At 36.9% G+C, this 144,179-nt stretch overlaps 1 protein-coding gene across 1 annotated transcript; it reads right to left on the minus strand.

The window, feature by feature from the left end:
• Positions 1 to 3,721: 3,721 nt before the first annotated feature.
• Positions 3,722 to 72,682, minus strand: RAPGEF5 (Rap guanine nucleotide exchange factor 5). The gene is made up of 18 exons (XM_063303751.1): positions 72,106 to 72,682; positions 50,178 to 50,296; positions 49,746 to 49,834; positions 32,841 to 32,932; positions 30,795 to 30,926; positions 28,435 to 28,532; positions 26,814 to 26,844; positions 26,042 to 26,120; positions 23,097 to 23,246; positions 21,963 to 22,060; positions 19,617 to 19,739; positions 18,919 to 19,097; positions 15,178 to 15,268; positions 14,119 to 14,169; positions 13,725 to 13,812; positions 9,904 to 9,968; positions 8,207 to 8,261; positions 3,722 to 7,233 (listed from the first exon to the last, which is right to left on the minus strand). The coding sequence occupies exons 1-18, from the start codon at positions 72,283 to 72,285 to the stop codon at positions 7,115 to 7,117; spliced, it is 1,839 nt and encodes a 612-aa protein (XP_063159821.1). The 5' UTR covers positions 72,286 to 72,682; the 3' UTR covers positions 3,722 to 7,114.
• Between the last annotated feature and the right edge of the window lie 71,497 nt (positions 72,683 to 144,179).

Here is a 144,179-nt window from a genome sequence, read left to right on the forward strand (position 1 = left end):
CCCTAATGCATTACTATGGGAGGGGCATGTGGGCTGCAGTTTTGAGTATTCTGAGTATATGGGCCTGCTCCATGTTAAGTAGGTCCTCTATCTTCTTCCTCCCAGTCATGTGACCCAGAGAAGAGCTATCATTAAGGGTTAGGAAGAATTCCAGAAGCCATGCCCAGCATGGTTTTCCTACTTCAATAAATGCAGTAATGTAGTGGGCCAAATTAGACTAGACTATGGCCCTTGAAGAATGAGTAATCGCTTCCCCATGTCATTTGCCTGATTTAAACCATCCTTCCTAAAGCTGCTCTGTTCTATTTGAAACCAGAGGGACACCCCACACATACAGGCACAGCTTTTGGGAACTGCATTTTAAGTCAAGAAAATGACACATGAAGATTCAAACCCAAACCAAAATGCCACAATCCAGTTCAGCCTTTACATTTAAGAAAAATTTTGCATATCATCTTATCTACCCTGACTGTAAGAAACATACTAACTTAAGTAGATCAGTCCCAGTGCCCAGGATACAGAAGTAAAATTCTTGAAAACTAACATTCAGGCCAAAAAGGTTCATATTCAGCATGCCATATTTAGCTATGGAACTTTTGGTAATGTTTTCTACTTTAAGTACCACATGATTCTGGGCACTGCAGCATGATTACCTAGTGATAATTATAAATGGGCCAAAGCTACAAATAGCCTATGCATCTGGCAGAGGTAGGCAATTTGGGCTTCTATGAACAAAAACAGTTCCTATAATGGTAACCAAATGACAATTTAAAACGTTCTTTGTGTTTTAATATAATTTATTTGTGATAGTAACTTCCTCCTCCTACCTTGATCTAGCATATAGAGCAAGTGTTATCAAAAAGAATGAGGCCCATTAGCCATGGGAACACATTTGAACACTTTCACACCACTTTTCACTCCCCAATTTTTCACAAAGCAGTTTAAAGTTGTCCTGTGACCATGCTCATTTCTTCGAAGCCCAAGCGGGATACATCATGAGCCAATCTGTGCTTGCATACAGCTGACCAAAAAGGCATCCAATCATTGTCCCACTATTAGTTTGTAGAACATCACAATCCCTTCCCTTCTTCACTGATAGTGCCCCCCTTCCACATTTTTAAAACATGTTGCATGTGCTTTTCTGATTAAGTGGTTATGAGGGGAAAATTCCAGACTTGAGAAACATTATTATTCCATTAAATTTTACATTCTTGCAAGCTATGAAGCTGAAATGAGCAAATATGACTTAATATTTTTGCAACCAGGCACTTTTCCCAGGATCCCTATCCATGGTTGCATGCTACGAAGGTGGTTGAAGTGGGGGAAAGGCATTGCTCCTTGAAGTGATGGGAAGAAAATATTTGCTAGATGCAGGTGACCTGTAATGGTGGAATTAAGTTGCACCATCCATTAAAGTGAAATTTGCCAGTGTGAATGCTAAGCAGGGTCAGACCTATTCAATATTTTGATGGAACCACAGGAAATCACAGGACTGTAGGCTAAACTGGGAAGTTGAACAAGCATTCTAGAAAACAAAGGCAAGCCATTGCCAAGAAATTAACACGGACATGTCCATTGACATCAGTCAAGCTCTACTTGAAGGAAACTCTACGTACCGTATCAACATCAGAAGCATCTCTGATCAAACGATCCACCTATGTCAATGCAAAAAATTTTACTTGGACCATAATAAATGATCTTAAAGTTAGAAGCTGCCCTACTAATCCCTCCAGACAAATCCTGCCAACTCAAGGGTGTCAGGCAGAAGTCTTCCACAATATCTGCCACCTAATCCCTTTAATTATAAAGATTTGGAAATCTGCACATTTCTGCCTGAAAAGCCTATGATTCATTCCCTAAAGAAAGTAAACTTCCTGGTTCAATTGTCTTGATCAATTAACAAGCTTTCCTGCATATTTGTCAAGTGAGCAAAGAGGAATTCTCTCATTTAGATAGATTTGAGAAACTATGCATCATTGCTGGTATGATTAGATGTCAATTACCTTAACGTAGGTCCTGCGTATATTCTTAACAAGTAACTTGAAATGCAGAGGGTTTTATAAGGCTGTAGCTGGATATGTTACGGACTTGTACTCATAATAGCAGAAGTGCTTTCCCTGCATGATCCATGTATTCCTGTCTAAATTGTTAGACTATAATCTCTTAGATTATCATTATTTCCTCCATACTGACAGAAGCTGGGGTGGGGTAAAACTGAAGAAGAATGGGCTGTCCAAGATCACCCAGGGACTTCATGATTATTGAAATTAAAATACGGGACAGACAGCTCAAGTATATGTTGTGAAACATCCCATTATGATAGAAAAGTTAAGCAAAAACTCACAGACATATTTCATTAATATAATTTGTATTTTGAAAAGCAGTATTAAAAAAGTTTAACATTTTGCTTTTACAAGTTTTATCTTTGTATTGCTCGCCATTATTTTGACAAATTATTGCTTACTAGCTCTCATAAATACACAGAACAGTGATATATACAGAAACCAACACACATGAAATATGTAAAGGGCTACATTGGCAACTGTATTCTTGTTAAACTGGAGTGTTTTATATATGCCAGTTCTAATAATGGTAGGTAAGTACAAGTGTGTCCCTGAGAAGTTAGGCAAATAACCTTAGCTTGGGCAATCTTTCTATTACTTTTAATGCAGATTGAAGCACAATGGCACTCTAGAGAGACCAAAATGGGCAAAACTAAAGGAACCATATCAGGGCTGCAAAAATACAAGCAACTGCTAGCAGCAGCAGTTTTATCCCTTTACTGCCATCTCAATTATCCAGATCTGTGCAGCCCAGACGTAAGTAGCCTTTTATTTAGAGAGTGCCTTTGTTCCTAACAATGTAAAAATAATATAATAAATAGGCTATGCAAATAAATAGTAATTTTAATTTTGCTAAACAGGTTAGTATTTACAACTTACTGTTTGTATTTTTGTAAATGCTCATTTACAGTGCTCAATACAATCCAAAAGGTGTTACACTATTCTGCAGCAGTGCCTTTTTGTTTGAATAATTATTTCCTCAATTTATCTCCCCCCTTTTAATTGCTGGTATTCGTGTTCCTCTTACAAGCCTTATAACTCTTATAATAATTTGGGGACCAAGGGTCAGCCCAATTTATACTGCAATCTGACCCACATTTGCTGAGGAGCAAGACCCATCGTGTTAGTGGAACTTGCCCTCAAAGCATAAAAAAGATTGCATAATATTGATTCTAAACCTTCTTCTGAAGCCAACTTTGGGTGTACACAGAAGATTTTAGGCAGGGACCATTGCTTTGTTACAACAGCAGGATATATTAACCACCTCAAGGCTGGTTCAGTCATTCATCTTAAAACTGCCCTCTTGTTTCAGGAGATAGTTACATAAATGTATCAGGAGTAGGGTACGATGGGCATTGCACAGTACATATCTGGCGCCTGCTCCAGACTCCTCAAATTGTGGTACTTTTTTTCCCCGAACATAACCCTGGAAAGAAAATTGTTCATTTTTACAGTCTGCAGTCTGAATGCACTTCCACAGAAACACTATTATCTAGTTGTTTAGCTCTAAGGCAACAAATGAAGTTACAGGACTTTAAAAAAAAGTGTAACACTGGCTGTGCAGGTAGTATGTTATTCCCCCAAACCAATAAATTTATTTTTCCATGTTTAAATATATCTTAAATTACCTACATATAATCTGCAAGAGATTATAACTGCTATAATCTCTTGCAGAGGTAGAGTGAGATCCAAGTTGTAACCATAACTTATTTTTAGCATCATGAAATATTTGGCTCATAATTTAATTCTGACTGGTCCCTTTGGCTAAATAATGACCAAGTGGCCACTGAACTGAAGGACTCAAGTAATTCTGCCTACAAAGCCGGCACCAGATAGTCCAGCTAACCAGATATGAAAGTTATCCAGTTTTTGCTTTATATCACTAAGCATTAAGCTTGCTCATAAAAGCAGGAAAGAGGTTTCAGAACAGCACAACAGAAAAGCCAGATTTGAATTCACATTACTGTCTTGTCAAGGAAGAACCAAAACAGTAGCTCTAATGCTAGTCTTAACACTGCAATTACACCAGCTAACGGTTAATGGATGTGTAGAGGCAAGAGGACATCTAGAGGTAAGAATTAGCCAGCCTGTGTTATGCATCATCAGTCTTGTATCTACCAATCCTCCCCTGCAAGTCCCATCCTTTCCAGTTAATTTATTCCATTAGGTGGCAAGTTACTTAGTAAGTAGCTGGACAATGAAAAGTTTAAAAAAAGTCGTGTTGCATGTCGGAGCTACTAATGTGGATGTATCTTTACTTTCTAAGTTTAAATCCAGCCTTAGCAAAATCAGAGGCCCACCTTAATAGGTGGATTAAATAACAGGCTCTGATTCTCCCCTCCAAATATCCCCGTGCAATGGTGTGATGAAATAAGCCAGGTTTGGAAAGCCTTGTTTCAAAATGTTCAGTTCCATTGTTGAAGGTGTGGTCAGTTTGTGTGCACAAAAAGCCGATTTACAACAGTTGGGACTTCTCCCTCTGAAAATGCTATTTTTGTCTGTGGATAACGATAATGCTCGAAACATGTTCCTTACTACAGCAACTTCCTACAGCAACTCCTACTGCCAAACCAAACAGCTGCTATTTGGTTAACAAATATATTGCTTCTTCATCTAAGTTGCTGTAAGAAAAACATCCTGGAAATTCCTAAAGAGCTTATCTATGTTGTTTCTAATTTGTCCAACTATCTAACAAAATAATCTATTGTCTACTTAATAATTTCTACCAAATAATTCCTAGAAGACATTGGATAACCAATATACTAAATACTACCAATTACGTTTCAGAAACATACATTCTTTCCTTTATATTATACCTGTACAGAATTTTCAATTTTTTTCTCATGAGGAAGGCCAAATCTAATGGAAAGACTCTCTACTTCATTATAAACAAACAAACAAACCAAACCAAAGAAATTATAATCAACAATTCCTTATCACTTAAAACTGCTTTTGTCCCCCAACAAGTCAATCTTCTGAGAAGGAGCTTGTGTAGAAAAACTTCTTGAATAAATGTGAACTAAGCAGCAGCACAATAAAGAAAATAGTTCAGGTGTTTTCAAGGCAGGCCTAATTTTTAACACACCCTCTCTTGTTGGCCAGTAGTATCACAAAGCAGTATGTTCCTGTGGTACTATAAAAGTCTATTTTGTATAAAGCTGCATATAAATAGATTCTCACAGTGAAATGCATTGCTTTGCATTGTATTTACCACATTCTTCAGGCAATTCCTTGAGAACCCTTAATAGAAGGATAATGAAGACATTCTGAAGACAGGAACAAGTTGCAGACATGATTTCAAGAATGTACATGTAGCTTTGATCTCTCAAAGAGAAAACTGAGGCATGAGAGTTATTACATCAAAGCTTTCACTTTTAAGTCACATGTTCAAATACATTCGAATACATAGCAACAAATCTGTGATTGTCACACATATTTGTTGCATAGATTCTAAATCTTTCTCTCCAAGAAGCATTTTTTTAAATCATAGATTACCATGTTGCCACCCAGAATGAATGTACTGCTTAAACATAGTTATGCAAGTGTCACAGAAGTTACTGGAAAGTGCTACTCATGAAATCACAGATTCTCCTTCTTTGTGTTGCATCATGCTGTGATCTTGACAGCACAGCACTTTCTTACAGCAATGTGAATGAAAAGCAATCTTGTCAATGTGAAGCTCAATAGATAATCTTCAGCCTTTCTCCTTTATAGCTGCACCTTGATGAAAGAAAGCCAACAAAAAACTTTCTTGAGAATCATCCATTTCATTTCCAATGCAAATTCTCTTCTGGTAGTCAGAGTCCTCCTCTTCTTGTAAACTGGAATTCATCCTCAGCTTTTAACAAAGCAAGGAAAAAACAGCAGTATGCCTGTTTCTCAAAGTACATCTCTTCTATGGTCAGATTCATGAGATAAACCATATGATTTATTTGAATTTGGCTTAGTATGTTGTATGAACTTATGTTTGTAAATCATGGTTTATGACTTAGACAACAAGATCAGATTTAACTTAGCTATAAAGTATAGTAAGTGTGCCATAGTACTTTCACTCATTACTTCTTTGAGGTAATTCTGGGGATTCTAGTTTTTTGAGTTGCAAGCAACAGCCCCACATGATAGATTCTTCCTTACCAATTTAGCACTGTTTTGCAATAAACTTGCACCAGTCTAAAGATAATAATGGTAATTAGTAAAGTGGACATAGAAGTAAAACACACTACATTTGTTTGTAATAAAGCTACAGGCAGGACACTTTTGTGACACTGCTTGCCTCTAATAGAATTACTAGGAAAGGATAAAAAAACTGAGATGGCTCTAAAGTTCAAAAAGCATTATCTATAGGAAATATTAAAAGCACAGTACTCTAAATTCTAATCTGGCATAAAAGGACAGCATGGGTTACTATAATTGATGAGGTGACATCTTGCTTTATAGGCAGCACATTTTGAAATACGTTAAACTCAAGTATTAACTGTGCTTGGCTCAAATTTTACACTTTGTTAAATTCTATTAAGTATGCTGAATTCTAACAACTTGTCTTTATGCTTTGAGCTTGAAGTGGATGCCAGCACATGTATCAGGGAAGATTCACCAATACCTGCCCTGCTGCTTTCATTTTGGCCCCACAGTCAATACTTTGGGCAGCTTATGATTAGTGAGGTATATCCCTGCGTGCCAAATTATGAGCACTTTTCTCAAAACAGTGCTGTTAGCTGAATAGGTCCTTATAAAGACAGAACATTTTATTTCAATTTAACACTGATGGATGTGGGACTGAAAGCTATTTTGAATAAGGTTTTCAAGAAAATCAAGGTTTTGAATATGGTGAATGCATTTCTTCTCTGCAGCTGAATGGATGTGGCATTTCTTCATCTCGGGAGGCTGTTGTGAAGAGCTCCTCCTCTTGCTTTGCATGAGATGCCTGCATGTACTGTGGCACCAATTACTGATAAAACTCAGTAACCATCCATTTCTTAGGGAAGTAACATGCTTGGCACATAAATATTCATTTAATTAGAAGTGCTGGAGTTATGTGAGTGAGCATGAATTCACATACGAGGTTCTATCCTGTGAGAAAGTTCAAACAACATCTGTTGATTATCAATGATATGCAAATGATGGACATAGGACTTCAGCTCCTCATGCTCTTTTGAGGGTATTTCATTTCCTATTGTTTTGAGAAGAGAAAAACAAGAGGTCAGTTACCCTGCATCTTTTCTGAAGCCCTATCTCAAAGTTTAATCAACTATTTATTTTAATGAAACTCCTGAACTTATTTTTTATTTCTATAAAATAATGGAAATTTTCTAGTGACTTCTAACTTCATAGTGACCTGCAAATAGTGGCTTTGCATGACTTCTACATTAATGAAGAATATAAAGTAGGTACGTCATTCTGTGTGTAGACTGTACAGTCTCAAAACAAGCTTTCACCATGAACTGAGATCAAACTGCATTACAAAAAAATCTGTAAAGATTACATTGAAAAAGCTGTTCTCCCAATCTGTTCAATATATTTTGGTTCATGTACTACAGAAAACACTCAAGATGGTGGAAATAATTTTGTGCAAAGAAAAAAATACTAACAATTATTTATGTGAATACATAGGACTTTCATTTCCTGGCATTTTTTATTCCATGACTTTCATGTATTCTGTGTGTGTGTGTGTTGATATGTAACAAGGGTGGGAAACCTGTGGTTCTCCAAACGTTACTAAATTCGGCACCCACCAGCCATGCTCATGTTGGGAGCATGCTGGTATTGGCTGGTAAAAGATATTGGGAGTTGAAGTTTAACATCTGAAGGATCCCCCAGAAAACTCCAAAATGAATGGCTAATTTATAATATTTAATGTGATAGAATTATTAATACATAACTGGAGATAATCATATTAAGTATATTTCATTTTAATATAATTGAAATAAAACCAAAAGTTCTTAAAACTGAGTTTATCTACTAATTTTAAGAGTACAGCCACCAGCATATCAATCAAAAGCCAAGGGTAGCCCTTAGGGCTGCATCCCTGCCTTAATATGTAAGAACATAGACACTAAAAAGGTAGGCTCTGATTCAAGTTTAAGCTGGAGCATACCGGTCTGTGTGTGTGTGTGTGTGTGTGTCTCAAAATGTCATTCACTTACCAAATTGGTTGCGCCTACAATGCCTCAATGATCGGACTGTGTCTGCAATCATGTGCTGTGAAGATAAAATACACAGATTAACACTGAGCCAGTAAACACTAATATTGGGAATGAACAGCATGTATAAGCTCCAAATTATGAGGGCAGGATGTCTCTGCCATAAAATGGAAATTTGGATTCTATTTGCTCCAGGAGTTAGGGTTAGGGTTATAGATGATTTCAAACATTACTCATGGTTGCATTGACAGATTTTATTACAGGAGCTATATGAAACCATTTAAATTCCGCCTTTATCATATTTGTGGGATAAGGTGACACAGGAGGAATCCATAGGTTTTTTCTACCCACCCCCCCAAAAAAACACTCCAACCTCCATTCCTGCTAAGAGCAGAATGGCAATTCAGGTGAACAGAAGAGAACAGAAAATTTTAGCCAGTAAAAATTAGGCAATGTGGCATCAGAAACTGAAGAAGTCATAAAGTATTCTATCCAATATATCTAGGAACTGCAGGTCTTGGAGTTAATAGGTTTTTTTTAAAGAAAGGTTTTCATCCTATGTCATTCTTTTCCAAGGTAAAATAGGTCACAGGGATATATTTAAAGAGAAAAAAAAATACACTTATATGATCAGATATCAGGCTGATTTGAACCGACAAAACTCCATTAATATTCACTGATTTATTCCTGAAGAAAATAATGTAGTATTTTTCTACAATTAATCACAGTTGCAATCCCTTTATCAATATAGGCCAAATAATTTAATTGCATATAGTAATGGAACTAACCTGACTACCAATTAGCCATAAGTATATGGAAGCATAGAGAATAATAAAAAGCACAAAATGCCTAACTTCCTAAAAATACAACTGCATTAGGAAAATAGAATGTTTTCCTACCTTAATGTAAACTAACACAACATAGTTACAAGAATTCTATTGAATGGAACAGTTCATGGTTCTGTGGAAATGTTGAATTTCCCCTAATTATGTAAATACCTTTACTTCTTTTTCAAACATCTGCCTATTTATCTGATAATCTAATAATCCCTCTTAAAAACATTTTCTCCAACCAATAAAAATAAATTAAGTAATTACATTTGATATAACCTTGTGCCTGAGCACTGTAATGTACGCTGCTGCTTTTCCTCTACTTTAGTGTCTGTTTTTTAAAAAAAATTAAAAATAGTCATGAAGAAATGTTTTTGATAGGTGATTCAGTATCTTATATTATGGATCTTTTGCCCCTTCTGAAAATGTTTATAAAATTAAACTTAATGCCTTCCCAAAGTTGCTTCGAGCTCTGCTTACTACTGAATCTAATCACAAATACTTTCTCAATTTCATTTGTTATCATTTTAATGAACTTCCTTACTTAAAAATATATGAATATTTCTGCAAAAGGGGGAACAAATCCATGCATAATCCACAATCAGATAAACAACAGAGAACTAAAAATCAGTTAACGATGTGTGAAATATTTAGAATAGTAGATGTTCGCTAAGCTTGACTATTGGGTTAGTTATTTTTCTAGTGGGAATACTCACTAGAAAGCTGAAGCAGAGAGAATTAAATCTAGTTTTAAGAAGAAGAAATACGAAGAAGAAATAATATTATAAGAGTAAGAAAGGAGGATGAGTGATAATATAGAAATGGGAGTCTTTTCATGATGTTGAATTTAGAGTGGGAAATGATACATACCAGCTTTTCAAAATTTACAAGGTTATCCAGAAATGTTTTGTTTCCTTCATGTATAAATGTCACATCTAAGAAACACAAATGTATTTTTCAACTTAACTTTCCATTTTCACATGGCAACAGTAATAAAACACACTGGTGTTAGTTATTGTATTTTCATGTATAAGCAAGCATTCAGAAAATTTAACTTGATACACAAGTAAAAAAAAAACCTGAAGAAAGGGAGTGAAAAAAACCAAACTGTACAAATCTGGAGTTCTAAGTGAAATATTTGAATCATCATATACACATAAAGGAATTCTCTGGGAACCTACCTAATGTGCATCAGTCCCTGGCTCCTGTCCACCTTGGTTCCTCTTCTCCTGTAACCTGCTGACTTGGCAGCACCAAATCTTGTATTCCCTATCATCAGCAGAATCACCACAACCACTTATCAAACAAATCTCCTGATAGTCCTTCCTCTTTTATGGACAAATCCTTCCTACCATCCTATCCCTGCCAATTAAAATGGGTGGACCTTAGGCACAACTTTCATTCAGATTTTATTCCCACACCAAAAGCTCAGCACCATTAGGGAGGTAACTGTCTGGTGCTATCCCAAAAACACCTTCTCTCATCTTTTAAGCTAAAGATCTCAGCATCCACCTCTCATATGGGCTTGGTAGTTTTTGAAGTGACTGTGAGAGAGATGAATGCAGAATGGCAGGAAGGAATTTACAGTGGATCTTGGTTGGTTTTCTCAAGGCAAAAGGGAGGACACTCAACAGTACTCTTATCTCAAGTTAGGAACATTTAAACAGTAAGATCCATCACGAGAGCCAACTGAACAGTGGTACCCAATGACTGGATATCCATAGTTCTATGCCAAGCTTGAAGGCAGTGTCGAGTCATTGGGTACCACTGTTCAGTTGGCTCTCATGATGGATCTTAGAGATCTTCAAGACATCCGTAATGATTTATCTTTTCTATCTGGTTTTAATAATATGCAGTAGTTTTATATTATTTAAACATGTTTATTTTGCTTTATGGTATTTAAATTGTTTAAATTTTAATATAAACTACTCTCAGTCTTTTGGGAAGGATAACGTAGAATAAAAATAAAATTAAATAATTCACCCTTTTTTTCTTTTTGATTTGCTGCTTTAAGTGTTAGCACAGGCAATAAAAGATTAAAGAGTGCCAGTACCATTGCATATACTTCTAAAAATATTTTGATTTCTTGAATTCTTTCCAAATTGACATTTGCCGAATTAATGCTCCAAATGCTACTCATTTCTCCTCTTCTTCCATAATGACAGGCATTTTTCACTCCTGGAACTTCGTATTATAGAATCCTAATGTAATACATATTCACCTTTTCACCTGCTGAATGTGTTACTGTCAATATTAATAATGATTAATAATGAAGACTAACAGCCATCTTTTAATTTTGTTGAAATCAAAAACAAAACTGAAAGCCTTAGAATCAATCAATCACGTTTATTACAGCCCTAAGGCCAGACACAATAAACTACACATAATAACAATCTTAGGTAAAGGTAAAGGTTTCCCTTGACATTAAGTCCAGTCGTGTCCGACTCTAGGGGGTGGTGCTCATCTCCATTTCAAAGCCGAAGAGCCGGCATTTGTCCGTAGACACTTCCTCCGTGGTCATGTGGCTGGCATGACTACACGGAACGCCGTTACCTGCCCACCGAAGCGGTACCTATTAATCTACTCACATTTGCATGTTTTCGAACTGCTAGGTTGGCAGGAGCTGGGACTAGCAACGGGAGCTCACCCCGTCACGCGGATTCGAACCGCCGACTTTATGATCGGCAAGCTCAGCAGCTCAGTGGTTTAACCTACAGTGCCACCGTGTCCCTTAATAACAATCTTACATTAATATATATATGTATGTAAAAACAAAAGCAATCAATATACTATGATCCAAAATTTGTTTAAAAATAAAAATACTAAATGAATTAATACTATGTTAAAAATTCCAAATCTAAGTGATGGTGCAGCGTTTTGTGCAGATGGTAGCACAAAACCTGGCAACCTGGGAGGATATTTTTGGGTCCTTATCTTAAAGAAGTAGCATTAGGTAGAAGTCACTCTCCCTACCCGGAAATTTCTTCAGTAATGGCTATATAAGGCTCTGTCTAGAGTCCTTATATAGGGAACAATATAATAGCATATGGCTTACGGTTTCTACTGAACCATCTCCACATGGACATAGCTGCAAGGGAGTACCCTTAAAACGTCCAAAAAGGACTGCTGAGGGCAATGCGTCCAGCCTGGCTAAAGTAAAAGCTTTACAAAACTTCAAAATGATGATAGATGATAAATAAGAAGCTGGAATGAACCCTTCCAGAAGCAATTGGCAGATATTGGGGTATAGCACCTTACTTAAATTGTAGATTTTCTCATTCCCACTTGTGAGGTAGACATAATGACTATATCATCGGCATACAATAATGCTGGAATTGCACAATCAGCCAAAATAGGTGGATGATGGGCTGGAACAGCAAGTGCTTGAATTATTGGATTTAGATACAAATTGAAAAGCAATGGAGTTAATATGCAGCCTTGTCTTACACCTCTATAAGTTGGGACAGCTTTAGATAAATGTCCCCAGGGGGTGCATCTAATTTTCAGGGAGGTATTTGAATAAAGCGACTGAATAAGAGCTAACAGCCTTTTATCAATCATGGAACGTCTCAAGATATCCCACAATCTCTCCCTTGATATTAGGTCAAAAGCTGACTTAAAATCAACAAAGGTTGCAAAAAGGGAACCATGAGAAGGGGGGGAATATTTTTCTGCCAGATGGTGAAGGACCAAACAATGGTCTAGCGTTGAACGTTCCTCTCTAAATCCAGCCTGTTCTTCAGCAATAATATTTTCGTTTTGTACCCAATCCACTAAATTTAAATATAAAAATCTGGCATAAAGTTTATTTATTGTGTTTAATAAACTGATAAGCCTATAATTTGTAGGGTCAAGACTATTTCCTTTATTTCTATTTATTGGTACAATGATGGCCTGATTCCAGTCTGATGGGAAATGTCCTGTGTTATTAATGTGTGTGAACAAGGTGGCCAGAACTGGGGCCCACCAGTCTTTATTTTCCCTTATTAATTCTGGGGGGATAAAATCACCTCCAGGTGCTTTACCTGGTTTTAGTTGGGCAATGAGATCTTAGAAGCCTTAGAAGGAGTGGGAGAGTGAAGTAAAGAAATCTGCTTTGCTGCTAACAATTACATGCTGAAATAAATTCAGTGGAGCAGAAAACAAACCAGAGTTTCAAAAGCAATTATTTGTGAGTTTATTATAGAAATTCAGTTAATTTAAATGGTGTATTACAGAACTGATACCTAAGAAAGTAGTTCAATTTTCCTTTGAACATTATCAGTCAAAATCAGACCTCTTAGGAAAACAGGAAATACATTTTACCAGTCTATTAATCAATCAAGCTGATTGAGCAGCTGTGTAGGATTCCAAAACAGGGTCTTCCCCAGTTATGCAATGAGACTGAAATTGAATCTGATCCAAAACGAATGCATTTACCACAGTTACAACATAATCATGTACATGTTTGCATGGAAATAAGGCCCACTATATTTTGTCAGCCTTACTGGCTAGTAGATCTATGTAAGACTGCAGCCTACCCATGTATGTTTTAAAAGTTACTTTATTCTTCAATGTCTAAAAATATAATCCTAAATATTATTGAAAAGGATTAAGACCCATTACACTTGACTGAGGCAAGGCCTCTAAGTTTAGGATTCCACTATGATATAAAATTTGTATAAGCAATAAATATGGTCAAGCCAGATTACCTTTAAGGAGTAAAGGCATGAAGGGAATCTTTGGAGATTTCATTTTCTTGAACGCATCCCTATAGGCTTTGTGATTCAGAGAAGGATCCTGTTGAAATGATTTCACTCTATTAAGAACAGCAGTTTGAAATCAACTACATTTGTATAAGCTTTTGTTTAGATACAAAATATTTAGATACATAAGTATTTTTTTCCTTGAAAAATGAGGCAGAAAAAGTTTCTTAAAGAAAGAGGACTAGATGAAGTAATATATATCCTTATCTGAAATATATTAAATTTGTGTAAAGCTAAATGTTGAATACAACACATCTAAGGTTAGATAACGATGCTTCCATTTTCAACAAAAATACATAGGTAGGGAAATTAAAGACAATTCTATGTAAAACCTACTTACTGTCAAACTTTCAAGTTCAGCAAAGAGCTTCTTAAACTTTCCAGGCATTCTCTGCAATACAATACTGCGTATTAAAAGACTGGAACTGGAATCAAATACTAGATTCTATCAGTGACACATCTGTAGTATATTAAATTTAAAAATGAGGTCTTTCTTATCTTAGAATTCTTTGTTATAGATAATGTTTGACATAAAAAAGTTTTTAAGAACCCATGTTTATTATTTAATACTGTTTACAAACACCTGGATTTGTATTTCTGTAATATTATCTTTGTAAAATTTATGTAGAGAAGCAGGTTATTATCAATCGCATTATCATCTTTGTTGAAGAGAGGATGTCCTGATCGTTGATTTTACCACAGTAGTCTTACTGGGATTTTGAGGAAGGGAAAAATCAGTGCTGTTCTATTTGTATGACTAGACTCATCAAATGCAATTTTTTTCAACCAAAAAATATCAAGGGTGAAAATACTAGAAAACTGAATATTCAACAGAAATATTATGTTAGAAAATCCTTGGAACTCCTACAGTAATTATGCAGGAAAAGTGTCCCTCTCAAGCAAACTGGGTTCAATTAAGCCTTCTTAACTTATACTGCACTGCATTTTTTTAAACTTACACTACATTAATTTTGAAATAATACTTGTACTTTGGAAGAAAATTTCGTTAACAGTAGTACTGTACAAAATAAATTAACAGTTTATCTCTGTAACCAAGCTTTTGTCTAATACGATATGTAATTTTCCAGGAATTAACATTTGTTAAATGTATAGAATTCTCCATGGTGTTTCCAAGTCATGCAATTCATACTGAAGGGAAAACAACTTAGACATTATCAGCTTCCAAAATTGTTTATAAATTTTGTTTTGGATTTATTTCCCTAAAATAAGGTTTTTTAAATATGTTGTTTCAATATCAATAACATTAATGAGAAACTCAATAATGCATGCCTGTAGTTAAGTGCGACTTCTTTTTTCTTTTCATATATACCATAGTGCTGAAAAACATGAGTAAAAACAATTATCTGGAAAAAAAGAAGCAATACAATTTTCATATTACCTCCCATGTCTGAGAAAGCCGGCTGACAGAGGCAGTGTTAAGTCCCATGACAATGGCAAAAAATGAATTCAGATTTCGTTGGGCTTTGCAGCTATGAAATAATATCAGAAAAGTAATTTACTTTTGGTGTTCAAATTCACATAACAAGCTGTTGTTTAAAATACAGATTGTTGAATTTATAGAATATTTGTGGGGTTCTGTTTTTCAGATAAAATGTACGCAATGTATTATTTTCTAACTACATGAATCTAAACTATGAAAACTTGAAGGATTTTTTTTTTTAACTCGAAGGAAACACTGCTCCATTCTTTGGAAATCACCCCATTATTTTGATAATTCCAAACAACACGATTTAAAATGCAAACTGAAAATTCAAATTTATGGAGATTCACAATAGAAAGAACAATTCTGTTTTCTCTAAACTGCGAGTCATAAATGTGCAATTTCTTCTTACAGGTATACATACATTACAAACACACACAGACACATACACACAAATACCCTGGTGAATTAATATTCTCTAGCTGCACAGCTTGGATTTATCTAAATTAAATCTTTCTCCACTGTTGCTTACACAAAGCTTGGCAATGTTAAGAATATTTTTCATGTGTTCTGCATCCTTCAATATATTCTACAGCTTCTAATTGAAAATTTAATTAACATGCTACCAATATTTTCTATTGAATTATTATTTATTATTATAATCATATTACGATGATCAGACAAGTACTTTTCTGATATTTATATAGATCAGATTCTATACAGCAATTTTAATATTGATAGTGCTGTCTGGTTGAAGAATCTCATTATCTTTGTAGAAATGTTCAGTCTGTCTTGAAGAAGACAATAGACTAGGAAGGACAAGAGACCTCTTCCAGAAAATTAGAAACATCGGAGGTAAATTCCAGGCCAAAATGGGTATGATCGAAAACAAAGATGGCAAGGACCTAACAGAAGAAGAAGAGATCAAGAAAAGGTGGCAAGAATATACAGAAGACCTGTATAGGAAGGATAACAATATCGGGGATAGCTTTAACGGTGTGGTCAGGGAGCTAGAGCCAGACATCCTGAAGAGTGAGGTTGAATGGGCCTTAAGAAGCATTGCTAATAACAAGGCAGCAGGAGACAACGGCATCCCAGCTGAACTGTCCAAAATCTTGCAAGATGATGCTGTCAAGGTAATGCATGCTGTATGCCAGCAAATTTGGAAAACACAAGAATGGCCATCAGACTGGAAAAAATCGACTTATATCCCCATACCAAAAAAGGGAAACACTAAAGAATGTTCAAACTATCGAACAGTGGCACTCATTTCACATGTCAGTAAGGTAATGCTCAAGATCCTGCAAGGTAGACTTCAGCAATTCATGGAGCGGGAATTGCCAGATGTACAAGCTGGGTTTAGAAAAGGCAGAGGAACTAGGGACCAAATTGCCAATATCCGATGGATAATGGAAAAAGCCAGGGAGTTTCAGAAAAACATCTATTTCTGTTTTATTGACTATTCTAAAGCCTTTGACTGTGTGGACCATAACAAATGGTGGCAAGTTCTTAGCGGTATGGGGATACCAAGTCACCTTGTATGCCTCCTGAAGAATCTGTATAACGACCAAGTAGCAACAGTAAGAATAGACCACGGAACAACGGACTGGTTTAAGATTGGGAAAGGAGTACGGCAGGGCTGTATCCTCTCACACTACCTATTCAACTTGTACGCAGAACACATCATGCGACATGCTGGGCTTGAGGAATCCAAGGCTGGAGTTAAAATTGCTGGAAGAAACATTAACAATCTCAGATATGCAGATGATACCACTTTGATGGCTGAAAGTGAAGAGGAACTGAGGAGCCTTATGATGAAGGTGAAAGAAGAAAGTGCAAAAGCTGGCTTGCAGCTAAACCTCAAAAAAACCAAGATTATGGCAACCAGCTTGATTGATAACTGGCAAATAGAGGGAGAAAATGTAGAAGCAGTGAAAGACTTTGTATTTCTAGGTGCGAAGAATAATGCAGATGCTGACTGCAGTCAGGAAATCAGAAGATGCTTAATCCTTGGGAGAAGAGTAATGACAAATCTCCATAAATAGTTAAGAGCAGAGACATCACACTGACAACAAAGGTCCGCATAGTTAAAGCAATGGTGTTCCCTGTAGTAACATATGGCTGCGAGAGCTGGACCATAAGGAAGGCTGAGAGAAGGAAGACAGATGCTTTTGAACTGTGGTGTTGGAGGAAAATTCTGAGAGTGCCTTGGACTGCAAGAAGATCAAACCAGTCCATCCTCCAGGAAATAAAGCCAGACTGCTCACTTGAGGGAATGATATTCAAGGCAAAACTGAAATACTTTGGCCACATAATGAGAAGACAGGACACCCTGGAGAAGATGCTGATGCTAGGGAGAGTGGAAGGCAAAAGGAAGAGGGGCCGACCAAGGGCAAGGTGGATGGATGATATTCTAGAGGTGACGGACTCGTCCCTGGGGGAGCTGGGGGTGTTAACGACCGACAGGAAGCTCTGGCGTGGGCTGGTCCATGAAGTCACGAAGAGTCGGAAGCAACTAAACAAATAAACAACAAATACGAGAAATACTTGCTCAAAAATATAAATATGAACAAAATGCAAGTATCAGTTGCACATGACCTCACACTATGTTATGTCAGCTTACCTGCAAGTCAGTAAAGCAACTAAGTTTTTAAACTACTCATTTTTAAATTCTTATTCCAAGTATGCATTAGTTTTATAATTTTAATATATTCTGCCATGCATAATATTTTCAGGACGAAGTATAAATATATTATGTACATTCCTAATCTGTGGAAAATACTTATAGAATAACTTTTGTCTGGATATGCAGTACATCATTTCAACAGAACGTATATTTACTGAGTAAAGAAGATAGCACCTTGACAGTATTTTGAATACTATTATAAAATATAATTATAGTTCCATTAGGTGGGGCTCTTGGTATTTTTTAAACAAGTAATTTGAAAGGATCTTAAATATCTTTTGAATATAATATGGTTTTCCACTTAGACAAAGTTCAGTGAAAATCCATATTAAGATTTTAATGCCTATATTCCAAATAGAACATACAAAATATATAAAAGACTTTTGATGTTCAGTTTTCCCAGATTCAAATAACACCGATAACCTTTTCAGATTCTTGGCTAATTTTTATCTGTGTATACTGTATATTAAAATGTCAGTCATGGAAATATGAAACTCAAAATAACTCTAAATTAAATAATCAAATTTGATAAATACACAAAATGAATTTGCTTCAGTTCATAAAGTTAATATTTATATGAACAGTGTCTTCATGTTTGTAAGCATACTGCTGAGAAATTCATTTTGTATATTTCATACTATGTAAGTATACAACTGAATCAAACCATGAAGGAAGGTAAAGGGAATTAAATGAAATGAAGCTAATACACTTTAATAGTAGTAGTTCAATGAGACTTTGCTTAGTATCCCTATGTGTACAAGAATAGTTTCACACAGAGGAACAACTGGAGAAATAAATCATGTATATACAGAGAAGTGAGACTAAAATAAAGTATAAAAGCATTATCAACGCACAGCAAGTTTTAGAAATATAGTTATTTAAATCAGGCATTGCATTTTCTACGCATATTTCAATGGACAAAACAAAATATATAGAATATTTTCTTTTATTATCCCTGGCTGAATGTATTCAACAGGAACCAGATATCAATATTAATTTAATTTTTAACTTACTGAGCAGCAATTTTAATGAACTTTTTCACCAGCTGTACACGTTTACAGAGCTGGTTGCAGAGTAGTATTTCTGTGGCAACCCAGAGTTGAACTTCGTTGCATCTTTGAAGCAGAAGACTAAGATTCACAGTGTTTTTCCCGCTGCCTTGTCGGCTGAAGGTGAAATATATCAGTTCTTGCTGGAAGACAGTTAAAAAGCATTTAAAATGCAAATTAGAATTTAATAATCTGAAAAATGTAACTATTGATACTTGGTCAGATAACCCATTTTAGTAACTTACGAACAAACCTCTAGCAATTCAGAAAGTAATTTGGCAATTATTCTTTTAGTCAAAACTATGAAAAATGTAGTATCAGATTGTGATTTAATATCCATTAGTCATTGCTGGTTTCAGTTTGAAAAGCTTTTGAGAATTGGATGAAATCTCTTTTTCTTCTTTGTCGAAGAAGCAATATATACATACCCTTGGCAATAGGAATTTTTTCATTCAGCAGTAGAAGCTATTATGATTTTCATTTATTTACATCAGACAAAAATAAATTATCAATTTTAAGGAAAATGTTTAGGAGATTTGTGTGGTATTCTGCCTGTGGAAGGACCCCAAAATAATTGCAAAAAAAATAATCACATGAGAAAACACGTTGCAATCAATCAAAACTAAGCAAAGCATTGATAGTATGCAAATTCATTATCTTACTTCATGAACCAAATTGAAAAGATTCCAGTCAAAAATTGTTAATTCCAAAGCAAGGTCCCAGGTGTTAATCCCCAAAATTTTCACTGATCGTTGCTGGATTTCCTCATTTTCAGCAAAAGGGATCTAAACCAACAGACACACAGAAAAAGAAGCATATGTACCTCAAAAGTCAACTGCAAAGAAATGTTTTAAATATTTTTGCCTTGAAATCATTATGGTTAATATTAAGAGCAGCAGCATATGTCTTATTACATTAGGTAACTCCACGAAGATAAATATCAGTATTTATAACTACCTAGATACATAAAAATACAATCATCAACAGGATACCTGACCATACCGAAACTAACATTTCAAATAAATTTGGCATGCCCAACAAGATTTTACTGCAAGTAAACTAAATAAAAACTATTTTTTTATTTCTAAGACCTAAACAAGCATATAATATATTACTATACATGTAGTTCAGTATGCTTCCATACAATATTCATCTTTGTAGACTTCTTGGACATGCTGGTTCTTTCTTTAAAATGGCTAAATCTAAACATACCCAACAAATAGAGAGAGAGAGCGTGTGTGTGTGTATATATATATAATTTATATAAAAATTTATATTTTGTAACAATTTTTTTTATTCTTTTATTATTTGTAAACCGCCCAGAATCGTCGTTATATGAGATTGGCGGTGAAGAAATTTGATAAATAAATACATAAAATTGTAACACCAAGAAATAAACTTCTTAACTTGTAGTGTTATTTTAACAATTAATGTTTTCTTTGAGTTTAATAAAAATTAACATCTCTTTATGAAACAATGACATTTTGTAAGAAATAAATTATTCAAATGAAACTAATCACGTGGCTCTGCTCTGCATAAGAAATACTGTATATCCCACTGAATTCAACTGAACTTATTTCACAGGAAATGTGTACAAGTATCAAAATGCCAAGGATGGGTCAGAATCTCCAAGTAACATTTCCTTCAATACAGTTGCAATAACAATTCTTCCAATGTGGAATGCCAGTTTCTATTTGAATTAGTATGTTTTAAGAGGGATTTAACTATACCCACAGGAGTCACTTAAAACAATTTTTTCAGTAATGTTAAAAAAAGTTTGCATTTCCTTTTATGAACTATCATATATCATATTAATAATGATTTGATAAATTCATGCCTTAAACCTTCATAACTCTTATGTTATAAAAGATGTTCTTGACTGGAAATACTTCAAGAAAAGAAGGAGTCTGAATTTGTGGAAGTGTTTTTGAAATATGCTGTAGTAAGTGTGAAAGGCACCCTCAGAGTCGAACCAGCCCCTTCTCTGAGGTTCTGAGGTTCTGAGGTAACCCACCTCTGTGGGTGAAGAGTGACTAGCAAATGAGGTCTCCTTGCTGCCCCCTCCCCTCACTATAAACTGGGTTCTCCTTTCCTCGCCAGCCCTCTGGGGAACCAGGGGAGGAATGAAGGGGAAATCCTCACCTCACCTGGGTCTGGCTAAATAACAGGAAGGAAAACCAAACCAGAATGCTGGGGAGTCAATAGCTCAGCCAAGCTGAGGCGGGTGATGGAAGGCAACCGGTCAATTCCAGGATTGAAACAAAAATCAATGTTATTAAAGGTACCAAAAGAAGATAGGATTCCACACACGCAATACACAGTTTAAAAAGATAAAATACAAAGAAGGCCTAATGCAATTCTAACTATAGCTAAATAACTTTCAACCGTGCCTGACGTAACCGCCTTATCCAGCCACAGCTCTCGTACTTCCCACCCAAAACCTGAAAGAAGCTCTTCCTTTTTTTGTGACTCCCAGAGGTGGCTCCCTCTGGGCACCTAAGGCTGGCTGGTTCTTTAAACCACCAGCTGCCCCTCAGTACATACACAATATCACATATAAATAGAATACAGTGTTTCTCAACCTTGGCAACTTTCAGATGTGTGGACTTCAACTCCCAGAATTCCCCATGCTGGCTGGGGAATTCTGGGAGTTGAAGTCCACACACTTGAAAGTTGCCAAGGTTGAGAAACACTGGAATAGGACATCTAGTTATCTACAGAATAGGTCTATCCAAATCCAAACATTTAAAAGGGGCAAAAACTGTTGAATCAGACTTCTTCCAGATCTCCAGAATTCAGTCCCTGAATTCCCCAGGTGACATGGTTCATGATAAAATTTCTGGAATTAAGTCCATATACCTGGAGGGCACACAGGGTGGAGAAAAGTGGTCTAGGTAATTATTTTCCTATCCTTCGTTCATGTTGGGATTATATGAGAGTAGTATTTTTAATACAATTTAAATTTAAAACTTCAAAGCCACCTAAAAACAAGAACCATAAAGACTTACCAAACTATCTGTCAGATCCTTTCGAAAGAGAAACATACGAGCAGAAAGCTCAAGCGATTTGGAGATTGCCAGATCATCTGGTTGCAATTCATGCTTTTCTTTAAGAGGAATAAGAAAAGTATCATGGTAAGAAATTAAAATGTATTTTTAAACTAAAATCTAGTATCTTCGTAAGACTGCACAGGAATGAAGCTTCAGACTCAAATTTTATTTATCTATTCACCTCGGCTGGAAAAGGAAAGTGCTGAATTCAGAGGAGCATTTAATAATCCAGTTGTTGTGCTATCCAAGACTGCTGGACTTGTGGATGGAGAATTGGATAGTTTTACAAGAAGCTTCTTAGCAGAAAAAAAAATTACAATTATGTTTGCAGAGTAATAAAAGTATTCCAAATAATAAATTATACCAGCAGGCTTTTGATTAACCGTATCACATTTATAGCTATTCCCATTTCTGAATTCATAATTTTAAGATGCAGCATAGCCAAAAAGCTTTCTAGAGATTCTAGTATCTTATGAAACCAGGCTGGTCAATAGATCAAGAGTAGCAGCCTCTGAGCTGGATAATTTATCTCAAGGAGCAAACAATCTGTCCTTTTTTAAAAAAAAAAAAAAATTATTTTTGGAAATTGGTATCTGAGCTCTAAACTGAGCATTTTAAAACTTTTTAAAAATATTGCTTATAATATTTTGGAAAACATTCATTTTCTAGAAGTAGTATTTCCCAAGGTTTTGCCTGGTTTTGCCTTCATATCTAAATACCATTTGGTTACTTCAAAGTAGAGATCCATTTTCCAGAGTACATTTTTGTTATACAGGTAGTTTTAAATTATGAACTGGGAGTGTTATCTGTAAAAGCAAACATTACGAAATGTTTCTGAACAAGAAAAGTCCTTTGCAATCTAAACATGATGTGGAATGTATTATCCAACAGAACTGAAGTATTAGCAGTTGTCATGGAAACCACTTTCTGCTGAACAGCTCCTTATTGTAACTATGGTCATCCAGCTGTGGATCCATTGGGGAAGAGACCTAAATCTGCACTGGAAAATTCTTTACAGATAAGATACCAAAAATAGTATTTTTTTTTTTAAAAAGGGAGGGAGGCGGATATTAATAGCTGAAAATCATTTACCTTCAGAGAATGAAAGGGCCACTAGAGCCAGATCTTCTTGGGAATGCTGGAGCTTCTCTGCTACAATTTTCAAAATCTCTTGAACTGAAGTGGATAATTTAGTTTTTAAACTGATGTAAGAATGTTCTGTTATATACACATGGCAAAAAACTGCAAAGAGAGAAGGAAAATAATTCCATCAACAGAAGAAATTCTTATTGAAACCTGTAAAAACTTTAATGATTGCACTGCTTTAGATTGAAAACTGGCTTGCTGTCATTCTTTGATAAAAGAAACTACAGCTGATATTCTCTGATCTTCAAGCAGATTCTCTTTTCCAAATCCAAATCCAATATTATATTATCATTAATCCTGTGCAGGACTAAGTGGACAATACCTAGTCATCAAACAAAGGACAGCTTGCTCAACCTTACAAAACTTCACCCATTGGGTCCTGGAACAACTCCTAACTGCTCCATTTTATTGATTGCATTTATTCAAAGGTTTCTAGTGTACCTCTCAGACCAAAACTGCCCACAAGTGGCTTAAATAAATATTTCAAATACTAAAATGAATAGAAAACACTAAAAGTAACAGAAAACTCTCCTCTCTTCTTAGTATTTAGTGTGGTGGGCCTACTAAGAATTAAAGCATTCCAAGACTGAGAGAGAATTCTTCAACACATATTCCAATTCCTACACTCAGAGATCAGGCATCTATCATAATAATAACTGGTGTAATATTTCTATCAGGGAACTGAAGTGAAATGTGGGGTAGGGATTACTATACATGGGGGTGCTTGTATATGTACAGTATGTGACCATGTTGTATGAAAGTGAGACTCTAGGTGCTGAAAAAGTGTGAATATGAGAGAACTGTTAAACTGGATTCTTTTTCTGCTCACATAATTTATATTAAATCTGACAAATTAAGGAAGGTCCATTGGTTTTCCTATAGAACGGTATAAAATACACATGGAGGTTTTTGTTTCTATAACATTTGACTTGTAGAATGATACTTTTCAAAGCTGAGTAAATACTTGGCAGAGGTGGAAGCTATTGCCTGATTTCTCTGCTAAATGTACATGTTAAAATGGACGTGGGAGAAGCTTTTTTATGGTGCAGGTTAAATTCTTGTGGTAAAATATAGATTGCCAAAAAAAAAATGATTAAAAAAAGATCTACTTCTCTTTTTAAATGTGGCATCATAATCTCTCAACTAGAGCTACTACAGTATAAATGGAATTATTACTTTACCTATGTTTTGTGAACTTCATCAGGGATATCTTTTAACCCCTCTTATATTTAATTTAGATTTGGAACCATTGGCCTATTGGGTGTAAAGATGGCTGCACATAAATTATTATGATATGCAGGAGAATGTGGGGCCATACTAATAATTATCAAGGTAGTTTACCTAAATTTATGGGTACTATACTAATTTCCAAAACCTTCACATTATTCAGTTAACATCATACTTCTTATTGGACCTAACAGATCTTTTGAAGTTTGTAAAAATGGAGTTATGTTTCTTGTATGAATAATTATGTTGGAATATTCCTAAGAAAACATACATGTTTGTTGATTTAAATATTTGAGAGTCTTGAACTCATATTAATAGTGATATAAATAAGTCGTTGAATATTCCTATGGATTTAAAGGGAAAAAATAATTGTTGTTAAAATGCATATAACTTAGATAAGCACATACACACACGATCATGAACATGAAGAGGGATCTAATTCATCGTACGTACTTAGTGTTATTGAATGGACCTACCCACCCACCCCCATCTCCATATTTTGCTATCTACACTGTATGTATGTATACTATCTATATATACAAATGTGGGAGGTTAATTTTCTGGATTTTCAACTTTCCCATGCATCTAATATTTTGAGTGTGAGTGTGTGTGTGTAGAATACAAGTTATTTCTTTTTCAGAAACCATTATGGCACAACTAGAAAGTTATTATTTGACACCTCTTATTTTAGGCAAAATTCACTTATTTTGCCAGCATTAAAAACTGGAAGATACATTTGGAAGATGTTAGGATAGAAGTTTAAGTTTGATCACATGTAGCATTTACACTTTTGAGATAATCCCAATTTGACAATTTTAGGTAAATACTCCTTCAAGAGTACTTGGACAAAAGCAGTATTAAATATTACTAGGCTACTATATTCTTAATTATTCCTTTGAAGCAGATGAAGTATTGCAAGAATTTAGACTATCTGAAATTGCTGAATGGTAATACATTGACTAGTGACAAACTGGCAAAGGCCGCATGGAGGCAACCTTACTTAAGACCATTGTGTCTCTATCTCAGAGCTCAAATAGATGCCCCACAGAACTGCCTCTAGGTCACTGGAAAACTCCCCAAGTGCCTGTTGGAAACCAAGTGGATCCATAAAGTGCCTAGGGGAGACCAACCTAATAGGTCTGTCCTCCCATAGGAATGATGACAAAGGACAGGTATTAATGTCCTCCACCCACAGATCATATATTAATTGCTCCAAGGTGAAAACTAAATCATGTGTGTGGCCCTCAATGTTGAGTCAGGTCATGATGCCTTGGGAAAAGCCCATAGTTGCCATAGCAGAAATGAACAGATTCTTGAATGAATGCCACCCTCCTCCTGTTATGCAGTCAAGGTTGGTGCACCATCCGAAATCCGGCTGGGCAGATTTCAAGCAGAGAAATCCCTTCACTATCACCCAACCTAAACCAGTCTTCAACAATATTTGTTATGTCAGCTCTCTCCTCCACCACCAAGTTGCAGAGGAACAAGGTCACAGGCCTGGCGTTTAACCGAACCAACCTGGCTCCACAATCCAGCACCAAGGATATTGGATTGCGGCTAGGAGGATGGAGGAAATAATATTTCTTTCTTTCCAGTATTTTTGCAGAAACAGGGGATGCTGTTAACACTATCTTTTGTTCTTTTTTTGTTTCATTCATACTTACCTTCCTCTGTTTCATTCACAGTTTCTCTGTTCTGGAGCCAGTTCTCCTTGAGGCTGAATTGATGTAAAATGGCTTTATGCTATGAGAAAGTTAAAAAAAAGAAAAAAAAAGAATGCCAAAATTGTTGGGCGTTTTAAAAAAGGAAAAGGAAAAGAAAAAGAAAAAATCTACCCATACTGTTTTGCCTAAATAAACTAAACACTATCTATTCATGGAAAACATGAAGATGAAAAGACCAATGTGTACATGAGAATACATTTTATGAGAAATTTCATTGAAACCTTATTTTCTCTTTCTGATGCTTATGCTTGAAGTCGTATTTGAAAGCTGATTGTGTATTAATCAATCAATCCAGTGAATTTTCTGATGAGAACACATTCCCACATTCATCTCTCTAAATTTGGAAATACATTACTTACATAGGTACAGACATATACACTCTTTCTTTCTCTCACTACACCTAACATGTGCAATCAATATTTTTGTCCAGATTTGCTGGTCAAAATCCATTTAGATTCAAAATTATATTTAGACAGCACATGCCAACCATCTAAGCTTTAATAATATTGCCACAGGCACCTTCTCATTGTTTTTAAGGTTGGAATCAAAGCCACACCATCATTAGCAAACAGTTTTAACGATGTGGGTAGAACAATGTAGCTTGCCTATTTATTTATTTTGGCTGTTTGTTTTTATTAATTAAAATAATCTAAGGCAAAGAAAAATGAAGTTACTAAGTTAGAATTCAAGTAATAGTATCTTTTCGCATTACCTTTCTGTGAGGTGAATATTCATCTACTGTGCTAAAAGAAAAAGTCAGCACGTTATTCATTTTTCTAATACAAAAGTTTTCAGTATTGATGTAGATCTCTACTGTAAAAGGGACACAAAATATTAATGCTAAGAATGGACTAGAGCCTGGATTTTCACACACTTAGTTCAACATTTTAACACTACACCACACTGACTCTAGTTATGTTACTATTATATATTACTAATTATATTATTTATTACTACATAATATTATTAGCTAGTAATCTTTTACAGTAGTTGTTGTGATGTAGTTAGGAATAATATTTAAAGCATTTGCTTACACAAAAACTGCACTGCCTACCTAAAAACTAATCATTCCACCCTTAAGTGTGAATAGGATGCCTTTTTGTCCAGAATTGTCATCACTTATTGGCAGGAGCTCGCTGAATTTCAGACAAGAGTTTTCCAGCCCTATGTAGAGATGCCCTCCAATTTTGTACTAAATACCTATTAAAATATATCAAAGATTATACATAGTACATCATTATTTTTCAGCTAATCTGGGGGTTTTTTGGCAATATTTAATAGGAAATTTTGTAATAATTATATTTTCAAAAAAGTAATTGTGTAATTATGTAATTATATTTATGCAAATATAGTTGTGTTTATATAATAATTATATAAATGCAATATTTATGTGCCATAGGAGCAAAATGAACACTGACTTTTGTTAAAACATATAAGCTCTGTCAGCCACCTAGTTCTGTTGGTTTAAGTCAGTGGACAAATCTCATAAAAAATAAAAAAATGAAATAAAAAGTTAATAGTCATGTAATTACTTGCTTTCAAATGAGGAAAACTGTTTCATTAAATCATGTTTGAAAGAGGTGGGAAATAAGATTTGTGCACAATAGATCTCAAAACTGATACAGACTCCTCAGTATTTCTGCAGAGAAAAATCAAATTTGTGCCCTATATTAAACTCTATTAAAGCATACACCTACCCCTTAGGTAAAGGTAAAGGTTTCCCTTGACATTAAGTCCAGTCGTGTCCGACTCTAGGGGGTGGTGCTCATCTCCGTTTCAAAGCCGAAGAGCCGGCGTTTGTCCGTAGACACTTCCGTGGTCATGTGGCCAGCATGACAGTCACAGAACGCCGTTACCTGCCCGCCAAAGCGGTATCTATTAATCTACTCACATTGGCATGTTTTTGAACTGCTAGGTTGGCAGGAGCTGCGACTAGCAACAGGAGCTCACCCCATCATGCAGATTCGAACCACCGACCTTCCGATCGGCAAGCTCAGCAGCTCAACGGTTTAACCCGCAGTGCCACCACATCCCTACACCCACCCCTTACTCAAATATTATTTTTAGTGCAATAGCCCTCTAACAAACTTTTCTTATAATACTAGTAAGAATGGAAGATTAAATTGCAATAATTTCTCTTTGTGTATCAAACCTATTTCAAGTTATTCCCTTGTAGCTGTACAAAATCAAAGCTTGCCTATACAAATATTAAACTGTTGAAACCATATAGAGCATTTGACATTACTTACTAAAAAAGAAAATAATTATAATTAGCAGAAAAGTAATTATAATCCTCCAAAGGAAGAAATTCAAAATAGGGTGAAAAAACTTACTGACGACGATGCATTCCAAGTAATTTCTGAAATTCTTTTAGGTCCTTCTCCAATATAGGGTATTCATACACATCATCTAACACATTCCTATATATTGTCTAAGGAAGGAGGAAGTTGAGAGAAAAGAGGGAGAGAAGGAATCAAATAAATGTATGCTACACCTTTTTGGTAAAGCAAAACTTCACAAAAGTTTCAAGCTGAGGTTTTCAGAGGATTTAAAAGGGGGTTGTTTTTTTTTAAAGGGTTTTTAAAAAGGGTTTAAAAGAGCCAATTTGGTGTAGTGGTTTAAGGCACCAGGCTAGAAACCTGAAGACCATGAATTCTAGTCCCACCTTAGGCACGAAGCCAGTTGGGTGACCTTGGGTCAGTCACTTTCCTCAGCCCTAGGAAGGAGGCAGTGGCAAAACCACTTCTGAAAATCCATGCCAAGAAAACTGCAGGGACTAGTCCAGGCAGCCGCCAGGAATCAAAAACTGACACAAAGGCACACAATCACTGGTCAGTATAAGTTGTCTTAAAAGGCAGTCTCTGGACTATTCCTAAATAAAAGTCCCAAGTGTATCTACTCATATCTATGTCATATTTAGAGGGATATTTCAGGATATTATTTAAACTCTGCAATCAGCTTGGTCTTTCTGTCTCTCCTTGACATGAATATACACATTCATCACCACTCTACTACTTGACAAAACAAAGCAAGTAATTCTAACCATTTATGCTATGCAGAATTATTAAAATGTAACTGATTCCAATCTTCTGTTTATATTCCTAAGTATTAAGTAATCAGTTTATTCAATCATTATTGAGGCAGAACTCTCAAAACCAAGTGATCTCTAGTTCTTACAAGTGCATACAACTCTTTTTTGTTGGGGGGAGGTGTTATTTTTTACAACTAGCATATAGCCTTGTCATAATGTTTCCAGGGCATTTCAGAGCACATGTACTGAAATGTGGCAAGCTAAAGAATGTGTGAAGGTTCTAATCAAACAATGCCAGCAAATCTGGAAAAACACACAGTGGCCAATAAATTGGAAGAAGTCAGTGTATATACGAATATCAAACGAGATTAAATAAAGTGTACAAACACAAAATCTCCTTAATTCTACATGCTACCAAAATTATGTTTAGGATAATCCAGTGCAGATTAAAGCTCCATGTGGAAAGGAAAATGCCAGATGTTCTAGCTGGCTTCAGAAAAGATCAAGGAACAAGAGACGTATGCTGAATAATTGAGAAAGCCAAATAATACCCCAAAGTAGTCATTATGTGCTTTGTTGATTATAGAAAGACCTTCAGTGTTGACTATTGATAGAGTCAGGAAGAAACATGGTGAAAAAGACTGGCTGCAGGTTGGAAAAGAAGTGAGACACTGCTGTATAGTTTCCCCTTATTAATTCAACTTATACCGTGAATATATATTGAGGGAAGATGAATTAGGGGAAGATTAACATTGTTTTAAAATTGGAGGTAGGAACCTCAATAATTGTGCTATGCTGATGACACTATTCTGATAACTGAAAATACAAATAATTCAGGAGTTCAGTGAAAAAACGGAACTATGATCAAATATAAAGACCAAATTAATGACAAAAGGTAAGCACCAGCCTTATAACTGACAATGAAAACACTGACGTGGTAGATAGCTTCTGCCTTTTACTGTAGAATCAACTGCCAACAGAAAAAGAGCCAGCAATCAAGAAACACACTGGAGACTCTCTGGGGAAGGCTATAATGCTGGGAAAAGAAACAGAAAAAAAGAGCAACCAGCAGTAAGATGGATGGACTCAGTTATCGGAGATCTGAGGGATGAGGTTGGGGACAGACTGTCCTGGAAAAAATCTATCTATGTGGCTGCTAAGAGTTGACACTGATTTAATGGCACATAATCAAAGCTTATGACAACTATTTTATCATCTGTGTCTTTCAAGAATAGGTCAAGATTTATTGCTCCATCTTAATCACGTTACTTTGTAAGTAAAGTTATAATCCCCTTTTCCACCTTTCACACCATCATGAAAGATTAAGAATTGGCAAAGGATTTCATGCTCAGTACATGAACATTACATAGTGAGATGTACCCATCAACAGAACACTAGATCCTCTGAATTCTGGAATCTCAGTTAATTATGCACATTTAGGTTGTAACAGAAGAGCAATTATTTGCAGAGTAGGTATTCCTCATCAGGAAGCACCCTGTAGAACTTTAGGAGATACCACATTATAAATGCTGATCCTACATCCCCTAAGTGGGCTTGTAACTTACTATTACAGGGAACAGGTTGCATAGATTAATGTAGGGTTTTGGAGTTTTTTATTTTATAATTACCATACTGTAGTGGAAAATATTTAAGCAAGCATACCTTAAGAAACTGCTTCAAATGCTCATCTTCATGCAACCAGTCTTTGTAGAGTGAGGTCCACTGTGACACCAAATGCAAGACCTTTCGCTTTCTGCAGGGAACATCAAGAATTTCATCCTTGTCTTGAAGGTTCTTAGCACAATAAGTATATATACGTTAAGGTGAAATCTTAAAAACTACAAAAGTTTACCTATAGTATGTCCTGTGTTACTGCTTTTCACCCTGTTGCCTGAATATATTTTGCAATTTATGTAAGTAGCTTTGAGTAAATATTTATTCTGATAAAGCTTTAAAATATAATGAAGAAATATTCATTTGTTCATTTGTTCCTCCTCAATGATCCATATGTAATGGTTATTCAGTAATAATGAAAACTCTTTGCTATACACTGTGAAATATATGGAAGCAACTGTCTCTTGCCAGAATACAAAATACAAAAAATAGTACTTTCTTTCATTTGTTGTTGTTTATTCGTTTAGTCGCTTTTGACTCTTCGTGACTTCATGGACCAGCCCACGCCAGGGCTTCCTGTCGGTCGTCAACACCCCCAGCTCCCTCAGGGACGAGTCCGTCACCTCTAGAATATCATCCATCCATCTTGCCCTTGGTCAGCCCCTCTTCCTTTTGCCTTCCACTCTCCCTAGCATCATCTTCTTCTCCAGGGTTTCCTGTCTTCTCATTATGTGGCCAAAGTATTTCAGTTTTGCCTTGAATATCATTCCCTCAAGTGAGCAGTCTGGCTTTATTTCCTGGAGGATGGACTGGTTTGATCTTCTTGCAGTCCAAGGCACTCTCGGAATTTTCCTCCAACACCACAGTTCCAAAGCATCTATCTTCCTTCTCTCAGCCTTCCTTATGGTCCAGCTCTCGCAGCCATGTGTTACTACAGGGAACACCACTGCTTTAACTATGCGGACCTTTGTTGTCAGTTTCTTTCATACATGTTTTTAAAAAACAACTCTAAACTGGTTCTTTTCTAATTTCCACATATTTTATTTATATTCAGTGCATTTATTAATACAGTACATTATAATATTTTTTACATTTTCATTCCATCTTCCCTCCAAGACCAGGGTATAAGGCTCCCAACATTTATCTCGACAAAGAAAGCTCTGCAAGGGATGGCAATCTTCCAAACATTACAACAGAACTATACACCTAAACCAAGTATTAATCTAGGTCATCCTATTTTTTTTTCTCTTAATGTGAAAACGACATAAATAAAACACAAACATGCTTTCTGGTATATAACATATGGTCTCAAATTACTAGACCAAAACTGTGCTTCATTCTCAAAATGCTATTAAGCTGTTTATACCTATGCTGAAAATTAAATTAATGGCTATATTGTATTCCTCTACACTCAAAGGAGGTGGTGTCATTGATAAAAGGACCCATTGCTATCATTTTTATTCAGGAGAATGGAAGTAATTATTTTGTACTCCTAAATCTGTTCTCTTTAATCATGTCTACTGGTGTGTTCGATACTAATCCAGTATATTATTCAAGAATAATTTAATGATAACCCTAACTGCAACACATTCACCTCTGTGTTGGTGTGAATAAGATCTGAAAAATCTAGCTTCAAATCCCAAATCAGTTATGACACAGGCAAGATGACCATGATGCACTGCGCAGCCTAGCCCGCCTCACAGAGTAGATGCATGCACAAAATAAGATAGATCATGTGTTCCACCTTGAATTCCTTGAAAGAAAAGCAAATATATTATTGTTTTTTTTTATTATTATTATTATGGTTGGTTGCAAAGATGTACAAGACCCAAACCCTTTAATTACACTTCTAATTACATACAAAATTGTGGAGTAAGGGAAACCATTACTTCTAACATCTAAAAGCATCCTCAGACTGCCTCAACTTGGATGGAAGTTGAGATATAAGGAGTGGTATCTGAACATGTCTATTGGAATGATTAGTAAGTTCTCCTCAGCAGGGGCAAAGAGGCTGTGTAGATTTGCCTTATGTCTAACCTATAAAGATCACTAGATACAATGAGGCCTGAATGAAATGATTTCATCTTCTTCTACTAGTGAAGGATATTGTCTCAGCAGAGCTTGACACAAGTCATCTGTTGTCATGAAGACTGTGTATGTAAGGAGGAAGTCATCCAGAAGAGTTTCTGCAAGCAAAGCAGAACAAAAATAAAAACCAATTTTAAAATGCATGAGATAACTGAAGTGTTATGTAGCCATATTATTCATGAAGCTCAAACCATGACAGTTAAGAAGTCACAATAAAAATAACAGTAGAATTTCAGATGAAAATATAAATCTGAAAATGAAAACTGTTCTCCTAAAATAAAACACATCAGAATTCTGAAAATTAAATTAATTTTTGTTTAAAGCAGAAGTTATAAATTCTTTTGTATTTTAGGTATCACAACTTAACTAAGAACCACAGACAGAATAGCCCAGATTTCAGCTTTTCCTGGTGCCTGATTTCAGTTTCAGCACCACATATCTTTTTACTAAACTATATATACACTTATATGTATATAAGGGACAGGGATCCTGGGGGATTCTGTTGCATATGTGAATATTTGTACACCGACATCTGTTGCCATACTGAAATTCTAGAATACATGCACGCAGAACATTTTCAAGTTATTTTCCACACTGTACAAAACTTTCAAATTCATAGCTCATCGGTCAACTAAATCTGTAATTTCATGTGGCAATGTAGCTAAAAACAAACTACTTTTATTTTATTATATGCAAAAGACAAAAATAACAAGGAAGAATTTTCACAAATATTCATCGCTCATAACAGATTGCTGTGCTTTCAATTAGGTTTACGCATACGTTTGTATCTTACTATGCAATCTGTTTACATTTAAGTCAGTTCATTCAACTTAAAAAGAGAGGCTAATGGAAGATAGCATAATTTATGGTGAGTGGGTATCCTTCCATTTTGTAATATCATATTTTTGCAATCTTATATACAACATCCATTTCTTTCATGCTTTTATCAGATTCTACGTCACCAGCATGTAGTTCAAATGGATATGAGCTTCAAAAGGATATGGCTATTCCAATACAAAATACAAGAGGCAGCTTCTAGTTAAAAAGAAGTTGCTACAGTACATACAAAATTGACTCCAGCTTTTTTAATACTTTACAAAATGCAATGTACTTCATTACAAGATAACCTGCAATATGGCATTATACATACCTATTCAAAAGCAAGCTCCACTAAGTAGAAGTGGACTTCAGGTATAGCAGCGATGATCAACTTCTATTGTTCATAATCTCCTATCATGGCAGTGAAATGTGGGTTTTTTTCTGCTGAAAATCAGCAGAATTTCTAGATACTTTGAATGGGAAATATGTAGAAACCACAGTGTAATCGCTAGAAGCTTAACACCATTAAAAAAAAGTAAAATCCCAATTCTATACCTACTTCAAAAGCATAGAAAACACAGAAAACACACTATTCATTTTCAAGTAATGAAAGTTATTCAAAGCACAGAAAGTGAGGAATAATAGAAAGCCAAAGAAATTAAAGACACAAGATTAAAAATACAGATAAATCTAGCCCACATTAACACCATTCCTTTCCTTTTTACCTTTCCTGAAAACCATCCTTGCTTCCACCATATCCACCTTCCAATTTTTGTTCTTAAACTTCCACTTTCTTCTTTCTTTATGGCAGCATGTCTCTCTGAGTTGGTGAGACTCAAGCAACAAGATGTTGTCTTGCAAGATAATCTCCAGATTAGAGAGCCTAGCTTGCATAGGATCTCATGAGAATGTCGAGGGTTGCACATGTGGCATAGCAGCCAAAATGGGATCCAAATGATGTCCTTGGCAAGGAATGCCATACGTGGCAAGGATATGACCAAGGTTGATAACCTAGCCTACACCTTTTCTATATTACTAAATACTTGATGCAAAAGCATTATGTGATTCAATCCTACCCCCACCATTATGGCCCTCAGCCTCCTCAAAAATAGTAAGTGCATCTCCATGCTACCAAATGATTGTCCACCCTTCTCCCTTTTGGCTCATATCTAAACCCAGCATAAAATTTGCTTTTCAAGATGAAGCTGTTATTGCTGCCTTTCTTACTGAAGAGTTACTGGCACCTAAACACTTTGAATTTAACGTCAGTATACCTTAACCTTCCACAATATTTTTACTTTTTAAGTTTTTGACTGTAAACCATATTTTTTCCTTAATTAAATTTATATCCTGCATTTCTACTTTGTTGTGACCAAAAAGGAAAATATAACTAGAACAGTCATTCAATATAAAGCAGTATGCACATACAAACAACCACTAAAAACAGGAGCAGATCAAATGGATCAGTTCATCAGACCAAAGACCTACCAAGGCTATAATAAACAGTACCAAGGGAAAGAGAAAGGGACCTAATCTGGATTGGGACCTCAGCATTTGAAATTAGAGTTAACAAGAGCTAAGTCCTGTACCATATGTTTAAAAAAATAACCTAGATGGATCAATTTTGGGCTACATAAACTACAAGAATGAGAGTATTTTTCAACTAAAATCTAAATGTTTGTTAGTCCTAAAATAAAGAAATTAGTATTTTTCCTAATAATTTTAGATTGGCTGCTGCCTAGCCAACATATAGGATGTTATTTATGAAACCAACTTCTTTTCAAATGTTGATGGTTATGACTTATCAGTACATGCCATCAAATTCTTTTTATCAGCAAAATTTAAAATGTGATAATAGGTAAGCAGAAAAAATATATTAAGTCTGTGCTATTTTGGCAGCCTCACCAATCCAACTAATTTCAAAGGAGAGCTTTCTAGTTTAAAGAATCAAAAGGCAATCACTCTTTAGATGGAAAGTGCCCCACACTGGAGCCATGAACTCCATGGTTCCAATTTCCGCATCATTTTGCACATTTCTGTTTTCACTGAACTCAACATGCATGCGTGAAATTGGCTGGATAATAAGATCTCAAGGGGTTTAACTTTTAGGATTTCCTAATCACCATTTTGAAAGAGAAAGTAATGTTCTCTTCTAATAAGTGGGAGTGACTCTCAGAGTGTAACAAGAGTGCTGATTACTAATGCTCTCAACAAAGAGAGAGAGAGAGAGAGAGAGAAAATCCCTGTAAAGAAGGCATTTTCTTACATAATTTCAACCTATACTCTCATCCACTTGCGCATAATACTGAAACCAGAATCCTGTTTCAATGAATCATATGCAAAAGCATCATGTATTCAAGCTTTGTTCCTACTTGGTGTGAATGAGTTAACTGCCACAAAAAAAAAAGTTCTCAAGATATGCAAATCAAGCACTACTATTACCTGACTATAAACAAGCCTGGATTCATAAAATAACCTGAAATCATGTATTATTTCTGCATTCATATTTAAATAAGTTTGCAATTTATAAGCTTTTTTGTTTATCCTAGCATATCTATGCTCTAAAGAACCTTTTACCCAAAACAACAGAAAATCTAGTGAATGGGCAGTCTCTTCATTTTCAGAAAGAAGATCACCCACTGCTTTAAATCTCATATTCCTGTATGTAACATGATATCCATAGTACTTAGCAATCATTAATTCATTCAATCTGTAATTTTCATGTTGAATCTGCCGTTAAAATACAGTTGTATTAGCTATTATATTTAGTTTACCTTTTATAATTTGTTTCACATCTTGTTTTTATACCACTATGCCCAATAAGAGTTCTGGAGAATTCAAGACATTGCACTTTATTTGCATTATCTTTTACCATTGTCCAACTATAAATTACAAAATGTAGATTGCAGAAAAGTTACAGCATGAATACAGTATTTTGCCATGGATTGAGGGTAGGATCAGATTTGCTTCTTGAGGAATCCACAGGAGGTCACAATTAAAACAGAAGTTGGCATGTTCTGAGTAAAACCAATGTTTTCTTAAAGCCTACATACTTTTCTTTAATAAACTGATTTTACCCCTTCTCCTTCTCCAAACTTAATCAGTCTTAAAATAATTAAGCTTACATTTTAACTTAATTACCAAAAACCTGCAGCGACTGAGCTGACTGTGAGTATGTAACAGTTTCAGGGATCACATACTGTGTACATTTGGTTTACAGAAGTAGCATCAGAAACCTATGCCTGCCTCTAAACTCTGAAATAGAAATCAGCTCTTGATTTTTGGATCATGGAAAAGCAATTTGTAAACCATGGGCTGCTTACTGTATCCCCAGGCTCATTCTGATGAACCCTGGAGCCAATTCAAATTATGTTCCTGAAACTGGTGGGAAAATACTAGGTTCAGGGGCAACCAAGGAAAACAGTTATGCTATATCTGTTTTAATTCCCGTAAAAGGGCAGGGAGTTGAAAGAGTGAATATTTAGCTCATCTTGTTTAGTGATGACACTATATTTCTACCTCATCCTCTGAGGTGCTCATAAACTAAAACTAATGCCCTTCTGGTGATACAGTCAGTAATGGATAAACAAAATAGAATTCTCAGTGCACATCTGACAAAGGTTATATAGAAATAAGGAAAACTGAAAAGGAAAATAGCCCACCAAATTTATATGAACAACCATATATAATTAAATATATCCTGAGGCACCCATGAACAGCTTGTCATATTGGTTGGAACTAATACATGCCACTGACTTAGTATTAAATAGGGGTATTATCATGCTTGATCCCATGAGGCATTCTGATTCTACTAAAGCTTGTGACAGGCAAGGCATAAGATGTTTCTCTTTACGATAAATGCCTTTAGGTCCTTCTTAGCAGAAGCAGCCTATGATCGAAACATTAACTGGTACTGATATAGGATTTATGAGGAAATAACCAGAGGGGAAAAAAGACCATTCCAAGATACACTTTATATACTATTAATGACATTCTGTTTAGCCTAGACTTGACCCTGCATTTTGGGCACCCATAGCCCAGTTTAAAAGCTATATTCAATGGACATCTGCAAGCATGTACATCACAGTCATCTGTTTTCATTTAAAGTACTTAAAAATGGAATTAATAAATTAGATTGCAACTAAATATTCAGATGGATTTGGAAGGATAGGATTAGATAGGCAACAGGAATAAACAGTGTGGGGAAAAAAAACAGAATATGAGCTGAAATCAGGAAAAGATATTGGAAGAAATTTGACATGGAGGTAAGAGATTCTATTATTAAAATTTACAAATATGTCAGGGGAAACAAGAAAGTTTCATGGATTATCAAGAACTAAAAAATTATAACCTGCCTAATAATAAAGTCAGCCTAAAAATGAGGATGACTGCATCAAAGACCTTGAGATATGCCAAGGACATTTCTCTGGAGGAACAGCATAAACAAAATTACCAATCAAAGAGAAGAAAACAACCAAGCTCAGAGAGCACCAAGGACTCCACCATAAACAAAATTATAGACAAGATATTGACCACAGTGAATAAACTCCTATTTTCTAGAAAAATATCCTTCAATTTCAACTTGTTTCATGAAGAGAGTTGATTTCCATAACTTAGAGTTATGTTAACAAAGATTTCATCACCTATTTGTAGTTTAGCTAGATAGCTTGAGTCATTTGGAGTCTGAATACAACATTTCTCCATTTCTTCTTTTAAAAGTTTCTTGTTTTACTGGGCTTATAGGCTGATCCAATTGCAAACAACTCTGTGACATGCATCCCAGCCTCCCTAAATCAGAGTAAAAACAATACAATTAAAAAACCCATATCAATGGTACTATACAAACACAAATAGCTTCAGCAGCAAGACTTCAGAACTATAACATAGGAGGCTGATACAGAAATTTGCTCATATTGCAAAACCTCTCTTTCAAGTCCATTTTGGAACTGTTTAATATATGATTTTATAGAATAAAAATGTTTAAATTATATGCACACATATTTTTAAATTGATATCATTAGAGAAGATCCAAATCTCCTTTGGCCTAGGCCATAACCATTGGAAATCAGCTTACCAAGTGTTTAGGTTTCTATATTCATCTGATATTCCAGAAATCATGAATATTCTCAAGCTATACAATCTTTCAGTGTCTCAGAGGGGAAAAAAACTTGAAAGATTTTCCACGCTGAACCAACGCCAGTATCTTTGTGAAGCATTCTCATTCATTAAAAAAAATTGTAAACCCAACAACGATTTTTATTTAATTTGGAAACCATTTTTAGACTACAATTTAATATAGGGATTTGTACCACATCCACTATTTGGGTTTCTCTTGACAAAAAGTTTTAATATATCAGTTTTATAGGACTCTTAAAATTAGAACAGACGTTTAATAGTATGAACAGAATTTAATGTAGTTTACAATTTCATTTTATGATTCATACTATGCTATGTACTGTTCTTGATATTTGCATTTGGCTTAGACTTTAATAGTGAGGTTCAGGTTTTAAAACGATATAACCACTTAATGAAATCTTGAAAAATTGTAACTTTTATTAACTTCTAAATCCATTTTTATTCACCCAATGCTACTCCTTTATTCTTTTCTTTTTGTTCTCTCTTATTTTCTGTTTATATATTTTTTCTTAAAGTGTTCAATAAGATTATGTTAAAACAAAACAAAAATAATACTCTTCAAAAGTGAATTTTCCTAGGCCACTTAAAGCAAAATATAACATTTTGAAGAGTAATTAAATTATACAATAAAATAAAAACAGCAGTCAGAATGGTTAAAAGCTTGTATGCAGCATATAAATATAAAATTAACATATTAAAAGAACTGAAAGAATAAAATGTCTTTGGTGCCAAAAGTATAAAGTTAGCACCAGATACACTTCATGGGGAACAGCATTCCAGAATTAAGGGTCTACTACTGGAAAAGCCCACTCCTGGATAGCCATGTGCCATTATAATGACTGGAGAAGTCATTACAAGTTGCATTTTCAGTTGACTTTGGGGACACCACTTGAAGCATTTGTTGTGTTGAGCTATTTCAATTGCTTTTGTTTGATTTGTTCATTGCAAACAGCTGAAAGTCTGTACATTTTGACAATCAACCTGATTTGCAATGGGAGTTGAATAATTTTGATTACAACTGTATATGTAAAATAAGGCTATATTCTTATTGCCCTACGTAAAATAAGACAATATTCTATTGTTTCCTTTCTAGGAAGTGTGGGTCTTAAAAAAAAACCCCTCTCTTAGCTAAATGTCCTTGTAAGTCTCTTTTTTTCTTTGCTCTTTAATGGTCTTTCATTCACTACCTTTGTCCACATAGCTATTTTCCATTATAATGATTCTCATCCTATCTAAGCAAACATCAGAAAAGAAAATAACTTTTTTTCTGTTCTATAGTGTCCTGGTTCCATTTTAGTTTATTTTGTGCTTTAAATGAAAGTATCAGACACGTAATTATTATCAATGACATAAAATTTTCATTTTCATTTCCTTTTCGGGAGAGATGGGCGGTGATAAAAATTTGAAATATAAATAAATAAAATGTATACCACACAAATGCAAATATATCACAATGGTCCATACCAATATATAACTGTGAGAGACATCCTTTAAAAATATGGAAATACAATAAATATGTATTTGTAAATAAGAAAACACTGACAACTTAAAATTGCAGGCTGATGTAAAAGCCTCATGGTGATACTGCACTAAAGGGAATAAAGAAACAAATGCATTTGCTTAGTGTACATAATACACGTAGACATAAGCAAGATAAATTTTAGTGCCCAGAGACAATTCAAAACAACTGCTAGAGCTACGATTTCAGAAAGAGAAAGCGCAGTATTATTGTGGAAAAACCCACTGTGCACCCTTCATTGTTCCATTCAGCCATCTGCTCTATGCAACTGATCAATGCTACACCTTCATGAAAGAGCCCTTTTATTCTTATGCCAGTCAAGTTACATTTCTATCTTTAAAGAGGTAGTATTGCACATATGTGCTAAACTGTATGATGTTTACTTAGAATGATTGCTTATACAATTGGTAAAGCTTACTTAATGCGTAAGTACTTTATATGATTTCACTTCACCAACACCTTAAAAATGATGTTTTGCAGTTTGTCATTTATGCAATTTGTCATTTATGGACAAGACATGTGTTTATTTCATAGCTTTTGGAATACAAGCATAAATAACCTCTTCTGTCTATAGTTTTCCCATATAAAATAGTAAGTGAAGTCTTGCCTGAAAGAAATTTTGATTGCAACTAATTAATTAATTAATTGGATCGCGCAATGTGCAGTACATAGGACTGCCTTTGAAGACTTACATGTAAACTTAGTTCAGAATCACTACTTCTAGACTTTTGACTATAATTAGTTAATTAGATAACATCTGCAAGTATATGCCCTGCTTCCAGTTTGTCTCCAAGGAAAATTCAAAGTGCTGGTTTTAATTTATGAAAGTCTAACTCCTTGGAGCTTAGATATCTAGTTCCCAAAGAATCTGTTTGTACTTTGAAATCTCATGAGAAGCCCTGCACAGGATGGTACCATCTTCAGAAGGCAGGAAATGACAAAACAGGATTTGCTTGGTAACACTCTGATTGAAGATCCTAATTTTGTAGGATAGTGTTTGGAATTAAGGATATAGATTCATTATTTTAATTTATATGCTGCTGTAAAATTATAACCAGTTATTATATTTTGTTCCTTTGTTAACCACTTTTAAAATCTGACTCCTCAGGTCTTATTGCAGCACATTTAGATACATTTTGAATAACCATATCTTAGCTTGCACTTTCAAAAATATATAACAGGATTTCCTCTTTCCAAGAGTGTGCCTGTAAGTGGATTAACTATAATTCAGAAAATATGCACTCCTTTCTCTAATGAATATTCTTCAGTAATCTCATGCAGTTAAAAGTACAAAATATTCAGCCCAATTACTATTTCAGGCTCCCCATCCAGATGTATAGATTTCAAATCCCATTTGAAATTCTCAGCAATTACAAGGGAACTGAATACTTTATGTGGAAACTCCAACCCAGCTTCAATTTAAAATTGGTGCATTTGAAGGGCCACACAGATCAGAGACAGTTGAAATAGGATTTTGAATTGAAGTTTTTAATGTACTTTTAACCAGGACTAGTAATATAATGGTGATTGGAAAAAAAGAAGTTCAGAGAATCCACACAAGAAAAGAGATATATAATCTTATCATATACTAACAATCCTTAAACCAGAGAGAGCAAACTGCAGCATGCCTGCAACTTCCTGCCCTATTTGTGAAGTCCTGGAATCCCCAAAGTCCATGCCAACAGAGCTCAGTAGCAAACTTCCAAAATACAACAGGGCAATTTTATGCCTTTTTTAAAAAGCACAAAATAAGCTTAATGCATCTATTTTACTTTAACTCAACTCTAAAAGATTAAAAAGAAAAAGGGACCAAAATTCCAGCTCTGCCCGCTATAGTATGTCACACAGCCAATATATTAGTCCAACTCCTGAGGACAATAAGGTCACACAAAATGAGAGAGAAATCATGGTACACTGTACTGTATCACTAAATCTTTGAGCAATCTTGGAGGAAATCTGAGGAATATGAAGAAAAATTTCTGTTGATGATTATTCACTTGGAACAATATAAAACAGAACACAGGTATGAAAAGTATGCCATTATGTCTACTTAGGTTAGCTCAAATTTTTAAAAAATCCAAAATCTCTGTAGACCTTTTGTTGACCTATACATTAGAAAACAATGGCTTATCTCCAACTGAGTGACAAACTGAGATAATGATCTGTAAAAAGGTGGTTAAATTTAAGACCTATGTATAGACATTTTCTGATGGAAAAATGGTTGGAAACATTGCAAAGGAGTGTTTAACTTTGCCGTCCTTCACATGCTTTGGGAAGAGAATGAATATAGTCTTTTATTTTTCACAGAAAACATCAGAAACAAGAAAATCTTTGTACTAAAAACCTTTGACTACAGAAAACACTGGAAACACTGAAATGAATGTGCACAACCAACACAGTAACTGAGTTCTGTTCTCTGCTTAAAAGTAAGGTTTTGTTCTGTTATTTAGTGTATTCATTATTCTTATATCCTGTAGTATTCTTATATATGATGAGTCAAGTAAGCTGACATTCTCAAAGCACAAAAATATTGCTTGCAGCTCTTGAAAATACTTGATCACCAACTATAAATAGTTAAAAGATGAAAAGGGGCATGTTCTACAAACTATTGTATACACTGTATATATACTGTATGTAGCTTGCTGCTACTTGGAATGCTTGCTAATATTACAAAGAAGGATAATTATGTTGAATTTCAAATAAAACATATCCCTTTTCCAGTGATGTTTCTCTTAAAACAGTATCTTAAGCATAGGATTGTTAAAATATATAAATGAAGGTCACATGTCAAACCATCAAATTTGCTTTAGTTAACAAAGACAATTCTGCTTGTACACACAACTAGAACTTCTCAGTGGGAATGACATATTAACGTTAAACAGTTTCTGGTTAATCGCAATATCACAGAAAAGTAAAGGGCCAAGGACCACAGGGGATAGCATTCTTTTAAATGACCACAGTAACTTTACTTTCAAATGTTTAACTAAGTGCTTTAGAAAGAGGCAAGAACAGCTCCAAGGCAATTGACCAGATATTGAAGATGCAATATTCCAATCTTCCTAAATGTCTAAATTAGCTAACTGAATTTTTCAATCACCTTTGTTTTTAGACTCAACCACACTGATGGCCACTTCCATCATTTTAATAATTCAAAGGAACATCATCATGGCATTTAATGGGGACACCATTTACAATTTTTTTAGCTTAATTCTTTCATTCATTTTCTATATCAATTCTCTATTACCCTTGGACATTTCCACAGTGTTGTTAAGATAGAAAAAAAAGCAATACACAATCATTTTGAAATTATCTACACTCAATTATCCTGTATGTCTTGTCTACTTAAAATAGTGCTACAACTGCAGACTCCAACCCAAGGAGAATCTTAAAAGTCTCAAAATCTGCATTCCAGTTAGAGACAACTGTGAAACTCTTCATATGAATAAGCTACAAAGGTTTCCCTCCATAAATTTGGATCAAACAGTATCTTGATAATTGGTAAGTAATTTGGGCTTTGGCCATTACAGTATCAATGAAACACCATTCACTCCAATTTGTGCACTGTATATATGAATGCATCTATCCCTGAAAACAAGATTGAAGCCAGCCTATCTATAAAATGCTGACAGGGGGACAATACTGGCTGAAAAAATATTTTTCTCCACATTAGATTATTCATGATCATTTAATATTTTAAGGAGAATCAAATTTCAAAAATGTCATAAATCAAGCAGCAAATTGAATAGGTTTTTACATACATATATGCAATTCATGTACAGACATTTAAACAGGCTCTTAATTGCTTTAATATATTTGCATTAAGTTGTGATATTTTAATGTAAGTCTTAGACAACAGACCTCAGCAATCAGTGATTATAATAACTAAAATAAATATATAAGCACACACATGGTTTAATTAATAACACTACAAAAAGCAACATGAAGAAGAAGGGAATTCTACTCCATATGGTAAGAACTTCAAATGCAGTATAATGAGAATCAGGATAAGACTTGGGATTGAGTCTATTAAAATAAGTCACATGATCACATTAATGGCAAAAACCAGAAGCAGAAATAGGGACTGATTTATTAAGCCATGTAAGTGATAAAAAATAATGCTTCCTTTCATTCAAATGCTGTTGCAACCTTAAATTCTGATGACACACAAGCTTATTGATATCACAAGTACAGTCTCACTGTCTATAAAATGGGGCAGAAGAGTTTCACCTAGTATTTGGATAAGTATAATAAAGATTAGGACTGTGCTATTACATTCAGCCAGCAATATTACATCTGAGCAAATTCTTCAAAACAAGTATTTCAGATCACATGACAGTCTATGTAGGCATATGAAACAGTGTTTGAAATAACTGTGTGAATCTGGAAAAGGCAAGGCTATTTCAAAGGATTTGCACAGCCCTAATAAATTGGCTACAAATAGTTCATTCAAGGGAATGGTATTGAAAAAACAATACTCCACCTCTGAATATACGCAGCAATCTTCTAAAGTCCTCCACATTTTGAATATACAATTAAACTTGAGCATGCCTATACATCTACTGTACAATTTAAAATCCCACAGTCTCTGACACAGCAATTTCTGTACACATTTTTCTTATGTATATAAAACATACATCAATATGTTGGAGTCAAGCCACAGTTCAGAAATAAAGCACATTCGCACAATGGAAGATGATGAAAAGAACTGCATAGTCAAACTGCTCCAGCATCCCGCTCCCTAAAAATGCCATGGGAATCCCAAAAGGAAGCATAATATTAAGGTGATTGTCTTTCCTTTATTCCCTTGCAGATAATTTTTTGAATAATATTGCCTCTGATAATATATAGCAAGTCTAAGTAGAAGCTTGTGAGTATCATAGGCACTTACTTTCTTTTAAAAGTGAATTGCATGGTTTAACTATAAATGAATGAAAAACTATTTCCTTTTGACCTATCCATAATCTTCCACTATTTAACTTCATCTCTATCCTTACTCTACATCATTTAACATATATTTATCATGTTACCTATTACTTGTTTTTTTAAAATAAACTAAATAGGCCCCCTAAATGTTGTAACCTTTCCTCATAAAGCAGTTGCTCTGGCCCTCCAATACTTTATTGCCATTTGCTACACCTCCCCAGCAATACAGTATTTTGGGGAGATGCAAGAATCAGAATGATACCTATCATTCCAAGAGTGGTCAGCCCTGAATTTTATATAAGCATTACGATGCTGTAACTTATTATTATTCCTTTTCTGGCAAGTGGCATCGGCTTGATTCAGAGCTGCCACACACTCAGTGCCAGACCCGATCAACCTACAGTTTGATCCAGTGTGAATCACAATACATTGAACTGTTCCAGTAGAAGATAAATATCTGTAGCTCAGGGTTGAACTGTGGAGCTCTTGGTGCTCTCTGAGCTTGGTTGTTTGCTGTAGACATTTCATTACCCAACTAAGTAACATGAGTCCGATGATGTTACTTAGTTGGGTAATGAAACGTCTGCAAGCAAACAACCAAGCTCAGAGAAAAACCAAAAATTCCACATTGAACTGTATAGGTCAGTCCAGTGCCCACTTACCCAGCACTGAAATATGTTTTTGGAGCCCATAATCCTCCCCGTTTCTTTAAATCACCCTATTTTGGGTGATTTGGATACTTGCAATCATCCAATGAAATTAACAGGAAGGAAAACAAAAATAAACAAAAACAGAAAAACAGAAACTTTGGCAGATGGGTACGTTCAAAAATAAAGAGAAATACAAGTTCACAAATAAGAAGAAACCCCAACATTAAAATATCCATTTGTAATTATTTTTACACAGTATTATAAACTGGATAGATGAAGATAACGTATAGGAAAAATCCTTGATAATATAGCTAAGAGGTTGTGACCACATCCAAAGAAAATTATCCTACCCATAGGATACTTCACAACTCTTCGTTGTTGTGTTTATTTCTCAGCCTAAGTAATTTCTCATACTTTTAAATACCACTGATACAAAATATAGTTTTTCATTGTTTTGTGGTAATAAATCTAGCAGTTACCAACACTAAATTATTCAATTTCTTTTACACTGCATCAATTTATACAATTTATATTGCCAATAGGGTTCACTGTTCTGATTACTAAAAAAAATGAAGACATGTACCAGTTTGCCTACAGCTACACCACAATTTTAAGAGATTACAATTTAGGTAACTAATTTTAGTGGGATGTAATGCCAACCACAGATAATGGCCTTGTGTGACTAGCTGAAATAGATTTAAATGAAATCCCTTGCCACAAAGAGTTCTCATAAAATTCATCAAGTTCAAAGCTAAAATAATTTTCTGAGAGAGTTTTTGAAGAAAGACTCTCAGACTTTCAGGAAAATCTGTTATAAGAAACTTACATAATATTAAAAAGATTTCCTTGATTTGAAATAAAGAGAATATACATTATTCTTCTAATGCTACAAGTGGTTGTATCTGATAAAACATAGCAAGGTTACGAAGAAATATTTGAACTTCTTTCATCTGGGACTTCAGGCTTCTTTTCCAACTATAATCAGCAGTGACAGGTTTTCCATAAGGGCTTTAGATTCAAACACAAAAAGGTGCTTTGGAGTACATCTGGATGAGTGGATGTCTACAACCCCTTAAGCCAAATATGGGTTCATGCGGCAGCTAGTTTCCACCAATCTTTAATCTAATAAAATCCTCTTTCTTTTCATTCCTTATAATGAATAAATTTATCCTCACGCATATAAAAAGAGTAATTAAGGAACAGCATAAAAGATCAAGAACCAGAGACTGCTTCCATCTTTTTTCAAAGCAAGTACTTGAAACAGTAGACATTAATTACTTAATGACAGTTTATTTGGACTTTCTAATGTCTGATATTTGTAGTTAACCCTTGGGGGCCAAACAACAAATGACATTTACCTGAGGCCTTAGAAAACCTAGATAGAAAACAATCTATCAGAATAGCTAAAATTGAGTTAAAGTTATGAATAATTTTAACATTTTATGAACCTTCTGTATCTTCGTGAATTTGCTAGTGAAATACTATGAATTTGCACATAGTATTAAAGCATGTAAAAAGATTGCACAGATTTGATTGGGAGTTTAAATGAGGCTATACTTTTTGGAGATGTATATTAATATAAAGATTGAGCTAAAGATTGTCTAAAAGGTCCCAAAAAGATAAACTGGTGGCAGAACTATGGCTCAAGTTTACTATATATTGTATGCACTTATTTGCTAACTAAGGCAAATCTCAAGTTGAACAAATTACTGAGAAAAAAGGACAGAATGTTTCCAAAATACCATCAGGCTACAGGCTGTCAGGAAATAACCAGATATCATTCTGTGTGATCAGTAGTCATATGCCTTTCCAACCAGGTCATGCAACATAAGCAGAGAGTGAGTGAAAGAGTAGGCATAAGACAGACAATCCAAAAGGAACAGCAATGGCTAACCTCTACTGAGGATAAATAAGCAAAGGGGCCTGAAGGAGGCCCACTAATACCTTCACAGGGTTGCATCCAGTCCATTATTTAAACGTTCCGTTCTGTTGTCCAGGTGAAGCCTGCCTAAATCTCATAGCATCTTTAGGAGGAAATCCTTTATTTATTGACAGCCTTAGAATGGATAAATTCCCAGTGCTTATGGAGAATGCTCTTCAAGTTCCAGAAATAATAGAAGGAACTATAGCTAATATGGGATGTTGCTCCAATACAACCACCATCAAAATGTGCTGTATAAGTTTTCACACTTCAGCTTATGTCTGCATCTAGAATTATACTGAGGTCAGCCTCCATAGCCATTTCATTATTCTTTTAATACATAAATTTTGTGTTCTTTTATTGTTATTAGAACTGTATTGATCATACAACAAGACTATCATTATCAGCTCTTTTAAGAGTAGGGATACCCACAAAAATGTTCAGGGAAATAATCACTAAATATATTTCATCTCAGCCAGTCATACTTGGATAGCTATTTTTCACCTGTAATATGGAAGGAAGACATACAGTACTAATGAGCACTGGAATAAGTCTGAGAAATGGGAAGGAGAACAGGGAAGTAATAAAGAGTTACTGGAGAGATGAACTTTAACTTGTACTCTTTTCAGATGTTAAAAACAAGCAACCATAATGCACTACATGACTAGGGAGTCTACTATGTTCAATAGAATCTAACAGGAGTCTAAGGAGAGATTACTCCATATAAATATTCAAATGTTAAGAACACTGTGGGATTTATGCTGCCTAGCCAAGACAATCGGACCACAACTTTTTATTTAGCTTATGATTTGGTGCTAGAAAAATTACATACAACATCACTATGATTATGCCTGAGGAAGCACAGCAATTACACAGCTATGGTTTCCATGCACAAAGTATTAATCCCTATTCACAGAGAAATAGCTCGGTGGACAGTACAATAAATCAGGCCCTGGGTCTTTCTTTTTGCTTATGATTTAGGAAAACTACATAGTGCAGTAAGCACAAATGCCTTATGCCTAACAATGTTCTACTGATTTGCAGCTGGAAAAATCTGACTCAGGAATGCCTAAGAATTCATAAATGTTATTTATGCTTTAATCTTTTAATCCTTGCAAATGTGTTTATTTTTAATAATCTCATTTGGAAGAACAATAAAAATTATTAATTCCATTTCCAGCTTTCAGTATTTCACAGCCCTTCTGCAATCGTACAGGGAACTCTTAAAAATAGCCAACAGTCTGCTTTAATTAAAACTGTAAATAAATTGTAGGTGGTCTTGATAAACTACCGAAGGAGCTTTGGTGACAGCACAGTATACATTAGAGGTAGAAAATCAAGCTGAAAAATAACCTGCACGTCAAGCAGCCTGATCAATATAATAATTGCTCCAGGCTGAAACCAAAGTACAATCTCTAGATGAAGGCAGCAAATACTAAAGAAGGTTATTCTGTTGCATGATATGCATGGGTACGCTATTAATGCTAAAAAATTAAGAAACAGTTGGTATTAAAGAAGTAGCTATGGAGTACTTTAAATAATTGCTGACTTAGATACCCTACAGCTATATAACTCAGCTTGCTATCTTCTGATTGCCTCATTACCACACACCCATTGCTACAATTGTTTTATCTATTAAGATATAAGCAGGGTACTGAAGCGTTAATGGGGCAGTTTTAAAAACCCTCATTTTCAAGATTGATTTTCTATTGTTAAATATAGATAATGCATTATCTTAACATAATCAGATGTTACTATGAATGCTATGCCTATGAAATAGCATTATCCAAAACATTATAAAATTAAAATCATTTTAAGTAAAATGCTGGTAGGAAAAAATACATTATACATATTTGCATAGTAGCTGATCAACTGTGTTTGCTAAGAGCATGAGTGGACACAGAGAAGCTGCTTTTCATGAGCATGCTGTTATTATAGTTTACCTGTGTCTTTGTCCTGTACTTCTTCCAGGTGCAGGTCATTCAGGACATACTCCAAAATCTTCTCTGGTGTCCCTGATACCACCACGTATCTGTCAGGAAGGAGAGAGTCCACAGAATCATCCTCTGTGGAAGACTGAGAACGGCTGCTCCATTCATCTTCCTCATCCTCTTCATCAATGTATTTAAAATAAGGCACATCAAATGTGGGCAAAGGCAGTTCTCTGCCTAGGAACAAAGCAGAATGCTTCTTCTCTATGTGAGGGTCAAAGATCCTCAGTCTGGAACTTCCCATACTATATGGCAAATGATAATGACATTCCCTCAATGCTGCCTTCTCACTTTGCTTGCCAGCAACCGAATTCACCCAGCTGCTGAGAGCTCTGCGTCAGCGTGACTCTAGCTGTGTCTGAGCACCCAAGGAAAAACTCTTACCTCCAATCACTCTCGACACTCCCCGACATGGGGGCTGGGCTCTGTGACAACACTTTCCTAAGCACCAGCACATCTTGGTCCAGTTCCTTCACTTGAACAGTGGTCACTTCATCATCCAGCTTTAATTTGGAGAGGGAGACAAACAACAAAGAGAAAAATGAGTAAAATCCCAAGGGACTGAATGAAAGAAGGGGTGGGGGAAAGCTTTGATTAGAGCTGCATTTTCTCTCTATCAGCGCTGCCATCCGCAGCAGCCACTGCCCTTGATTTACATTCAGAAAATTCACAATGCACCAGAATTTGAGCAGTGCTCTCTTTTCCCAGGGGCATGGAGAGCATATAACAAAGCTGTTAATTACAAATTATTAGACTCAATACTTACTGTAAATGAAAGAGGAACAGTTAATAAAAGAAAGAGGAGTGTTATTTAGTATGTTTTTGGTTTGATTGAAGTTACATTCTGCTCTTGCCTGCAACTTAAAATTGCTAAGGAAGTTGTAACCATTTTATGGCATTTTACAGCATTTCAGTGAGCTTAACTGCTACATCAACATAACAGATCATCCTATAAAACAGCTCAGGCAATGAATATGTCAGAAAAAAGTACAAGACTCATTCATGCACACTGAGCTCACATAATGAAAAATTAACTTCTGAAAACAAAGCCCACTAAAAGCTTGGGATAAAATTCACAAAAGGGTGCCTCTTGAAAATTGGTATCACTGTTTATTGTACCGAATTTTTCCACCCTAGATTCTATAGAACGGAAGGATTATTTGTACACATACAGTTTATTATACCAACAATCTTAAAGGGGTGACTTGTACAGCAGAGATTGTTGACTAAACAGCCTGCAGGAAGCATAGTGCTTGGTGCACAACTCTCATTACTTCCAAGAGCCTCCTAGAAAACCTGGGAAAAACCCTGATATTATCTAAATTAAGTGAAATAATCTGCACTCCTACTGGCTATGTTCATATGCAAATATTTCTCACATGCAATAAAACAATACAAAGGATAGATCCAGACTCATATTACAGAAGCAAACTGGCCAAATACAAGAGAAAATATAAAGGATATGGGAACAGAATTATAAAGCAATGTTATTTGATGGTTAACCTCTTTTGGTCATCATTTTTTAATAACATGAAGGAATTTGAAGACTAATCAGCAATAAAACCACATATTGATGCCAGAGGAGTCACAGAAATATGCAGTCTTGTCCACACAGATTTTAATATTCATATATATACCAGAGAGAGAGCATGTGCGCAATTATTAATTTTTTGCCATCTCAGATATGCAGGTACTGAACCAATTAACATAAGGCATTTGTTGAAAAATTCCCTTGGGACATCAAGACATCATGTTTCAGGAATACCAATGTACAACTGTAATTTTCTATTTCACGGTATATGCTTTTGTTGCCCACAGTATGCAAGACAGCCATAAAACAGTAAGCTATGCAAAATCAGTAACATTATTCAATTAAAAGAAATTTCTCCATACAGCTTTCTCAGTTTATTTTTCAAGCCATCCACACAGAGGTATTGAATTCTAATCTATTATAGTCACATTTGTATCTCAACTTTCTTCTAAGAGCTCAAAACAGTATACATGCAGGTACCCCTCGCTATACCACCCTCAACAGCTCTGTGAAGTAAATTGCACTGAGATAGTGACTGGTCAAAATGCGCTCCTTCTTCAAGTGAGAACTTGACTCTAGTTCTCCCAGTCCAGTATCTCAATCAATATATGACACTAGCTTTTAAAATAATTTTTGGTATTACTACTTTCAGATGTAAGCTACTGCAACTCCAGAAAAAAAAACATAATGTAAACAATGGGAACTAACAACCATGGGTTTCTGCAGGGGGAGCAAATGACCATGTATTGCCACACAAATTCCACCCTTTTCCTACTTGCATTGCAACTTTACACACAAATACATGAGAGATGGAACCCATGTTGATGTGAAAAAAAAATCCCTCATGAAACATATTCATATACCTTTTATATCTCCATAGAGAAGTACTCTGTACATGTAGCCTTTTCTGCCATTGCCCCCACCCTATGGAATATCTTGCCCCCTGAGGTGAGGTTGGCCCCCGCTCTTCTGGCCTTCTGGAAGAGCATTAAGACCTGGCTCTGCCAACTAGCATGAAGATCCAATAGCAGTAAGCAGCCCTGGGGGTGGTTGGTGGTTTGAGGACACTCTCTTTGCCTTTTAGCTTCTCACTTTTGTATATTTTTGTAATGGTTTTTATGACCTTTTATTTGTAAGCCACCCAGAGCTGCTTATATAGTGATATAGGCAGTGTATAAACGTGATTAATAAATAATAAATACATGTTAATCTGAATCTCAAATTTCTACATGTAAATAACTAAAATACATTGAGGTAAATCTTCAGCCAAAATTTCCATTATGTCAAGATACAGGAAAACACGTATTTAAATCTCACATACTGCACTAAGCAAAACATAGAATGGTACTTAACTATGGCTGGATCACATCCAACACCATCTATGTATTACTTAACTGCCTGTGCTGCATTGGTTGTGGTGTGAGGCAATGCCTTGTGTTTTGTTCTTTTAAGGAACAGAAACTATGCCGAATTCTCTGGAACTTGCCAGTTAGAACGTTTTTCTAGAGGTAGCACAGTAACTGTTTAGAAACAAAGTTACAAGATGCATTCATTAACAGCAGTGAGACATTTAGCATGATGCCACAGAGAATAGGAAAAATTATTTCACTGCTGCATTAGCTAAATCTGACACAGCACACTAACACTGATGCATCTAATGATAATCTATTTTTTATCTTCCCACAATGTGATGCTGGTACTTGGGCATGACCTTGAGTGCAAAGCAAAGGCTACATTTGCAGAGCATGCCAGCAGCTTCATAGTTATAGAGGGCCCCTATTGAAAAGCAGCATGTCTAGGAAAACAGAAGGTACTAATGCAGTCTTACATTTCTCTGAATTGTGGAATTAAATTTCTGTGTCTGTGAAATTTGTCATTTCCACTTGAAATATAAGATTAGAAGGCTCAAAAATATATTTCAGCCTGCTTTGTGCAATGTACGACTTTCCTTATTTCCTTGTTTATTTTTATTCTGAAAAATTAACCTAGAAGATCAAGAGATTGGTTCACATTTTTAATTATCACTTTTAGGGAGGAGTAACAAATGATAATTCGCAATTGTGAATCAAGCACTAGAAACAGAATTTCCTCACTATTTTCAATATCAACTATAGTAGTTTCTCTCTGGTAAAAGAATCCTCACATTGTGGAGATCTCTAAATAGTTCAAGCATCTTCTTCATTGGAGGAGTTGCTTGTAATCTTACACACAATCCGGAACCCCTATCTTATCATCCAGAAACAAACCAAACAGAAGGGATTTGGCAACATATAAAAGATGGAAGTAAATTTCAAAACACATACACAGAGATACACATGTACGTATGCGCATATACACACATGCACACAAACACCATTCTAGCTCATATTTTTAAATGCAAATCCAGAAAGCATCTGAATCAGCTCTAAATAAGAAATCCTTTAACCTAATATCCCAAACATATTTGTAAACATATTCCAAACCAGAAAAAGATCAAGAACTATATGACAGATTCATCAGTGATGAGAATAATCATTATTACATCTATTCTGATGGATTTTTAAGCATTTTGCTGATGATACCATCTTATGATGTGTCAGTTTTCTTTCCTAAATTATGTTCTTCCCATTTTGTTTATCTGGATATTTCTATCTAATTAAAGAGATTGACTCTACACATCTGTGACAACAGGCAATCTGTCCAGATTTCCAGCTATCTTCCCACCTCCTCCTTTTCATAATTTGGACCTACCTTTTAGATGAAGAGTTTCAGAAACTTTTCTAAGAGATCGATCTATCAGTTTGCCCACAGAAAGATATTTCTTTCCGCTGAAGTTAATCTTCTTCATAACACTCCCTTCAAATAACTCTTCTTCTTCCTTTAAAATATTTATTGAACCACGTATCCATGAGTATAACAGTATGTCTTTAAATTGCCAAGGGGAAATTACATCAAGGAATCCTGAGAGGAGACTCGCACACACGTAAGAAAACCACAAATATGAATGGATGGTGGAAATCTAAAAAATGTACTTAATAGCAAATAGTTCAAGTAAAACAGTGGAAGAGCACTACCACTAGAACTGAACTTGCAATATGGAGGGGGTTGACTAAATGTCCAAGCAATTGCAATCTGGAAAAATAAAATTACAGAAGTGTCTCTCTATAGAAACTATAGGATATACCAAGCAGACAGAATGAGAAATTTCCATTGTGGAAATTCTCTGGATATTCAGGAGATCCAAACTCAAAGAATCAGAATGGACAGATTAAACCAGTATAGGAAGAGCATATATTTATGATTTTAGAATAGCTGACTGATATTTAGCTACTCATGGTTGATTACTCATATGTCTGAATGAGTGATTTTTAAGGCTTTAACCATTTCTTAGTTTTGCTGTGTCTAAAAATGGTGGGAAATTGTCCCATTGTATTTTCAACAGCAATGGTCATACAGAGTTCAAAAAAGCAGGCTAGAGTGCACATATCAACTAAAAGGCTAGAGTGCACATATCAACTCCCCACTCCCACTTAATATAAATTACTTCTGTCTGGAAACATTGATAATTAAGAGCAGTTTACACAATCTCTAATCAGCATGAGAAAACCCAATTCTGGTGCATTTTTGCTGCAAGTTTACTATAAAATACAGCCCTCTTTAGAATACACAAAACTACAAGAATCTGACAGTATGAAACAGTGACCAAAAAAATCACATTTCAGATTTGTAGCGTAAAGTAATTCTCAAGTGGTGGTGGTGCTTAATTACAAGATAGATCAAACAACTGCTTCGTGACAGGCACACATCTCCATTATAAAAAGCCCTTATCCTACCTTAATAAAACCCACCTATAATGAAATACTAACCTTTCTTAAAATATCAAAACAAGAAAATCCTATTTATCTAAAATGAATCTAATTGTCCTGTTGCCAATTTTTTAAACAGAAGATTAAACAAGATGGTATATGTACCAAGGACTTTTTCCAAAATCGCTGATGTTATCATCTTAATGGTTAGCTTATAATAGGTACTATTAGTACTATTAGTAAAATCCTTTTAACTGGAACAAGGAGAGAGGGACATATCCACTGAGTCTTAAATAATACTAGTTAAGTACACTAAGCCTGTTCTATTGCAAGTTTTTACTCAATAAGAAAAATAAATTGACTGCCTTGGCTTCTCCTCCATATGCTACTGTTGCAACATTAGGGTAAGACAAAGGTCCTTAATGACAGGAATAGCTGAGAAAAACATCTGTGGAAAGGTGGATTAATTCACAGGGCTTCTATCCAGTTAGCTTCCATTTGGCCTAATAAGCAAAGCACAATTACCAGGAGACAAAATAATCCTGAAAGCACACAATTCAGATTTACCCAAGAAATATGGTAGTCTTGCACATAGATAGAAGAGCTTCCTCCCCCATGGTTCTACTAAGAATTGTTAGTTGAGGGAGTTGGTCTCACTGATTTAAATCTAACATGTTTAAGTACAAATGCAGTTATGACACCTTAAGGCTAACGTACACCTTTGTCTAGTCATCCACCACCTACTGTAGATTTTGCTTTTTAACTACCTGCAGAACAGACTAGCAAGAAAAATAACATCACAGTTGGTGGCCAGCTTAAGATAAATTAAAAAAAAAAAGGTGGAACTGCATAAGACTTTTGTTTGCTCATAGAAACTACCATAATGAAATTCTAGTACACTGAATTTTAAATGAAACAATGGCCCCACAATCTTTAAAGTGACTATATTTCAGTAAGTTTAACGTCCCTCTGGATCAAACCAAAGAGATACCTAGTTCAGCATTCTGTTACAGAGGCCAGCTAGATGTCTACAGGAAGTCCAGAAAAGACATGTGTGCAAAAGGACCTTCCCATATACATTCCCTAGCAGGTGATACTGAGAAAAATAGTGCTATACCTGTGATATCAACTATAATATATATGTGAACATTCCAACAAGTAGCCATTAACAGCCCTGTCAGCCACATTTTTTTCTCTAGCATTCTTCCTGCATGTGAAGGATCCACTTTTTTCTGATCAACGAATGTTGATCTGTTGGTTGCAACAGGAATTGACCGACCAGCTTGTGCCTGAGCCTGACGTCATGGGCTGAGAGTGACTGGCCCAAAGTCACCCAGCCGGCTTTCATGCCTAAGGCAGGACTAGAACTCACTGTCTCCTGGTTTCTAGCCTGGAGCTTTAACTACTAGAGCAAACTGGCTCTCAAATCCACAATCCTTGTCTTTAAAATCATTTAATAAGAAACAAAAACTGAACTTACTTTACAATGATTATTTCATTACTTATAGGATTTATGTCCAGTATAATCAGATCAGCAAAAGACATACCACAATCAACATTTCACCAGCCATTTCCCCAAATAGTTTTTATTTTCTCACTTCCCCTAGTAAAGCGATCTAAGTTAGTGAATACCTTGCAGTGAATTCCATGGTTTAACTGTATTGCATGAGGAAGTCCCTCCTTCTCTCTCCCCTGAAGTTTCTTTGGATGATCCAGGGGTTTTAGTTTTATGAGGGAAAAATATCCTACCTATCTCCAAAAGCATGTATCTATTTTTTATTTCTAAAAAAAAAAGCGTTACTGGAAGTTGGACTCTTTAAATTTACTAAATTATTATTATTATAGAGGAACTGCTCTTCATCCTTGATCATTTTTATTGTTTTCTCCATTTTTCCGATCTGTTGCTGTTGTTGTTAGTTGCTGTCGAGTCATTTACGACTCATGGCAACCCTATGTATAACGGAACGAAATGCTGTTCCGTCTCCCATCTCTACAATATCCTATTTGAGACCTCACATCTAGAAATATCTGCAATACTCCAAGCATGGTGACATTACAGATTTACAATGCAGTGTTGTGCTAATGGCATTTTAATTGGCAATTTCTTTCTAATGGACCTCCACAAAGAATTTCAGGAATATTAATAATTTGATGAAAATCTCTCATTGCTAATATCCACTGTGTATTGAGATTTTCATCAAACTGTTCACTGCCAACACAAGGCACATCCATTAGGAATTTTTGCCCTACTATTTCTGTTGTGGAAGTACGGTCTTTTCCTGCATTTCAAATAATACCATTTTTTCCACCAAATATGGAGAAAGATTTACAGTAAACACAAGTGCAAGACTGCCTTGGAAATATCATGGACACTTAACAGTTTCTCTTAACTGTCACATCACTGGGGATAGGTAACAAAACCATCAAAGCAGAACTATTTCATGTATTTTGAAATTCTTTGGCAACTGAACTCATACCTGTTCCACCAGTCATAAAATCCTACAAAAGACATCAAGAGTAATCTCAGCTTTACCGTGCCTTGTTTCATCAACCTGGGGGCTTGGAAGCATCTTTAAAGATGCTATAACATCTTTGCAATATTTTCTTAGCTCAAATGCAGTAGTATATGTCAAAAGATACAGCAAAGGTTAAGCCATTACTTCCCCTCTCCACTATGACCCTCATGAAAATTTCCTTTTCTGCAGCAATCACTATCTCAGAAGATTCGTTTATATTGGCACCATGCTGCTACCTTCATCACCACAATTAGGAGATATATGCCCCAATACAAGGATGCATTTTGGAATGGACAGCTGCAAAGTAAAGGAACGAAAGCATCATCTGCAAGCCAGTTTTTGTCCCCACATCTACACCAACATCATCATCACAGTCCCCAACAAGTACATGTTCTCCCTCCAGTGTGATATATGCCATCCTATTCAGACCAGCTGATTGAACAATCATACCTGACAGTATGATACTAAATATGTTCCACACAATAATTTATGAGTTAATATAATCCCACAAAAATATAATAATCTATTTACAAAAGAAACAATCTTTGCCCTTTCCAGCCAGCATTTGCTTTTGTCATTGCAGTAGCTTTATATGACAAAGAATAAAATTTATCAAATGAGAACGCTAAAGTAAGAGTCCTCTATAACCTATTATCCATTTTCTTACGGAATATGGGAGTAAATGAGATGATGGACTGATTTCTATGATGAAGCAGGGTTTTTTTCTGTTGGCTTTCATTTTTATAAAAGCCCCAACTCATTTAACATTTGTTTCCTTTACCCAACAAAGTAATTCAGCTGATATACATTAGCTACATTGTCTATGGACAGAAGCAGGGAGTTAGGAATGGCAAGCACTTCATATATAGGTAGCAAATTGGAAGACAATTGCTGTAAAAGGATTGGAACTATTAATTGTCATAAAAGCTGCACTGACACATTCACCTTTCTGGCTCTGACTATCCAATCCTGAAATGAAGGCCTGGCATCAACTCCATTTATTCTACATGGGCTTGTGCTCTCTGTGTAGTTTTCAAGAAAGACACATTTCTTTTCTACATATTGTAATACAAGACATAAGTTAAACTATCAATTACAATAAATTCTCATAACAAACCATATTTTATATCTTAATTAAGATTTATTTTCCTATTTTGGGAATAGTACAATATACAGGTATGATAAAAAGTGGCACCTCCAATAAATTTTGTAAGATGCGTCCTTTAAAAAAATGTAACATTTTTAAAAAATACATATTTGCTTTCTTAAATAGCACTATTAACAGATGAAAAAAATATGCAATTCCCAGAAAGCAAAACTGTAGAGAAAATCTTGTTATTCATGGTCTAATTATCTAGTTTCACATATCTCCGTTTAATAACTGTACACCTGAACCTGTTTTTCTTGGTATTCCTTTTCACATATTCAGTTTTTGCATGATGTTCCAAGCAATATACCATTTTGTACTGACACAGAAGAACCAATCCCTCTCAATTTCTAGTGATCACAGAGCGATGTGTGTTCTAACCACAAACAGTCACCCTGCATGGTACTTTCTTAAAAGTGAGCAAGCACACAGCAGAGAACTTCAGTTTCCAAGTGATCTGTAGCATTCTTTAGAATTGTAAGAGGAACGTGCACAGCAGAGAGCAAATGTTTGCACAAAAATTTGTCCTTGAGTGAAAAATTGAAACTGTTGCAGTTACCATCTCATCTAGTGCATAGTGATAAAACATAAATGGGTGTAATATCCACTGCATAAAAAAGTGAAGCTATAAATCTGGTTATCTGGCATGTTACAGAATTTCATTGGGATGTTCCATCCATGCAATTCCCACCTCGAACAAATGGAAAATGCCCTAGTATGTTGATAGAAATCCAGAGGAATATGCCACTAAGTGGACAAGTAATCAATGAGAAAGTTCTGCAGCTCTGTAGGTGTTTGTGATAGGTACTAAGCGTGAACTGCAGGCCAGGAGGTGTGGTTTCACAAACCCAAGCAATGCTATATCATCTACAATGTCAACTTAGCATGAAGATTGTCTCAGGGGATAATAAATCACCAGACAGATATCCCAGCAGCTGATTGATTCTGAGATTACAGGCCACAGCAAGTTTTCAATGTGGTAAGTGTTCTGTTCTGGAAGCAGATGTCATACTGTTCCTTCATGAGTAACAAAAAGCAGACGTCATCCTGTCCCTTCATCAATAACAAGAAAAATGTGCTCTTTGTAGCTTTCAAGGCTACCACAGATAATTTCACTCTTCTTGCGAGAACAATGCAAGCAAACAAATAGTTTATTAAATTAATCTCCAGAGCATTTCAGGTACACTACAGGTAATAACACTATATACGTACAACTTAAAAGATAACACCATTATTTAAATCTAAAACTAATACATTACAAACATTAAAATTCAGACCTAAAGGCTTTTAACCTACATGACTTAATATTTTAAAATTGTTAATAAATAGAATAAAAAAAATTAATATTCTTATATGCATTACGCCTATGAACAAGCTCAAACTCGTCTAATGAGCACAAAACCCATGTTCCCTAAAATGGAAGAAGAAAAAAATCCAATTTTTTAGCTAGCCAAGAGGAGTCATGGGTCAGTTGAACACTCTTCTCTGATTTGTGTCATCAAGATTTTTATTCTTTTTTTCAGTCATTTTCTAAGGCTCTAGAGTCCAATCCTTTAATTCCCATTTCCTAAACATCCATGGTTTCATTATCTGCAATTGAATGTTGGAAGATAATCCACATAAGTAAGAACCACCTGAAATATCACTTGACTATTACATCGCTATGACTTTACATCAGAAATATCACTTGCTTTATTGAATATTTAGAATAAAAAAAATACAATTATATAATTGTGCATGGTTTCTATATATTCAGTATATCTATAAGAGTTTGATAGTAATAGATCAACAGAGGTAGTGTTAAATAAATATCAATTATCAATAAATGGCCCAACAGTAATATCTCTTCCACATTTTTAATGGGTTAGATCTGAACTGAATTTAGAATCATTAGAATGGGATACGTTTGCAATGCCTTAAGTCCCATTGATTAAAACATAATCTAGTTTGGATGCAACTCACCATATGATATGGCCACAGAACAAAGGATTTTCTTTTCTAAGAAAAAGAGTATGTTTTCAGTCATGGTAATTTTAGGTTTTGTTACAGAGAGCTGAAATTAAATTTAAAATAATTCAAGAATTGCATTGAAAGATAGTATTTTGTTCAAGAGAAAGGAATGTGTTAATTTAGGATTTAAGTGGGACTATTTGTAGAAGATCATATTATAATATAGTACAAAGTTTGAGTAAAACAGGGTTGCATTTTGTGTACTATTTTATGCATCAAATCCTAAAGAAATAAGCACAAGCACAATTATTCCTAATTATGGTGCGGAAATACATAACCTTACTCTCCCCACAACCCAAGTTCAATCCCAGCAGAAGCTGGATTCTCGGGTAGCTGGCTCAGGTCGACTCAGCCTTCCATCCTTCCAAGGTCGGTAAAATGAGTACCCAGCTTGCTGGGGAAGGTGACGACTGGGGAAGGCAATGGCAAACCACCCCGCTATAGTCTGCCAAGAAAATGTTGCGAAAGCAGCGTCCCTCCAAAGGGTCAGACATAACTCGGTGCTTGCACAGGGGACCTTTCACCTTTTTAAATAAAGGCTGTAAAAGTGAAACTATTTATCTGTCTGCTCTCTGAAATTAAAAATATTACCCACAACGTATAAGCATATCTATTTACCTAAGTCATATAAATCTTACTATACTGTTTAGATTTTTATAAAGAAAATAATTCAGCCATCAATAAATTATGTTTATATCATATCACTAAAACCTCCTCAGAGCATGACTGCCAGTTTTCTTCCCTTACTGTATCAACCAATAGTCACTTCCTAGATAACAATTAAATAAACAATTGTCAGTGGATGAAAGTTACAGGTGACAAGGTTTCTCTTGCATGGGGCCACAGATGCTAGTGCCCCTCCCCACCATGCTATCTCTTATCTTTCATAGTGAATTCAAACTTAAGAACAGGACCAAAGAAATGAAGTGGCAACTATCCTCTTCCCAGTTCAATCCAGGTGTGCCCCCTTGGTTCTTAGTATAATAAGTACTCCCCATGGAGTCTGTCAGAATGTCAGTCTATGGAGAGACATGCCATCTGGATTTTAATAAAAAGACACAACAGATGAGTCCAGAAATAGTAATTAAAAATAACAAAGGATTTTACATATTAATTCAATGTAGCAAATCCCTACCGACATCTAAGGACCAAATCTTCCCTAGCCTTGCACCTGATATCATAAAACTTTATAGCCACGCAACAAAAATGCAAAGCTAATTAAAATTGCTAATTGCTGCATGTGCACTTTATAGTCTGAGAACATTCTAAATCAAGATGAGATGGTTTTATGGCTCAGAAGCTTCATCACATCAGACAACTCCTCAAAACAGCCAAATCACTGATGATCCACCATGTAGATTCAACAAGGCAGTGCACGCTGCATACATCAAGAGAAGAGATTTAGCAGATATAAAATCAATCCATCCTTGCCTTGCAGGTATATTTTGTACACATCTTTAGAGATGGTTATTTTTTTTAAATGAAGTTTTATAGTTAGCAGATTAAACATAGAGGGGGTTCTTAGAAATACTTCCCTTGAAGCTTTTTAGCTCTTTTAATTTAAATAAAACCAAGTAAATAATGACTTGGATCCAGACTTCATTGAGTGAAAAGAAGGAAATGGTTATTTCTAATATCCTCTTTTTTATATCCCCTACCTGAAAATCTGCTCTGGTTCAGGAGACCTGCTAAAAAATCAGAATCATAGCGCATCATGAACTAACAGTTGACAAATAACACTTATCACTACCAGTGATAGAATTTGCTGGACTGCATTTGCTTCTGACAATAGAAAGGAAACTTGGAATGTAAGCAACTGTTTCAAAACAAAACAAAGCAACATTAAAAAGGCATTGAATGTTGACCTCTTTGAAGCAGTATTCACTTCAGGAGTATTATCTTGATAAAACAATTTGTTTTTGAAAATTGACTAAATACATTTTATTTATTTTTCATTTATTACTCAAATGCAAAATTACCATGTGCAATAAAAACACCATTGTATTTAACAGGGAACAAGACATACATGGTAACAGTCACATTTTAAATAGCTTCTCTTTGCTTCATACTTTTTTTGGGGGGGGGCTGTTCAATCATGTCCAATTCTCCGTGACTGCCTGCAGTTTTCTTGGCAACATTTCAGAAGCGGTTTGCCATTGCCTCCTTCCTAGGACTGAGTGTGTGTTACTGGCCCAAGGTCACCCAGCTGGCTTTGTGCCCAAGACGGGACTAGGACTCATGGTCTCTCACTTTCTAGCCTGACGCCTTACAACCACATCAAACTGGCTCTCTGATACATCTTACTAAATATTTTTAAACCAGAAAACAGAATTCAATATGAAGAATCTAGGCTACATTTTCAGAAAGTGCTGACTGTACAATCCTGTGGCTGGATTCACAGAACGTAGTAAGACATAATAAGCTTTGCCTGGTTTCAGTTTTAAAAGTATAGCTGAATACCTTTGAGACCACCTCCGCAAATGATTCTACTCAGTGCAGCTTTCAAGGGAAAGGATGTTGAATCCTGACCCTAGAGGTATAAAAGGGTGAGGCACCCAGAGGCATTTTATTTAGGCATCCAATGAGGCAGAAGGGGAGGGAATGCTAACAAATATGAAAGCTTATACTTCTTCACATAGCATATAATTAAATTACAGAACTTGACAACAAAATATTTAATGATGGGCACCACCTTGGATGGCTTTATGAAACACAAACCTGGCATTCAATGGGGTGACAGATGTCATATCAATGTTATTAATCTATCAGTGGCTAACATTATCATCTGTGTTGTGAAGATGGAATGCATTTAAGGCCCAGTTGCCAAGGTGTAACATTCATATTCTGACTGAGGACATCAAACCAGTATTTGATTGGAAGGAACACTGGACTTTACAGAACTTTAGCTATGAGAAAAAGGCATCCTTGTTTATTAAAAGTTACCTTATCTTACATAGACTCCTTCTAGTATTTCATGCTATACTGTGACTTCATATTGAATAAATTTACTTAAAAGTATTTGAAATTTCTTACACACCAACATTCTTAAGCTCTTTGATTATTAGACAAAAATTAAATCTATTAACTGCCTAAGCCCAATTGATTTCATTTGGTCTATTCTGATCAATGTGCATCCAAACCATAGCTCATAATATATCATCTAAGAAGTGAGTAGGATGCACAATATAGTTTAAAACAAAAAACAAAACCTTACCTTCCTAAGCATAGAAATGTACAGGTAATCAGGTAAAGAAAGCCCATAATTAATAAGTCTAAATGAGCTAAGAAGCTAAAAAGAAATAGAAAATTAATGAATTAGAAAGTCTTATAAAGTTATTTTATCAGGGAACATAATTTCATGCTATTTGAAGTGCAAAGGGAAAAAAACAATCTAATGAAACAATGAATTTTGGATGTGATAACAAAAACAACAACATATAGATTGTAAAGGTATATAATTAGAACAGAAGCCAAGTAAGTGACAACTGAGAGCAAAGAAGACATATCTTTAACTGAATCAGAAACATTCTGACCTACCTGTAGATCTTTCAAATATCTAGAAATAGTGGGGCCATTCCACCACACAACTATTTGCAAGTGATCTGAAAGAAGCTTTACCACCCTTGGTCCTTCTGACTTTTCGATAAAGCTTGATTGCAATTGGACAATAAAGGAAAGACAAAAGTAAGAGAGAGAAAAGCCCAAAACTATCAAGTCAGTTCCCAGAACAGAAAATGGTTTTTTAGCACTTCGGAGGTTTGAGAAATCAAAACCTGTATCAGGCATGAAATTATAGCTAACAGAAGCTTTTCAAAGGTTTTGGAAGATCAGTGCAAGTTGCAATTCACATAAGATTGGAAAACATTAAATACTAAATGGTATTTAATATTTAGCTAATAAGCTCAAAATTTGGTAGCTTATCACAATATCTGTGTAAACAATTAGAAGGTAAGGCAATCCTAAAGCTAGCTTTTTCCTTTAGGGTGGCTATTTTTTTTTTTTAAAGATACCTAGTTCTTAACTGTTTTCTATTCTGAATAAATACTGAAAAGTTCTTCTTTCAGAAACTACTTCCTTATAACTGCTAGGCTGAAAAAGGAGATGTTTGGTTAGTTTACTTAAGATACTTTTTAAGTATTTTAAACAATTGCTAACAAATTTGGGTATATTCAGCACATGGGCTTTCTAGTTTGCAATATTCCTTCTAGTATATTGCCTGTATTTTTTCTAATAGAAAGATCAGCAACCGCCATACAAAACCAAAAAAGAACAGTTTGCCCCATGCCTATTACCAATATCATTACTTCAGTGCTTACAATTTTGACATCCAGAACACATTGACAGGGAATGAGATTAGAAGCAATTTGAGAATGTGCCCATTTTTCCCACCCTTCCTTTACCATACAAAGCGAGTGACAGGTCACAATTATTTGAATGCAGGATTTCCTTTACTCTGGAAATTGAATGCTGCAACACAGAGCAATGTTATCACTCTCTTCTGGAAGAATAATGGACAATTTTAGTCAGACAATTAGCCTCTTATTCAAATCAATGTCTTCTCATGTAGTAGGTGGCACTTAGATTTATATTTTGGATTTATATTTTGGAAGACAGCAAGAGAGAGCATGGATGTTTTGCAGGCTTTCTGAAAATGTGCTCCTTTTAGCAGCAGTGGCTTTTGAACGGCTTACTCAAGTGCTTTGAAAGCCATCCCACCTGTTGTCCATATAAGTGCACACCCACACAGCACTTCCGCTCGGCTGCACACACATTTTCAGAAAGCCTGCAAAACATCCATGCAAATCTTCCAGAAGGTGCAGCTGCTTTAATGCTATCTAATTTAGTGAAATTATGCAAGACTTAATAGCCTTAAATCTCCTCTCTCTTAAGTGATAATGCTTCTATGTATGACAGTGTGTGTGTGTGTGTGTGTGTGTGTGTGTGTACAGCAAAACGTTATAAATTAGTCCTTCTAGAAGGCTTTCTGCTCATTCTCTTAAAAGGCCTAGTCTTCTGCTCTGAAATCTTGCCATGACAGAACCATTTCTGTCATTACTGGGTATTGTGACTAGCAGTGACTCCATGATTTAATTTTTTTCCCTAGTCTTCCCCACTTTTCCAAAACCCTGAAATTGAGGGAAATGAAATATTGTTCATTATTGTTCAAAAAGAAAAATACTGTTTTTGTGTACAAAACTGCTAACATGCATTTCAACACATTTTGCCTAATCCCTTCCACATCTTATCAGTTGTTTCAGTAATTTCTGTTCAGTTTATCAACAAAATATACTGGAAGAAAGCAGCTAGAATTAACAATCCAAATAGAGATACCAAGAACTAGAAAGATTATTCATTATTTGGTAGATTGAAAAGTTAATTCAAATGTACACTACAAATCTTATCTTCTGTAACAGGCACAAATCTGTATTGATAAGCAGCTGCTTCCTGGATGCAAAATTTTGATCCAAGTAATATTTTACATCAACCAGATTTTTAATCAGTTTTTTAAGCTATACTATTACATAGCCTTGCATTATTCCTTTAATCAGTAGAATTACATTTTTCTGATACTTTCACTGTGAATGTCTTGCTTCTTACCAGAAGCCTCACACACTGAAGCAGACTCTGAAGAAATAAAAGCTAAATAATTTCTCAAGCAACATAATGGTCCATTTATAACACAAATGCCTTCTCATGGCACACCTCTGGAAATCTAATAAAATATATTTTAAAATGAATACTTAAGAACAAGTGTAAAACATTTAAACCAGGCCTGGAATTAGAGGATAAGGAGAAAGCACCTCAGGGTCATGTGGGAGAATTAATCTAAGGGCCATTTCCTCTTACAGCAAGTCCTGGCTGAGCAGAGAGGAACAAGAGCAGAAATTACGTAATTACAAAGATACAATGTGCCAGATACTTTCTACAAAGATACTAATGAATGTATATTGAGTAAGCAACATGCACCGCTTTATTCAACACAACTGAGCAAGTGAAAGGAACAATATAATTTACTGCTTCCCTTCATAAACCATAAATTAAAAAAACAGGATATTTTGAGAGCAATGCCTTTAAGGTGTAATGTTCCCTATGTTCAGAGTAGTACTTCCATCTCCAGCCTAACAGCAAAACATTAAAGGTGCTGCTTGCTCATGGTTTAGAATGTATAGCAAATGAAATCAAACATCACACAATGTTCAACTTCAAATATTTCTTACTGTATATCAGTATCAGATATCAAAATCTGTAACTTATTCCAAATAAGTATTTTTTGTCATGCAAATGGAATTCTTTTTTATGCATGACACCAAACTCAAGGTTAACGTAACGGTCAAACAACACTGATTCCTGTTCCAAAGAAGCTCAAATTCTGTAGCTAGATTTAATTATGTAAATTAAGAATAATTACATACATATGCTAAAGTTGCATAAATTACTTTGCTTCCAAAGCATAAGGTATTATTGTTTAATGTGTTCCCCACTGAATAATTCTACCACCTGAAAGTATGTTATGAGCATGCAGTGTCAGATTCATTGGCAAGACCTCAGCAGAATTTCTTGACACCTAACTTGGCACAGCTTGACTAAGCTCTAGGTTACAAAGACACCTCTAAAACAGCTGACTGACCTGTAAACATGAAGGTGCAATTCCCACCATTGTAATTTCTGGCATTGGTTTCTTTCACCAACCCTACGGGTTAACTCATTTATCATCCTGTGATTCTTTGAAGCTGGGCAACTGCTGGTTGTTGACATATTTGTCATGACAAACTCTGGCTCTCAACAACTTTCACATGTAGCTTATCCACATACTGACTGCATCCTACTTTGATGGTTTCTGTGGTGTTACACTAAAAAAAAATGCTCCAGAAGTTGCAACTGCTGTGAAATAAATTAAGTTAGGCTGCTAACTGATGCAATGTACACAATGTCTGTACTGAAAGGTAAGACATTCGCTTTCTGGACCCAGTTTAAGGTTTGATATTAACCTCTAAAGCCCTAGCCTGCTTAGAACCTGATTATCTGAGGGAGTTCATCCATTATGAACCTCTCCAGCATTATGATCTGGAAAAATGACCTTCTGAAGATGTCCTCCCATTCATAGACTAACAGTAAGAGAAAGTCTTTCTCCTCCACTGCTTTTAGACTATTAACATATTCATTCATAAGTTGCATTTGGAAAATCTGTAAAGATTTATTTCTTTCACCAAGGTTTTAATTGTTAGTTTGACTTGTTTTCATTATTATATTATAGTAATTACTATATTACTAACTTAATTCTATTTTCCTTTATGGACTTTTCCCCTTTGTTGGCCATTTTTAGTACTTGCTTCAGTAGAAAGGCAAATTCACAAATTTTACAGACAAAAGTTGACTACTACTTGCTAATGATGTAACACAGACCTCTCCAACCTAGTGCCCTCTAAATGTTATGACTACAATTCCCAGAATTTATAGCTAATTTAACTGAAAATTTCAGGCATTGTAATCCCAACACATCCGATGGGCACAACATTAAAGAAAGATGACACAAGTGTTTAAAAAATATATGCAGATATAAGTTTGAATAGCTCAGCAAAGAACTTTTTGCCCAAAGACACACAGATATATGCCTTTAAATGTGATTTCATTTCCTGTGTTTGTGTAGTAAAAGCTAAATGCTTTATTTATGGACAGTTATTTCTCCAGCTTGCCACAAAAACTCTGTGAGACCAGGCTGTGGGTTAAAGAAAATATTGGTGAATATTATGCATGCCCTATGATTCCAGGATTGTAACAGTTTTTGTTTCTGGGAAACATCCTAAATTAGTATGCAGCAGAGAAAAATATTTTCAAGTTACAAATATATGAAAAAACTGGGAGAGAAAAAAACAAGTTACCTAACAAAGCAACTATGATTTTTTTAACATGTTTTATTTGTCAGCTACTTGAATAGCTACTTTTTCCATAAACAAGCAAAATAATGCAGCTTTTGTTTCCATACACAGCATGGGGGGAAAATCCTAAAACCACCTCTTCCAATATTTTCTATTAGTTAAGGTCAGGAATTTCAATATTTTTTTTCCTTTAAAACAAAACTTGTATGCTATGGTTCATAACTTAATACTGAATACCTGATGAGGTGAAAATCAAGATTCTAGTAGTTCCTTGTCAGACAACAAATGTTATTAAAAAGCATAAGCTTTCAAGAACCACAGTTTACTTCATCAGATACATGGAGTGGATAAACTGATGTAGAATTTAAATTGGGATGAGGTAGTGGGGCAAAAAGGGAGGAGAAGCCTGGGTGGTTATATAGATGCAGGTTATGTGTGAGACAGATTACAAATATCTTAACGATTAACAAATGTAATGTGTTAAACTCCACTGAGTTTGCTGATACCTTCTGACCTGTAACCTTTTGATTTAAATGAACTGAGAATCTTTAAACCAGTTTTACACAATTTCATTGGTTTCCTGCAAGCATCTGGGACCTAGCTAAAGGCTCAAAAGTTTACCCACAAAGCCTTTCACAGCTTGGGACCAATGTTCATTTATTTATTTTACTTTCCTGTATGCTACTCATCCCCCAAATATTTTAGAGACCACCTTTCTTTTAGAACTATGCTAATTATGATACCATATTATGTAAATTATGGAGGACTGGAATCAAAGCCTTCACTGCATAGATGGCCATCTTTTGGAGCACTGGCCCCAAGTTTATAATTATTTATTTGTTGCGTTTTGTGGTACAAAAAGACTACAAAGCATAGGGTGATGTTACTTGAGTGAGCAGAGCTAAGATTTCAAGTGGTTTTTAATGTTTTTAAAACATGTTAAGTGTATCTGAGAGCTTAAGTATTATTTTTGTTTTGTTTCCCACCAAAGATTAAAAAGCAATCACACCCCCATTGTTTGGGGTTTTGCTACTGGATTTCAGAAACTCAGTTTTGAGGAAGCACAAAGAAGAACTATGAGTTACTCCACTGTGCTCTATTCAATTCGTTTCTGATTTTTTAATGAACTTATTTTTAATAATCTTTTTAAAAATAGCAGCAATTTAACAAAAATTATATTTTTATTTATTTATTTATTTTTCAAATTTGTCACCACCCATCTCCTCTCAATAGAGGGACTCTGGGCAGATATTATCATCACATTCCAAAAACATAGCCTAACACAAAAAATACTGGAATGCACTGAACCCCACAATGCATAGCATTAATTAGGTAATAGTGGGATAGGACGGGAACAGGATATTTGAGGAACCACCTCTCTCTGGTTACAATCACTTGGCCCATTGGGTTCAGCAGGAGAGGCATGCTGCGGGTCCCGTTGGCCAGGGAGTTTCATTGGACGGGACCTAGGAGGAAAGCCTTTTCTGCCATGGCCCCCACCTTGGGGAACATCATTCCCCCCAAGGTGAGGCTGGAACCAACCCTATTGGACTTCCAGAAGACCCTTAAAACATGATTCTGTCAACTAGCTTGAGGACCCCATGACAGAGTGGAGCCTGCTAGATGGCTATATGACAGTTAATGGACTGCATTCTTTGCATGTTTTGATGCCATTCTGTCTTTTTACTTGTCTTTATCTTTTAATTTCAATTGGTTGTTTTAATGGTGTTTATGTATTTTGATTGTTTTATTATGTACACCACCCAGTGTCAGTATGTGAGATGGGCAGCTATACAAATGTGATTAAATAAATAAATAAATAATGCGAACAAGCAACACTACAGGAAAAAAAAATAAACAGAGAATAAGTGAAAGAAAAACTAAAAATTCATAAGAGGAATCCTGGGCTTATAGAATACTCTGCTAATAGAAAGGCCCTTTTCTTCTGCAGATGGAAATAGGACTCTGCAAAGGTCCCCTACTAGAGATCAAGATAACAACACAATTTATTCCCAAGTATGATTAACTCCTAAGATCAAAAAAATCTTGCAGTCCTTTGCCATTTTTTAATATCCAAAAATATATCCTCCTCACCATCACCACTATTACAAAATTTGCAGGAAAAAAACTTATTCCAGTGTTCTTCAGTAATATGAATACGCTTGGTTGCACAGAATAAACCCTAAATTCTGATAGAGTATTTTTAATTTATCTTGAATTACTATCTGCCCCTACCAACATGGTCAATAGCTAGAGATGATGGGGATTGTAATTTTAAAAATCTGGAGAAAACTACAGGTGTAACAAAAACCTCTCAAAACTTAGTACATTAAATGTATTAACAAGAAAGACAGGATTGAAGCATGATAGGAAAAATGATCTCATAACTGGGAGTAGAAGATAGTCTGCTACAGTTTAAATGGCTGGAATTTTGAGTGAAATAACAGTATTTCACAGGAACTGTCAGTATCCAAGAATACAGAGTCCATATATTTGAACAGAGTAAAACGTCTTAGAAACACCTGAAGTTCTTGGCTAGATTTCATAAATATAAATATAAATATAGAGCCAGTTTGGTCTAGTGGTTAAGGTAACGGGCTAGAAACCAGGAGACTGAGAGTTCTAGTCTCGCTTTAGGCATGAAAGCTGGCTGGTGACCTTGGGCCAGTCACTCTCTCTCAGCCCAACCCACCTCACAGGGTTGCTGTTGTGGGGAAAAGAGGAGGAGGAAGGAGTATTAGGTATGTTCACTGGCTTGAGTTATTTATAAAAATAATAAAGGCAGGATAGAAAATAAATACATACATACAAATGTAATAAAAGGTCAGTGTAATTAAATCACACCTTTAGTTTAAATGCTAAGGAGAAGCCCTTTGAGTATCATGTCAGTTACTAATGATTTAATCCAGACTTCTCCAACTTGGATCACTCCATGTCCCTGGGACTACAATTCTCAGAATTCCCAGCCAGTATGATCATCCCAACACTTCTAGTAGATCGCTGTATCACATCAGAAGTAGGACTTTTTGTCAATAAGTTCTAAACAAGAAAGCTCTTCCCCGTCCTAGCACCTTCCAAATCTGCTGGGAATACAGTTCTAGGTCTTATACCAACACATCTGGAAGGTGCCAGGTTGGGAAGCCTGGTTCAAAACTTCACTTTTATTTTGAAGGGGAAGAATCTGACTAAAATGCCAGATGCAAAAGTAAATCATGAGTCCTATTCAAAGATACAGAATAGGTCATCAATTATGGCTAAGTCTCTGCCTCCCTCCCTCCCTCCCTCCCTCTCTCTCTGTGTAGATTAAGTTATTTTAACAGCACTTACTTCTGAATAGGTATTCACAGAATTACACTGAAAATTAAATTTCATTGACTCCACTGTGAGTCATTGCTGGACTGTATCCAATTACTTTACTATTTGGAAAAAATGGAAAAATGTCCTACCTGGTCTGTATTCCCTGGTTCTCTTTTATCTGCCTGTGGAACATGACAATTTTCTTTTGCAAACTTCTGGACAAGTTCAAGGTGCCCAATATCTTCTCGTTCTTGAAGCTTGCACATAACTCCTGCCTTGAGTGTCGGTGGGAAAGGAAAGAGATACTTAAATCCACAATCCCAGGACATGACACTAACAAACTTTTAACTTCACCAAAAACCCATCTTCTCCATTTCACCCTCTGAATTGTTCCAATTTTATGCTGAGCAAACAGTTGTTTCTTGCTTTAAGAAAAAAAAGAACAAAATAGGCACCAAACAGTCACACAGCCTCCTTCTTCTATGCGATGCTATCTGCTTAGCAAAGCAAAGGCAATGCTGAACTAAATAAGCTGCTGTTATGGATACAGCTGATATGCAGGCAGTGCGTTTGTTCCCGTCAACTTGTTTCCTGTTACATAAGAGAACCACAGTAAAAGTTACAAATTCATGGGAAAGTTAGCCAAGAACAGCCCTGGAAAAGGATGGAGAGCAAGAGAGTCATTCCTAAAAATAACAGCACAAGCTTCTATTTCACATACTCCACCCTTCTTTATATGTGTAATATATAGCTACTAAAGTATATTAGATAAAAAAAGACAAAAGAAAAATATATATTCAATTTTTGTTGTTTCAGATATGATGAAAAAAGTATAAAAATAAATATTTGTTTTGTATAGAGATATTATCAAGTATTTGTGAAAGATAACAGCATTTTGATATACAAAAGTCTCTATGTGCATACAGGCCAAATTTAAGTAACTAAAATATAGGTAAACCAGATGTCTTTTCACATTGGTAGCATAGTGATAAAGAAGTTGGGCTTGGATCAGGAAGATCCAGGTTCAAGTCACCACCGGACTGTAGAGTTCACTGGGTGATTCTGGCCATTCATTTTATCTCAGTCCAACTCACTTCAGAGTTGTTGAGGGAATTAAATTAGGAGGAAATCCCATATGCACCACCTTAAACTTGCAGAGAAAAGGAAGAATATAAATGCAACAATAAACAATAAAACCCAGAGTTCCTCAAAAAATGCAGTAATTTAAATCAGATATAAGAGAAAGTAGTAAAATATGAGGAATCATGATATTTAATTAAGAAATACATTTTGTTTCTGTCATGACCCTGTTTACTCTTTGAAGTACTATAGAACCTGGAAAACCAACTCAAAGAATAAGCCTACTCTAATGTGTAACTTCAGTTTGCCACTTTTTTGGAACCAAATGCCACATGTGGATCTAGTAGAATGTGTGAGGTGGTTTATGTGAGAAGGACAAGATAAAACGGTTGGAATCAAAACAGGAAATACAAACAATGCTGAACGGGTGGTAATTATTACTGGTCCTCATACTTACATCGGTCACAGTATCCTGTAGTCACATGATTGCCATTTGTGACCTTCTTTGCCCGCTTCCTACAAGCAAAGTCAATGGGGAAGCCAGCAGAAGGTCACAAATGGTGACCACATGACGTCCTCACTTACTGACTGGTGGTGATTTGCTTAATGATGGCAACCGGATGTGCAGGAATTTTAGTCACTAAGCAGCGCAGTCACATGATGTCACACTTTACTTAGCAACATAAATTCTGCTCCCAATTACCACTGTTAAGTGAGGACTACCTGTAAGTCTGTTCAAAGTGAAAATGTATTTTAAACAGGTTTTCCACAAGTTCATTCCCTGCATGATCACATCTACCCATTATTGCTTTATCCCGGTTTTAATCACTAAGTCTAATTTTAACTTGCTAAAAATTAGTAGTTGAATAGATGCCCTCTCCTGTGTATATTGGCTCAAGAATAAGAATAAGATTGAGATATATAAAATCCTACTTCTGACTGGGAATTTTGGCTCCAGGACATTCTCAGTGATATATTTCCTTTAATATGAGCATTAATCTTTCATTTTCTATCAATTCTTCAAATATTAGTTTCCATATTTGCACTTCCATCTGTGTTCTGTAAGTGGATCATGTATCAAAAGAGAATTATTCTAGTCCATGTAACCAGATTTTTTTTTATTAATTATTGTGCACTTTGAGTACATTATTAAAAATCACTAATTGCATGTAAAGAATTATAATTAGTGTATGCATTAATGAGATTTAACAAACTAGATGTCCTAACAACCTGTATAGAACACTTGGAACAGCACAGGTTTTCTCCCTTGAAAGGAAAAAAAATACTACTGTAATTTTGCAGAACCACAGCAAAATGTTACAATGTTATTTCAATAGTAAAATGGTCCTTGAAAATTATGTTCAGAAAGGCAAAGCATCATACCAATAAATAGATAATCCAAAAGTGATACAAAGGTAAATTACTGGATCTCCCGGAGAAAACTGAGAACAAATTGTTTTCAGCCCTTTAAGCAAAATGTCACTAAAAAGGATTTTTTGTTCTCAGAACTATTCTAGGTTTACACTCAGACCTTCAAAACTCCTGCTGACAAGAAATATCACAAAAATAGTAATCTCAGCTTCCCTTAACCTTGAGATTTGCATTCCATTTATGAATCTGCAGATGCTCATTTGTCAATTTGTAACTGCGTACAACAACAAAAAATCATACACCATAGAAACAATATAGTTATATCTATGTTTTATTAAATAAATCAGAATTGGCTAGCTTGGCAAATCAGGCTATAGTGTTAACTACAATGGCTTAGCACAAATACAAGCAACATTACTATTTAATGTAATCTATGAATTCAACTTCCTCTGCATTGTTCTGCCAGGTAAGACATTCTGTCACATGGTCAGAAATTTAGAGAAGAAGGAAAATTGTTAGGATTCTGATTCACACTTGGTAAACCAATAAAACTTACTGGCTTATTGAACAGAATGATTATAGATGGAGTTGGTAAATTATTACTTTATAAACAGTGTTCAGTATTCACTAACAATTTCGTTTACAGGAAAAATACGTTCATTAGTGCTACCAAATAATCAAATCTGTGAATTAATACATGGTCTTGTGCTGACCTAATCTCTTCCATTCCAGTTCAACACCCCCAATGATTTCTATAAAGTAAAAAATGGGATATTAGCTAATATGCACTTTACCAGATTTGTGAAATTTTCAAAGTAGTTTCCAGACAAATTAAATGAATGGATTCACTGAAATTGAATTACTCGTTTTCTGTAATTCACCCGCATAATCTCATTACCATTCTGCTTATTAGAGCAGATGAATACTTAATGAATTCTTTTGTTTTTAAATCTTGAACAAAACCTTGAAGTGAGCATTTATATAAACTAAATATGGACAGCAAGCAGAGTAAGCCTGATGGGAGAATTTATGGACATGAAATGCAACCAAATGATAAGTCCTTCAAGTGATGTATAGTAAATACTGTAAATGTAATGGATTCACTTTAAGTGAAATAGCATTCCCTCTCGGTTATTTATAGTTTTCCTAATACAGCTGTTCCCAGTTTTGCCCCTTCCTGGATAGACTGGTGGAAGCTCTGGTGGATTGGTGGAAGCAACTGAAAGTCACCAGTAATCAGGACTGTGGTAACATTTGGGCAGTTAAACTTGTGCAAAAGATCCTATTTTCCCATATGAAGCAACGAGAAGAGAGGGATTAAATTTAGCAACATTTATTTATTCATTTATTCAATTTATATGGCCGCACGGCTGAATTGCAACTCAGGGTGGCATCCACTATTCAAACCAACAAATAAAAAATATATTAAAACACACTGCGTCATCAAATAATACGAGTAAAGAGTTAAGTTGCCCTCTACCAGCAGTGTGAACTTCACTGGTGGTACTTACGCAAGACAGAGAAACATTCAGCACAGATCTGTTATGTTGTATCAGGTTTGATCTTATAAAACGTTACCGAAGTTACTGTTCCACACATCAGCCTTTTCCAAACGACACGAGCCAAATCCCATAATAGTTAGTTAACAGGGCCTAATCCCGCACATCTGTTCATCTCAGTTCAACACCAAGTTGAAGGCAGCTATCATACATAAAATAAAGGAGGAGGCAAATCTGTCTCCAGTTTTTATTGAATTTTAAACAGTCAACAGGGGAAATCATCCGTATCCTCAAGGGCTAGGTTGCCAAGCCCTTTAATTCAAAGGCGCATCTTAATTAGTGGTAGAGTCAGCCTGCTAAATCAGGAAAAATAAATGCAATAAGGTTTGGAGAAGGAATAAAAAAGAACCTCTGCTGGAACCGACAACTGACAAAATGTTACACCAATTTTTTTTTCTTGACTGTATATAATAATTGCCTCATGCAGGCAGGACAAATTACAGAAGACCAGCAGTGATACAATTTCTCACAAGAATGGACAGATAGCTACCATCTTACAATAGAAATGCACAGGCCACTTGATGGGGACATGTGTTTTGATCTCCTACCCAACATCAGACTATATCACAATACTAACTACAGCAAAGTCATTTTTTTTCTTGTTCCTTGGGCACAGGTTTCCACTTAGTGCCAAATTTTACATTATTTATCAGATATATACAGTAACTATGATTTTTTTCTTCTCTTTCTCTCTCTCTCCCTTTAATTCTAAAGCAAGCACAGAGGAACTTATACATATTATGGCCCTAGCACATGGAGTATAAGGAGCTTTAAATTTTGCTTTTCCTGCTACACCTGCAAATTATATTGCCCCAAAATAATGTATTAATTCAGTCACACCAATCTTAATTTAAGAAATCAGAATATGACAAGAATACAAATTGGTCTGACTAAAAATGATAAATGACATATATAATAATATGAAAAAGGATAAAGGTAAAGCTGCAGTTGCACGCCTGATTTCCAGGTCGTTAGATCTTTAAATAGCAGAAAGCCCCAGACAAAATCATGTAGTTTTATATATTGTGCCTAGCAGCTCTGAAGTGTGGTATCCAAATATTAGCAAGTGATGTATGTAAAAAGAAGTCCCCCAAACATTGATATGTATGAGTAATAATTTTCTACCTGTACATCACAGATATCCTTCTGATCTTCTTGCACTGTTGCTTCCCCAGTGCAGTTGTCATAACTTTGATTCATTGCTAAAGCAGAATAAATAAAAGATATATATATAAGAAGAGCTTCTAACAGGAACTATGAAAGCTAACATTTTATCCCACAATAAACATATACCGATTCCAGAAATTTTAAAAGCAACTTACTACCATTCAATATGACTAACCATCTTCAAGAAACATTTTGATTATAATTTTAGCAAGTGCAGTCATATTTTAGTAGTGCAGCGATAACCTCCTGATGTTATTCCTTTCATGCAACTAAAAGAAAGTACAAGAGGTCTTTACTGTATGTTTATTATACTTCTACTTTTCTTCCACGGAGATCAGCAGGTTATATACATATTTAGGTACTAAAAAGATATTTTCATAGAAAATAATTAAAAGGCTTACAGTAAAATAATAATAAAACACAAAAAACATCCAGCAGTAAAAAAACAAAAACAAATTAAAAAGTAAAATTAAAACAGTGAGGTATCACTATCAAAGTCATTAGCTGGCAGCACTAAGAGCCAGAAAAAATCTGAGGCAGGCTGTTATTTGCAGTTGAAATCTCCCCATACTATGAACCTGCCTTATTTTAAAATCTCCCCTTTTTTTACCTTCACAGGAACTCCTTCACAGCCAAGTTAAAGGCTGGTCCAGTCTCCTAAACAGTTCCATCTGGAGGGACCCAGGAAGATAATATTTTCTGCCGTGATGCCTGCCCTTTGGAATATCATCCCCCGAGATTAGACTTGCCCCTTACCCTGCTGACCTTTTGCAAGGCATTAAAAACCTGGCTTTGCCATCTAGTCTGGAGTCCTGGCAGTATGGGTGAGCCTGTCTCATCACTGATTTGAAGTGGGACATTGTGAATGTCCACAGCAGTTATTCTATACTATTGATGTTTTAAAATTTTGGTTATTTTATCCTGTTTTTGTTTTTAATTGTTAGCCACCCAGAGTCACATATATGAGATGGGGGGCATATACTGTATATTTATTAAATAATACAAAAATGACTGGGCAAACACTCTCCAGTGAACTTCATAAATATTGTCTTTATGTAGTTAGTTAGCAGTAAAAAGTGCTAAGCATAGCATAATACTAATACACTGACATGGTTCACACATTAAGTTAATCTATAAACACTCTTTATAAACTACAGTGACTGGGTTCACACAACATACTAAATCAAACAAAACAAAATACATTATGGCATGGTATGATGTTCTAACTCATTCCATTATTTTGCTAGAAAACTGAAGAAATTAAAAATATAGAACTATTATATTTTCACTGAAAAGTGGTACAAAGTGCAGCCCATCAAATCCAGTTAGCTCTAACAAGTACTATTCTAAGTTTCTGTATACGTATGGAAATTAGGCAAACAAAATACTGTAATTAGTCATACAAATTCAATTCTAAACAGGTACAACTTTTTTCTGCACATACAAGGATACATGAGCACATATGTATACATGCATGGGGAATGACTGAATATACAGGTAATCCTCACTTACTGACCACTCATTCAGCGACCATTCGAAGTTATGACGGCACTAAAAAAGGAGACTTACAACTGGTCCTCAAAGTTGCAGCCATCACAGCATCCCTGCAGTCATGTGATCGCAATTTAGCCACTTGGCAACCAGCATGCATTTACGAAGGTCACAGTGTCCCTCGGTCATGTGAATGCCATTTGTGACCTTCAGTGCTGGCTTCTGACAAGCAAAGTCAATGGGGAAGCCAGCAGGAAGTTGCCAGTCATGGTCACATGACATAGCACTTAATGACCTGCAGCGATTCACTTAACAACTGCAGCTGGAACAGATGAACTGATATCATAAGTCTGGTGCGGTCATGTGACATTTAACTGTATGACTGTGTAGCTTAGCGATGGAGTTGCTGGTCCCAGTTGCAGTCAGTAAGTGAGAACTACCTGTACTTTTTTTTTCAACCATGTGGCTTTAAAAATCATACATTGTATCATTTACCATTTGGACCTGTCCCAAAAAGTCTTTCTATGCACTGATTATTTCACTGTAGTTAACACTGGTGTGGATTTTTTTTTTAAAAGGCACAAAGAATTCTAAGCTCAAGAACAGTTCTGGGAACATTCCACTCTGTTACAGAAAGGCTGTACTTGATGTTTTAAAGAGAATATGGAGAATAACCACAAGGAGAAGGCAACTATCCTGCTGTAGATTTGGATGTTTGGGAAGTCCTGCTGCAGTCTGGCAGCAATTTGGAGGGAAAGAAAGCTAAATCCATTCACGAAGAAGCTGGGCAGAATTAAGATGGATACAGTGCAAATAAGAGTGTTATTATCTCAACAAGACAGAAAAAGTAGGCTCCATTACATACTAAGTTTAAGAATTCAGGAATATCCCAATTATTTCTTGTGTACTATGCAAATCAGATAATACACTATGCAAGTAATACAGCTTTTTTCCCAAAAAATATTAAAATGAGGCAATAATTTTCCACTTTCCAGTATTTTCTCTCTTTTAAATCTCTCTCTCTAGGTCAGATGAGGTCCCAAGTACAAGTAGTTCTCACTTACCAACTGCAATTGGGCCTGGCAACTCCATCACTAAGTGATGTGGTCATAAAGTGAAACATACCAGACTTACGTCAGTTCAGGCTGTAGTCATTAAGTGAATCATCCAGTCATTAAACGCGATGTCATGTGACTGCGACTTGAGACTTCCCCATTGACTTTGCTTGTCAGAAGCCGGCTGTGAAGGTTGCGAACAGCAATCAGTGACCGCGGCATGTTGCAGCCATTATAAATGCATGCCAGTTGCCAAGCACCCAAATCACAATCACATGATCGTGGGGACGCTGTGATGGCCACAACTTTAAGGACAGACACAACTGTAAATCTCCTTTTTCAGCACCATCGTAACTTCAAACAGTCATTGAACAAGCAGTCAGTAAGCAAGGATTACCTGTACTCCAGTCATGTCCCCCTTGTATCCAAGATCTCAGAGAATTGCAGAATTTTGGCAATTTGATTTTTCTCAACCTTTTTCTTCAAAATTAAGAATGGAAATGGCTTCCACTCCCACCTTTAAACCATACAACTGACTCAGATTTACCATTTCACACTAATTTTAGCCCAAGTCTGATAGATGCAGGTAGGTATAAGTGTGAGAAGCCTCTGAGCAGCCAAACTTTCTCTTCAGTACCCCATAAAATGCCCTGCAAATTGTTACAAAATCTTGATTTGCACAGAAGTTTAAGATTTGAATACTCTCAAAACCTTTGCCTGTAGTGGTCTCTTGAGAATCTTTGGGTCGTCATAAGGCCTCCAAGAAAATTCATAGCATGGCAAAAGGAAAAATGCTTATCTATTCATCCTCTCATTGAAAGCAAAAGATGATTTTTTTATAATTGGAACATAAAACCGTGTTTCAAGCCATACATCAGTTCAATAATGCAGTATTGCGCAACCAAAGTACAAAGAATGCAATCAGTTTTATTATTGCCACACATCATTTGTACCTACAGCATTTCTTGCTTTATCTATGCAGTAAGGCTCAGCTCCATGAATAAATGAAGGGCAGAACGTTAAATAACATCAGCTTGCTGAAGTGCAATTTCAAATGCGCTCATGTCAACCTAAGCCTAAGAAATTTAGGATGTTGATTTTTTAATAGCCACTTAAAGATCAGGACACTACGCCTTGTTTTTATTTCATTATTCCCTTGTGGGCAGCAGGAAGCATTTTCCTTCAAGATTTTTAAAATAAAACCAATAATAGAGTGAAAGCTTGCTCAGAAAGAGACTGGGTATATTTACTGACAAAATGGATTACTGTTCTTGCTAAGGAAGGTTTATTTAATTTCTTCAATAACCATAGCCTTTTCTGACCTTAATGGAAGATTCACTTAAGATGCCCGAGAACCATGTATTATTTCTTTCGTTTAAATTAAGATTACTCCATAGTAATTCCATTACTGACCTCTACTTTTATTAAGTTTGCCAGAGAAAATCCTATGCCAAATTGAAATCTATGGAAAATGGAACTAATCCTACCTCCACAAGATGGTTTACAGTGGATTTGGAGAGAAAACCCCAAGAGTATGCCCTTGTCTATTATCAGAATTAGCTGTACTATTTTTGAGGGAAAACTTGAATTATGAAAGCAATTTTTTCATAATTTTATGTGCAGGTTCTAGATTCTGGTTAAATATTAGGATTAAAGACCCTGAATAGAAATTATGGATACTATAGCTACCCACTTATGAAAGCATAGAGGACTTGTTATTAGAAAGAGCAGCCTGGAGCTGAATGTATGAATAATGTGTACTCAAATGCAATGTTATGATACATGAAGGATAATTATAAACAGAATGTTTTAGTGTACTGGGTACTTCCACCCAAGAACAGTATATGTTTCTGCATGTGTATCTACCTCAGTATAATTAATAAAATTCTTTCAATTGATAACATGGAAAAGAAATTGGAATCCCCTAACATCAGTATGTATTAATAATATGTACTGAGTATTATGTTTTCTAAATATCTGTATTGAGTATTTATGGTTTCTAAATTACTAGTTTCTTACATAACTGCCAGATATGCACCAGGTTCTGGACTATAGCTTATTATTTTAAAGCTAAGCAGCTGCTTCATTTTAGAATATGCTTTTGTTATATTTATCTCTAAATACAATTTAAAATTTATCCATAGCTTTTGGTTCTCTTACAGCAGACTTCCCTAACATTTGTATCCAGTTAAGCTGGACTATAGTATTTGGAGGGCACCAGGTTGGGAAACACTGTTCTGCTGTAGTGTGCAAAATGAATTTTTAAACTTATTACTACAGATTTCAGAGATAAATTTTTCAACACAGAATAATGACCTATACCCAATATATTCTGCAACCAAACAGAATGGAACAATATAGCCAAGGAAGGTGTCAACTTCCTCTCTTTAGGTTCTACAGGGTGAACAGTTAATATCAACACTGACTGCTTTGTAAAGCTGATATATAAAATGCAAGACAATTCAATTGTTGGAAATGCTAATTGGAGAAAGCTTCCCCTCCTCCACTGACTCACACAGGAAAGGAACTCAAAGTTTTTAAGAAGATAACATGGCCTTCCCCAATGTTGCATACCATACTCTAGATGTGTTGGACTACAAAACTCTCAGCTCGCACGAAGCCTAACATATCCAGAGAGCACCAGGTTGTGTTAACTGAACTCTTTCCTTGCCACAATACTTGAGAGAGGAAATTATTCTATAGCTCAGATTGCAAGGACTTCTGCACAAAAATATGGGAAAGTACCTCATTTCCCCCCAGCCATGTCTAATGTTTATGTTATGCAACCCTATTTGGAAGCACCAAACAGAAATTATAATGCTGGCAATATTGTATTTATAATACAGCTTCCAAAACAGCATTAACAATCCAAACAGAAAACCACATAGGAAAGTCTTAACAATGGCTTTCAGATTATGAGATCCACGGTTTTGCTTTGAAAATGGTAGATGATTAAATAGGGAAGAAGCAGTTAATTAAACAGAAAAAGAAAGCAAGATTACTGAATTAGCACCACTCATTTGAGTTGCAGTGGTCTTTATTTATCCCAACTATTCCTATTTTTAAAATTAATACATGCATGCAAAAATAATTTCCCTCCATCAACTTGCTAACATGCAAATCGCATGAAGGTCTCACAGATAGCAGCTGAAAACAGATGAATAAAAATCTTCATCCAAAAGGAAGAAAAACTCAATTGTTAAGATAGAAAAAAGAAAATGTTATTAGTCTTGCATTTAATAACATATATAAAAAATTAAAAGGATGCTAAATAGGTATCACTGGAAAGTAGACATTTAAAAGCAAAATTCTGGTCTATTGATCTACATCCAAAGAACCAGGAAACAAAGGAACCACCTCTTTAAATTCACATTTTTGCTTCAGTAATTTTTGCTGTGAAAAACATTGTTTTCAGTTTCAAAACAGCTTACTGTACTTCTGACAAGATCTGGTATAACAAATACAAACACACAATCAAAACAACATATAACACACATACGTATATGCAGCTCTTCCTCCTCTTCACCAAGCAGGCCTATTAACATTTTTTTATTCTGTTAGGACCAATAAGGCAATAATAGCCTATATTACTTTTACATTACAAGTATAGTTGACTGAATATACTGTAGTTTTAAATTGACAAGAATATGAAATGCAGTGGAATTTCCTATTTCTGCTGCACGTATAATTAACTTTTTTTTTTGACATGAGGTCTAAAAACTAATATTGAATTTGCAAAGACGATAAAATGCTACTTCAGTTTTTATAGAGAATTAGTTCCAAAGGCTCCATTTTTCAGATGTTACCAACCAGATCCATTTATCTACAATATACAAATAAATTTATTATAATTTTCTAGCATTTAGAAATAATAGTAAATGATAGCTTTAGATATATTAAGTAAATTCTCATCATTTCCAAAATAAAATAACAAGCCAACAAAAAAAGCCTTTGGAATTAAAATTTAAAAAGTGCGGATGTGGCCTGTTTGACACTATATTATAAAGGAAGTTCATTATGATCATTTTTATCTACTCAGACTAATTGACCACAAGAGAAATAAGCCATGCCTGCAGAATAACTAACAATATAATGCTTTTGCCTACTTACAAAGAATGTATTTCAACTGATATGGATCAGCTAAAATTAGTCACAAGTTCATTTAAATATGGAAGAAACACTATTTATGACATTGATCTGCTATGATGATGATGATGATATACATGTTTTCTCAGAAATGTACCCTGTATGACTTAAAAGCCTGTTTCCATGTTTGCTCACACTTGTAGTGCTGACATTTCTTCTATATTTTTTTTTAATATTTAATGACATAATTAACTATAATTATTTTTTGTACCAGGAACATTATAAAAAAATATTTTAGCAAATTGCAGTTTCAACTGCAATGGCATTTGCTTAGTTTGAAAAACCCCTTTGTCCTCTCATGTTTTTTTGCCTAACCTTTTCTTAATAAGTTCTCTAAAACAAAGCTACTATTCTTACTGCAGCTCTCCCTATCTTGTCATCTTCCAGATGTGTTGAGATGTAACTCAGACCAGACAGCTAAATTGAATGGGATTTTGGAAATTACCATTGCAGACTATCTCACAGCACCAGCTGGGAACTCTATTTTACAGGAAGGCGTTTTCCCTTGTGCTTTCAAGGTGATCAAGGTAAACTTGCTTCTGAATTTAACTGATACATTGGGACTGAAGTAATCCATGGGAACGGGAGTAGAACAAGCTGCTCCTTCTTTTTAGCTTTCACCTGATGTGAACTGGGCATTGCTTTGTGTATCCATTTCAAATTTTTAAGTTATAATCCAGAATTTTATGAGTTTTTCCCATGAAAATATGCTATATTTCCAGGACATTATATAGATTAGAAGAGATCCTGCCCTTCATGGATATGCAAGGGTCCTCCCAATAGCAAATATCCATCAGCCCCTATTTTGTGCAGCTTCTACCAACTCACCTAAGTACTGGCAGTTTTGAAAAACATACCATTGATCACAGATAAGCCACTTAAACAATGAAAATAAACATCACCTTAAAAATTGAAACCTATGTATTTCAAATTAAGACAATGAACTAATTTATAAAATATAAAAGAAAACAGGACAAATCTATTATTGCCATAATACCTGTGGTGGATTTCAGTGCTGCCACTAGCTCTCAGGAAGGAGGGAGTGCATTCCAGGGAGATTCCAGTATGTCTGTGTACACACACACACACACACACACACACACACACACAGAGTATATACAGTACATACAGTATATATGTATATATCAGATGCCAAATATTCAGCAAATATTTCTTGTTACATTCAAACTATCTATTCTGTTTTTCCTTCTGTGAATATATTCAAAAATGTAGACTCAAAAGCTTGGTATATTCACCTGATTTTCTTGCTTTCATAGCAAGAACAGCAGCCAGTTCTCTCTGCACCTAGCACACCAAGAAGATCATGTGTTACAAATATGCTGATATAATACTTTTACACATACAGAGTATATAAAATGATTTAACTATTTATGTTGTTTCATGGTTAAATATCAATGGAACTCCCACATAGTTTATCTGCTGCCTGTACAAGGAGCAGTAATACAAACAGACTGAATTTCCTGTTTCCACCATCCTGAATTTAAGACCAGAATGGAGTTCAGCTGCAAACCTAATTATACTTATTGGAATATATGATCCACTAAATGCAGTAGAGCTGAACTTAGCTTAGCTAAGTGATATTAACTTAATGAAAAAAGTATTTTAACTTCAGCAGAGTTATGACCAATCTATAAATCTAAAAATTGGGTTAAGACGTGGGAAGCAATATACAATTTTCAACACATTTGGCACACAGAGTCCCTCCTTTCATCAAACCTCCCCCAGTAGTCACTCATCAAACTTGATTAGGCCAGGGTAAATAGAAAAGCATCTCCAACATAAATCTCACAAATAAGCAACTCAAACTGGCCCAAGTTGTGAAGGTATTTGAAAGCCTAAACTAAAACAGTGAACTGTAATGTTTTAATGTGTACCCCTTTTAGCAGTTTCTTGCCCATCCTAGCATCATTCGCTGCTTTATGTACAGCTTTTACATATTACTTTAATTGACTGAAATAGACTGTCTTTGACTGACCAAAAGTGCACCCTTTGCAGTTATTTCCTGCACTCCAACAACTTGGCATTATTCAACACAGCTGTTCTCATTCAATAGTCCCTCGCCCTTCTATTGTTTGGAGGAACATGCATTTCCTTTATTTACAGGTTTCAGTCTGACTCATCATGAAATAAGTACTTAGAAAAAGGGACTTTCAAACATACTTAACTAAAACTAGGCACTGAATTGGGGGAAACAAGAAGTGAAAAGACCAAGGTGCAGGGCTACATCACTCACACAGGCGTATTAGTTATGCATTAAACCTTTATTTTAGTGTATGTGGTTACAATTCAATTAATATTTTACACAGAGATTATGGTTGGTTAACAGTGCTTAACATAGCAAATGACTTCAGTACTTTTGGTGAGTTCAGGTTATCAATTCCATGTAGGAGAAGTCTAAACAAATAAACAAATAAATGCATTTATTTATTTTCTTTATTTGTATGCCACTGAAGGCTCTGGATGGCTAACAATTAAAAACATCACCAAGCAAAATACCCCTAAATAGCAATACATAAACTCACCCCTAAAATAAATAAAATACAGTATCAAAAGTATACCAAAAGAAAAGTGTACAAAAAGACAAGTCTACCAATTCAGATCTTCAATCCCAGCATGCAGTCCTGCATTGGATAGAATAATCATGTCTCAACTGCTCTTCTGAACTTAAAAGAGAAGGAATAGCCTAGAAGGATAAGGGAATTCCAGAGTAGGGGAATAACCATACCCTTTGCCACTTCATCTCACCAAGCTTCTCAGTAAACCACAGAGCTGTAACGGATCCACAAGAGGGGAGTGGCTGAAATCTGGTCAAGCACCTTAGCTGCGCCCTTGTTCCAATCCATGAACATGGTCTTGACCAAACTGCTCACCAGATTCTCAGAAAATTCCCTAAGCACCTTATGAAAACCCACTATATCTTTTAGGCACCTGGGACAGACTGATCTAACAGATCCTTCCTCAGTACAGAGGGGGCTGTACATGAAACTCCACAGCAATCAGCATGTGAACTGTCCACAATAAGGAGCCAAGTTCAATGCCCATGTTCAAATCACATTGCCTCTGCCCCAAGACAAAAAACAGATCTAGGATTAACATCTCACACAGGTAAGCTGCAGCAGGTCCATGATTGTCTGGGCCACTCCAGACCCCTCACCCAGGGAAAGCTGGTTAAAGTCCCCCAACATCACCACTCTGGGGACCAGCACCAGCACCTCAACAATTAGGTTGATCAGCCCTGACAGGGATGCCACTGTGCAGCCAGGAGAGTGTTACACCAGCAGCAAACCTAACTCTCCCTTTGGGCTTAACCCCACACATAAGGTCTTACATCTGGTTATCAGTGGAATTTCTTGATACCAGCAGAATCACATGGATGACAACAGCTACCCCCTCTACCATATCCTGGGACCTCAGCTGATGCTAAACCTGAAACCCAGGGGACAAATTTCCAAAAAAGAAACTGCCCCCTCTTCCAAGTTTTTGTAATACAAACCAGGAGTGCCATCTTATCCACAATTAAATTATGGATTAAATTGTGGGTGAGGATGGTTTGATTACAGACAGACCTGGCACTCAATAGCAGCAGCCAGAACCCCTGGCTCTTAAGATGAGGACTAAGAGCCTGGGGAGGAGAATCAGTCAAAGCTATTTAACCTTCCTTCCCCAAGGGTGACCTGCTCTCAGCATCCCATTATACCTCCTAGTGCCAGTCACAACCGTAATTCCATTTCCCCAAAGTATGGCCCATCCTGGGCTGCACCACCCCCACAACCAGAAAATCTCTTTGCCATCTAGCACCTGGACCACAACCATCCAGGTGACTTTCCAGAATTTGAAGCCCCTCAATCAACCCACTAACCGCATTTCCACCTATCCACCTACTTCCCCATGCTATTCTCACTCAAGGTTGGAAGTCACAAACAGCACTGGGAATCCTAATACTTAACCCTGGCTGTCACCCAGGATATAGTCCTCTAGTTCCAAACCAAACTCCAATTCTGAAGATGGCTTCTTGAGATTCTTAGTGAGGAGAAGACATAAGGGACTAAAACCAATGGAATCCAAAGTTCTTGTTGTCAGAAACTGCACTCTTATGAATCCTGTCAGTGCTAAAAGGTTCACTCAGCACAGAGTTGAGTTGTTCCAAAACAACTTCTAGAGCAGCCTGAATGTCACAGAGCTTTCTTAGAGCAAAGCCCAAATGGAGAATCAACATGCTAAAGCATCCCATGCCTGCAACCAGGAACCCTGACTTTCTACCATCAAGACAAAACCTTCTTTGGAGGTACCATCTGCTTCAGCTGTTGACCATCTGTAGGTGCACATCAGCCAGGGAGAAAAAGAGAGAGATATACAAAATGGCGTCCACAAGTCCAAAGCCGTCCAGCCCTCCAGTGCCTCCGGAAATACCTCATGGCCCAAGTGGTGCTCTAAATCCAGGCCACAGCACTGCGTACTTAAGCTCTCCAAACAGACAGGCCATTAATGGCTTCTGCTGATCTTCTGCTGTCTCCTTCACCTCACAGTTTATCTCCAATACCTTGCAGCTGGGAAATGGCTTGTCTCACAATGTGCTTTAATGATGTAGGAAACACGACTGCAGTTCTGGGCATCTGACACATTACAGATTATGCTTAACTGTGAGTATGTTCTTTAGTAGATGAGTTCTTTTCCCTTTTCTTCTTGTTCTTGCAGTTGGTGTTTCTTTAGCTGTTTCCTTCTGTTCCTGTGCACCTGATGGCTAGGATATGTGCTAGAATAGTAAAAACATCCTGAGAGTATCAGGGAACAGCCTACCATGATGGCCATTTTTATTATCAATCAAATTACTATTTAATAATCACCTAAACATTTATATTTCATTATACAGTGGCACTGCTATACTGACTGTAAAGATCAACTGGAGGCTGGTATGCCTAATAAGCCATGAAAGAATAATATGTGCCTCCCCCCAGGTTTTGTTGACCTCTAATTCCTATCTATTCTTGCTGTCGTAGTCAAATGTGAGGGATTATTACTTAAAACCCAACAATACCTGGAGGACCACCTTACCAATTTCTGATTTATAAACTGATATGTTGTATGGAGAACTAGTTATGAAAAATAAGTGCTAGGACAGTGTCATCTCTTCCTCCCTAACATTCCTTCTCACTGAGCCCAACTATAACCACTTTCACATTCACCTAGGCTGATGTGAAAGCAGTTCCCTAATTTTATTCAATGTATTGATTAGTCTCATGCAGTGTTTTTCAAACTTGGCAACTTTAAGATGTGTAGACTTCAACTCCCAGAATTCCCCAGACAGGATGCTCACTAGAAAATTTTGGAGTTGGAGTCCACACATCTTAAAGCTGCCAAGTTTGAAAACAGTGCTCTAATGCAACAACCTCTGATATTATTTTGGACCAGGACTCCAGTATCAGTTCTGAAGTATTTAATCTTTCAGTTCCCTAATTCTGGCAGAATTAACCACAATAGGAATAGACAATAAGCTGGCCTCCAGATCGTTTAGCCTTGAGGCCTCCAGATTCCTCATAACTGCTCATTATATTGCCTATTTTACAGCAACATGTTCCAAACATAAAGGTTTCTTTTACATAATTACTATTTTTCCCCCCACCATTCAATTGTGTCCCATTCTCGGCAACTGCCTGGACAAGTCCCTGCAGTTTTCTTGGCAAGATTTCAGAAGTGGTTTGCCATTACCTTCTTCCTAGGGCTGAGAGAGAATGACTGGCCCAAGGTTACCCAACTGGTTTTGTGGCCAAGGCGGGTCTAGAATTCACAGTCTCCCGGTTTCTAGCCTGATGCCTTAACCATTACACCAAACTGGCTCTCAATTACCAAATAATTTATTCTTTACTTTTAGAATGCAATGTCAGTCTATCCCCCACTTTCATGAAAATAATTTCATCCTCAATTGGTTCAATTTTATTTTAAAATATTTATATCCAGATTCCTCTCCTTAGACATTTTAGGACTAAATATATAAATTTAACAAAGACAGCATTGAAGTTTTATTTTTAAAAAAATGAAAGGGTGGCAAGATAAGCATTAATGGGCGAAGTTGCCAGAACTCTCTCTTTAATTAAAATTACAAAACAATGAATAATTTGAAGTGTTTCTCTGATACATTAAGGGAAAAACGAAATTCTGCAATACTTCAGTTCTGTTAACGGGATGTTACTGGCAGATATGAAGCATCTAGCAATAAAAATAAACAATTTAGCCTACATGCTAAACAAAAAAAAAAGTGTATTTCAAAGCTGTCTAAAATCAAAGAGATCAATACAGGCATGTTTAAAAATAAATGCTACAATTTCCATCAGCACCAGCATGCCTGATCAACAATCAGGGATGAGGGGCATTATAATCCAAAAGACCTGGAATGCATGAGGGCAAGGAAGGCTGTTTTATTTATAGAAGTTAAGGACATCCTCCTGCAGTAGGCAGGCACACATGGCTTCTAATGCTGCCTAATTACTGAATAATAGGGAAAAATGGTGAGTACCTGTTTTGAACAGTATTTGAAAAAAAAAGTTATCATTTAAAAGAGAGATGGTGCCAGGATATTTCTTTCCTCTTTCTGTCAGGTTTCTGCTTATATGCCCTTTCAACTGTTAAACTGAGTTTGCATGGAACAACAACTGCTGAACTATTATTAACTTTGATCTCAGTTGATATTGAACAATCCAGCAGAAACACTAGTCTAACAGTGATCATATTTAGATATTCCAGACAGACAGCAAATCTCTTGCTCTAATCCTTGGTATTAATGTTTATTTTCCTGTGGGCAGGAATATAAATTAATGGTTTAATGTCTGGTCCTCCCTGCACTCTCTTCTGGAGAGAGCTGAACAAAGTGCTGCCAAATGAAGATATTTTATAAGCTTGTGGCCTTAAAGTCAGAATCAGCCAAGATATTCCAGTTCCAACAGGCAGATGCAGACCAATCCAGACAAGAAGTTGTACTTGCCTAGTTCATCTATGGACAAAGTTAATAGGCTTGAACTCAGTGGGACCTGAGAAGATGTTTCTCAAAAAAGCCTTAACCACTTTCAAGAAGCCACACATACTTATATTCTATTATTTAAAAAAATCCTCCAAGCCAACTTCAGTAATATCCTTCTTACTGCTAACAGAGGACATGTGGACAATGAATTCCCCAAGGCATTCAAATCTCTACTTCAGGTCCCCCAAATATCTGGTGCCCAAACAGCACATATCTGAAACAGTTTCAAAACTTCTCCCATTAATTGCTTGCCCACTGACAACTTTCTTATTAGAAATGATTATCAAAATCCTTGCATATGCCCAGGCTTTTCAATATTCTTGCTTCACATTTTAGCCACCCTTGCCCTAACACTGTGTTTATGTGATTTGAGTAACTACCTCTATTTTACATGTAACATTAATTACTATTGCTCTGGCCTTTTCCACTGCTAATCACCTTAAAAAGTCTTTGAGGATTTACTGTCCAGATACAAATACAATAAACACAATGCTTATGTAACTAATTAAAATCATCCTATAAACTAAACTTTAGGAAGCGCTTACTGCAGCTGTGAGGCGAGCAAGAATTTCAGCATTGGTTTCAGCTGTTTCTTCTATTCTTCTGTTATCCCTTTTGAAACAAAAAGAAAATAAAAGTTCGTAATACACCTGAGGTATAGGATTGGTCTGAATACATGGGGAAACAGGGAAATAGACTATTGTGGCTAAGACATAATATAGTTAAAATGTTCCTAACACCAGTACAACCAAATGCCTTTACTTTTTTGTTTCTTAATCAAATATGCTTAAATTAAAAACAACATCTGTTGTTAAAGCCAAAGGGTGGAATGTTCTGTTACTAAGGTTACTTGAATGGCATATATAAAGACTGAACAGCAGCCTTAATTTAAGAATGGCACCCCCAAGGAAATAAACTCTTCAGTTTAACAGCAGGGAAGAAAGGTGAAAGTTATGACCCTCAATTATCAGTTTCTCATGACCCATAGATGGAAACAAGAAGGCCACTGACTTTTCCTCCAGTGTGTATATGACATAATGTACAAGAAACACCGAAGATCACTGTCAGACCTGCATCTGATTTTTTTTTTAATCTCAGGTTCTCCCAATAATAAGCTTCCTATAAGATTTCTTTCCACTCTCATGTTCTCTTGTCTTCTCCCCTTTGTCATTACCCACTGATTACTAAAAGTCTTCCTTTGTAATTTGTGACTATTTCAAAGTATATATTAGCTTGATATGATAAAGTTCACGTGTTGTCCTTACTATTAAACAACCACAATCATACAGATTTATATCATGGTTTACAAGTCACTATAGCTGATTCAGAAGTCACATTAAGCCAAAACTAAACAGCCTTCATTATGCCTTTAGCACTATCTGTGAACCCAATTTATGCCTTTTGCCTATGGTTTAATGCCAAACTAGCTTCTGGTTGAGACAGTAACAGCAACCTTTTAGCCTAATTAAGCTTTTTAAAAACAAGGGAAAAAAACATGGAAGTTTGTTACACACTGTGATATACCTAACTAAGAAGGTATATAAGTAGCAGTGGTCCTTATAAAATGCAGCAAGTACAAAGGAAAACTGTAGGGTTTATTTATATTCACAAGCAGGTATTATGTTCACATATAATACTAAGTATCTTAATACCTTGGTTCTTATATAAAGCTAAGTCATGAGGGAAAAATAGCTTTTTAATATAATGGTTTATTTTATATAGTCATTTATACAATAGTAATTATATTGGTGTTTATATATAATATTTCAAACTAATAACTTGGGTTTTTCAAGAAACATTAATTGTAATGTTTTTAAAGTTTATTAAAATTATGTTTGAAAAGTAAGTTAAGCCATAAGAAGTGGATTCATAACATGCTGTCAAAACCAAAGCATTCGGGGTATATGTGAAGCAAGTCAGTCAGTCAATAACTAGGAGAAATACACTTACAGGTTACACATATTAATCCTTGGAGAAGTAACAGGCACCAGCTTCAATAAAAGTTTCACACCATTCTTCCATCCTTTTTCTCCTTCATATTCACAGAATAGGTATGTGCATTCATCAGATGAAAACTGATAAAAAACATACTTATCTTGAAAATAATTCTGCCTATCCGCTGTTTAAAAAAAAGAAAAAAAATCATGTGAGCTTTTAAAAAATTGTTCTTTCTTGTTTGCCACAAATCAAAAATACACTCAAGCAATCTAACTTTAGTCTACAATTCATCAAGTGGAAGCACCTGGTAGACTTTGTATAGATTTGAAAACTATATAGAGTTAGGGGGGATATTTGTATGGGGGAACTCCCCAGGAATTCCAGGGCTGCAGACTAGACAAAAAAGTCAAAAAACAAAAAACAAACAAACATCTTGAAAATGGCAGTAGCCAAACAACAGGAAAGAACACTTCCATACTGTTGCAAGAAAAACAACATGAGTGTGTCTACATAGTCAATTTGAAGATTTCAAGGACCAATACACAGATGCCAACCAATCATGTTTTCTTCACAAGGTTTCCTGTACATAGAACATACATCGCAGCTTTTCCCAACATGGCATCCAGATATACTAGATTACAACCCCCATAATTCTCAACCAGCATCACAGAAACTGATACATGTGGAAGAAACTGGATTGGACTGAAAAAATGTCTGCACTAGCTACACATGATTACAGTCTACAATCTGTGGACAGCAGAATTCCTATTCCCTCTTCAGTAGCTTCCCATCTCTATTCTCTGGGTTCTAGAAAGAACCTTATAGATCAGTAATAATTTTCTCTTTGGAATTTGCTTTCTCCATTCTTTCCCTCCTCAAATCTTCTAAGTCACGCTGTACAAAACAGAAATTAACCAAACCACCATTAAACCATTCTTCTACCAGGAGTCATAACTCATCAATTCCAGCTAACCATTTGACTACTTATCAGTGGTATCAATGAGTTATGCCTCCTTAACGAAAGTTTCATTTTCTGAGAAGCTCTTTTATGAGTGCATGTTGGTCTTCTGATTTAACTACTCTACCTATGAATACTGGTGTCATGGTTCCTGTTCCAATGATCCTGTGAACATCGTAACCAGTTCCCATGCCATGCTGGTGCTGACATGTGTTACTGCTCGGGAGGGCGCTGCTCTTGTTCTTTTATACCAGGCACTGATGTAGAGACTCTGAAATGTCTATTTGGGTTATCTCGCCTGTTCAAGAGCACTTTCCCGAAGACCAGCAGGAACCATTAGGAACACCTGCAGGCTGCGGGGAGTGGACTCTTACTGACTCTGGGGGGAGGGATTGGAACTGTCTAAGCTTTAATTGTTTGAAAGACCCGCGCTTTTGCCATTCTCAGCTTTGCTCTTGAACTTGCATACTATCCAGTAATAAATCAGATATCCGTAAGCTTCTTGTGTGAGTCTGGCTAGAAACTTGGGTAGGCGTTCATCACAACTGGCTCTGTACATTACACTGGTTAGAAATAACTTTGTTAGGTAGAATCTGTTCTAGCAAACAAAGCCATGGTGCATAGGGAAACTATTCTCATAGCACACATTCATAGGAAATGGTTCCATTTTGTCTTGTAGGAGAGTTTCTTCACTTAGAGGAAAAAATAATCTGCAGGCATATATAGGCATGCATATTCTGAGCATACAGCTTGAAAAAAAAATAGTTGGAGCAAGCAATTACTGAAAAGCGGGGCTACTTTAGCATGGCTTGAAAAGAACAAATCTCATGCAACAAATTTGCTGCTGGATGAACCTGCATTAATGACACCTATCTGCAAGCCATATGTTGCAAAAAAACTCCCATGTTAATGAAGAAAACACAGAATATCTTAAGTTTTTCAAGAAGAGTCATGCAGAACTGATTCAAGAAAGACACAAAACCTATGGACTACAGTAAGCACAGTAACAGCAATGAAACATTACATTAAGCAAGTCATTCTGAGCTATCTGAAGAAAAAGGAAATGTCTCAAGCAAGAACCAATATAAAAAGATCTAGAGGAGAGATGCCCAAGAGGTTCAGTCATAAATAAAGAAGGTGGGTGGAGAGGCCAGACTTAGCAATGGCTTTGATGTGAATGGGTCAATGATAACTGTGATATTAACACATGAAAAAAGGTGAAGATAACTCTCAAGGCAATCCTTAATATCAATCAATCAATCCATTTCTTTATTACGGTTATAGACCAATACAGCAATCCTTAATATGTTTATCAGTTTGTGCATGCACGTGATCAACATGCATGCCACCTTAGGATACAAGGAGATAATTGTCTGCCCCAAAGGGCTTTACTATCAAAAATATCATTCAAAAAACATGATTGAAGAGGAGAAAGAGATAAATAGGAAAAGTTAGGCATATACAGTCAATAAGTTATTTTCAAATACCGTAACTATATGGCAAATTATAAATTCTACTGCTCCCCAGGTTTTAGAAATTTTATGGGAATAATGTCAAGAAAAAGATGATAAAAATGACCATGGTGACATATATTATGAAAACTGACATGTATTTTCATGGGCATAAATATCTAGCAAATATATCATAATTATTCAAGATATAAAAAATATGAAAACAAGGTAAAGGGAGACAAACTTCAGAATAATACCCCTCTCTTTTTCTTCCTTCTTTTGTATACATCATAAATCTAAAGCTCAGATAAAGAGGAAAACAAGAGAAACTGAATGCCTTCCACAACAGGTTGGACTTGCTATTGTAAAACTGACCTGATAACACAATTCCCACATTCAGTAGTAGCTGCCATATACCAGCTGCTGTAGATCTGCTCTTAATGAAAGAACAGCACTTTAAAAGCCAATCTACCAGTTCAGATCCAATGCAACTTTGCCTAACAAAACAAAGAGTAAAGCTGTAATCCTGAAGTATTTATAAGAGAATATATTCAGTGCACATGTCAGGCTTGCTTTTGAATAAACATATACTGTCCTTTGATTCATTTCATGCTGAAATACACTTACCTAAACTGAATGGAAGTACGGCACATATTTAGTTTTAACTGCAGGTTATAAAAATGATGAACATAGATATGATGACTGTGCAAATAATCTTTTACATCTAATTTTGCAGTTCAGTGTACCTGTGTTCACTCCAAAGGCTGGCACAGTTGCTCCAAGATCTCCCATCTTGAGTCTACATATCCAGAAGAGGTAGCTGTCAAAACAGCCACCTGAACCTCTGCGTGGCTGCTGTGAGACACTTCCACTGGAATAGCTGGTGAAGCAAAGCCTATCCAGAAAAGACTGTGAGGGCCTTGATGTACTGAGTTTTCAAGGAGCAAATCCCACTCTGAACGTTTTGCACAGGCCTAATAGGTACAGCACTCCAGCAATTACTGTATATCTCACTGATTTACGAAGACCCAAAAAGGAATAGCTGTTGACATTAACTTAGTTCATATATGAACACCATATATCCTTTAGTCTTAATTTTTCCTTACTTTTTGTTTTGTTTTTTCATAGTTTATACAACCATACAATGTATGAGTTAAAAGGGACCTTCAGGCCATCTAAGCCAGTGCTTGCTCAGAGCTGGATAGTTATGAATGTCAAAATAAAAATTTGCCTAATTCAGGGATTTTCAAACTGTAGATTGTGACCTTGGGGGGGGATAACAAATGTTTCTAGCTTGCACACATGAAACTTTTCCAAAGCTTGGAGCAAACTGACACAGCTTCAGCTTTGCCTGCACAAGCCTCATGGGCATCCCCTCCTCCTTGTGTTGTCCAGAGTAAGTGCCTTCTGGCCCAAATCCACAAGACTCATCAGATGATGTGTGCATGAACTGGGAACCGCCAAACAAGAAGCCATAAAAGCATCAGGTCCCTTCTGGCTGTTTCCCATTGCCTTATGTGTATGCAGTTGTACGAGGATGTGAAGAAACAAAATTTCCATGATTCCAGGCAGCAAATATGCTTGGCAACAGAGTCAAAGGAGGTTGCCCAAAACAGGGACACCTGTTACAAAAAAATTAGAAGAGGGATGGTAGATCGGTCCCACATTGGCTCAGTGGTGTGCAATTTACTCTGGGTGATTGGTTTCCTTGACTTCGCACTAAAAATGGGCGCCTGCCCTCAGCCTATTTTTTTTCTGAGAATATCAAAGATCTAACACTGGGGGGAGGAATAACACCTATGCCAACTTAATAATTGGTGTCCCGAGCCACATCTTTCAGTCACCGATGAAGAGCCTCCAGAATGTGCTCCCCCCCATGCCTACATTTTCCCAGTGTCAAAGGATATATAAAACCTCCAATAAGTGTCCACAAAATAATTTGTCTTTATGAAGGGTAGGGTGAGTCTACATAGTGCAAATATGCTTTTGCTCAGTGGCCACCTATTTATTTGATCACCTAAACTAGTTTGCTTTCTTTTCTATGCATATACACCCACACATACATACTAGACACCTAACTCACAATCAAACACAAGGCTGTACTAAGGCAACAAAAATCCAGACAAATGTCACTAAATAGTAGCAAGACTTTAGGCTTCTGTATCTCCTTCTTGCCATCCAGTGATTGTCCACACTTTTAGAGCCCAGATCCAGTTCGAATCCAGCTGTTTAGCAACATTCAGTCTCAGTGACCAGGCAGATATAGAAGAAGAAGCCTGCTAGCGTTTGCTGTTGTCAGGGAAACCCTGGTTGGCTGCCATCCCAGGTCATGCTTTAGTGCCAATTCATGTCCTTTTTTTCTGCTGTATGTTACTGCAGTGAAGAGTTCAAGGAAGACCCTTAGTCAGCTATGAGCCCACTTAGGCTTTGGGGGAGGCCAGTGGCATATCTTTTTAAGGCATTGGAGTGGTCCTTCTCCCACTGAAACTGCATCCATGTCTTGCCATTAGGTTTTTACAGATATTCTTACACCCCTGAAACTTGCACCGTGTTTTGGCACAGAATACCACCAACAAATATCCTTAAAAGAGCAATTAAAGCACTATTTGGGAGTGATTATCTGAGACACAAAAGGTGTGCACATCCCTTGGGCCTTCCTGATTTGCTTCTCCCAAGGAAAAAAATTGGTAAGAGGTGATGACTACATCACTATCCGAACTTGTTCCCATTCTGCCTGGACAGGACAATGGCTGGAGAGTTCTGACAGGGCCCTGCTTTTGCCTGTGCAAGCCTCATGGCTTTCGCACTCAGGGCTCAATCACGACCAAAATTATTTCCTGCATTCCCCAGATAAGCCAAAAGCTGGCTTCTCCAAGCCAAGCCTTAAAGGAGTTCTGGCAACAGTCCAGCTTTGGATGCACATGCATTATGTAATATACAAAGGTGGAACACTGCCAGAATTTGTTCCCGCTCTGCCTGAACAAGCTGACAAGTCAGAATTTTCTACAGATGCTGCAATAAAGAGCAAATATTAATCCAATATAAACGTGTAGTGAAAAATGAGACTGTTTCAAAAATAAAACCCAGATTTCAGAATTATGCAAAACTGATCAAGTTCATCCTTTTCATTGAAAATATGTTTTTAAATCTATTGTTTTATCATTTGTTTCCAGTAAATGGTTTTATAACACTGAAAGGCTCTATTATTGCTTTGTTTGATGCACAGCTTAACATTAAATTATTTACAGTAGTATATTTCTTGTCTAGTCCTAACCCCAATTGAAATCTTTGGTTTTATTGGGAAGGGGGGAGGAAAGTGACACTTGTATTCTACTTGTGTGTTTCCCACAGGTAAATGATTTTGTACGTTAAAAATGGCTTAAATGCATTTTAATTAATTAATTAAAAGATGGCTTAAATGTTTTTGACTGATTAATTAAACAGAAGATGAAATGTCCATCGGTCCAAACAGACCTTTACTCAAATCCAGTATGGCTCTTTCTTAAACTACTAGGGCTGCCACAACTCTGCTGTAAAAATCTCTATGAAAACTAGGTTGCAGCAAAGAGATACAGAAAAGTCTAGTTCTTTGCTCCCATATAGTGCCTGTCCAGATATTTTCTGGCTCTACTTAAACCAAATTCTAGTATTCCAACATAAAATGAAGCTTTCCAATTCAATGGAACATGCTTAGTCATTTTTTCCTCTTTTGCATAGCTTTGCCATTATCTCAAGTTGTAATGAGACTAAATTAGTGTCTTCTATTGATCTATTGATCTTTCTATGTTGATTCTACTAAAAAACTGATTTTTTCAGAATACACTGAAGAATGTCTCCAATCTTGTCCTGTCCCATTTAATTTCTCTCAATTTAAATCTTACTGATTACAAGCTGCAAAAATCTGAATGACCACTAGATGACAGCAAAGAGATACAGAAAACTGGAAAGAATCTTAAAGTACAGGGACACCACCCTGACAACAAAGGCTGTTAGGGTTGGATCACCAGAAAGGCTGAATAAATAAAAAAATGATGCCTTTGACTTTGAATTGTGCTGGAAAAAATTGTCCAGGATATCTTGGGCTGTAAGAAATAGAAGATGATGTAAAACCAGACTGCTTACTGGAACACAAATAATGAAGCTAGAGCTTAAATACACATAATGTGCAATCATAAAGTGGAAGCAAGAGTCTTTGGAGAAGATCCCAATGCATGGAAAAAAATCAAACCAATCAATAAAGATCATTTTTCCTGTTTTACGACAGACAATTCAGCTCTTTCATTTTGTCACAAATTACTTACCGGCATAATCAAGTTTATAACTTGGAAATAATATACTGACTATATTTGTGCATCATGGCAATCCAAGGTTTGCTACTTGTAGTAAACCACAAGTTAACTAGCACAACAAATTAAGTCACAGAACATAGTTACAAATCACAATGCCAGAGTTTAAGTGAACTACTTTTTAACTGGCAGGATGTGTGAACCAGGCCATAAACTAGATCAGAAAGTAATCAACACAACCACAAAACTTAACTAAGAATCTCCAGAAGCTGAAGCGCACACACAGGGGATACAAAACAAAATGTAAATAAAATTAGTAATGAAAACAGTTTACTCTGTGCCTTGGATTACAAAATTATTTCCATGAGGGCTGCTGGTATGACAGTGACAATCACTGCATCTACATAACACCACAGGAATGCTTTGGATTAAGGAGTAACAGCTTAGAAAGAAATCAGCCAAACCAGATATACATGGTGACCAATTCAGCTCCAATTCATGTGAACAAAGGAGCAAGCAGAAATGATATTTAGTTAAAATAACACTGTTACCTGCAAAGCCCCATCAGAGACATTCTATCTTTTATCAGATCAGAAGCTTGTAACAGAAAAACATTTCTGAGGGCTCTTCCAGCACACGAGGCATCCTCTCCATAAATCTGAAGGAAATTAAATTGGACAGACAATAAATTTTGGAATTTACACACTTATATTTAGCATTAGAACTACATAAAAGTTGCAGAACACAGCAAACCGGTACAAGCACGATTTCATTAAACTTCTTTTTGAATATGGTATTAGTTATCAGTAATATTAAAATCTATTTATTAAAACTTCATTCCACACAGCAATCATGGGCTCAGCAGGCACTTAACTGCCTGCACCTAAGTATAAAATAGCTCAAAAGAATGAAGGAATGAAACTAGAGTTTCTATAATAATACAAATATGGAAGTAACAATAATAATACCTTGTTAGGAGGATTTTCCACATACGGATTTGAAATCCTTCTAGATATAATCTGCAAATTAAAATAAATAATATACTTATATTAACACGTATAACAATAAGAAATAATTTAGGCAACCAAGATAAATGAAGATAAACATTCTCACTTGACACTGGTATTTTGCCTATATAATATTGAAGTTCTTTTGTAGTACATCTTAAAAGATATGCTTAATTCACCCTTCCCTAAACATACAAAATCCCAGAGGCTTGGTTCCCTTTATACTGCCAGATTATTTTTATCAACAGTTTTTTAATTAAAAATTTGTTTACTTCCACAAATAGTCCTTTATAAATCATTATATTAAAGTAGTAAAAGGGCTTCTACTTATCAATCAATCAATCAATCAATCAATCAAATCTTTAACAACCTATTGTTTTAGGTCTGGTTTTTTGTAAAGAGAGAACACCATATGATATTAATATCCTTTCCTTTCCTTTCTTTTCACCCTACCTAGGCTGTTATTTTGGCCATTAGTCTGAATTATGTTAATGCATTCTAAAATGGAGCTCCCACTATACCAAAGGATTGTTTAATATAGTGTCTTTACTAATAATCATTAATCACTGTGTTGTTAAACTCTTACTATGTTCTTATCACATGTATTTGTTTGTAGCTACAGGTAGTCCTGAGGTTACAATGGCAATTGGAACCAGAATTTCCATTGCTAAGCAATGTGGTCGTAAAGTATATCACGTGACCTCATCACTTAGTGACAGCAGTCCTCATTGCCATCATTAAAGCAAGGACTTCACATGACCACAACATGGGAAATGGTGTTAAAACCACATCCCAGGCAAGCAAGCCAGCAGGCAAGAGCTGCTGGCGGGTGATAAGGTGGGCACTACAGAGGATAGGCAGGCAGTATGGAGTACGGGCAGGTGGGCACTGTGGAGTACAAGGTTCCCCTGCCACCTGGGGGTTCTTCAGGAGAAAAAGCAGCAGCAGCAGGAGTGACTTGCAGGAGCAATGGTCTTCCCCACTGACTTTGTTTGTGGAAGCTGGCAAGGAAGGTTGCAAATGGTGATCACGTGACCATGGGATACTGCAACTGTCATAATTATGGGCCAGTTGCCAAGCTCCCAAATCACCATCACATGACCATGGGGACACTGCAAAAGCCACAACTTTGGAGACTAGTCATAAGTCTTCAAAGATTTGTTCAGTGCCATTGCAACTTTGACTGGTCGCTGAATGTGTGGTCATAACCCAAGGACTACCTGTACTTGGTTCCCTACATATATTTTTGTATGAAGGGATATGCATGAAAGGTGAAAAACATTTGTTTTGATCTACTCAGTTATGTCACTTATATTCTATTTCTACTTTCTATTTCTTTCTATCTACCAACTGACTGAACAATCCTAGAATTAGAAAGAGTTGCAACTAAAGAAAATGTATATACTCAAGACTCTCCCATCTCGTCCCCTGTAGCATCACTGCACATAAGGTAGATAAGCTGAATGAAAGCATTTGCATTTATAACGCTAACCAATAAGCTTACACTTCAAATCACTTTCTTAAGCTCCATTATATTCCTCTTTATATGTTTTATATTTTCACCTGAGTCAAAAGTCAGAACAACACAGAGGAAGATGCCCGAGCCTTAACATGCAGGAGAACATATCTTTCACCTATTCCATATAGGGTACAACAAAAACAACTACTTTTGTAGACTAATTACTAACTGTTCCACCTAACTTATTTATGATCCATTAGTATTGTTAGGTCTCTACTCATTTAAATCAAGAAGCTTTGATCCTCCAAATCAATGTCAATCTCTATTTCTGAACACTGTTTAATTCAATGTTTATATTTTAAAAGGCTGTTAAAAAAACAAATCAAGAGTGCCAGGAAATACAAAATAAAAATGTTGGGCTTTGATTTATACACATTTTTCACCAAATACTTTATTTTGCTGCTGATAACTGAGTCCCTGGAAAACACTACCAGTTAAAATTATGACCAGAAAGTATTAATATACTTTCAGGACCACAGCTCAGAGGTAGGAGGATATGCATTGCATGCAATTTTTTTGTTTGTTGTTGTTCTATTCATAGCAGTTCCATTCAGGTAAGTCAACTATCTTAAACTCTGAAAAGACTGACAGTGCCAGTCTTTCCCACTCCAAGTGTCCTCCAGAAGTGAGGCTTCAATTCATAAAATGTGCGCACACAAACACAGTCCTGCTGGGTGGAGCATTTGGGGAGCTGAAGTCCACACATCTGGAAGGCCTCTAGGTTGGCTTAATGGATCACTGCCTGTTTTGAAAGATTTCCTTTTGTTCTATATCTAAAACAAGAGCTCCTATCTACCACCTGAGCTCCTGAAGGAATGCCTGGATGGAAATGTAATACAGTACAATCAGTGAATCAAAGGGCTCCAAAGGGGAGGAAGAAGTGGCAGCATGTAATAACTGAACTTGCAGTAATCCCACAGACAATAGTCACCAGCCAGAAAGAGAATGGAGAAAGGCAAAGAAGGAAAAATCAACCACTTTCAAGCAATTTGGATTTTATTGCTTCTTAGGATGTCAACAATTATGAATATGGATGAAAGCAGCACAGTTGATATATGTTAAACCCTAGCTTGTTAAGTAGGGTCTACTGAATGAACCACAATGGGCTAGATTCAAGTGAAATGGTAAACCAAAACCAAACAAACCACTTATGGCTTGGTTGTATAAATATAAATCCAGTGTATAAATCCAGCTACTGCAGCAGTTCCCTAATTTACATGCAATAACTTTTCCAACCTTACTTAGAGCTAACAGAAACTGAACATGTGATCTACCATCATTATGCCTTCTACAAAGCTGACAAAGCATTGGGTAGATTAAAACTATTAATCTTTGGAAATCAGACAAGTATGTTTTTGGGGGAGGGAATGATTCTTTTTTTGCTCCCAATTATTGAAAAAAAGGTTTAAAATTCACATAAATATGCAAACAGAATAATTTAAAATGCCTCTCATTTGACTAAAACAAATACTTAATATTCTGAAAAGGGATACTATCTAGAGAAGACAAGGGTAGAAATAATTCCTCTTCATTATCTTCAACAATATTTTATTGCAAGTTTCATTTTATTTTGATCAAGAAACTATTTTAATTTAATTTCATTGCTTAGTGGGAGAGAAGTTAAACATAAATGCAATGAAGCAAAAGAGATCAAAAGAAATCTAGGTGTGATTTTATTACAACTAGTGTATGGTTTGTCCTTAAAGCATAGCATCAGAGAAGATTTTCCTTGTTATATGCTATAGACTAATAAAAATGGAAATCTGAATAACTTTTCTATGAAAATCAACAATATAGGAAAAAATCTATGTAAATAAATGGGCTGGAAGCAAAATATGTTTATTGTTACTTAATCTGGCTCTGACATATTTTTAATAACAGTGAAGTACTATATTTTAGTATTTAATATCATATGTTCAGTTTTGCAATCCAGTCGCATTATTTATTTATTTAATTAATTTTTATCCCATCTTTATTATTTTTATAAATAACTCAAGGTGGTGAATATACCTAATACTCCTTTCTCCCATAAGTGTAAGATCTACTTCCTCCAATCCTCCCACAATTTAGAATAAAATTATTAGAAATAGATTCACATCTCCACAAACTCACTGTATTATTTAAACAACTAGGCCATGGTTGATTAAAGGCTATTATTATTATATTATCAGTAGAAATTTACAGAATGAAAATTCTTTGAATAATGGTTAGAAATGGGGCTAGAAAACTAATCACAAAGATTCTACATTCACATTCTTTAACTTCTGTAGGCTTATAGTTAATGACAATATCAATCCAAGGATAGCAAGGGCAGAATGAAATCCCCAATGAACAACTCTAAACCACTATTCTGTCTTGTTTTGAAATGAAAGCTTGATGAGCTCTCAAGTCTGGTAAAGGTAAAGGTAAAGGTTTCCCTTGACGTAAAGTCCAGTCGTGTCCGACTCTAGGGGGCGGTGCTCATCTCCGTTTCTAAGCCTTGGAGCCGGCGTTGTCATAGACACTTCCGGGTCATGTGGCCAGCATGACGACTCGGAACGCCGTTACCTTCCCGCCGAAGCGGTACCTATTGATCTACTCACATTTGCATATTTTCGAACTGCTAGGTGAGCAGGAGCTGGGACTAGCAACGGGAGCTCACCCCGCCGCGCGGTTTCGAACCGCCGACCTTCCGATCGGCAGCTCAGCAGTTTAACCCGCAGCGCCACCGCGTCCCCTCAAGTCTGGAGCTCTATGCTTATTCATTTGATTTATCTCATTGTATGGATGGCTCTTATTATCTGCAGATTAACAGAGACCAGACTCATGTACAGACCTCTATATTCATATAGCCACATGTGTGTGCACAAAAGGCAGACACACTTTTGTGTGCCTATGCAAAGAACATTTAGGGGTTAGATCTGTGCAATACATTTGCTCCTACTTCTCAGTTGTGGCAGATCTTACTAGGTCATTCCAGTTGCAAGTTCTAAGTTGTTTCCTCTCAGCAGAACACCTTCAGAACAACTGCTCAGCTGGTGAGAGAAGAAGTCACTCCATTTAGGTTATGTGGCCGTGCAATCAAGTGGCCCTCTGCACCAAGATTGTGAAAGGACCACATGATGAGAGAAGCCAGCATGACCTGCACTTCACTAGCTACTCACTTCAGAAAAGACTGGATGAGAGAAAGCCATGGAGGTTATTGCAACCAGTATGACTCAACAAGATTCAACCACAACAGAAGGATAATAAATACAGCTACAGTGCTCAGATTACCTCTGTGGGATGGAGGAAGAGCTCTCAGGAAGAAGACAACAATCACATTGTTCCTAAACATTATCTGTGGTTTCGTTACCTGAAGTTTTGCCTAGAATGGGTCCCTCTTTAATAATGATTGTCACCTGTACTTGATGCTACTCCCTTCACTTACCTCTTTTGTGTGTTTCATGGCTAATACAATACACATGTTATACAGATATAGAACTCTGATCAGGCTAAAGGTTCATATGATGAAGGCCCTACTTTAATTATAATAGCACAAAGCTAAGAGGATGCATATAAAAAGGAAGCATGTAATTGTTATTTGTTTCTACTATGCATAATATTTAGTGACACATCCATCAGAGTATTCAGCACTGATGAATATATTCTTAAGCCCACAAATATGTCAGAAAAGAAGTGGGCCTCTCCTTTCAATTGTTATCAACCCTTGGGAACCACATATATAGACCTTCTCCAGGATGTTCTGTGCCCAACCTGGCCTTTCAAATCTTTCAACAGTGCACCCATTGCCACTGTAAATCAAGTCCATCTACCTTGTTTCTGGCAGTCCTCTTCTTCTCTTTCCTTCCAACTTCCCCAGCATTATAGACTTCTCAAGATAGCCAGGTCTTGACATGAGTCAAGAATATGATAATTTGAGCCTGGTCATTTGTGCCTGGATTGATTTGTTATATGACCCTTTGTTGTCTTGAATTCTCAGGAGTCTTCTCCAACACCAAAGTTCAAAAGCATTAATACTCTTTAGCCTGCTTCATCAAAGTCAAATTTTCACTTCCATACAGTGTCACAGGGAAAACCATTGCCTGCATGATTCTGATCTTTGTAGATATAGACACATTCTGGCATCTGAGTATCTTTTCCGAGGCCTTCATTGTTGCTCTACCAAGTGCTGGTTTCCAATGCATTTCTTGACTGCTGGTTCCTTTACTGTAGTCAATCCCAAAACAAGAATCTATTCACCACTTCAATATCTTCACTGTCAATTCTAAGGCTAATTGCTGCACCTTTGTCATTAGTTAGTCTTCTTTATATTTAATTTTAATCCCATTTTTTCATTGTGCTCTTTGACTTTCATTACTAAAGCCAGATCATTTGCAATTTTAGCCAGAAGAATAGTGTCATCAACATAATGCAGATTATTGATGTCTCCTCCAATTTTAAAACCATGCTCATCTTCTTCCAACCCAGCCTCACTCCGTATACATTCAGCATATAGACTGAATAAATAAGAAAAGAGTACACAGTTTTGTCTCACTCCTTTGATGACCCATCCAGACTGTGGCTTCCTGTCCTGTGCACAGGTTTGCATAAGGACAATGAAATGTTCTGGAATACCCACTTTCCTAAGTACATTCCACAGCCTGATACAGTTGACACAATCAGCCTTTGAATAATCAATGAAGAATCAATGTATCTTGCTCTATAGTTTTTTCTAAAGCCAGCTTGAACATCTGGTATCTCTCTTTCCATGCAGGTCTCTAATATGAGTTGGATGATCCTAACCATTATTTTGCTAGCATGTGAAATTAACAATATTAAATGATGGTTTGTACAGCCTGTTAAGTATCCTTTTTTAGTATTAGTATGTAGACTGATCTCTTCCAGTATGGTCATTATCCAAATTTTCTAGCATAGTTTGGCTAGAACATTTACTGATTTTTCTTCTATTGTTTGCCATGTTTTGTAGATATTCCATCAATTCCTGTAGCCTTCTAATTTGGTAACGACCAGAGTGCTGATCTAACTTCATCTTCTACTGCAAGAGGTTCTTGTAAATAGGGAATCATCTTTCTAGGTAGGATGTTTACACCTCTACCATTCTACTGTACAAAATTTCATTATACTTCTGCAGTTTATGTATATAGCTGTCATGAATATAATTTATCTCTGTGCAGTGCAGTGGTTTACATTTGTACAAAATAAATTCCCATTTATTAGGGGCTTGAGTCCCAGTTAGAGTCCCAGGAACTGCAGAACAAGAGTCGCTGAAAAGAATAAATTCCTACTGAAACTCTGTCCAAGGGTGTTCTTTGATCAGAACAAACTAGTAACAGGGAAAAGGTATGAACCTGCAGGCCATGCAGCAGCTTAGTAGATCATGGCTACCTAGATATATTTTAGATTTATTAATAATACTTTAAGCCGAATATGGTCAACAGCGGGAGCTTACAACTATGACCAGATTTTGAAGGAAGGAACAAGGCACAACTTTCCTCACATTTTTTCACTGAAAGAAAAAGCTGTTCTGGAAGAAATGGGCCCTGGAGTTGAATACAGCAGTGATGAGTATCAGAAAACAAAAGAGATGTTTATCTTTTCCCACCAAGCTGATGAGACTCTTTCCATATATTCATGTATGGGATAATTATGAACACAATGAAGAGTGCAGTTTCCAGTTGCATCTCCAATGTTCCTTTCCTCACTGTCTATCCTTATTGGATAAAGGCATGTCCAGACATTAACAACAACTTATGCTTTTAACTCCTTATCATGTGGTAGGCCAATCACATGGCATTCATGTGAGCAAACAATATTCAAGGATAACTTTTTCCCTTATATCACAGTGCAATAAAATAGCATTTATGTATATACAAATATACATGCTCATAAGAGCACCTGACATTAGTTAAGTAATGAAATGCTGCCAAATAAATCAGGGGAAGCAAATCTCAGAATGATTTGAATTCTAAATCCCACAACTTCTTCCCATTGCCCATGCTAACTAAACCAGTTAGGAATTGCGTCTAAAAAATGGGGGTGGGGGGGATGTTGCCAACCCCAAAAGTAACAAAGCAATTTCTGAAACACTATTTAAAAAAAGGAAGACATGCATTTTTGCTATATAAAAGCAATGTTTCCTGGTTCAACAATTAAGTATCTCCAAATAAGGGAATTGGTTATAGTATCTTATTTCCTGTGAGAATACTTTTAAGCAGTGCTTTTCTAAGAGAGGGAAATCTTTGAAGGAAATGTCAACATCAGAAGGGGAGGCACATCAAGACTGCATTTTGCCTAAAACTGGCCTCCATACTTTCATACAGAAAGCTGTAGTTTTAATAACAAGTCCTCCATAGCCTGCCATTGATGAATCCATTCAATGGTTTTGACATAAATTAGTTGCAGCATAAAGCACTGGGAATTACGTTTACAAATCTTTTGTAATACAAGAGTAATCCACTGCAACATCCTTCATGAACTATATTTAAACTTTTTATAGCAAGAATCAAAACAGACATAAAAGGTCGAGCAATATTTCACATTTTCCAATCTAATTTTAAAGACATAATAGTGAAGACTTCTAAAATCTGTAAATGAAATGTAAACAGTGTTTAGAAGTTTAGTGTTTTATTTATGTGATTTAATGATGAATTTCATGTGAAGGCAACTGAGGCATTCAGGATACTTCAAATTTCTCTTTCTGTGGGCAGAAGCCTCCCCAGTGCAAGCTGCAGCATGCTCTAGTAGTACCGACACTGAACCATCTGTCATATTCCACAGGCTGTGAGGGTTTTAAAAAATTGCTCTGGATGTTCTGGATGGAATACTGAAGAATACATCTGCCCTGCTGCAGAGTTGCCATCAGCTTGGGAATACAACTTTCATAGGGAGGAATGCATTTTTTTTGCTTTAAATTGTGTCCAGTTCTTGGAGATTGCCTGGACAAGTCCCTACCGTTTTCGAGACAAGGTTTTTCAGAAGGGGCTTGCCCTTGCCTGCTTCCTAGGGCTAAGAGAAAATAACCTGCCCAAGGTCACCCAGCTGGCTTTGTGCCTAAGGTGGGACTAGAACTCACAGTCTCCCGGTTTCTAGCCTGGTGCCTGAACCACTACCCCAAACTGGCTCTCTGGATGCATTTAACTGGCTTCAAATCTTTATTGCTGGAGGATGTCTGGCTACACTGTGGATAGAATTCCTCTAAATGGTGAGAGTTTCTCCCTATCATACTTAGAAAAAAGGCTATTTTGAAATGTCACAGAAGGATTATTGGGGATCATGAGATGCTACTAGTTTAATTATTTCCTTTCCATTTGAGCAAGGATTATAGCAAAAACTAGGTACAGAAAAAGTGCTAGATTTCCCTTATTATGTGGTCAATTGCAACCACAGAAAAGCAGAAAACCAATGGTTTTTAGTAGGACTGTGCATATGAATCCACTGATGCCCAAATGCTGAAATGGGTAAGAATAATTCAGATTTTTTTACCCTGAATTTTTATCAAGGTGGAGTGGATAGCTTTCACTTCCTAACTCTAAGCTCCCTTAAACTTCTGGTCCTGATCTGTTACTCCAGGATCCAATCATGCCACAAATGGATCTGCAACAGTCATACAAACACAGACCTTTTTTTTTTCCTATTGTAGACTCCAGCTGATATAGTCTACTTTTGGTCACATACCTGTTACAAATTATCCAATTGGAATCTCCTTGGCAATAAATATTTAGCTTTCAAAAAGTAAAAGCTACCAACATAAATTATAGCAAATTCAGTTTCTGTATGAACCATGCAACAAGTTTCAAATGCTCATGCAATGATAGCATTTTTTTTACCCTGAATTTTTATCAAGGTGGAGTGGAGAGCTCCTAATTGTTAAGTATTAACATAAACAATACAAGCTCCTTAGAAATAAGCCCACATTATTCAAACTCTAATGAAAACAGTAAGTAAAATACATAATCAAACCAGGCTAAAGAAGAGAATGTGTTTACTCTTTTTGCTAATACTTCATATAAAATGCAAAACACTGAGGAAGCAACAGTTTAGACCAGGCAGATATGACTAAAATTATAGTGTAGATTGTCAGCATTGCAACATTTTCAATGTGGAGAAAGAGAGCTAAGTGTTTCCTTTTGCTCCATAATAAAAGAAAAAAGGACACCCTACCTTCATACAAAAAAGGAAGACAGAAAATCTTTTTAGAGGGAACATCATTAGTACATTTACCAGCCTTCTCTAATGGCCATGCTGAGGTGATAAGAATATACTCTAATCCAACATGGCCAGGTTATGCTGCTTTGTAGGCAAATCTAACTATAGTACAAGTTTCTGAGTTTGTGAACTGCATCCATCATACCTTTCATTTCTACATCAGTTTTTAAAAATGTTGTTCAGTTGTGCACACTAAATTATTTTCTTAAAAACAAACAACTATAGACTGCATTGCCCACCAAGCAGAACATTATTTTCTCTAAAGTTCTTTGACTTTACTGTTTTCAATCATCATGTCCTCTCATTTTTAAAGTCAATATCCAACCTCAGCTTCAATACAGGCAGGAACAAATTCACAACTTTTTTTGCCACCATGTTAAATTAAATCAAAAGATGGTAATCCATATCTGCTCTTGCTTTTTATAAAGGAAAAAAAATGCTGAATGTATGAACATTAGGATGCACTAACCATAAACTGATCTGTATGAGCTGCATCGGTTGCCAGTCAGCTTCCAAGTGCAATTCAAGGTGCTGGTTATTAACTACAGGTAGTCCTCAGTTAACGACCACTCACTCAGCGACCATTCAAAGCTACAATGGCACTGAATGAGTGGTACTTATGACCAGTCCTCAAAGTTCCAGCCATCCCAGCACTCCCACAGTCACGTGATCATGATCCGGGTGCTTGGCAATCGGCTTGCACTTATGACGGTTGCAGCATCCTGGGGTCACATGATCGCCATTTGCGACCTTCCCTGCCAGCTTCCCACAAGCAAAGTCAGTGAGGAAGCCAGCGGGGAAGGTTGCAAGTCGCTCAGGTAAGTCTTCCCCACCCTGCAGCAGCCACCCCCAGACCTGCCATGCTCATACTGGCCACTCCTACACCCTCCCACACCCTGCATCAGCCACCCCAAGCCCCGCCACATTCTTGCCACACTGGCCCCTCGCACACCCAGCAGCAGCCACTTACCTGCCCGCCAGCCTGCTTATGAGCTACCTCGGACTTGCAACCTCCTGCCGGCTTCTCCACTGATTTTGCTTGTTAGAAGCAGCAGGAAGTTGCGATGAGATCCTCCCTTAATGAGCCACAATCCTCCTTTAATGATGGCAACTGGAAGTGCCAGGATTGCCATCACTAAGCAATGCAGTAATGTGACATTGCACTTTATGACCGCATCACTAAGTGATGGAAATTCCAGTCCAAATTACCATCATTAACCAAGGACTACTTGTAAGGCATTATGTGCTATCAAGTCATTTTTGATTCCTAGTGAAACCATAGATTTTCTCCATGACGATCTGTCCCCACTGTATGACATCTCTCAGCTCAACTCACCTCACAGGGTTGTTGTGGGGAAAATAGGAGGAGGAAGGAGTATTAGGTATGTTCCCTGCCTTGAGTTATTTATAAAAATAATTAAGGCAGAAAATAATAAAATAAATAAAATAAAATAAAATAAAAAATAGGGCCTGGATATCTGAGGGACCACTTAATTCCAATTGTTTCTGGCCATCTGGTACATTCCAGCAGAGTGGGTGTGCTCCAGGGCCCCTCTATAAAACGTTGTCATCTTGCGAGACCTAGGAACTATGCCTTCTCTTCATGGGCCCCACCCTCTGAAACAGCATCCTGCCACAATAGGGACAGCACCCTCTCTCCTAGGGTTTTGAAAAGCTCTTAAAACCTGGTCCCAGGTCCCAGGCCTGGGGTTGTTTTGTTGTTTGGGGGGTGCTGTTTTGTTTTGTTTGCTTTATGTTGTTTTTTAAATCGTTTTAGTCCAGGTTGTCTATGAGGTTTTGGGTTTTATCTGTTTTTATGGATTTTGTTTTTTGTTTTGTACACTGCCCAGAGTCCACTGGAGTTAGGTAGTGATCAATACTGTAGGTAGGTAGGTAGGTAGATAGAATTAAAAGCTTTAACAGGTTTCTTAAATCCATGACTGGAGGTAACAAATTTTGCTATATTTTCAGTTGTCACTCAGCTTATTTATCTTCCCACTGTTTTGGAATCTCATTGTGCAAAATGTGATGTGGCAATAATAATTATATTTTATATCTCATAGAGTAACACAGAGCAGTCTTAACCAGGATGTGACGAATATATTATTTGCAAGCAACCTCACTCAGAGCTTTACAATGCCATACAAGTATAACTTTCGTAAGTAATTTGTGTTTGTATAAAACTCTGGGCACAGACTTAAAGAGAATCATCTCATGAAGAATAATCATCGTGCTATTTCAATGCCATGTATGACCTATCCCCATACAGAATTTAATATCCACCTTCCCTGATAGGTTTCTTGTATCAGAGGACAGATGCACAGTTAAAGTTAGAATTAATCCTACAAAAGTTTTTAACGTTTTCTCACACAGATTAAAGACAGCATATTTATTTAATTTTTATTTATTTATTTATTTATTTATTTATTAATTACTCAAATTTAGCTACCGCTCATCTCCCCCAAAAGAGGGACTCTGGGAGGTTTACAGTAAAATCAGGCTCCAAATATAAACATTAAAATCTCATAAAAACAATTATTATAAAATACAGTAAATAAATACAGAATCCAAGGAAGGTAAAAAATCCAGGCTGGTGGGAGGGACTCTAGGGTGCGAGCCACCCCCAAGAATGGTTATTCACTTTCCCACCCCATATATATGCTGAGTATATATCGAGATAGGCTGGAATGGAAGAAGAAAGAAAAGAGGAGAAGACAACTGCAGCAAGGTGGACTCAATTACAGCAGTGATGGAAACACTGCTGGAGGACCTGAAGGGCCAAGTTGGAGACAGATCATCCTGAAGGTCTATGTACGTGGTCACTATGGGTTGATACCGAATGGATAGCATATTACAACATTTCTTTTCTAAAAATATTTATCTCCCCCATTAAATCAACACATGATACTTGCTTTCACATAGATTCCAATCTGAGTTAGGCAATTACTCAGTTTTCTTTAAAAAACAAGCCCTCTGGCTATTGCAAACACAATGTAGCATGTTCATGGATGCCAAAAATGATTTGACTTTTTAAAAACTCTTAGTATTAAAATGAAGCATTCCTCAATCTAAATAGGCAACTTTTTAAATTCTTAGTTTAATCAGAAATGCCTGTGAAAACTGCAGACAGAAAACATCATCTTAAGAGATATCCTCCTTTTATCTTAGGACAGAATCTTCTAAGGTAATGCACGCTGTAACATGTGCTTGCTTCAAATAGAACAGGGATAAGCAAGATATGGCCCTGGAGGTTTGACTGAAGTTCAACTCTCTGCATCTCTAACCAGTGAGGGATGACACTCATTTTTGTCCATCAACACCTGGAAGACTACCTCAGGTCTAGAAACAAAGTAGATTTCTTATTTGAAAATTATGTTGCTGCCTGCAAATTTAATTAATGTTGCTTAATCAACAGTGTACTTCTATAACATCTATTCAGAAATAAGCTTGACTAAATTCAATGAGATTTACTCCCAGGTAAGCAAATATTAGATAATAAACTAAAATTTACCCGTCAGTCAATCCTACTGCAGCGTTGGGGTATTGATAATTTCTACAGAAGAGAAATTATACACAAATTATGGAGCAAAACACAGAACTAGTAATAAGCAGCCTCAGTTACTCTCTGTACTATTAACCAACCAGTTGCAATTTCTAATTCTAGGCACAGGAGAATGTTGTCCACATCCATGATCAACCCATTCACATTCTGTTCACAGAATATTTGCATAAAAGCTTCTTCATGCTGGCCAACTCACATTTAATTTGGGTTCCTTAATAGCTTATATCTGAGCCTGTGTCTGATTAGGAAGAGTGCCAATTACAGTGGGTAGCCTTAACGATTATATATAGGGTCAAGCAGTAAATCAGTGAAAGACATCAATATATATTGAACAGTGTCACAGTACCTCACAGATTAAGTGGCTTATTTTAATATAGGTACTTACAACAAATATTCCATTGAATTAAGGAACTGACTAGTAATGCAACACTATATGGCCAGCAAAAACTCGCAGTTCAATGAATTGATTAAACTCCAAGGCTGCTTCAACAGATTGCCCTCGACAAAATAATATCCCCCAAAGCCATTGTTTTAAAAGATCATTATACTACTGTTCGATACTATCCATGCTTACTTAGGATAAAATTTCATGGAACTCGGTGGTGCATGTAAATCTATTTGCTCTCCAGTAAACTGTTCCCAAAGCATTGCATTATCTCCTCACATCTCCCTTTCCTGCAACATGGCCTCCATTCCAATCGCAACTGCGGATGCATAATTTCAGCGAGCTCAGGTCAATAGCCCCAAGCCCCCAAACCGCAGATTACACGCCCTTTGCAAATCTCTCGCGGATTAAAGTCAGACTTCCCTTGTGGCACAGGCAGACTAATGGCTAGAATTTAAGAGAATACGACTTTCCTATGCCATTACTGCCCTTTCCTGACGCCCATTATTTATTTCCATTAGTAGTTATGCATGAATAACAGGGTATCAATTACATGTTGGAGATTTTAACTTTACAGCCAGGCAAACTGCAAAATGCCTCACGGCAAAAAAAACCAACTCCATGAGGATTCTTCGTTGGACGCCAAGTCACCCACTGGCTTGCAGAGGCCAAGTTGAACTAACAGGGACAGGCAAATTCCTGGGGGCGCGTGGCCCCCGGCGTCGCTCACTCACCCGGCCCCCGGCGTCCGAGCGCTTTCTCCGCAGCGTGAGTCCACTCCGGAGCAGCGTCGGCAGTTCCCTCAGCTTCTGCCGCAGCTGCACTTGCTGCTCCTGGCCTCTGGCGTCGGCGGCATTACGGCCATGGAGCTGCGAGTCGGCCCTGTCACACGCAGGGTGCATCTTGACGGAGCCCCCAGCCATGCAGGCTACATCCCGGAGAAGCCTCCTCCCCCGCTCGCCTGCCGCGTCTTCCTTGCCTCAGCGGTTGCTCCCGTGCACGCACAACGCACACCTTTCTCTTGTCATGCAAAACGCGCCTTTCAGGCAAACGAGTTGGCGGAGGCGGCGTCCTCCACCTTCCTCCTCCCCTCACGGGGAATTTGGAAGGAAAAGAGAAAGAAATCCGCACATACAGTACGACCCACTGGGCACGTAAATCAGATTGTGCGCGAAGGACAAATCCCTGACCAAAATGCTCGGGATAAGGGATTTAGCATTCAGGTGTAGAAAACGCTCCAGGAACCTAATCTCTCGTGCGGCCTCCACCTTTCCCTTCTCTCGTGGCCCCTCCCCTATTGACGCTGCTTTTCCTCAACTGCTACGACGGGAACAAACAAAAGTCAAAGGAAGAGGCTCGCTCGGGAAGGAGCAGAGAGCAAGCGTGTGCTGAACATGGTACGTTGTGGCCGGCTGGTTGGCGTGCTACTCTGGTTTTACCCGCGTTTCAGAATGCGGGTCTTTCCCAGGCGTATTGCAAATAGTATGAACAGTCAATAAAACCACAGCAGTAAATGGGTAAAAGTTACAAGGAGTGGGTTCACAAACTCTAAGTGATTTAACTATGGTTTATTGAATAAGCCACAATTATCTATGTTATATTGACTCATAATGAGAAGACAGGATACCCTGGAGAAGATGCTGATGCTAGGGAGAGTGGAGGGCAAAAGGAAGAGGGGCCGACCAAAGGCAAGATGGATGGATGATATTCTAGAGGTGACGGACTCGTCCCTGGGGGAGCTGGGGGTGATGATGACCTAGGGGAAGCTCTGACGTGGGCTGGTCCAATGAAGTCACGAAGAGTCAGAAGTGACTAAACGAATAAACAACAACATCACATTGCCTGTGTTTGGATAACAGGCAGAGGATTTTAAAGGAATCAGCCACATTTTAGGCTAGAGTGCTGGGTGAAACGGGACCGTTAAGTACACCACAAACCTAAGAATAGTTCAGGTGTGATGGGTAAGCCTACAAAAGCAAATTGAGCTACATGAACCATGGATAAGCATTAGGCCTGTGCAGGCACAGTTAAAGATGCATTAGTGCAAATAAAGTACCTCTCCAAACAGTTAAAGGAGGGCCATCTTTTGCAAGGAACTCTTGACTGCTTCAGAAGCTGTTTCTGCTTATCAGTGCGTGTGTAGACAGTTGCACAGCCAGCAAAGCAGATTAATACACTTGCAGGAACAGCTTTCAAAGCAACTGTGGCAGCCTTGCAAAAGTCACTAATAGTCTGCAAAATACCTTTTTCAAAGGATTATAGTTGGTGCACAAAGAGTCAAAAGCTACTGAATGACTAACAGTGTGTAAGTGTATTAGGCCAACACAGCTATAATGTTACCCTGTAAGCCGTGTTTTGCAAAACAATACAGTTATTAAATTCATACAACACACTATGCTGAAACCCAAACAAATCATCTTATGGCATAATGTGTTATGTGAACTCAGTGAGTGTAATTGCAAAACACAAAGATGCTGTTTGTTTAATGAGAAGGCCCTGGCTTCCATTTTATAGAACCCCATTCCTACATTCTCTGCAATTTCCATAAGTGTTCCGTCCAATTACAGAATTGGCAGGCAATCTTTGCATGAATTTGCTTTCAGGGAAGACAGTGATGTAGATTCTTTGGATTCCCTGGAAACTTCAGAGATCTCAAGCGTGTGAAAGAGAATCCTTTCTAAACGGTAAATATGTTTAATAATACAAAAACTCAAACTCCACCAAATACTGGTTTTCTCACCTTGTAGCTCAATCTGATGCTGTTCATTATAGTTCTGCATTCAACTTGAATTTTGATTTTGCTTCTTTCTTGTATCTCTACTTGTTTGTGCAGATCATTAAAATCTTTCCAAGTTATATATTTAGTTTTACATACAGCACGATCCAGAAAAATATTAGATACTAAAGCTCTATTATGGTGCAGAACTAAGAACTTGGAGTATAATCCTGGGAAAAACTAGGAATAACTCTCTCTGAATTTGGGAGGCTACTTTCTGAAAAGACAGAAGACAAGATCATATATAGTGCTGTAACTCAACATCATCACCTATAACATCTAAGTTTCAGTACCTGCTGGAAAACCTGAATAGCTTAAGAATAGACTGGTGGGAATTGATCAGATCTTTTGTCGTGTAAATGTAAAATAATAAAATTGGAAGTTTAGCTTCTAAATCATTTTCTGATATCTGATATCACAAATGTCAGATACTAGAAATAGAGGGTGGGACAACAGTTTATGCTAAAAGGCCAGTTTTCATTCATGTTACTTTTACTTCTCCTCCTCCTGACATCATTTATTCAAGAAGTCAAAGGTGCTTTTTCTTACTTCATCCACTCATCAAGAAACTTTGCACATACTTTGAAATCCAACACTCTTATAATATTATTCTAAGATATTATTTGGAATTACTTTGGAATTAATTTCTTGTTTTCTGTTTACTCATTTTCTCTTTTCAGCTGCTCTTGAATCAAGAAAATACTATTAAAAAGGTGAGGATGGAGAAGAAGCAAGAAATCCCTTAAATTGGGCTAAGATGTTTTTCAGCCATGAATTAAAAATTAGTCCTTAGAGCAGTCTTTCTCAACCTTTTGACCCTGGAGGAACCCTTGAAATATTTTTCAGGCCTGGGGGAACACCTGCACATTCAGGCTCAAATATAGGCCAGAAGTTACAAAATTATTATATTCGTTTCATGGGTAGGCCTGTCTGTATGCATTAACAGTGTTCTTAAACTAAAAATAAAGAATGAGACTTACCTCTTCAATATGAAGTTGCCCAAATTTGAAATAATTTTTTAAATAAATTGTGATCTCCCAGGGAACCCCTAGTGACCTTTCACAGAACCCCACGGAACCCTGGTTGAGAAACCCTGCCGTAGAGAGACATTGTATATTGAATCCATTGTTAGTGATAATGTTATCAGGTAACATCTAGCACTTACAGTCAAAACTAAGCATAATGACTGATGCAAAAAGACTTTGGAAACACTAACTAAATGTGGCATTATTGCTAGAAAAACTGAAACAGCTTTTCAGCAATCTGTGCTTGGTAAAGCATTTCTTTTGATAGATCTAGTTTGCAGAAATGTTAAGACTTGGCTTGGATACATTTAACATTATATTTAATCACAGTTTATACCCAAGGTCTGTTTTAAGTCATAACACTTGGGTGTTTTTCAGACCTGGGTAGGGATTAACACATGTTAAATATCCTTCAATATTCCACATATAGATTTAAGTGGGCTGCTGTCCACTTAGGTTCTATTTTCACACATAAACACACAGACTCACTGATAGAATGAAATATCCTTCATCCACTCCATGCTGACCTCAATCATGTCACCACATATTTTTCATGTTTTTGAAGGAAGTGTCACCCGATCAAACTACAAATGGCAAAGCATGCCTTGAGTATGATGCAACACACCATGCAAGTCTGGCATGTCTAATAGATTATACAAACCAACCACTTGTGATTGATTCAGTAAACCCGAATTAAACTATAATGTGTGTGGACCGTCTCATATGGATGTCTCAAATATACAGTATTCTGCTGAATATTGTGCACAACTGTAGTTACTTGATTAGATTTCTTTCAGTTGCTGGTATAGTAGTGTAAATTAAAATGTTACAAGGAGCACGTCACAAAGGAAGACAGCCTGACTTCTGTATTCCATGTCTGATTTTAATTCAGTTAAGGCAGTCCTCTAGAACAAGATGAAAAAAATCCTCAATGTGTCATGTTCACTGTTTCAATGTGCACTGTACATCATAACGTTTCACATGCCATGGTGGTGACGCGCGTTTCTGTTTGGGAGGGACCTGCTGTGAAACCTTGTATCAAGCTCTGTATCTATGTTCATTACAATGGAATGTGTTTGGGTTATGTGCTCTGTTCAAGGACTTTTCCCGCAGACCATCAGAAGCTGTTAAGAGCACCTGGGATTGTGAACTTGGGAAGATTCTACGGGGGGATGGATCTCATTTGCACCGAGGGTTTTTAGTTTGCGTTTGGCACGCTTTTATTGTTCTCAGCTTTCTCTGTGATCCTGCATACTATTCTTTAATAAATCAGATATCTTTGAATTCCTGCTCATGAGTCTGAGAGTGTTTTAGAATAGGCAATCATTACATAAAGCTGAGAATCACCAAAGTTGTACCGTTAGCTCCTACCAAGATCAGTTTCTTGTGAGGGAAAATAGTTAACAATGGCCGAGTCCAAGCTCACAACCGGGGGACTTGAGCGGGCTAGCTTGATGCCCGAGTCGACGGTCAAGAGCGGAGAACTGAGCCTCACCCCAGAACCTTCAGATTTCCGGCAGGATTCAAGTTCCAGCCCTGAGGTGGAGGAATCTGATGATGGAGAACCAGAGCAACCAGCACCCAGCGAATCACCTGCAGAGTTGATAACCTAGGATGAAATGGGAGAACCCCAGCCAGGGACGTCCCAGGCGTCCTGGAAGTATCGGTTCCCGCTGACCCCAGACATAGAATCTACCATGGTATCAACAGAGAGACAGCCTAACACGCGATGGAGGGAGGAATCTCAAACCCCTGAAAGGCTAAGACTGGTGGAGGCCAAAATAGAATCGATGGGAGTACATGTTAAGAAACCTGTCTCTATCATTGGGGGGGCAGGGGAGGCGCGGAGAAGATCCCAGCTTCACGCAACCATCCCCCATCCTCCCACCCGGACCACCAGCGGAGCGGGGCCAGAGACGGATCCAGGATGAATCTCCACCCTGCAGAGCTCGACCACCAGTGTCCCCACCCTGAAGGGGGAGAACTACTGTAACCTGGGGCCCAACCACTCAAGCAGCCACCGATTCCACTCCAACAGGAGTGGGGTGAGAGACTTTTCTGTCAAGTTTGATGGGGATCCAACCAAGTTATCTTTCCAATCAATGCTAAAAGTTACATGAGGCAGCATGTTTGGAGCATACTTCCCTTCTGAAGAGGCTAAGATAACTGCCATTGCCACCAAGTTGAAGAGCCGAGCGGCTGACTGGTATGTTGAATTAAGTGAGGCTGACTCCCCTGAACTTGAGTATTTCGAGGACTTCATGTGGGCGTTAAAGCTGCATTTTGAGGATCCTCTGGCCAAGGCAAGAGCTAAGAAGGCGCTGAAGGATCTTACCCAGGGCCAGCTGTCTGTAGCTGATTACGCCCTGGAGTTTAAGGCTTTAGCTGGGAAAATCCCCGACTGGTCTCAGTCAACCTTAATAGAAAGGTTTAAAGAGGGACTCAACCGGGACATCCTACAGTGGGCGTTGTGTAGAGACGACCCAGAGTCATTGTATGAATGGATCTATCTGGCCGGCAAGGCTGAGCACACCCAGCATACCTTCATGCACACCAGACAACCTGAAAAACCACCAGCCACCATGAGGGGACCCCGAAGTGCTGCAACTGCTGCCCGGCCAGGCTATAGAGCCTGGGAAGAGGAGAGAGATCGGCGCTATGCAAGGTGTCAGTGTCTCTGATGCGGAAAGGAAGGGCATCAAGCAGCTGATTGCCCAAAAGCCAAGGGTGGAGATCGAGCAGGCAAGCTGCTGGCCAAATCGCCCCCCCCCCTGCAGCAGATGACAGCAGCCAAGGGCGCAGCCGACGCTGAGGAAGTATTCTACTTCCTGGGAGAGGCTGAAGATGACTCTAAGGAGCCGGCGGGAAACGCCAGCCACCTGCCATGAAGAGCACCTGTGGGCAGGTGGAGGAGGATGGGCACGAGGATGCTATGGTGAGTGCTGACTGTCCCACTTTAGCAGTAAAAGTGAAATTGGGTTCCCACACAAAGACTACAGAAGTCTGGGCTTTAGTTGACTCTGGGTGTTCCAGGTGTCTAATTCACCCTGATCTGGTTGCTGCTTTGGACCTGCCTAGCTTCCCCCTCCAGGAGCCTTTGATCTTCACACAGTTGGATGGTTCAATGGCAAGGGGGGGGGCTGGCAACCCATTTCACTGGAACTGTCGCAATGCAAATGGGCAGCCACCATGAGACTTTAAAATTTGTAGTAGCACCTGTTGGCAATCCCTTGGTAATTCTGGGGATCCCTGGTTGACCTATCAAAGCCCATATATAAACTGGGAACACAGAACTGTGACTTTTAAAGATGGGTTTTACCAAGCTCCTACAGCGGAGAGACCTTCATGTGCGGGGGCTGGAAGGGCTGCAATTGCCACGCCGCGCCCTAGCTTGGCACATTTAGAAGGCTTGCCCGATCGATACCAAGACTTTGCAGACATTTTTGGGGAAATGGAAGCAGATCAGCTACCCCCCACCCCACCCCATCGGAAAACTGACTGTGCAATAGAGTTAGTTTCCAACGCTCAATTGCCCAAGCCAAAAATTTATCCAATGACTCAGAAGGAGCTTGAGGCATTACGGGACTTTATTGACAAAAATCTGTCAAGGGGGTTTATTGAACCTGCAAATTCCCCAGTTGGGGCCCCTGTGCTATTCCGGGAAAAGAAAGATGACATGCTTCGACTCTGTACGGACTATTGGGGGTTAAATTCCGTCTCAATTTGCAACAAGTACCCTCTTCCGCTCATGAAGGACATGTTAGCTCACTTGTCTAAGGGCAAGATTTTCTCCAAGCTCGATCTTCATGAAGCCTATTTCCGCATCCGCATATGAGCTGGAGATGAGTGGGAAACCGCTTTTAATTGCCCACTGGATTCATTTCAGTACAAAGTCCTTCCTTTTGGGTTGGCAGGGGCGCCTGGAGTCTTCATGCAATTGATTAATGAAGTATTACATGATCATTTGTTTAAAAGGGTCCTGGTTTATTTAGATGATGTTCTCACTTACATTGAAAGTGAGGAGGAACACGAACGCCTCCTCAAACAGGTGTTAAGCAAGCTTAGAGATGCCAAACTCTATGCCAAACTTTCCAAATGTGAGTTTCACAAAACCCAACTTGACTATCTGGGCTATAGGGTGTCTGACAAGGGCATTGAAATGGACCCTGCAAAAATTCAGGTGATTTTAAGTTGGGAACGTCCCCGCACCCGGAGGCAATTGCAAAGTTTCCTTGGGTTCAGTAATTACTATCGCCAATTTATCCAGGAGTTCGCTGAGATTGCTTTGCCCCTCACTGATTTACTCTGTACCAAGGGCTTCGGGGAGACACGCAAAGTAAAAAACCCTGGGGCAATGCTGAATTGGATGCCTGAATGCCAGGCAGCATTTGAGAAGTTGAAAATCCTCTTCACTGCTGAGCCTATTCTACAACACTCCGATACTGAACGCCCCTTTGTGGTCCAAGTTGATGCTTCTGATTCCTCAGTTGGGGCTATATTGTCACAGAGGGATTCTGAAAATCACTTAAAACTTTGCGCTTATCTGTCCAGAAAATTTTCTGAAACCGAACGCCGGTTTGTTTGGGAAAAGGAGGCTTTTGCTGTAAAAGCCGCTTTGGAGGCCTGGCGTCACCTCCTGGAAGGCGCTAAATGCCCGTTCGAGGTTTGGACCAATCACAGGAATTTGGAAGCCCTCTGCATCCCCCGGCATCTCAGTCCTAAACAAATTCTCTGGGCTCAATTTTTCAGTCGCTTTAACTTCCAGTTAAAATTTATTCCAGGAAAGAAAAACTTTCTGGCCAATGCTTTGTCACGTTTACCTCAGGACCTTGACCACGTGGCGGATGCGTTGGGACTGTTCTCACTGAACCACAACTGGGCTTAGTTGCTGTCACTAGGAGCCAGACCCGTGCGCAGGCAACCCTGCCCCCAGCCCAGTCTGGGAAGCGGAAAGTGCAAGTTCCTTGCCAGTTACAGAAAGACTTTCTCCAGGCGCTGAAATCTGACACTTGGTTGCTAGCTAATAAAGACACTGTTTCTTTTGAAAACGGTCTGGCATGGGTGCAACACCGCCTTTATGTACCCGAAACTTAAGACCTGACATTTTACAGCGTTCCCATGATGATAAACTTGCTGGGCATTTTGGTTTTGTTAAAACATTGCATTTGGTTCGTCATCAATTCTGGTGGCCTACCTTGAGACACGATGTAAAAGACTATGTGGCTTCCTGTCCTGTTTGTGCAATGTCAAAACGTAAGGGGGGGAAACTACAGGGGCTTCTGCAGCCTGTGGCCAGCCCGTCCCATCCCTGGGATGAGATTTCTATGGATTTTATTGTGGATCTTCCTCCCAGTCAGAAGAAAACTCTCATTTGGGTTGTAAAATATTTTTTTTCCAAACAGGCCCATTTCATTCCATGTGCATCCATCCCGTCTGCCCCGCAATTGGCGCACCTATTTCTCATCCACATCTACCGTCTCCACGGTAGCCCCTCCCGTTTGGTCAGCGACCGCGGGACAGAATTTACTTCACAGTTTTGGAAATCATTTTTAAAATTGATTGGCACCAAACAGGCGCTGTCCACCTTGTCCCATCCTGAGACTGATGGATTTACTGAGATTTTAAACTCCACCCTTGAACAATTTCTTAGAGTATACATTAACTACCATCAGGATGATTGGGTGGAGTTACTGCCTTTTGCTGAAGTGGCTTACAACAATGGTGTCCATCAAAGTACTGGGCAAACCCCTTTTCGTGTGGTTTCTGTTCACAACTTTGTTCCCCTCCCTGAACTGCCATAACCCCCTTTCCAAACATGTTCTGCCTCTGACTGGGCTGTTAAACTGGCTGATTCCTGGCCGGTGATTCAACAGGCTTTGGCTGATGCCCAGGCTGCTTACAAGTTTCAAGCCGATAAGCATCGTTTCTTGCAACACGACTTCAAGATGGGGGATCAGGTGTATCTACCAAATTTATCAAGTCGCCACAACCCTCTAAAAAGTTTGCTCCCAAGTTTATTGGTCCTTTCCCTATTGTTGGTCTTATCAATCCAGTTACTGTTAAATTGGACCTGCCTCACAATTTGAAATGCTTGCACCCTGTTTTCCATTGCAGCTTGCTCAAGCCTGTCCACCACTCTTCCCGCTGGCATCCCCAACCTCCTCCTGCTCCGATCATGATTGAGGGCCAACAGCACTTTGAGGTCAAGGAGGTCGTTGATTCTCGCAAGCTTCGCGGCACCCTCCAGTATCTGGTCCGATGGAAACACTTTCCTCATCCTGAATGGGTGTCTGCTCGCCATGTTGATGCTCCTGATTTAATTTGCCATTTCCACTTGGCTTACCCTTTGAAGCCTGCTACTTAGTGTTTTCTTTCTTTTGGGGGGCAGTATGTCATGTTCACTGTTTCAATGTGCACTGTACATCATAATGTTTCACATGCCATGGCCCTGACACGCGTTTCTGTTTGGGAGGGAGCTGCTGTGAAACCTTGTACCAAGCTCTGCATCTATGTTCATTACAATGGAATGTGTTTGGGTTATGTGCTCTGTTCAAGGACTTTTCCCACAGACCATCAGAAGCCGTTAGGAGCATCTGGGATTGTGAACTTGGGAAGATTCTAGGGGGGGAATCTCATTTGCACCGAGGGTTTTTAGTTTGCGTTTGGCGCACTTTTATCATTCTCAGCTTTCTTTGTGATCCTGCATACTATTCTTTAATAAATCAGATATCTCTGAATTCCTGCTCATGAGTCTGAGAGTGTTTTAGAATAGGCAATCATTACACAATGTCAAACACACTTGGGAGAAAGCTGACTAGAGGCCACTGGCCATTTCCATTACCAGTTCTCAGTATCATTCTTCACCAGTTAGCAGTTGCTGAAGTTAAGAAGTAATCATCAAGATCCTTGTGTTTCCATTATGGGTAAGCAATGTGTATTCAACCCAGCAAAGCTCCTTGACACTTTTGAATGATTATTTTCATTCAGTAACCTAAAACTAAAATTCTAATGCAAAGATTATTCAGGCCTCTATGATAACTAAACAGATGATATAGGATCTCATCACACACGTGCCTTTCACATATACAGTAAGAAAAATTGGTTGCTGAATCCAGGTATGGTTTTGTATTGTATAGCTCTTGGTATTAGATATACCAGATGTTCAATAGGAAAAAAAATAGGATCTCTTAATCACAGTAGTTAAGATCACACCATACAAAATCTGCAAGAAATACCCTAAATATAGCAGGCTAATTTACCAGATTTTAAACTGAAGTAAAACACATTATATTCTGAGTCAACTCTAATTGCCTAAGCCCTGAATCAAAACATTTTCAATAAAATACATATGGACATTTCTTCTCAGTGTTTTCTTACTTTCCTATGCCAATTTAGATCTTTTGAATCCATTTTCAACTTATTTTTAAGTAAAAGGAGTAGGCTGTACAAAATGTTTAAAAGAGGTGGTTTGCAAAGCATGCTAATGTGAGAAAGATCCTCTCCTCAAATGTGAAAGCAGCCACATCCTCTATGGGAACACTTCTCAACCTAAGCAAATTTAAGACATGCGGGCCTCAACTCCCAGAATTTCCCAGCCAGCATGGGAAGTCCACACATCTTAAAGCTGCCAAAGTTGAGAAACACTGCTCTAGAAAACTTGTGTGATTATTTTAAAAGTTGCCCCTGGCTGTCAGCATTGCTGCTTTGTTTCTCTGGCAAAGTTCCTATGGAAGAGTTGTCTGTGCAGACACAGAAAAGTTTGGAGAGCCTTTGAGCAAGCTTTGCCAAGCCTTCCAGAGGCTTCTAGAGCAGGGATGATGGACTTTTTGGTGGGTTGAGGGCAGGGCAGAGATAGATTAATGTCACTGCAGAGGGTAATGCCAGGATTTCAACCTTGTTTTTTCTGCCTGGGGTTCCCCCCTACTTTTATTTTTTCACTAGTTTTCCTTGTGTTTCCACAATATTGGGGTTGTTGGATGCTGGAAAAAAAAATCAGAGGACATTTGCCAGCATTCCTTTTCTTGTTTCCAAACCCATCCAAAAATTTGGAGTCGTTTTTTGCTCTGGGGTTATCAAGAGCAAATTGGGGGTCTTAAGGCTTAAGGCACCCTTTCTCCAATGGAACCTGCACCAGCTATTTTTGGAGGAAGGCCCTCAACATGCCATGCAAACATGGGACAGCTGTTGAGCTGAGGGTTCCTATTCTAGGTCACCTGCTACCATCACCTACTATCTATCTGAAATTTTTGAACTGAAATGCCATATCAGGATCAAACTGGAGACCTCCTACATGCAAAATATGTGGGCTATATTTCTTTGCTAAGTGAGTACTCAATATGCAAACCAACAGCTACAATGCATTGTTCTATTAGTTTTCATATTCACCTTCTTGAGGCAAAAGATTGATGGTTTGGAATATTAGTGTGGGAAAGGGCATTAATGGTATGTAGGCTGTATGCAGTAACTTTTAAAACAGATGTGTTGATGGTGTTGTAAATTAGGTCATAGAAGCAGGTAATGTTCTACAATACAAACGTCTAGGATGTAGTGACAATGATACAGGATTGATTACATTTCCTGGATGACCTCATTCAAAGGGTTCTGCAAGCTGTAGATAAGGATCAGAGAACTTTGGCTTAAAATCTCAAAAGGGAAAGGGAAGGGAGGAGAAATAACTTTTTGCCCATATGTACTTCTTTTGCCATTCTCAGTTCTCAACACCTGCAATAACTGTGGGCTCTTTGCTACTAATTATGACTTAATTTAAACAAAAGAAGCCAAATAGGTCAAGCACACAGGTGGCTGGGCAAGATATGACCTTGAATTAAGCTTCTTCGTTGTGCACATGCCTCTGTTCTACTGATGTTTCAATTCTAAGGAAAGATCAAGACTACATCTCATTAATTCATGCAAGATAATTATATGTGATAAACTCCTTAAATATTTTTAATGATAAATTTCATAGATACTTTCTTGAGTTTTTCTAAGGGATAGTTAAGGTCTAGGAAGCATCTTATTTCAAAAATCAAAGAACTTCCTGCTGGTCAAAATAATAATGACAACAACAACAACAGTGCAATAATTAATTATTTTTATTCTCGTGAAAATTAAGTTTGATAATGATCAAGGAAACTCTAATGCTTCTTAGGTCTGGGTAAATCTTATATATTCCACAGCTCTCCATATTTTTTAAGAACTGGCTGGTTATGGACTTCCGGTGGGAATATGGTGGACTGAGTAGCTATGCCTATGAGCTCCGCGGGCAGAACTGGCATTGTCACAGTTTTTTTCAGGCTCAGGCTGGTTTCTCTTATAGCCCAGAATGTTTTTCTGGATTAAGGAAAATGCATGGAATCAACCCATTCGTCTTCCACATGGCGAGTTGCAGCCAGAAGATTGTGGACAGCATGTGTGAGCAACAGGTAAGACTTCACCGGGAGGCTGGGATTTCACCATTTCCAAGCTGCACTGCAGCCTTTAAAGGGACATTAAGTCCAGCCACCCCATTTCTAAAGCACCCAATTTAGTGGGGTTTTTTTAAGTTTTGTACCCTAAGAGAGGCTTTCTACAGTAAGAAGAAACGGAGTCTCTTGGTGCTTATCATTATTTCTGGATTAAATTTTTTAAATCTTTTAAAGTTTTGGTTTGTTTTCCCATTTAAAGACTAAGGAGAACTGGGAATAAATAATTGCCTCCCTGTTATTCTTTTTGTACTGAATTTGAAGGATTCAATATTTTCCTACATGTTGAATTTGTTTTGAATTTCTAGTCCTCTGTTCACTTTCCCTGAGTACTGCTTGTTAGCACACTTTCTCTTGTTTCAATTTCACTCTGAAGTTTTTCATTAACTCATTAACTCCTATCAGCACAAGTTAAGTATCTAGGGGGTACCATAGTCTACTGCCTGAAACATGGAAGATTTCAAGGAGGCTTTTTCAAAGTTTCATTGTGAGCTTAAGCAGATCTTCAAAGAAATCTTTTCAGATTGCTGTCAGGCTATTCTACAGAATATTCAGGACATTGGGGAGACAATTATTTCTAAGTCATCTGTGTCATCTGGCTGAAGTTGTTATGGAAGAAGATGAAGATTTTGACAAGGATGGAGATCTTTCTACTGACAGCGAGGCTGAAGTAATGCCAGACGAAGACTATACTTTGGTGCTGAAGGGGTTAAAGCGACAGTCTGAGCTGCAGTTTACAAGGAGAGTTGTTTTTCTGTGGGAATGTTATGGTTTTCTGAGGGAATGTTATGGGAGAGAAGAGAATCTGTTTTGTGGGAGATTTTTTGCTGAGAAGTTTGAGTTTTTAATGGGGGCAGTTGGGCTGTTTGATTTTTGCAAGAAAAATGCCTTGGGTGTAATAGGGAGATAAGTAAATGTCTTAGTATATTTTGAAGTGGGGCAAAAAATTAATAATGTGTAATTGGATTGATAATGAGGCCATTATGATTTCATTTTCTAATGATTTGGATTAAGATTTACTGGACTTTTTAAAGGTTTGTTTGATTTGTAAGGTTTATAAGGTATCTATAAGGTATAATAAAAATTGCTTTGTTTTTAGGTTTGATAGGGTTAAGATTCCTGTAGTATTATTTATAAAAGTAGAGAATTTATGTTTTTATAATTTGGTTTTTATTATAGTGGACAGAAATATATAGAATAGTGGTAAGGAAACAAATAACTGTTCTTTTATGGGGACGGAAGTTGATTTACAAAATTATATATGTGTGTGTGTGTGTGTGTGTGTGTATATGTATATATTCCTTTTTTATATAAGGGGAAGGAGCAATTGCATTAGTGATTTGTATATGTCTTAATGGAAGGATTTATAGAAATAATGTGATCTTGGTTTGATGCAGAGTAATGGATTGATTATGGAAATTGCTGTATATTCTTGCTGTTGAAAGTCAGAAGTCATTTTTTATGTAATCTTTAAAATTCTTTTTTCTTGTGTTTCACACTTTTTTTAGTTTTTCTTTTTTTTTCTTTTTGTAGGTTTTTTTTTAGTTTTTATCTTTGTTTCAAACTCAATAAAATTCTTTGAAAAAAGACGAAGAACTGGTTGGTTATAAAGAATGGCTGAAAATCATGGTACTGCAACTTTAATTTGAATGTTAATCTGAATGCTTATCCACTTACTGTAGCAAGAAAATTGCCTACTTGCTGTTTGCTGAGGACAGGTCTTTACATCAGAGCCAGCATCTTGTAGGCATCCTACTGCTGAGGCAGGGTGAAGTCAGTCCAGTTCTGGTATGAAAGATGTGTTTTCATAAATGGGAGATTATCCATTCAGACAATCCATGTGAAGGCATCTTGAAGTGATGCACTTAGGGGCAGTGATGTGCTTGGCTTCAACTGGCTCATATGGTGGCTTAGGACAATTTGTGAATCCATCCTGGGTGTATAACTCATGAGAATGATCTCAGGCCATGCAGACAATACCTTAGTTTTATTGTGATATGATGACTGTATTTAGATTTGAAATCTGGGAGCATAAGAACCCATGTGGGGGACTATTTCTTGATAAAAGCTGGGCAAACTGGGGCCTCCAAATCCCTTTCTAGTGGCCCTCAGGATGCCATCCAACTGTTCCATCAAGTTCCATACCATTTTAAGACAAGAAATATGAAAATTGTACTAGATACCTAAGTGGATTTAGTAGAGTTCTTGGAACTTTTTTTTTAAGTGATCCCACCCCTAGAAAATAAAAAGAAAAAAAAATCAATCTGAAACATTCATGAAGTGCCTCCACCAATTTTATATCATCAAAACAACTAGCCCGATGCAGTGTTCTCTTCCCCACAAAACTGTTAAGTGCAGCCCGCAGACCAAAACTCTTTGGGGTCCTCAATCATTTTTAAGAATATAAAGTGATCTTGGGGCCAAAATGTTTGAGAACCACTGGTCTAGATCATAGGTAGCAGCTTAATGCTCTCTAGGATTTTTGAACATTGGCAATGTTAAGATGTGTGAACTTCAACTCCCAGAATTCCCCAGCCAGCATGCTGGTTGAGGAATTCTGAGATGTGAAATCCACACATCTTAAAGTTGCTAAGGTCAAGCAACACTGCTCTGTATGTTTGAACTATAAATCTTTCAGTCCATTGCTAAGAGCCATGTTTGCTGAGACTGATAGAAGGGCCAGGATTTCCATCTTGCTCTAGAATCCAGAAAAATAGCTTTCAGCCTTACTTTGGACACAGCCTTTTTCCAATAAATTTTTGGGGTAGACCAAGCATTTGTGTGGTCTACCTTTTTGTTTATATTGTATCCTATGGCATTTTGCCACAGCTTATTTAATCAGCAAGTTTTACTACTTTCCTGGAGTTGCTAAAATGAATTGTTAAGCATTACAGTAGTAAGCAACTACTGTATATAAATTGTACTCCATTGTTCCAGGTTCCCTTTCAAACCAGGTTTGAGGTTATGCAAATCTGTATTAAGCTTTTATGAAATAGTTTTGTTCTTGTTTCCAAATGCAAATCCCAGAGTTTACAAGGAAAGAAGCTTTTTAAAAGATTACTGTTTTATCATAAGTCCCAGAACCAGATACAACTGCTGTATGGTAGCTCACTGTGTGCGAGTTATTAGTCCTTGTTCTCATATGCTGATTGGATAATTTAGGGTTCACGGCATTGGTGCTAATGACCAATTGCAGCTATTGAAGTCAGTGATAGTTATACTTAGCAAAATCACATGCTGTAGATGTCTCAGCAGGAGCTGATGCACATTGTTATTCTACTAGCCTCTTTAAAAAGATCCTGATGTTGGGGAAGGGTGGTTTGACAGCCATACAAGATGGCTGCATGAAGCTGACCTCTGTTATCTGCGAAGGCCTAATTGTAAGATATTCCTCATAAAACTAAATAAGAGAATATGCCTATGAATCTTTTCTTCTAAAATAAAAACAACTGTTGGACAAAAGAAGGAACAAATTCTGCAAGATTCAAGCTCAAATAATAAAGGAGATCTTCCAAATGTGGTGAGGGCATGAGGGAAGAAAAATCCTTACAGTTACTGAACTGGAGCTCAGCGACCATCAGCAATTCGTTCAAGTTGCAACTGATGCTTCTTACTCATAAAATAGAAAAGACAGACAATGGCACATGAGGCTTTGAAAAATGCAGATATTTGACAAGTGATTTCTACAAACTCGTATCCACTTCAAGCATAAGATTAGAATAGATTGTATGTCTGCGTGTATGTTTAAGAAACTCCCAACAAGTTCAAGGTAGAAATCTAATTTTTCTAATTACCAGCTGGTTAAAATCACTTGATCTGGGCACTGAAGTGAAAGATGAAGGTGTGGAGAATGTTTATTGAGGACTGGGCACACTGCCAAGAAAGGGAAACCTGCATAAAGATATAATTGCATTTTACACAAAAAGTAAGGAGAGCCCTGCATCAGTTTAATTATAAGGAACATTCAATTAACATCTTTCAGGATCTGTTACTTCAGAGCAAGAGACAAGCCCTCAGTTCATATAAGTGCAGCTCCAAATTACTTGCTATCAGTGGACATACTCTTTAAGGCTACTAATTGTCACAAAATACGTCACTGGTATTGAGCAACAAGCAATAGATATTTTCAAGCAATTAAATCTATGTCTACAGGATTTGTGATTACAGACACGAAAATTACTTCCCTGGGGCTCTACATGGAAGGATAAGCAATGAAACGGCAAGCAGAAAGAGACTCAACTAGCTTCTAGTCGAGACTCTCAGAATTGAAAAAATGAGGACTGACCAATAAAGTTTAAGCTGAATAGGTGACAAATTATTGATGACATCCTTCCATGCATACATATGTATATAAAAGTGTGAGTCTACAGAAGGAAGTATATTAGTATATATGATCTTTAATGTATGTGTGTATATGTGAAGATATGCAGTATTTAAGTGGAAACTGTATATAGTATACATGGAAAAAATACAAATATACATGCTCTTGTGGAAGAAGAGGTTCATGTTTGTATTTCTATATTACAATGTTAATACTAACAGTTAAAAATTGAGATTTCCTAATAAGTTGTATATGCGTATTCCCTTAACAACCACATTAATGGTTAATATTAAATAAGAATAGCACTTGTAGGATAAAGCTATTTTTCTATTTACAACATAAAATCTATTTTCAATTAACCAAGAAGTTAGACTGCCAAATCTTATCTCCCCCATTTTTCCAAAACTTAGAGAAATTGGATAGATGGTTTATGATTCCCTGAAAGTCTGCCAGGATTAAAAGACTCTCTCCTACGGGACCGTCATTAAAATATATATATTATGAAAATATTTACTTAAATATATTAATTATGCCACAGTTTTTGGTAAATTTGGGGGGTGTTTTCTTGTTATTTTTTTAAAAAGCTTTGATTAGTTTTATCATTGCATAAGCATTAGACAAAAGTTTGAGTGTGGGGTTGTTTTTTGGGTGGGGGGTACCTTCTAGTCAGTGTTGACTCCTAGCAACTGCCTGGACAAGTCCCTGCCATTTTCTTGGCAAGATTTTTGGAAGTGGTTTGCCATTGTCTCCTTCCTAGGACTGAGAGAAAGTGACTGGCCCAACGTCACCCGGCTGGCTTTGTGCCTAAGGCGCAACTAGAACTCATGGACTCCCAGTTTCTAGCCTGGTGCCTTAAGCCATTACACCAGACTGGCTCTCCTATACCAAAATAGGAGATCAAAAATAAAGATACAAGAAGTAAGATGTAGGTAGTCCTCAGTTACGACCATCTGTTCAGTGATTGTTCAAAGTTATGATGGCATTGAACGAAGGAGACTTATAACTGGTCCTGGAGTGAAGCTGGAATGAATATATATGATTGGGTATCATCAGCATATTGATAATTCATCCCATGCTGTTAGATGGCCTCACTTAGTGGCTACGTGTAGATATTAAACTGTTAGGAGAAAAGTGCTGAGCCTTGTGCCACTTCAAATTGGAGCATCTGAGAACTTCACTTGTTCCCACCACTAACTGGAACTGATCATTTAGGAAGGAAGAGGACTACTGCCATGCAATACCCTCCCAGCCTTCACAGCTGATCCAGAAACAGCCCCATTTATTTCAAATAATATTTGTTTCTCCTCCCACTTATCTGCATGTATCTGAGTAGATCATTTTTCTGCTTCATATGTACCAATTGTCAACCTTACCAGGTAGACCAGGCAGAAAACACAACCAGATGAGCTAATTCTACTTTATTGTAAGGCTACATTAACAGAATCTTGCAAGTCTGAAAGTACAATTCTCCCGATGTTTCCTTTACCGCTGAGAAATTAGGGTCTCTTCTGAGCCTCTTGCCACACCCACTATCCAACTGTGGACTGTGCTGTTTCTTATCTGACCATTGCCTAGGCAGTGCGTCTGGGCCCAGTCTCCCAAGGTCATTCCCACATACCGTTACACCAATTCAGACTTCTTGTGTCGACTTGCAGCCAGATACAACCCCCGTGTCCCACTGATCTCCAGTGTCATGCTCAGAAATTAAAACCTGCTTAAAACCATAATTAAGAAGTTTAAACCAGGAAAAGCCCCTGGATCAGATCTCATTACTTATAACATTATATATAGCAATGTGGTTGGTGGGCCCCAGTCCTGGCAGTAGATCATTTCACCAAGCTTCCAAACGACTGGGGCTTAGTTATTGTAATTCCAATATACAAGAAAGGTAAAAGAGACCATCTTGCTAGCTTCTGCCCAATTACTCTGTTGAATCAAATCAGCAAAATGCATGCTAAACACAATTTTTTCAATTTGCTGAAATCTGAAGCCTCTAGTTTTTCAAGCCTCTGGAAGCCAGAATACTCACCTGGATTATGCATGTAAACATACAGAAATCAGCTTTAGCTATCCAAGGTTAATTGTTTTGCTTGAGGTGCACAGTTTATACCTGCTGTAATTAAATTATTTGGAACTAAAGCCCTAACAGAGCTGCTATATGCGCTCAACAGTACAGCTATCCTAGAAAGAGTCCAAACCAAAATTTTGAGAAATATCTTCCAGATTGCTCTCTGGATTCCAAACTCAGTGCTCCAGTAGAAGGTGGTAAAGCCACATTCACTCTCTGGATAAATATTTTTACTTATTGACTAAACTATTCCATAATCCAGTTGGATTGCCCTATTGAATTCTGGCAGGCAGTTTCAAAACTTCCTGGGAAAATGTAACCCTGAAGAAATTGAATTACTATGGTTTCATCTGTGATGCTATTTTGCCCCTGGAGCCAGATCAAGCTAAATTAACTTTAAGACAAAGGATTTGTGTCTCTAGAAGGTCAGGATCTGATGTTCTCCCATGGGATATATTCATAAACAACCAAGTTTTGAATTCTAAACCAGCTTCTTATTTATACTAAATTTTAGTTCTCAAATTTAGAAGATCTAGCCTGTTTCAGTATGTTTCCCATACCAGTTTGGAGAAATACAGGAAAGTTCTTTTTTGAAATACCACACTGCCCCAGTGATGTGGGTGACATAGAAACTATGAGCCATGTCCTTCTTTACTACCCCAGTTTTACAAAGACACTGATTGTCAGCTGACCATATAAATTTCTGGGGAGCTTTGATAAGTTTTATTTACACTGTTTACTAAATGATCATGGTAACTTTATATCTTTAAATGTATCTCTAAATTCTGTTACATCTTGCATAAACTTTGCCCACAGATGGCCAGTGACAACTGGTGATATGATCTAAGTACCTATTTTATTATGTATAGCTCATGACTGCACCAATATAACACATTTACCCATAAGCATTAGAGCCATTAGGCTGACAAAGACAATGCTCATATATTTGTGGTTATTTTAGTTTTTTAAGGTTTTAGTATTGTTACCATTCCTTTCTATATACCACTTTATTTTGCACCATACTATTATAGTTGTTACTATTGCAGTATAAAATTAAATATAATTGTACTTGTAGATTTTAGGAGGATAGTGATTTAATATTTTGTGCTAACTATTTTTAGTTATTCCATAATTTTATACATTAACATCCAATTATATAAATCTATTCTATGCTATGCCTGTTCTTGTCCTCATAATTTAATCTTACAGTCTTAATGGGATTGGTATCACAATTTTATAGTTCGTATTAGTAACATAAATCTCAGTCATTTCTCACAGTTTATAGACTAGACTACTATCACAAAATGCTGTAATTTTATTTATTACTGAATGTTATTTCATGAGGTTGATAACTAAAATACAGATCCAACTACTAGATATTATTTATCTTCAAGAAATTCATCATGTTTCCAGAAGCATGGAATCATAGAGAATAAACCTGTCACTGCTGAATATATATTGCAGAGTGAATGGAAACAAACCCTAACCTATTTCATTTATAAAAGTATTATCCTTTTTTTTAATAAACTATATAGAATATATCAATTAAATACATTAAAAGGGGTGTATCTTTGATTCTTTTAAAACTAAAGGAATTTCATCAAATATTTTATATCAGCCACAGCAGGGTTTTTGTTTTGTTTTGTTTTGTTTGTTTTGCAGTCTTTAAACACTTTGGGACAGGAACTTGATGAATCTCAGTTAAATTCTTTATTTAAATACATTTCAATGAATCATAAAAATGACAATAAAGATAATTGGTAAAGTTATACTACATTACAACTACTTTACATGAATCAGAAGCTTCCTACATTATGTTAGCAAAGGTGTTACAAATCGGCACATATTTTCATCTTTGTTGGCAATGCTTATTAGCAAAGTTTCAGTTGAAAGTTTTGATGAATTTGAGAAAATTTAACCACAGTCTGTTAAAATGAATCCCACAGTAGGATTACTATCTGTATCTTCTACAACGTATTTTAAAAAATATTGCATTAAAACTGGCTGTCCATCTCACAGAGGTGACTCTGACTTCAATTAAAAATCAATTGAAAAGAACCAATAATAATAGCAATAAATATACATATAGTGGCAACTGAGAATAACAACTATCACAACAGTAGTATCCATCTCATGGGCCCCACTAATGTAATGTCTGCGAGAATGTCCTTGTGAGCAGAAGGAAGAAGAGGAGCCTCAGACTAGGCAATGGTCAGGTAAGGGGCAGCTGAGTCTGCAGAAGGAATGGGGTCCTGGCAAACGTCTCAGAAGGGACCCTCCCTAGTTTCTTGGGCTATGAAGGCGAGGGGAGAGAGATGTACTTTCAGACTTGCACAGTAAGATTCTGTTACTGTGACCTAACAATAAAGGTACTATTAATACTCATGGTTGGTGGTGCTTGTCTGGACTACTCAAGGGCTGGCAGCTAACCTGCCAAACTCCATGCCAAAAAAAACAGCCATGTTTTTAAGGTTTTCTGAAGTGCCAGCAGCAGATCTCAGGGATATGGTGTTCCAATGGGCAGGCACTGCAGTGTGTGTGTGTGTGTGTGTGTGTAATCTTGTGTTGTGTTGTTTGGCTTATTTTTGTATTTTTAAGCTTATGTCTAGATAGCATGTTTATTTTATACATTAAACACAAAAAATATTTTAAAAAGAAAGCTAGCTAGATTTCAAGGCTGCAGAAATGCACATAACTTTCAGTAAAAACAATGATAAATTATTAATTCCCAACATTCTAATTCAAATTCCGAGAAAAAGGAAAAGGCAATTAAGGTTGCAGTAAATAGGCTGTATTTATTAAGTCCAAGTTTCATTTGACAAAAAATGATAAGTTGGGGAAATATGGCTCAAGTGAGTGGGAGGAAAAATTGGTTAGAGGAGTTACAGATTGGGCTTCTACCTATTTTAACATACAGTTCCTGATCATTAGTGTTAATGTTTTTTACACTTAAAAATGCCTTTGGCTTAAGTGACATTATGCCATCTACAGAAGCCATAAAGACATTGGGGTGTTTTTGTTAGCATAAATGCCAAATTTTGTCATAGCAAGAATACGATAGAGTCTAAGCATCCACTGAACAGCATCTATCCACAAATGGCACCTAAAGTTGGTCAAACTCCCTTTTCTATCTACATTTATTTTCTATGTTTTCTGCAGCATTGCACTTTTCAGGCAATCTGATCTCAAATTCACCTGAAATCTTGCAAAATTTGGTAACCTTGTGAGAACGTGAGCATACTTTAAAAATTTAATTCAATTTAAGGAGCTGTAGGCACCATTCTGAGAGCCAAGAATGGTTTGTCAAGCAAGAATGCTGAATTACTGATCAATTAAGTGGCTCTATTCACTTTCAAAAGAGGAGGAGAAGGAGGAGATTTATCAAGCAGTGCCTACTCTTCAGTTTTCTCCAGTAGATGAGTCCTGCATTTAAAGCTGAAGGCAGCGGTCCAGAAAAGTATCTGTAATCAGAATTCTGCCATTTCTGATGGAACAAGGCAAGTTTGCAGAAACTAAACAGAAGATTTTCAGTTTGCCATTAGGAACTACAGGAATACCACTAGTAGAGATTTGGATATCTGCATAGTTTTCCATAATCTTAACATTTCTTTGGATCCTGCCACTGTTGGTTAATTGCCTGGATTAGTGATTTAAAAGTTGTGGCTTTTTGATATGGTCAAGCTAAGCTGAATTATCTAGTGATTGCTCTCATCACTGCTTTGTAGCTCTTAGCATCCTGAAAGACCTATGAATTGAAGTGCAAACAATGTTAAAAATGAATAAATCTTTGAAGTGAGTCTGAAAACAGCTCATTAAACAAATCCCAATTAGCTAGGAATTAGTACTTCCATTTCAGTTTTGATGCAGTTCCATAAAGGAAGCTCTCATTTCAAAAGTGGGCCTACAACGGACTTCTATGTTTTAAGCCACTTTTGAAATGGGAGCTTCCTTTATGGAATATGGAAAATAGAATAGTCTTCTATTTTCTATTCAGTTTTTTTAAAAATATGTATTAATCCAATTTAATATTCTAAAGTTATTACATGGAGAGAGGCTTAAGATCAGTCTGAGCATTGGAACAACAATTAAAGGAAATTTGACATTGCCTGGAAGAAATCCCTGCAGATACTCATTTTAAACTGAAAAGTGAAAAATCTATGTACGGAAACAAAAAAGCATGTCTGAACTGGCCAAGGAGTTCAGCTTTTACTGACAAGAGATGTTCTTGTAAATGTCATAAATTAGTACCTTCATTTCTTCCAGGACTGTTGGAAATATTATTTAAGGATGGAAATAATATTAAGACAATAGAATGGTTTAGAAAACAGGAAGTCATGTTGGGCAGAGATAGAAATGTGTATGTTTATGTCCTGTGGTACTTTTCATTTGTGAGGTTTCTTGACATAGGCTATAATGTACACAATATTAATTATTCAAGAAAAAGAAAAGAAGGGGTTGGCATTCTCTTTTTCAAAGAAAAACATTGGATTCAACTGTTAACCATAGTTTATAGCTTATTGTGATGCGTTAGCACAGCTACTTGTGACATTTTGTTCAAGGAATCATGTTAATAAACAATGGTTTAATCTATTTTGTTCATCATCTATGAACAGAAGTCAACGACAAGACTAATCTGTCAATGGGTGTCAGCCTTACAAGGTAGACCAGAAAGGAAACATGACCAGATGAGCTAGTTCTACTTTACTGTAAGGCTACATTAACAGAATCTTGCAAGTCTGAAAGTACAATCCTCCCACTGTCTCCTTTACAGCCCGAGAAACTAGGGAGGGTCTCTCCTGAGCCTCTTACTCCACCCACTATCCAGCTGCAGGCTATGCTCTCTCTTATCTGACTGTTCCCTAGGCAGTGTTTCTTGGCCCATTCTCCCAAGGTCTTTCCCACATACCATTACAATGGGGTGGGATCCACATCCTGCCAGCAATTGCAGAGGGGATGCTAGGGTGGCATGTCTGGGATGGTTTCACAATTTTCCAAATTTTGCCACTAAGGTTATCACTTAAAACCTGACCAGAAATATTACCTTGTAGGCATGTTATATTGTAAACTTAGTGACACCTTGTAGAAACTAACACTGCCTAAAAAGATTACCATGGTAGCAGTAATTACCTTCTCAGTAATGGCTCCTGCCTTCTGGAATGATATCCCCCCAGAGATCCATACTGCTCCCACCCCATTGATTTTTCACATATAGTTGAAAACTTGGTTGTTCTCCTAGACCTTGGGGTAGGATGGCTGGTAGAGTCCCTTTGCCTTTTTGGTTAGGTTTTTTTTTTAATGTTCTGGATTTATCTTCCATTCATCCATATCTTCTTTTCTTTGACATATGTTATTTTAAGATTTTCCTTCATTGTAAGCCACCCAGAGTTGTTGCAGAGTCAGGTGGCCTCGAAATTGGAATATTAAATTGAATTTGCACAAGACACCATTCTCTACTTTCTCTGCATATGACACCTTTGTACTATCAGATCCATTAGCTCATTCAGCCTAGTGAAAAAGAACCAAGGTACGGTAATAGTTAATATTTCTGAACTGGGACCAAGAAGAACCAATCTTATGTCTCCACTCAACTGTTAAGCTCACTAGCTGACTGTGGGATAGTCACAATCTCTCAGCACAAACTACCTTACAGTGGAGGCGAAATCAGAGGAGTCTTCCATGTGGACTACCTTGAACATCTAGGGGAAACAGCGTATGAATGCACTAAATAAATAAATAAAATTAGTCTACCAGATCTTGGCTGCAAAAATCTGGATGCGTATGTGTTTTGCTGACATCTAGGGTCATCCAGATTTCTGCAGATTTTTTGATACCACTAATAAAATATTGTTTGCTGTTCTGCTCTAAGCGTCAACAGTATAGTAACGATACAGTGTTTTAGGCTACTAAAGGACATAGGATATGATCTCCTTTCAAACTTTTATATGTAATATACAAATATATTTTATATAAATATATAATATTTATTGTAGTTTTCATCTACTTAAGAAAAAGAATTCTCTGGACAGTTTATAACCTGAAGATATGCTTAGTCTACCACATGTGATTGTAATTCCTAAGATAAGAAGCTACATTTGGTCCTGACTCTCAGTGCATATAAAATCTGTTAACTATATGTCTTAACTTAAACATTATTTACTGGGAATTGATATATTAAGAGCAATGCCATTTGTCATAGTAAATTATAATCCAGTGCTACAGTATTGGACTAAAAACAAAAACCCAGGCAATCTAGAATTAGAGTTTGTTGCATCTCCCATTAATTCCAGCTGCCTTGTGGAAAACATCTTGGGGATTGGCTCTCTGTGCAACTTTTTTCAATCAGGAACAAATACACACCCAGTTCTCTCAGGTTTTAAAATGTTGGGTGACTATATTACTTTAAGGGTCATGTGCTAAGTTACCAAATATTGGTTGCACCTTGACAGAGTAAATGTGGATTTAAACTTAAAATGTCCTGGAATAAATTGGACATCATTACCATGTCACTGTGGCCACAATTCAAGGAAGAGAGGCTCATACAGTTCATGTTCGTTCTATATAGGTTTGGTTGTACAAATCAAACTTTTATTTACTTATTTTTTTAAGGCTGGATTTTAGCCTTTCTTCCCCTTTAAAAAGGACTCTTTAAGACTAATTGGTGTACAGATTAATGTATAGATGGAAAAAATTGTGAAATTAACCTGGATCCTGCACATCTTAATGATATAAATTATATAACATGTAGACAGAACACAATGGATATAAATGTAGGATTGTCTTTTACAGTATTTAGAAAAATCTTAGGGCTTTGTTTAGCTTCTCAGCCTTTGAAAGAAATAATAATGGGTAAACTAGCACCATCTAGTGGAAGGACTTAAAGAAAATTGTTTTCTGTTACAAGTATATAAGATTGCTACAGCAATATTTCTTTTAAATTGATTGTATGTTACTTTTATTTTAGTGTTGATGCCTTTGAATTTCTTGATTTGTTTTTTAATAGTTTTTACTAAAAGATTATATATACATAATAAGAAATACATTCAAAGAAAAAATACAGTAAAGTAAATGTGAAAAAGAAAAAAAGGAAGAGACAAAGAAAAGAGAGAAAAAATTAAAAAACAGGAGATAGAGAGAGATAAAGAAGTGGCTTCCTCTTGGCAGTTATACATACAATTCTAATCAAACATCTCTCTCTACGATTACATCATAATTCCCTTCTTTCTATAGTCTATTCTTTCTAATCATCAAAACCGTAAGTCACACAATCATGTTCTTTTTTTATGCAAAAAGTCCATAAAGGTTTCCAGTCATTGATGAATGTCAATAATGACCTTTGTCTAATCAAAGAACTGGGTTTGGCCATCTCAGCAAGTTCTGTCAATTTCACCAACCATTCCTCCATGGTGGGTAATGCCAACTCTTTCCATCTTTGCACACATAGTAATATCCCTGCAATTAATTATCTGATTAGGTAACATCATCAGTGCGAGTGCGTGTAAAGTTTGCTCCCTATTTATGTACAGTGGCTTGCCCTGCCCATGTTGGTGGGGGTGTGGTTTTCTTCTTGGGAGTTCCTTGATTAGGGTATTGTTTTCTGCTTGCTTGCTTGCTTGTTTGCCTGGTGTTAATCCCTGCTTATCTGGGTGTAGGCTGCTAGAGAGGATGGCTGATTTGTCTGAATGTTAAGGTTCCAGGAATTCACTAGCACTTTTGGATTTAGCTTGGTCTAGGATGCTCACAGTTTCCCAGTTGAAACTATGGTTGAGTCTGTCCATGTGTTGTGAGATAAAAGAGTTTTCATCATGTCTTCTGACTGCTAGTTGGTGTTCGTGGATGTGCTCTGCTAGTCTTCTGCCTGTCTGCCCTACATAGTGGCTGTTACAGTCCTTACACTGTATGTTGTAGATGACTCCTGTTTTTTGGGTTACTGGGTCTTCTGGTTTACTTAAGATATTCTGGAGGGCTTTGGTTGGTTTGTGTGCTATGGTGATGCCCTGTGATTGTAATAGTTTGTTGGTTGTTTCTGAGATGTTTTTGATACAGGTAGTCCTTGCTTAACAAGCATTTGTTTACTGACAATTCGGACTCATGATAGTGCTGAAAAAAACTGACTTACAGCCGGTCCTCACACTTATGACCATCGCCGCCTCCCTGCGGGCTCATGATCACAATTTGGGCACTTGGCAACTGGTTCACATTTATGACCATTGCAGCATCCCGTGGTCATGTGATTGCCATTTTTGACCTTCCCAGCTGGCTTCTGGCAAGCAAAATCAATGGGGAACCGCATGTTTTGCTTAATGATCATGTGGTTCGCTTAACACCTGCAGTGATTCGCTTAACAACCACCACAAAAAAGGTAGTAAAATCAGGTCAGATTTGCTTAATGACCACTTTGCTTAGCAACCAAAATTCTGGTCTTAGTTGTGGTCATTAAGCAAGGACTACCTATATATGGTAGTGTTATCCTTTTCAGACCTTGTGTTGGTTGTGCTGTAGTGGGCTGAGTAGTCAGATACTTTTTGATTCAGACAAACCAGCCATCAATAGACACACTGAGATAAACCACATTTACACCCCACCATTCAAAAGAGACAATAAAAAAGCTAAGAAGGAAACAAAAAGACCAGAACACATCCTCTCCAGCAGCCAACACCCAGATAAGCAGGGATTAACACCAGACAAACAATCAAGCAGAAAACAATACCCTAATCAAGGAACTACCCTAGTCAGGTAATGAAATGTCTGCAAGCAAACAACCAAGCTCAGAGAGCACCAAGGACTCTACAGTTCAACCCTGAGCTACATATAACCCCTTTCTTTTCAGTATGAACAAAAGGGTTTAACAAAAGAACAACTGTCAATAACAAAGTTACAAAAAAACCCCACCTAGGGCCACTAAGGAACACTAAACATCCAAACACAGTACAGGGTGGTAACCCAAGAACTGCCATAGCCCTCTTCTCTAAGGAAAGAAGGAAGAAGAATTGAAGAAAGACCAGTTTCTGAAGGCTGTGGAGCAAACCCTATCAGCAAAGGGAAAAACCAATATCTAGATGTAGGACAGCAGAGGACATACATCCAAATTCATTAAATCTCTATTTAACATGTGGCCCTCCAAATGTTATGGCTCCAAGTAGCCAGCATGTCCAGTGGTGAAAGATGATGGAAGCACAACATAATGGCACTTGGAAGGCCACATGTTGCCCAAGTCTGAATTTTAAAATGATCAGCCACATCTGATAGAAAAGACCTTTCCCTGTTTTTGGTGAAATAAGGTAATTCTGGGCGAGGACAAGCAGGGCTGGCTCTAGACATCTTGGCACCCTAGGCAAACTCATATTCTAATGTCCCCTCTGGTTTGGTTCATCTTCCGATTTTGTTAGGAATTTCAAAAAGGCTCCCTCTTGTTTCTTTCTTCCTTTGAGTTTTTGAGCTTAAGATTTTCAGCCCTGGGCAATTTTTTTTTTCTTTTCTTGGACATTTTCACCCTATTTACACAGGAAGTAATTTTAATTACATCAGGACCCATTGTTGTATATGGCAACCATTCTCCAAAATTATATTTAACCCTCGAGAGGGCGTGCTGGCTGGCAGAGTGTTCTGTTACTGCCTTTTGTGTTTTTGTTGTTTTTTTGGAGGTCGGTCTTTTCAATATTGGCATCCCTAAAATTTGGTGCCCCTAGGCTGGTGCCTGCTCTGCTTTAGCCTAGCGCTGACCCTGAAGACAAGCATTCTACACTGGTAGAAGCAACTTCCTTTATTCCTAGAATGGCTATCGCATTTCCTGGTTGCTGGTTTGTACGTTTTTTACACTTTCATAGTGGCAGCAACAGTACTGTAATTTATGCTGAGTCATGCCTTGCCCAACTGTGTATAAACCTAATTGCCTAACAGGAACATGTAACATTGTGCCTGTTAACTGAAAAAAGACAGGGGCAGCGTGGGGGTAGAGGAAGAACATTTGCCAATGAACAGAAATATGAATGAATTGGGAAAATATGTTATTCAGATACTTGACTCAGACAATAGGAAAGGGAATTCATTCATAATTTCGTAATTTCTCCTTTTTTTGCAGAAGGGTTATGCTTAAACTAAGCATCGTTCCTCATCCTGCTGCCCTTCAGAAGGTGTCAGCTCTATTACCTATCATTCATTCATTCATGTATATAATTAGAATTTTTCAATACAAAAGTATAAAGGTAAAGGTAAAGGTTTCCCTTGACGTAAAGTCCAGTCGTGTCCGACTCTAGGGGGCGGTGCTCATCTCCGTTTCTAAGCCTTAGAGCCGGCGTTGTCATAGACACTTCCGGGTCATGTGGCCAGCATGACTCACGGAACACCGTTACCTTCCCGCCGAAGCGGTACCTATTGATC

This window comes from Candoia aspera, chromosome 4, assembly GCF_035149785.1.
Source record: "Candoia aspera isolate rCanAsp1 chromosome 4, rCanAsp1.hap2, whole genome shotgun sequence".
NCBI lineage: Eukaryota > Metazoa > Chordata > Lepidosauria > Squamata > Boidae > Candoia > Candoia aspera.

Bases quoted from the DNA above. Each gene is read 5' to 3' on its own strand.
- RAPGEF5 (XM_063303751.1), bottom strand. From the start codon at position 72,285: ATGTCCTGGGATTGTGGATTTAAGTATCTCTTTCCTTTCCCACCGACA. The intron at 49,835-50,177 runs GTAAGAGTTTTT...CCTTCCTGACAG, and splicing joins AGTGTCGAGAGTGATTGGAG to ATACGTGGTGGTATCAGGGA. The intron at 13,813-14,118 runs GTAAGTAGGTTT...TCATTTCAACAG, and splicing joins CTGAACTTGAAAGTTTGACA to GATCCTTCTCTGAATCACAA.